We start from the raw sequence: 128105 nt of genomic DNA, 5'->3' as shown, positions 1-128105 counted from the left end.
TTTATCATAGTGGAAGGACAAAGAGATTAACGTTTTATTCCTGGAGGATTTCTTTGTTTAGACGCTCTCGTTTTCAGAAAAAAACTTGTTTGAGCCATTTTACTGAAAAGAAATAACACTCAAATATTATAGAATACCATAACTTTAGATGGGCAGATTAAGAGGAAGATCAAATTATCTAGCTCCACTAATCATACATAAACCCAAAACAATATTCCTAATTGAGCATTTCCTGTTGCTTTTTCAGATGTTTTCCATCAGCCTTTAAGGTCTAAAGAGTTTTAGAGCGAAAATGCTCCTGCCTCTTTGTTGAGCTCTGAACACACCCAAATTACAATGTCAATTTTACATCACGGTCATATTTATTTTTATATTTGCATAAGATAATTAATTAGAAACCCTAGCTTCAATTCTCAATATTTCCCAAGAGTAGAACGTGGTTTTGGATTCCCGCCAGGGACTTCCTGTGTGGAGTTTGAATTTTCTACCACATCCTAAAACATGGACTAGACTGCACTTAAATCTGGGTCTCTTTGTAAATCCTATTCTGGCCTCGCTCTGTGTTGACCTGTGATGGACTGGCAACTTGTTGAATAGATACAGACACTTTGTCTTTTGCATTTTGACTAAATCGAGCCCTATTAAAAGCTCTCTTCCTTTCTTCTGTGTGTTATCCTCCGACCATGCATGTTATAGCCTGTTCTGCACACACATATTGTGTCAGATTTAAGTTAATTCCAGCTACATTATTCTGTTGAGTTGATTTTACACCATTATACATGCTGTGTATGAAAAATCTGTGGTGCAATACGAATGTTCCTCCATAGTTTTCTAAGTAGAATTTGCCATGGCAATTGCTTTAATCTATCCCTAATAAATGAACTCATTTACAGAAAAAGAATACAAACTCAGGTTGCAGCGATAAGCTGTGGACATTCAGAAGATGTAAGAAGGCGGAGGCAGTGAGCAGAAGTAATTTCATCAAATATTAAACCAGATTCTGGGACTCGCCTGAGCAGCTCAAGATTTCAGGACAATTTCTCCAAAGCATGAGAGCTGACGACATGCGGGCCCGTTTAATCATCCCGGTCACGACATTTTAAAATGTTGTCAATTCACAAACATATGAATCTATTTCAGACCTTTTATGATTTGGATTGTGCTTTTATTCTGACAAATTTATAAATTAGAAACTTTGGGGTGGGGTTGTTAAATACAAACATGTTTTCTTTCTTTCTCATTTTTTACATTTTACTTAAGAATATGCTTGTAAAGGTCTTCCATAACACTTGTATTCTAGGATAAGTTTGTTTTTAGTTAACGGGCTTTAATCCTATCTAAATACCAGAATTTAACTCAAGATCTTGTTTCAGTTCCTGTTTGTTGTTTGAGTATCTAGCAGAGAATAGTAAGCCTGACATGTTCATATGGGTTAAATTATGGATAAATATATCAGTTTAGTTCTCATTGTTTCTGTGTTTTGGGAAATAACTTTGATTTTTAATCTGCTTTAACTATTTTACCATCAGCGCTCCTCTGCTAGCTAGCAAAACATGCTGCTGCTGAGAATCAGAGTCACTAACATCTACCAGTCTGGAAATGATTACAAAGACCTCATCCATGGATGGAGAAAACAGGAAACAGCAGTGAATCTTATTAAGCTTGGCCGGCCAACCAAAATTATTTCAAGAGCACATCAACGACTCATCCAGGAAGTCACAGAAGAACACAGCATCTAAACAATACATGCCTTATTCGCCTCAGTTAAAGTCACAAAGGGCATCCTCTGTTTCTTAAATACATTGCGATGATCTACAGAAGTAACAAGGAAAATGTTGCTGTCACTAATGAAACTAAAATTAGTTTCAAACAAAAGAGCTCTACAACATGCTGTAAATGGTGACTCTGATACTGGTAAATGAGAACATATCACATTACAATATTTAAAATGTCTCCCTGAACAATACCTAAAGCTTCTGATGCCTCGAAGCTTTTAGACACAACTAGATTTCTTGAAGTCAAGTCAGGTTTATTTACATAGCACATTTCAGCAGCAAGGCATTTCAGAGCGCTTTACATCTTAAAAACATCATACAGTTGCCAATTATGAAACAAACAATATACATTACGTTTCGTCAAACGTCATAATCAAAATCATCAATAGACATTAAATATGTTGATCAATGTTCCATTTACTACCAATCAAAGGCAACTATATAAACAAGTGGAGTTTTAGCCTTGGCTTAAAGGAACTCAGTGTTTCAGCTGTTTCGCAGTTTTCTGGAAGTTTGTTCCAGATTTGTGGTTCATAGAAGCTGAATGCTATTTCCTGCATGTTTGGTTCTGGTTCTGGGGATGCAGAGCAGACCAGAACCAGAACACCTCAGAGGTCTGGAAGACTGATACAACAACAATGTTTATGAAGAACACACTGTGTGAAAGAAAATTACCAAAAGATGTAAATTCTTTTAAAAATCTTGAGTCCCAGATTTTTGGGGTTTTGTATTTTACAGTCATCCCCTGCTTTATTCCCGCTGCAAAGAGACGGTATGCATTTTATTTAGAGACAGTGGAAATTCTGTACCTTAGTTTAAGGACATACTGTGTACTGTATAGTAAGATGGGGGTTTTATAATGGCAGAACTGAATTTTTCAGGGCAAAAATCGAGTGCATTAACCACGACCGACCAATAGGTTGGCGCCATCCCATCAACCTCGATCGCCTCCGCCCAGCCCCTCCAGCTGAGGCGTACTTAGCACCATTCATAATGCATGGTCACCACCCCCAGCTCGCAAGCCTGTCATGGCTCGTTCCATTTGACAACTCGACCCAACTCTGCTTTTGCCCCTAAGAGGACGCGAGGGGCTGCATAATTTAGATGCCGCCCGCTGTTTTCAGAGCTCATCTCTTATCAAAAATGCAACAGACTGAGTTTCTGGGGGAGTTTTATCTAAAGGGGCCAATGCTCCAGTTGAGACAATGGATGGAGGGATGGGCTGAAACTTTTCCAACTTTTACCGCACAACTTTAGAGAAACCTGGTGATGTCACTTAAATGCATGACATGCACCCACTTCCTAAAACTAGGAGTGAGGAACGGAGACATATTTGAAATATTTAAAGCTCAACTACCAATGAGAGAAAAAAAAAAAAAACATTGCCTGCACTGAGTTATCTACTGGAATTCCCTTAATAAAAAAAAATACACATATATGGATCTGTTGTAGCTCCTTAGTTTCAGCTGCTGACGCAGAACGTCTGTCAAAGTCCAGTTGATCCATATTCTTTACATTGCATGAATGTTTAAACACACTTATTTCAACAGATGTGGGTAAGGTGGGAAGTGTAATATTTTTAATAAGTCAGAGTACTGTTCCTGGGAAACAAAAGGGCCTATTGTAGGTGGCTCGAGTAGCGGATTCGGACATCTGCAGCCAGGTAGGTCAAGGTTACTAAAGATCTAAGAAACAGGGAGGCAGAGAACACCTGCACAACATATCTGGAAGAAAAACAGGAGTTTACTGTATTTCTTTTTTAATTCATATTCTCTGGGCTTTCTGGAGGTTTTAAAAGATTTCCTTTGCTCTTCAGATACATTTTGTTAGTGTTTAACAGAACCTCCTTCCTCTAACCTATGAATATGAATCATTTAGTCATGAAAAGATGCTCAAACTCAAAGGATCAAACATGAACTGAACTGAAAAGGTAGAAGAATCACATGTTCACGAACTTTGTTACCAGTCCCTTGGCTCATAGAGCTCATTTAGTTTACTCTCCTTTTGCTCCATTTGTGAAAAATACCAAATATGGCACAAGAATATGACTTCATTGTTTCTCTAAAAAGCTATTTGCTAATAAACTGGCATTCTGAAGACGACATATTTCCACTTTTCCATTTGATGCGTTTGATGAATTTTATGTTTTTCTTAAAGATGCAGATTTCCTTCATGTGCTGTGGGATTTTGTTTCTTTTTTTTTTTTTTTGGCTTGATACGTTTTCTTATTTTTCTCAAAATAATAAAATGTAAGCTAACTCTTTACTGTTAGCTTAGATTTTAGTGGTCAGTTTCAGGTACAAAGGCTGGACAGAAGATTAATGAGGAAGCAGCCAAAGTCCAAAAATATGGACAGATGGAAGAACCCCTGTGTGTGTGGGGTTTTATAATTTAATTGAGCCTTATTCCATGTCATATGCCGGTGATATGTTTCAGTGAGATAAAATAGTGCATCATATTTGCAATCTTTTAATGTTACCAGAAATGTTTATGCTGGTTTGTTTCTGTAAATTTATGTAAGAACTGGTAGTCTAGTTGTACAGAAAATATCATTTTAGTTCTGTTCACTAACATGTTGGGAGCAACGGTAAATAATTCAGTTTTGCATATAACAATGACGACTGCTCCAACTCAGGTTTAAAGCATTTTTTATTACAGTACCTTTCCACAAGTCATTATTTTAATTTAGTAGAAGAAGTTAAATGATAATGTGGAGACACACTGTGAAAATAAGTTGTTAAGCATGTATTGTCACTGAGCACACAGGGTGTGCCCTCAGAAAGCAAAGATCCATTAAAATCTGATTAAAAAGGAGTTGTTCCTTTCCACTGTCACCACATGCTTGCAAAAAGTTAGAGATTGCCACAAGGTCAGTGACTTTAAGCTCCTGGATGGGCTTCTACAGAAAGGCCACTTTTACAGTGAATTACAGTGAAAATGGACAGATTTGTAATTGAATATCTACATTAAAAAGACAAAACTTGCACCTGACTGTATGTTTTTGCATGTACACTGAACCAGTTTGTCATCAAAAGTGAATCAAGGTCACATTTGGTGTGAAGTGATGAACTGAACTAAATGGAAATTTAAATCTCTAAGCAACTACTGGTTTATTTCAAGACTTTGTCCGATGTTAAGTCCGCCAGAAATCCGCCAGTGCCACTCTCAGCTTCACCAAACCCCACAATCACAATCGCGCTCCGTCGGCTACAACAGCTTCATTTTCCCGTCTCCATAATAGGTCATATCAGCAGCACGGCTTGTAATTACTGTTTACTGCGACTTGGCTCCATTTATGGAGAACTGTCTTGATCTGATGAGGTGCACAGAGTCTGTAATCTCCAGGATTTCAGGCTGCTCGCAAAATGAGTGTCATGGATGAGAAGTTTATTTAATATGCGATTCTCAATGAGGTCGGGATTTTGTACTCCGGTCAGTGAGCTGCCTTGGCTAAAAATAGGAGTTGGTTGTGAGACGGACAAGGAGTAAAATGTAAAAAGTTAGACAAGAGTTCCTTTGGAGGCTTTAAAATTCTCATTATTTTGTAGAGGTTTCTTTAACCTGGTGTGGACTTGAGATCTATAAATTATAGGCTCTACTATGTAAATACGTAATTCCAGATAATAACAATCCAGTAACAATGTCATTACATCCTGTAGTGACATTTTAAAAGCTGATTTCCACCTTCCTGTAGAAATCCAGTTCCTGCTCTCCTCTCTGTTCAGATATTGTCTGCACTAAAATCAAAACGGTTCAGGCACTAAAACTTTATTCGAACTCTGCGCCAAGTTACTTTTAAAAGAAACATTATCTTGAGACTGTACCATTCCAGCAGCCAGTCATAATTAGAACAGAAGAAAATAAACAAAACTGAGTTTAGTGCAGAGAGGGATCCTGGGAGCTGGTGACGTTTCTCCAACTCGACTCAATCTATCTAAAGCGACTCAGAAGCGCTTCATGTTCGAGAATGAGGACGTCCGTTACATTTTTAAACACGCTGCGCGTGCATTTTCACATTACACTTTAATTCGTGGAAAACATTGCCGTTATTATACTGAAAACAATTGCAATCATGCATGTTTAAAATCAAAACTGAATCAATCCAAATTTTTAGTTGAGAGGATTTTTGACTGAATTTACTTATTCAGTCTGGTTGAATGGCAAAGCATGCCGGCCCACTTCCACTTGGCCGACGTGAGACTGTTGTCATAGCAAATAATAAGCTGGACTGATATTGAATAATTAATAATTAACTCTGTAATCGTTTGCTTACCGTAATTTTGTACATTTTTTACCATTCCCCGACCAATAAAACGAGTTCTCCGGACTAACCTTGTGAATATCTTTTCTGTAACTCTCTGGAGGACGTTTCTACATTTGTCTGAACACGAGATCCTCACTGTGAAAAATGGTGGTGGCAGCATCATGCTGTGGGGGGGATGCTTCACTTCAACAGAGACCAAGAGGCTGGCAAGATGGAGGAATCTGAAACACAATGAATGACAAAAACCCTTTAAAAGTGGAAAGATGTGGCGTTCTCCTTCCACCGGGACAGTGACCTGAAACGTATAACCAAAAGCTTTAATGGACCGGTTCAGAAGAAAGAATATCCATGTTTCAGTTACCACAGTAAAACCAGCTGGACCTGAATAGAAGAATTATGTGGAAAGACTTCAACACTTTCTCCAGTCATAGCCTTACTAAGTTCTTTCATTTTCAGTCATTATCTTTATATTTTTTTTAAATATTCAGTCAATACTGTAATTTTCTGGTCTGAAACATAAACAAAAGTGGAAAAAAAAAACTATGTTGAGGTTGAAATACTTTTTATGCATTATAAAACTGATAGTTGAACAAAGAAGAGGAATAAGAAGAAGTTCACGTCATTTAAGAGCTTTTTGTTTTTTGACAAAAAATCTGGACCAGTGAGTGGACATGAAGGAAGAAGTGTATCTGGGTGGTATTGTGGCGCTCAGCGCACAGCAGAAGCTTTATTACAGATATAAATAAATCCAAACGGCCAGCAGTGGCATTAGCTGATGATGTGATAACTCAACACACATAATCGCTGACTGACTTCCAGAGATTTGCAGCTGAAAGTTTGAGGATGGGTGACAGGACGAAGATCAAGGCCTTTAAGAAGTCTCCATGTTGTGCTTCACCTCCTCCACACACTGGTGTGTTTCCCCAGTGGGGGACTGGATGGGTGGAGGGGGGGGGATTACTGACCTGTAGTGATGTTCTCCCTTGTTCCTGTCAGTTCCCCCTCTTTGAAACTCCTCTACTTCTTTATATTCAGTCTTCCTTCCTCCTCCTCTCACTCTTCCTCCTCCTCCAGCGCTCGCGGGATAACATACCGGCTGCCTCTTGTTTGGATAAGTTAATGCTGAGATGTCAGCCTTGATTCTGATGTATACCACCTGCCTTGGCCTCCGGCTGACCTCGTTCTCCAGCTCCCACTGCAGAGACATTCCAGTGCCTTTTCTGGCGCTGTGTTTACACTGCAACAGATTGCCCCCCTGCTCTTCCTATCCGCTTCACCGTGGCGGGACGGACTCATCCCCAAAAATGTCCGCGCTTGTTCGGGAAGATTTGTGAGAGCGGAATGAGGTTTCGGAAGGGCTCCTTCCAGAAGGGTGAAATATATATGTTTTATGAATGTATAATAATAATTTTTTAAAAACAAGACTTTGGAGTGTTTTGGGATCTCAGGGAGGGGAGGATTCAGATGCCAGAATCCTCCCACTGATCGCTGCCAGAGCTCATGTGAACAGCCTGACCTCACTTAGTACGCCCTTTAAATGAGTCGGCTCTGATAATTTACTCTTTGGTCCAAGCAGACGCTCAAAATGAGAGGCTGACATCAGTTGGAGAAAGTTTTACATTTTAAGCGTCTTTATCGGAAATGTGCCTCCAGCATCTTGTTGATCATAAAGCCTGTAAGCTGCCCAGAAATATGGCTAATATATATTTAAGAAATCTGTCAAATTATCACCTTACTGCAGCTCAACAGCTTGTCTTCCTACTTAATAAATCTAAAAAAAAAAATATATATATATATATATATATATATATATATATATATATATTGACACTTGACAATTAGGTGCCACTTTGTGTCTGTCTGTCACATAAAATCCCGTTATGTTCCACTGAAATGTATGGTTGAAATTTGTACTATTTTTTGTGTGTGATATGCGCCTGTAGGAAGGGCTTTAATTATTTTAAATTCCTTTCACACATATTTATTTACCTGGGGTGCAATAAATATGGAGACAGCAGAGTGGAGATTCATAAAGTTTGATTTATTCCTCTTAATTTTCTAGAAATTCCTTTCAGGCAGATGTTTACGATTCTCCTTCTGATCACTTATCTACCCATATCAAAGAAGATCAAATGGCTGTAATTCATAAGTAACTACAGGTATCTTAATGGATAATAGTTTCCTGCTGGGCTAGTGTCCATCTGATCTTCCACAGCAACACTCTAAAGCGCAAATATCACATTTGACGTCTTCGTTTAAACCTTTTTAATTCATTCTAAAAATTGTTTCAACAAAACCTGAGCGATTAACCTGTCTGTTTTAGATTTATTACTAGTTCACTCTATACACAGCTAGAAGGAAAGTTGTATTTTTCAGCATTTGTTTTTATTATTGAAGCTCTTCAGAGCTCTCAGTCAATAAAATTATGTCAACAGAACTTTAGACCTGAATATTTAATAAAGTAAAACTGAGATGTTAACTTCCTAAGGAGATATTTTGAAGTGTTAGCAATTAGTGGGCAACTGTTTGGACTATTAGGTTTTCATACCTAGTAGTCCAGTAGACTGTTGGATTGGGGACCAAAATGGCAACATTTGTTACATTTTCAGCTGCCCCGGTTCAATTTCAAACTGCACTGTGCCAAACAGACTAAACCCTCTGAAAAGCTTGTTTCCCCACTTCACCTGTTGTGGCACTGCACCAAGAACCACTGAATTAAGCTACACAAAAACCTCCAGAGAAGACATGATCAGAGATTGATTGTGAACTCTGGAACAAACCGAACAGGGCTGGTGTCAAAGCCAAGTTAGTTTGTCTAGAAAGCACGGTTAGTTTGGGGAGGTGTGAATGCCCAATTGATGCTGATGCGAACCAAAAAGACCAAACTCTGGTCGGCCTAAAAATCTAGCGCAGTTCAAATGCATATGTGAATGCAAGCGGACCGGAGAACGCTCCAAAAGCAGGAAGCGAACTATAGCGCAGGGTGTTCCGGGTAAATACAACAAAAAGAAACACGCAAGTCTTGTGTTAGCAGGAAAATGACTCATGGTCTTTCACCAAACAAAGGAAAAATCCTACAGTCATTAAAATCTGACGCCACTCCATTTTTGTTTACTATTTGTGAAGAAGGAAGTTGCGCTCAGTGTCTTGTTCAGAGGTTTTTATGTTGTCAGCGCCACTACAGGCGATGAAGGGAGCAAGCTTTTCAGAGGGTTTGGAGCGTTTGACACAGTGCAATGTGAAAGTGAACCGTACTAGCTGAAAATGTTGCATTTTTGGACCCCAGTTGAACCAAATTTAATGAAATATGAGGTGTGAAAAAACCTTAGTGTGCAGAATTATTATGTTTTGTTAATGTTTTTGAGTTTTGCAATTTGTACTTGTGCTTAGTTAATGACACTGTGTTTTTCTTAATTTATTATTGTGCTAAGTAATTGGTGTATTTTTGAATATGTTGTTTAGTCATAAAATTCGTAGTTGTGTTTAACAAATTGATGAAGTGGCTTGAGGGCCACCATACACCTGTCTATAAAACCTTTGAAAACTCTCTCTAAAGATAATTTTTGGACCTGTCTTGACATTTTAGCTTCTGTCTTGCTCACAGCTTTAGGGAGTAAGGATCCTTGAAAACACTCCTTTGTGCTCCTATAGGGATCCAGCAATCTGTCACTGAAGGAGTTATCCAATTTATGTATGGGATGGGAGACATTGTCCAATAGTGATTTGATTTTTAGCCCAAGGTCTTCTGTCTCCCACTACCTGAACAGGATTGAGGAGGCATCCCAGCACAGAACTGGCCTTCTTATCCACTCGCTTCCTCTCAGTTTCAGATAAGCTGCTGCTCCAACATAATACGGCGTAGAAAATGGCCAACAAGCATTCACGTTTCTACAATTTGGAATTGAAAAATGTGTGTAAAAACGATGCTGAATGAACAGTTGGAGCCATAATTTCTTCCACAAGTAGTTGTTAGCATTTATTTCATTAGCTAAATATTAACTAGCAGAACCTCTACATAGAAATGGTTTTATGACGTGTTTGTTATACTACTGATCAAATAGCTCACTAATCTGCTTTACTCTACTTTCATTCTAAACCTGAGTGAAGTTGCACCCCATCCCACACCTTCTTCAAATCATACAAAAACGGTGTCAAACGTTTGTGCAGCAAAAATCTTCGTTTGTGCTGATATCACTTTAAAGATATTAAGGAATGCTCCCAGAGGTCATGAAAGGTCATCCAGCCCCCCCACCTTCTGCAAATCAAACAAAATTGGTGTCAGTCAACTCGACTACGTTTGTGCAGGTAAAATTTTTGCTTGTGCTGCTTTGGCTTTGAAGATATTAATGAAAGTTTAAAGGTCCCACTTCCCCCCACATATTTTTGCTGCACAAACCAGCACAAACATAGCTGAGTTGGTTGACTCCAATTTTGTCTGATTTGAAGAAGGTGGGGGGTCTGGTTGACCTTTCATGACCTTTAGAAACATTTCTTAATATCGTTAGAATAATAGCGGCACAAAAGAAAATGTTTGCTGCACAAAGCAACACAAACCAAGCACAAACGTTTGGCAAATTCCCTCAGGTTCATTCTCCATAAAGTTGATGTTTTAGTTTTCTTCTGAAGCTTCTTCCTACTTCTGAATGTCTGAACCTCCCTGACTTCTCCTCTCACTACGTTATCGCTGCTGTCCAAAGCCTGCCTATTTTTTTATACCTTCATCCTATTGGTCAAAGCAGATGACCTCCATTCTTTCTCCTTCACTTATCAAAAAGTCTCTTTCCAGTAAAATAGGAGTCATTCTTTTTGTTCTAGCAAATTGTGTCGATGGTAAATTCTGTTGCTTTACACTTAAACCAAAATAATATGTTGCCATAATAAAATGTACCCCATGAATTTCTGTCAAGATTATTATTTATGCTCCTGTGAGTCAACATGAACATAAATCGTAGTTAGAAGAACACATAAAGAAATGAAGAAAAAGCTCTTGGGAGGGATGTGTCTCATGCCAGGAACAGAGGTCAAGTCCAAATTATTTTTGAAAAAAATGAGGCTGAGGTTATAATGCCAACAAAATTAATTTTACTTAATGCAGAATTGTCAGGGAAAAACAGTTTTAAAAAAGTGTTTTAACTGTTAAAAAGAACATTTTTATTACAAGTTGGAATTGTGCCTCCATGTTGCTAAAGCAGTGGTGAAACAAATCCTTGAGTTTACTACCAAGCGGATAGCTAATACCATAAGCCATTTTTATCCTGCACAGGACTCCCTAGAATTTGCTCAGGTGGCTTTAGGAATAAAAAAAAATAATACAAAGGAAGGCTGAAGAACGGCAAAATTTCAGTTTCACCTAAGAAGTGACAATACTCAACACTCTCAGCAGCTGGTTTCGGTCCAGCCGCGGCCACCTACAGAGTGACTGTGTGTTTACACCGCTCAGCAATAAAACAGACGGTTGCTGTCACATTTACCACCTGCTCTGGACTCAAAAGGACTCGCAAAGTTACATTTTAGTCCAGAACACGTTTTCAAATTCAACACTGGTTTAAGAATAACCAAACCTCTGATTTACCTGCAGTTGTCTGTGGTTTGTCAGCACATGTGGGTCTTATTCTCTCTCAGGGTCTCGTTATTGCTCAAAATGATGTGATGTTGTATATATGCTGCTGTCATTTCTTATCTGCTGCTATCTAGAAAAATATCAGAACCACTTTGTCGAGGTAGTGAAATTACAAATGCGGTATAATGCGAACACTATCGCCACCAAGTGGTAGTTGTAGTGAAAGACAAAAGAAAGCTTTCGAGGATATGACGTTCGATGGTCTGACCAAAAACCTTTAAAGGCGAGAAGGCGAGAGATTTTAGGATCTTTTTTTTAAACTGTCTTTTCTTGTTTGTTATTGTTTCGGTCTTTCTTAGCTTTTGAATGTATTCACCTGCATATTCAGTTAAAAAACTCGTAAAGTTGTTGGTGTATGATGCTCAGTTTCTCTTTCTTGAGAGAAAGAGTTGTTTTTAACTCTTCGGGTTAGAAAGAAATGCAGCATCTTTCACGCTTAATAGCATCTCTGGTAAACATGTAGAAAATCTTCAGACAAATTTTATTGTTACTCTCTTAATATCTCAAACTGAAATGGAAAAAAACAACAACAACAAAAACGTTTGAATGTAGTCAATGGGGTAATATAATAAAATCAATGTATGTATATTTTTGCAAAATAAAAACTTGGCTTCCCAGAAACAAACACTGCATGTGGGTAATCGCATAAAATAACAACAATAGTATTATATGGTGGATTATCTGTGATACTGAAGGCCTGTCTCCCTTCCAAGGGCCCAGAGAACGTTATCAGGAGTGGCTGGCATCAACAACTTTGGAATACCAAGTCATTTTAAAATAAAAATCTGTCAGAAAACTTAAAATTACTCCTTATTTTGCTTCATCAACAGCTTAAGTATTCATCATTTTTGTGTCTTGGGTTGCATGCAACCAGAAAGGGTTGAGTTTTTCACATGGAAGTATTTTTTAGCTGTTGAAGCATCCTTCCTTCACAAAAGAAATGTTGTCATTAAATTAATTAGTTCATACAGATTATATGACCGACTTGGGGAAATCCATTAATTATATTTAGAATGTATTGAAATGCATTTTTTGAACTAACAGTTTTATTCGAATAAGGAAATTTAAATGAGATGTTTTGTTTTGAAGATCAGTTATCTCATTTGTTTTTTTCTGTTGATTTTTGTTGTTTTCTCTGATTGGTCCTCTGCTGCTCTGTTTTTCTTTGCTTCACTTTTTAAACGGTCAGAAACGAAGACCAGCATCTCCATGATAATTTTTGAAGCTCCTGTCTCTACAGCCACGACCTGCTCTGCCTGCAGCCAATGCTGAGTAAGTTAGCTTTCTGAAGCTTTCCATCCTCAGAAAGCCCTGGTTCACTGGCTCAGATTGTACGTCCTATGTGATTTATTAGATCACCCCTGTTGTATTCAAGGTGCATACAGAGGTATGTACTCTGTAAAGTATTCTGTTAAATTTATTAATTTAACACACAGTAGCAGTCGGACCCCTTGGAAAAAATTCTTGCAGTAGAAACATTTTTACCACATTCTTGTGTCTTGGCATGAAGTGCATGCGAGTAGAAAGGGTTGAATTTTCACATGTTGTTAGAAGTATTTTTTAGCTGTTGAAGCATCCTTCCTTCACGAAAGAAATGCTGTTATTAAATTAGTTAGTTCATACAGATTATATGACCGCCTTCGGATAATCAGTTAATTATATTTGGAATGTACTGAAATGCATTTTGTGAACTAACAGTTTTATTTGAAAAAGGAAATTTAACTGAGATGTTTTGTTTTGAAGATTAGTTATCTCATTTGTTATTTCTGTTGATTTCTGTCGTTTTCTCTGATCTGTTATAAGTATTTTTTTTGGCTGTTGAAGCATCCTTTCTTACAAATGATCAAGCGTTCACAAAAGTAATGCTGTTATTAAATTTTGGGAATACATGTTTTTTGTTTTCTTATTTTAAAAAGAGGAATTCAATTGTTTATTTGTACCTTTTAATGTGTTTCTAATGTATAAAAAGGGCTTGAGTGGTAAATGAAAAATCTGCATACTGCCAAGTTTTTATGCAATTATTTGACAGAATGAGTAAAATAATTGCAGCCCCGCGTATCTATCTACCTAGATAGATTTAGCTAGATAGAGGCTGGTGTGTACAGTCGCTTGTGATGGCCACACTCTTGGAAATCATACGTAGCTATGCAGTGTCCCATTATTGCTCCAGATGCAAGATTTTACACTTTTCCTTGGACCACCAAGATCTGCTAAATTGTGGAAGATGTGAGATAAGGTAATTTTATTTATATAGCACATTTTCAGCAACAATGCAATTCAAAGTGCTTCACATGAATTAAGGAAATGCAAACAAAACAAACTAAAAGAAACAAAAGAAGCTGAAGTATATAAACTAGATACTCCTGATCAGGGTTGCGAGATAGGTTGCAGTACTCCATTCCTGTTCAGAGTTGCTGGATTCTAAGTTTGTTCTAATCCCTCTTCTGGGTTGCTAGATAAGTATAAGTAAGTATTCTCTGTATTTTCTTTGTTTGTGGAGTTTCAGCCAGACAAAATTCCCATATGCAGTATATGGATTTTTGCTGCAGCCATGTGAGGGTTGTGAATGTAACATCTTTCTGTGTAAATATCTCACATTATAATGTGGGACATGAAAATCGACTTTCTTTCTAAAATGTATCCCTCTCTAATCCAGAACAAGCGTAAGATCAAGAGAAACCACTACTGGTTTGTAAATTATGGACTACTTATTCTTATTAAACATGGGGAACCAATATTTAGCTTTGTACTTTACTTTTTTATCTTTCTTTGCTTTTGTGTTTTGTTTGTATTTCCTTTTAATTCATGTAAAGTACTTTGAACTTCCATGCTGCTGAAAATGTCCTATAAAATTACCTTTCCTAAGACCAGCAGTAGACATCCTCATAGGTTGGCTGCTTTGGTGAAACTAATGTTAACTTGCTTATATTGACAGACCAGAATGTAAAAAAAAAATCACTATTTAATCCCAACATCTCTTACTTTAGAGATCAGCAGCATGACGCCACAGAGAGCCGAGTCTGTTAAGGACAGCACACCAAAGAAAAGGAAAAGGGTTAAAAATAAGAACCGCAGAAAATGGACCAGGGTTCCTAAGATGATCGGACCGTCCATAAGCCACCAGAACCAGACGAGGATTCTGAGTAGACTGAAGAAGAAAATAATAGAAGAAGGAGAGGGATCTCGTCCTGCGACAGACTGGCGACCTGTCTAGGGTGTACCCTGCCTCTAGCCCGGAACGTTAGCTGGAGATAGGCAATAGCATCTCCCGACACCATTAGGGACAAGGGTGTTAGAAAATGGATGGATGGATGGATGGATGGATGGATGGATGGATGGATGGATGGATGGATGGATGGATGGATGGATGGATGGATGGATGGATGGATGGATGGACGGACGGACGGAGAGGAATCTCCATCCATCCATCTTGGGATGGTACTTCATCCCAAGACACCGGCCAAGAGGAAGAATAAGGAACTCCTGCCGAAGGGTGTAACCAAGGAGCCCCCATTCTCAGTGGACATCAGCATAGGTTGGCTGCTTTGGTGAAGCTACTCTTAATTTCCTCTATGTTATGTTGACAGACCAAAATGCCAGACCAAACTTTAAAAAAAAAAACAATCAAACTTTTCCCCAATTTCTCTTACTTCAGAGATAAGCAGCAGCACGATGCTTACCAAGTACAGAGTCTGCTGAAGACTGCAGACCAAATAAAGGAAATAAATTCTAGAGATGAGATCCACAGAAAAGGGATCAGAGATGGCCGGAGCCACAAGAAGCTGCCAGGACCAGATCAGAACAAGGAGGATACTGAAGATGAAAATGACAGAAGGAAAAGAAGAAAGTTCAACGCCGGCCAAGGAAGGAAGAAATCCAGGAGCAGGTGCCAACCAGAGAGTCTTTCTCCTCAGTGGACATCTTCATAGGTTGGCTGCTTTAGTAAAACTAATGTTAATTTTCTTTTCTGTATGTTGACGGACCAAAAATTATATATAAAAGCAGACATGGTGTCAAACCTGAAAATTGATCAAAGGAAAAGAGGCACTAAGTAAAAATAATGCACCGATTGCCTTCAGAAATCCCATTGTTGTAAACAGAGTTAAATAGAGTGTGACTTAACCTCAGCATATATCCAGATGTTTCCCAAAGGCTCAGAGGTCTGTTAGAAAAAGCCACCAGAAACCCAATCTAAAGTTTCCGCAAGTCAAAAACAAAATTTTGATTCTAGGCTAAATGCAAAAGAGCAGGCGTGTGACTGAAAATGCTGCACATCATTCTGAGACATAACAATACAAAGTTCTAGTCACAGTCCAAGCAGACATCAGATTGAAAATATCTCGCGAGGATCTACAGTTCACATTCAAAGATGTTTTCCATCAAATCTGATTTAGCTTAGACTTGTCTTTGCAGAAGAATGGGAAAATATTTTACTCTGTGAATATTTTCAGAGTATTCTCATTTTTAGAGTCCAACTTTGCAGCTCAGGAAATAGCCGATTTACGGAAGAGGAATCTGAAGAGGGAGAGGACGAGGACACTGAGGAACCACAAGCTGAGGAGTGGGAGGAAGAAGACAAAAGAAGAAGAGATGGCGTTGGAGGTGGCCATCATGTTGAAAATGAGGAATCTAACTACTAGTTCATCATGCCGTGGTGTCCCTGCTGGACTGGTATGAACTGGAGCAGGAGCTGCTTGCTCCTAGTGACGGAGAGGCCCAAGGCTTCAGAGGACTTCACCTGATGAGCATGGAGGTTGTCTAAATGGAAATTCAGGTGGGTTTCTGAGATACTGTCAGTTACTGCTTCATTTGCTTTTGGGGATTTTGTTTCATAGTGAATAAGATGAAATCAGATTGATGAAATATAGAGCAATAGTCCCTCCGCAAAACAATTTTCTAAAACTTTACATTTATGCATCACATAATGTCTCTACAAACATTGAAGTGTGTGGGTGTAATGTGACAATGGCAAAAAAAAAATCTACATGAAAATAAAAACCTTTACAAGTCACTGTATTTCTCATGAAAGTCCAACATCAATCTGTGCAGAATTTTGAGCTTCAAATCATTTTTGACTTGTACATTATATGAAAACAACTGGTGGAAGCAACGATTCAACTTCAGGATGCAAACGTCTTCCACAGAGATATTAAAGTGGAAAATGTCCTGATTAGGAGCGGCTCAGAAGGCCTACGAGCCTATCACACAGACTTTGGTCTAATCTAAGCTGCTTTGACCACGGAAGGAAATTTACCATCTTCCAAGGTACGACATCCTGCTTCCTTCTGTCAGTTCTGAGAAAACAAAGATTCTTTTTACTGTTCTTCCTTCTGACTCTCTTAATTCTCACACATTTCTAGGAACCCATGTTCTTGAATCACCAGAATATCGCATGCATCAGAAATATTCTGCTGTACCCACAACGGTGTGGCAGCTGGGAGTGACCCTGTTTGAAATTCTCCACAATAAGAGTTTTGAGACCAACAGCTTTCTCAAAAACAAGCTGGAGATCAGCAACAGGTTTTAAAAAGTGAGACAAACACTTGTACTTTATCTTCTCACAGCATATGTAAATCTCTCCTCTTCCCGCATCTCTAACTGTTCTTGCACTTTGACCTCTGACCCTCCAGCCTGACAGGATATTCTGACTAAGTGAAGAAACACCCAGAGGAGAGTCCCACGCTACAAGAACTGCTCAGTCACCCATGGTTTTCTTAAACTACACATCACACAAACAATAAAATATTAAACTTTTTTTGTTGGTAGTTTAATCTAGTTTAGTTAGGCAGCCATTTGCAACTTTAACTGTTGTTGCACTTTGACCTCTGACCCTCAAGAATGCCAGGAAATTCTAATGCCCCTTTTCCACTGGCTCTACTTGGCTCTGGTTCGGAGTGAACGCGTTTCCACAGGTCCGGTGTTCTGTTGTTTGGGGATCAGTGCCTCAGTGATTCTTGAGAAGAGGGACGAAATGGGTGTAAATTTTCACCCCAAAAATTTGTAATTATTCCTCGAGCTTATGTATGCAAATATGACAAATGATGTTTTGGAAATGTAAAGATGCTAAGGTGCAGGCTCCCAGTTGCAACTTTTTCTTTTTTTTGAAAATTACATTTTTAATGGACCTGACCCAGAACGTTGTCATCACCATCTGACAAAAATATATTTTTTAATGACCCTATTAGTGGTATTTTTACTCAGTTTTAAAGACAAATGCTTCTCAAGAAACAAAATATTTAAAACAAAAAAACAACATAAAGTCTATCTGATGGATTTGACAAAATGCTCAATTATGACGTCCAAATCAGAATAGAAATGAACTCCGAATGGTTGACTTTCCATAAAAAAAGAAAAAAAAAAAGAAAAAAAAAGAAAAATCAGTGCCTGATGATGCTTTGGCAGCATTTCATGTATTACAAGCCCTAATCAGCGGAGCCTGTAAGTGTTGTGTGTGTGGTGATTATGTATTATAGTTTTCCCAACACTTCAACTGTCCGATTTCTGGGTTTCAGCCAATAGCTCAAACATAAAACACATCTATTAATTTCCAAGCATTTATTGTAAAAGACAAAAACAATACAGGATTTGATGAGACGATAGAGGAACATTCTTTGCTTTCTTCTTATTTATCTTTCTCTTTCTGCTCCTTCTCCTTTTTGTCCTTTTCGGCTTTGGCCTCTTCTGCCTCGTGCTTTTTGATGAGTTCCTCCACTTCCTTCTGTTTCAGCACCTTGATTCTTGTTTTGCCATCTTCTCGCGTCAGGGTGGCGATCTCAACTGCAAGAGTCGGGGCGACAAAGAGCTAAGTCACAGTGTTCACAGGACATCATTTCGGTTTTCCATTCATGAATTCCACAGTTTATCGGATTTTATTCTAATTTTAAATAAATCTGTTAAGTTACTTTCTCTGACTCTCACCTTTCTCTGCTGAGAGCTTGCTGACATCCATTGTTTTGTTGAGGACTTTGACAGCCAAAGCCAGGGCAGAGGACAGAGTCATCTCTCCTTCTTTGTAGTCCTGCTTCAGCATAGAAACAGCAGCCTGAAACCAAGATAAACACAATTAAATAGCGTCCAAGGGAAAAATAATCAGATGTAAGGATTTGAAGTTGCGTTTTTTTTTTTTTTAGGGGTGCAAATCAATCAAGTTTATTTGTGTAGCCCATTTTTAGCAATAAGGCAGTTCAAAGTGCTTCACATCATAAAAACACAAAAATACAAAGTCACAAAAACACCACACGGACAATAATTCAGAGAGCCAGCAAATATTTTGGATGAGTTCCACCATCAAAATCATCAATACGCATCAAATAGCTTGGACAATGTCCCATTTATTGACTTAATATTGGTTAAATAGATTAGAATTAGTCCAGACTTTGATTAACTCAAAACATTTGCTTAAACTTTTTTGCAGTAGTTTCGCCGGCATCCAGCAGATGGCACCACCTTAAGCGTAATCAGTTGATACAGAATTAAAGACGCTGGAAAACCGAAACAGTCCAAATGGATTCTCCTGTGAGATGGAAAACGCACTTTATGTGGTTCTGTCTTATAAATATATACACTTGATGAGCTCCTTAAGTTTCAACAGAGCTTATTCAGGTGCAGCATGACAGAGCAGCATCAGCATATTCTAAAACATTTAGCCATTTATGTTATGGAAAGATGTCGGCCCTCTTGATAAAAGAAAATAGAAAATGACTCATTATCAATTTATAGTCAATTGATAAAAATCAAAGTAAGATTAACTCATTAATCGATGATTTGCATCCCCAGCTGAAACCTTCACTTTATAACGGAAATGTGCAGGAATTTAATTAATTAAAATACAGTTTGTATCTAGTTGATGGTTATAACTGAGGTTGTTCTGCCTCTCATTGACGTTCAGCAGAAATTTCAGACTTACAGTAGTCTTGTCACGATAAATTTTACTGGATGATAAATTGTCCTAGAAGTTATTGCGATAAATAGTAACATTGTGTAACTGTAGTGGAAAAATAATGCAAGTATGCCCTCTCAAAGATAAATAAGCTTTAAATTCTAATGAAGATTCAACACTGAAACTGGAAGAAATTTTAAATATCTAAAATAAATAAACAAAACAACAGATAAAAGGAATTATGAAGTCTCTGAAAACAAAATTGTTCATAAAAAAAAAGGGGTTAGTTGAGACCAATGAACCAGAACGAAGACTTTTCTCATCCAGTTTTGGTAGAAAGAAAAAAGAAAAAAAAAAAAATCAATAAACCATGCAAGTGGAAATTATTGAGCTTGTTTAAATTTATCATGGGATTAACTGATTTATTATGACAGGCTTAACTTACAGCACTGTTGTTGCCGATACAGGTCGCCTTCCAGCCTCCGTAGTTACCGCTGGGGTCGCTCTGGTATAACTGGAAGCCGTAGTGTTTGTCCCAGCCCATGTACAGCAAAGAGACGCCAAACGGTCTCTTACCTGTCGAGACACCAAGCACCGGTGATCCAGTAGTTCACTAAAGTCAACTTTACACTGGGTCAGATCCACATCTCCTTCAGTAGCCTGAACATCTCACCTCCAAACTGTGTGTAGGCTTGCTTTATGTCACACAGAGCTGTGACCAGCTGTTCGCAAGGAATCGGCTCCTGGTACTGCAATAAATATCTGGAGAGAATTCAAACAGGTTAGGTAAGGTTAAGAAGCAGATTGTTCATTATTTAGCTTTTTGAATTTTTCATGGTCGATGCTGACCTCTGTGCAATAAGTCGCAGCTCATTTGTGAGTACGTTAGCATCTGATGTGATCCCAGCAACACTGCAAGCCATATCCCTGAAAGAATAAACACATAATTAGCTTTCCTCCAACAAAACCCATTAGCAATTTTTTTGTTTTGTTTTTTGTTTTTGTAAGAATGGGAGTCAATGTGTTTTTCTTACTCGTTGAGCTTGTAGATCTTCTCGGAGAAGAAAACCTCATCAAGCAGTTTGTGAATGTTGCGTCTCTCAGCTGCTAACAGCACTCCGTCATTTGCGAGAATCCCGAGGCACGTTCCGGCGTGGCCGATTGCTTCCATGGCGTACTCCACCTGGTACAGACGCCCTGCAAATTATAGGGTAAATTACATTAAAATACTGAGATATAACAGAGTTATTAGGTCATTTAGCTAACAATAAGGAGTGGATTGATCAGTAGATCAATCAATGGGTAGGAGATTGGGGTTGTCAATTTTTCCTTGATTGGTGATCGATGGATCAAATACTACAAAACTCATCAACCAACACAATAATTATAAATCTATTCTAAACCCTTTACAAAAAAGGAACACAACTTGCCTTCAGGTGAAAAGATGGTTGTCCGAGAGTCATATCTGCGTGACTAAACCACAACCAGCATTAATTAAATAAGTAAAGGCTCATTAGATATGCTTTACATACATATTACATTTTGAATGTAAAAAGCAACGTAGCTACAAACCATTTTCCCTGGTCACTGGAAATATCCTGAAAAAAAATACAGGACAGAGAACAGGACAGATTTTAAGCAGCAGAGATCATGGACAAACAATGATGGCGAACGCTAAATCATCCCTCAACATGAATCTAATATTGCAGATATTGCGCATGTAGGAAATAAAAACACGTGATATTTTATTTTAATTTTTTTAAACAAAAACGTGCACTTGTGACTCTTGAGTACGCTAATTACGCTTAAAACTAAACCGTCTTATAACATCCACTGACAGCTAGCGAGTAGCTAACGAGTGCAACAGAATGAATCTGCATTATCGCAGCATGCTAATGTGTTAGCCAGCTAACTGGCTGCTTTAAATGTGTAAACGTCTACAGTATAAACGTCATTTGCAGAAAAAACTATGCTGGCGGTTGTCAAAATTAACATATTGAGACACAAAGGCAGGCACCGACTTATTATTACCTTTAGAGAAATCCTCTAAGTTAGCGTACTTTTGCTTAGGCTTGGAGATCCAACACTTTCAGTTTGCTGTTTCCTCCTTCTGACACCGGCGTTCTGCGGTAGGGATGTCTTGGCTCAGCAGCGCCACCTGTCAACAGGAGGACCGATCAATCTCCAGCTCTGCATCATTGCACCGGTAGTGATGCAGGGCTCTAACGGCTACAATGTCCACTCAAAAACAACAACAAATAAAAATAAATAGTTAAATAAATAAATAACTGAACTTTTCAGCGTTATGATGACGTTATATCAAATTGTAATCATTAAACTTCAATACTTTTTTTTTTATAAACACCTACCAAAAAGTTCATGGCTTTCTGGGGAAAAGGAGGAAAATCTTTTTTTTACATTCCCCCCCCCACTCATTATATATTTTTCTCAGAACTGTTTTGCTCACGCGGATACAAGCGGCGGAAATGGGTTTCCTCCATAATGTGTCTGGGCTCTCCCTTATAGGTCGGTCATCCGGGATCATTTCTTGTAAAAATCGACAAAATAATTACTAACGAAAGTTAACTTAATCTGACGTTTCAAGTTCCAAAAGTGGTCAAAAAAAATATTTTACAAAAACCTCCCGTCGTCACACCGGACATTTGCCCAAAACAAAACCTCCATCAATTACCCGGTGTGTTCTTAATTACTCAAACAAATGGGAGGGTCTAACAGTTACCAACGTAATCTAAACAATTCCAAATATATAAATTAATTACAGATTTGCAGGGATGTTCTCACAATCTGTTAAAAAAAAACGAATAAAACCAGAAAATCCAGGGAGTTTGTCTTTGAATGTAGATATTCGACATGAAGATTATTTTAAGATGACAGAAAAAGAGACGATATTAAACATCGGGGACAATGTTATCCCCAATGTTATCTCCAGTTTTTAAAGTTGTCCAGGAAGTCTGGGTCTCCCTTCTTAGGCTGCTGCCCCCGCGAACCGGATAAGCGGAAAAAAGATGGATGGAGGGATGTTTTGCTCACCAAAGGGCTAAATTATGTATTGTTTCCCAACATGACTTATCAGAGTCAGTGAATTAGCGAATGTTTCTTGTAATATCACATCTGATGTTGTTGCTCCTAATTTCGGAGACAAAGGATGACCTGGTTGGGTAAAGCAATATATTGCCACCTAGTGGACGTATTGCAGGACAACACGAGCGAATCCAGTTGAAGGACTCGGGTCATGTTGAGCTCATTATTCCTTAAGTGTAGGACGTCTACAAAAACCCTTTAAACCACAACGAAATACACGTTACAGCTTATTATAAAAGCAATGTTACATAAACAGTCTGCTGAAATTTTTAGACTTTTGTTGAATCACAAGAGAATTTACGATAAAATATCTGCTACACAAATATTCAGTTCAGTGTTCCCAGCATGGGTCCAGAATTTGGCTAAGTTGCCATTTTCTTTTATGGTCTACAGTGAAGTCCGAAATGATTGCAAACTGTGTTTTTATTAGTGAATAAGATTTCATCACAGATAATACAAGAATGAAAAATGTAGTCTAATCTCAATCTGCCAGAAGTATTTATCATTTTGGCCATAACTGGACATGAACAAGGTCATATTTTTTTGATATAGGTTGATTAATCAAACATTTTTGTAACGAAATGCCTAATACTGCCCGTTATTTACTTTTCAAGACTTTAAGGCCACACAAAAAGAAAGTCTCAAGGATATTTAAAGGGGTGCTGGGCTGTATTATGTATTTTCCAGATGCATAGCGCAATTTTACAGCATTCAAGCAACTATATTACCTTCAGTTGTTACAAAAATGTTGTATATATTTTTATATAAGTAATTTGACTTCACAGTGTCTCTTTAAGAAGCTCCTACCCTCTCTGGCATCATGGCGACGCTCGTCTATTATGCTGTTTGCAACCATTCTTAGGAGTGTTGGACTAAGAAGTAATTCGTATAATGAGCTAAGCAAATGTGCAGTTCCACCAGGTGTTTGCCAATTGCTGCAGCCGCTAGTCTGGAGGAGCCGAGAGGGGAGGGCTCCGAGAGGAGTGGGGGTAGCTGTGTGGGACTGAAGCTTGATTTGGAGACTGCAGCTTTAAGGCATCCCTGAATGGTTGCCACGGGAGATTCAAAGATTCCTCAAACATGCAAGAAAGAACCAAAGCAACACGCCAAGTATGTTCTTGATGTCAGAATAACATAATAATAACATGATATGAAGCTTAAAAAAAATTAAATGTACATAAAATCCTTTAAATATAAGGCGTAGATAGTTTTAAACAGCTTTATTATAGCTCATTCACATTTGTAGAAATGATCGATCAAATCAACACGAACATCAGTTTATACAATCTGTGGAGCGTAATTTGAACTGCTCTGGCTGTTAATTAAAACCGAATGGTGCAACAGCAACAACAACCACACAGTGCAAGTCGTAAATGTCCTCATTTGTTGGCAGTCAGGTGAGCCAGATGTTTTCCTGCTCTCTCCTCTACTGTGGGTTTTGTCTGTAGGGGGGTCCGGGTGGGAGCTAAGGGCTTAGAGTCCGGGGCCTCCAGCAAATATGAGCTCCAGGGCAGCCTGGATATCGCCATCTGTGGCCTGCAGCGCCCTCAGCATCAGCTCCTCGTCCTGGATCCCCATGTCCCTGAGCTGCTGCAGCTGGGACTGCCAACGGCCCTGGCAAAGCAAGAGAAAAACAAAAAAAAAACGTGTTCAGAAAGAATAACCTTTTATCCAAACGCCACCTGGTTAACATTTTGTTTCTCATTATCCCCTAGAAGAAATGAGCACACTGTGGGTTAGCTCACCTGTAGAGCAGACATGTTGGTGGCCTGCAGAGCTTGCTGCAGAGCCTGGCTGAAGAGATCATTACTGACTGGTGTGCCAGCTGGCATCGGGGCAGAGCCACTGGAGGGGTCCATCTTAATCAAAGAAAAAGATAGAACAGAGTCGCAACGCTGCCAGGTTTTTGCAGGAACGAGTATTCTCCTCTTGATGAACAGGAGGCAGTAAATCCGGGTCGGTTTTCACTGTCTAACCTGACTTGATGTTGTCGGGGTAACGGCGCTGCTGTCTGGCGTGCTGGCCAGGGCCAGAGCCGTCGCGAGCTCGCTCTGCGTTATCGGCCGAGGCCCCGTCGCTCCGCTGTGGCCCAGTGAGACGGGCCGCATTCCTGGCGGGAGCCCGGCTCGGCTGGAGGGGCCTGCCGGACTCCCCTGTTGACACACACTCGAATAATCAGCCCGCATCCGTATCCATTGCAATATGGGAGTGTTGGAATGGAGTGTATTGTCTTTGTATGAGGTGTGAGAAAAGACTTACCGAGTGGAATTCCTCCTCATCATCTGACATGCCTTCGAACATGAAGCCGCCTGCCAGAAAAGAGATCCGACTCAGTTTTAGGGAATGAAACGATTTTTCGGATTATTCGTGACGAGTCGATTACTGGACTAATTTAGCAGGGTATCTGTGGGTTTTCAGAGTCCAATTTAAGACCTTTTCGATGCCACCTTCAATGAGATTTAAGACTTAAAAAACTGTAAACATGAAGGATCCTGATGGATTATAACCAAGCATAAGAAAAACTGGGAAATTTCTGGTGTTCAGCTAACTGACAGTATATTTGTACTCATCCATAATAACTTGCAGGATATGTTGGCATACATTTGAAGGTACCTTCAACCACCTTGAGTGACACAATGTAATACTTTTGCTAGACAGAAAAGTCCCATGAGAAAAACAAACTACATATACAAAATTAAATTGTCCTGCCGTGATAAAATGTAAGACCCTTGATTAATGTATTTAATATCAACTTAGATTTTGAGACATTTCAAGGACTTAATATAAGACACATCAATTTAAGACGTTTTAAGGATTTGCGGACACCCTGTTTAGTAATCGATTAATCATTAACTGGAGAATACAGACTCAAATACACGTCAGAAGTATTTTTTAACTGCAGATGCATCCTTTGATAAAAAAAGATTAAGTATTTACTTAATCATGCTGCGTTATTGGATTTTGGGCAATAAAATGTTTTATTTTCCAAATTAAAAAATGGATTGATTGTTTTTGTGTACTTGAATCTTTCAATGTACTTTTAATATTATATAAAGATGACTGAAGTGGTTAAATGAAAAACCAGCAGAATGCACCAGTTTTAAAATCCACATAATCGATCAGTCCTCAGACTAACTGGTTACTAAAATAATAGTTAGCTGCAGCCTTGCTAATTCTAGACTATTTCAAGATACATGACAATTATTAGCTTTCAGTGAAAACATTACTGCATTCATTAAAAAAAAAAAAAAAAAAAAAAAAAATATATATATATATATATATATTTTTTTTTTTTTTTTTTCCTTTTACACATATCAATCTCATGGCTCACCTGGCATGTCACTGTAAGAACTGGCAGAAACATTTCGGGAGGAGCCGGCACTGGACTGGGCCGGCATACTGCCAGCAACTGAATGCAGGACGAGGATGATGGCGTTGACCAGGGCCGGATGTGAACTGATTAGACTGCAGCAGAAATAGCACTGTAAGTGTCATATTATTTGTCACATGACACCTGGAAAAAATAAAAATTAAAACTTAAAAAAAGCTAAGAGCCATACTCACATGTCCAGCATGTTGGGGTCCGTGAACTGCACAAAGAGATCTTTGTCTTGAAGCACTCCTGAATGTTTAAAGTGAACATGTTACAAGTTGCGATAAGATGCAGAGCTATAAGTGTCTTGTGGAGTTCTGCTGGGTCTTACCTAGAGCAACCGGGTCTGACCTGAGCCCGGGAGTGGCTACGATGATCTGATCCAGAGACTCTTTGTTTGTCAGCATTTTGAAAACCTCAAAGCAGAAGAAAAAAAAAACAGACATCAATATCAGCTAATATTCAACATTTAATATAAGGATGTTTTGTGATAGATTATCAAAAAGGATGGGAGTTTTTGCCCATTCTTCTTCACCAAATAGCTTAAATTTTTATTTAGATCAAATTATGAACAAATAAGTCGCTTAATTAAAGGGTACTGGAGTAAATGGCGCTAAATGCAAAGTTAAGCCACAATTTCTTTTTGTTTTGTTCGTGGAATATTTAACAATATATATAGCATTGTATTTATGTTTTTCTTTCATTTTGCAATTATGCACTTCTTTATGTTATCCATTACATGAAACCTCAGTAGAAAAACCAAAATGAAATATCGGGACAAAAAACAGCAGATGGAGTATTTGTGGAAATCTACTCACTGAGTCTCTATAGGCAGAGTTGAGTGAATGAAGAGCAGCGTGAAACACTCTAAACTCTCTGGCTGCTGTTGCTCTGTTAACAGGCTCTGTAGAAGAGATCACACACACATACGCAAACAGATCTTCTGTGTAATTTACAATAGAGATTAGGCACTGTTCATTATCGAAGCGACATCCACGGACCTGGATTCCCCTCTGGCTCCGGCCAGGTCTTTTTGAGAATGTGTAAGGTGGAACCTGGCTGAACTCCACAGGCGTCCAGTGTAAGATCATCCTTCAGTTTCCTCCCGCAATGAACCAGCTCTGGACAGACGGGACACTTTAGGTGTAATTTAAACATGCGATAGTGTTGTAAACCATACAGGTCAGTGAAGCCCAGAAAACGAAGATATTCACAGTTTATTTATTCATACTACTGACAGACCTATTAGCTCAGGATCTGGGACCGAGTCTGGAAGCTGGGCTGCTACGAGCTGCTTTAACGTGGCCACTCTGTATCCTCCTGGTGGGACGTCCCCGGGCATCATCTCCGGGAAGTGGAAGGTGGATTTGGGCTGATCCACCAGCTTTAACGACAGGTGCCAATCTGAAGAGGTCATCTTTTTGACGTGCACAGCTGTAACCCAAAATACAACCACAACTCAGATTAGCAGAAGCTCTGAAGACACGGCAGATAATCTTAAATTTAATCATCCAGGTTGCTCTGAATGGCGGTCAGAGCAAAGCAAAACGTTGCCATTTTGCATTGCTTTTGACTAAATTGTTCACTTACAAATGAAAATTTGTGCTAGCAAAACAGCTGAACCACTGTTAGCAGATGCTTAGGCGCTACATAAAGAAACGATTTTAAAAAGTACAAATGAAGGTTTCGTAAGGTATGTTTTTTTTTTGGGGGGGGGGCTTTTTTGTTTATAACAGATAAACACAAGTCATGCACAGCGGCTTTTAAATCTACATCTGCGAGCTACAGTGAAACAAATGCACACTCACCCGTTTTATTGTTTACAGACACTGACTTCCGTGTTTCTGCCACGTGACCTATGCTACGTTCACTTCGGCCACGTGAACAAAGGAAATTCTACTTACGTCGTTGTAAACGCAAAAATCTATCTATCTATCTATCTATCTATCTATCTATCTATCTATCTATCTATCTATCTATCTATCTATCTATCTATCTATCTATCTATCTATCTATCTATCTATCTATCTATCTATCTATCTATCTATCTATCTATCTATCTATCTAGATTTAAATGATTCTTTTTACGTGGCGTTATGAATCTATTTTTGTTCATTTTGTTTGTATTATTTGAACGTGCTCAGTTCAGTAGCACCAATTTACAACAAATCCCGTTTCAAAGTACTTTAAAAGAACTAGTACTGCTTTATCTTCAGCCACACAGAATTTAATTATAATTGCATTGTGTTAACTGTATCAAAATTTTATTATTTAAAATTGTATTATTTAAAATTATATTATTTAAGTATAATACAATTACAAAGGAATATTGCAAAGATTATTTCAGACGATAACTAAAAAAAACACAGACAAGGATATTTAACTAAGTGGGTCCTATGTTTATGATTCAGTAATAAAGTAATATTTTTATTATGTCTGAGCCGGTGTTGTTATAATCAATGGGAGATTATTTAAACGTACACGATGGGCCAATGGTTACATAAGAACATAAACGTACATTCAATAATTGCAAATTAATAATTCATTACGCCTTACTGTACTTGAGAGAAACATTGCCATTTCAATAAAACTGGAACACTATACATTTATTTTTTAAAAAAAGTTTACAAATGTTGCTGCAATCCTGGTTTGAGATAGCTTACTAGTGAATTTATCAGGGAAGGTTGTTATGATGATTTTGCATGGCTTTATCCATCTGTAATTGTCGTTAATTTTAATGAATGTTCACATGTCTTGTTTCTTTAGACCTATCGCCTTCCAGGCTGTGTTCACTAAACGGTTAAAGAGTTAAGGGGGTCGGTACAGCGGAGCCTCCGCATGACATCACCGCTGGACAAAGCAGCAAGGAGTGGTTTCTTCCAAGAGAAGCCCCCAAATCAATGAAACAACACAACAGGAAAAAATCCTGGTAATTTTATCTGCCGTCTAAATCAAAGTGCGTGGGCTGCGTTTCTAGCGGTGCTTTGTTGTGAGAGGAATGAACTGCTCTGGAAAATAACATCGTTTGGACAGAGGAGAGAGCCACCTCCGCTGGACGGTCGGTGAGTTTTAACTTTCGTCTTTCTAAAACACTAAGCATGAAATGTGTGTGAGCTAAAAAAAAAAACAACAACAAACTAACAGGGAGCTTATCCCCTGTTTGCTTAAGAAACATCATGAATAACCGTAAACTTTGGTTATTTTGGAAGTAAACGCAGCACCAGATGTGGAGCAAATGGAACCGTGAAAACTTGAAGAAAGACAGAGCCTCTCATAACCACCTCGGTAGCTCTATTCACAGGCTCCAAAGCCAGGCTTAGTCCGGGCTTTTCACTTCAAAGACGTTCAAAGCACAGGATACAGTTTAAAAAGAGCTAATAAGCTAACGTTAAATAAAACAGACTGCGCCCCCGTTCGGCAGAAACTACCCCCTACATGTATCAACAAAAAGGTTGTTTAAGGCAACAACAAAGGATATTTTCTTAAAAAGCAAGACACAGCGAACTCAAAAAGAAAATTGTTTATTCAGGAACAAGCAAACATATAAAGAAAGGGATACAAACGATAAGAAGAGCCATAAAACCCAGAGGATAAATGAAAAGATAAGGAAGATGCTGAGCAAAACTATTGATGAACTGGAGCAATAGTAGTTACTATATCCTTGTCTCTTCAGGCCGAATCCCATTTTTCTTTATCCTTTATCCCACTTATACAACTAGCATTCTCTTCTCTACCAGTTCCTTAATTACCCATTTAATTCAGGCAGTGGTTAGAACATTCCAGTGGTTAAAACATTGTTGAGACACTCTCTCAACAAGTTTTTTCACTTATTACTAATACACATAACAGAAAAACATGTGAATTAATTTCCCCCCCATGTGCTGTGTAAGCAATTATCAGTCTTGCAACACCAAATGTTTACATGCTTATGAAGGACGAACAAAAATGTGTTGTGAGTATTTACACAGGTCTATCTACCAGACTGTTTTCTTAATGGAACTATTATAACAAATGTTGATTTTTATTTTTATGTTGTACATTAACAAATCATATACTGTGTCTTTATGTGTATAGATGGATATACATAAAGTAGTTGGTAAAAGTCAGGAACTTTCATGCTGCCCTCATTTTAAAACAGAGCACTAATTAGTAGGGGTGCACCGATTGTAGTTTTCTGGTCGATCTTTAAAATCCTGACCTGCCAATTCTGATGTTGATTTTTATTTGTACTGAAATGTTGCTAAACTTAGCAACAAAGTCACCAGGTTGACAACATTGAGGTGACTGTTGTTAAACACACATGCAGTTGTGACCTGGTGGGTGGTTCTGTCATTGGGAAAGATGTACCGACTGGCCGATTTATTGGTGAACTCCTGCTAATTAGTTGCTGCTATGCTGCCTGTCTCTGCCAGGTCTCTTTTGGGAAATATGTTTTTTTAATCTTAATGGAATATACCAAAAAATAAGTCAAATAAAAAGAAAGCATTCATGTGATCAGTAACACCTGCTTATGATATGATTTCTTTGGTTAATAATTGGCACGCTGTTAAAATTGAACCCATTTTTTAAATAGTTATTTGAGAGTTTATTTTCAATATTTGCTGTGATTCTTTGTAAATTAGGAAGTAAGGCTCTTGGGTACAGTATAACACCACCTTATCCAAAACAGACACACACACAACATGCACTTGTGTATATATATTGATCCAAACCAGTGGTTCTCATACTTTTCATAACCTCGCTAATTACTAAATTATTCAGTTACTTGCAGTCAAGAGAATACTCAATAACTTTGATCTCAAAATTCAATATGGCTGCCAAGTGTTTAAAACGTTGGGAAAAGAGTGATAACAAGCATTTATTTGAACTTCTGGCAGTTTGTACCTCAGGGACTCTTTCACACAAATAAATAGAAACAACCTGTGTTTAATTAGTCTGGTCATTGTGTTAGGCATCGGCAAATCTTTGTGATTGTTGGCAACTAGGACATGGTTAAAATATGTTTGGTGCTCTTGCCATTTATACTGACACTTATTACTGCTTCTGATCATCTCTTCTTAACATATTCTCCACTGTACTTTATTAGTGTGTGAAGTAAAGATCATTGGGCTTCGATTATTTACCTATTTTCTGTTTCATGGCTTATAATATTGAAATTAAATATTTGATTCCAAAACATACACTAAAAGTCACCAGTGGAAAGTGTACCACTGTGTGAGAACCATGTATCTGAACCATTCCTATAGCTTTACATTTAGGTTCATTGTATCAGGTCTTTTTCCCTTTACTACCCTTGTCCATTATCCAACCTACTTTGACCACTTTTGCTGAAGAAAAACTGCCCAAAAATATAATCTTTTTCATGTTTACCAAGACGTTAACTTTCCCCTTCCTTAACATTTTCTTTGTGGCTCGTGACTTCTCCTGTCCCTCTATCAATGGCTTGTTGATTGCACAGCTGATATTTCCCACCTGAGCAGTGGATCTGAGCAACTCCTCCAGAGCTTTCAAAGCCGTCTTGTCTAATTCTCATTCTCTTCAGCCTGGCAGTTTAATTAGACGATACCCTGCTTTATGAAATGTCAAAGTTTGGGTTGCTGTTTTATAAACCTGCCCTGCTTTGGTTATTGTTAGTTTTTCATTCTTGAACCATCCCTGAAGCTTTTAAGCACCAGCTCTTTACTATTTCTGTGATTTCTGAAGGCAGTTCACCTGACTAAATGTCATTTAGGGGTACGACATTAGAAGAGGGTCAGTACATGAATAATGTTTTACTAGTTGCACCAATTGCAGTTTTCTGTCCTCTTGCCAATCACCAATCTTTAAGATACCTGATCTGCTGATTCCAGATTTGATCAATGCCAATGTTTTTGTTTAAAAAGTTGTTAAATTCTCTAATTTTCATTAATGTGGGAAGGAAGATAAGATCGGGGGATAAGATTCTCACATGTAAGTATTGTAAAATTAAGGAAATCGGTTTATCGATTTTCACCGTTATTACCTACTTTGTTTTGCTCTATTACATACAGAAGAAGATTTTACCTCTAACTTGACAAATGGTTCACATTTTTAATGATATGTATGTATGGTTACTTCTTAAGGCAAAAATAATATATTTATGCACACACATGCAGAAACATATGAAAAATAATACCTTTTACAGAGCGAAACCAACAAAACACAAGAAAGGCCTCAGTCCATGTACTCTTAAAATCTCTGCAGCAGTGGCTCTCAAACTAGATTTGGGGGAAAACAATCAGTTTAAAAATTACAACGTTTCAGTCTGTGATCAACCAGTTAGCTCTGTGATACTATCCATTTGTTGCTAAATATAAACTTCCAACCTTTGTGTAGCTTTATTTAAAGTTTTCTTTGTTACGCAACTCTTCCCATTAAATACTCCTTTCAAATTTATGGAGCTCTTCCTTTCATTTTGATGGCCTAATGTATAATTTGAAAAAGTAATATACCAAATGACCTGAGTCATCCTGAGGGCTCGTTAAATTTTGGTACCAGTTTAAAGCGCTCGTTTTGCGGGTTAGAAGTGTCCGTGTCTTCACAGGGTCAATAGTTTCGAACGGTTTAAGGAGCTTGGCTGTGAACCAACTCATATGCCACTGCCCTGAACGCTAGCCATATTCATTATGTCTGTATTGGAAAACAAAAAAAAGAACCAAAGGAGTGGACTAAAGAGAAACATAGATACCAAACTGTTGGAAGAAACCTAGCCCTCAGTGAAATTTCCCTAAAGCCTACCGGGGTGCTGCGGCATTACTTTAAATCTTAATGATCTGTGCAAACTCCCCAAAAAAGCGCTTATCTTTTTTTGACCTCCATATAAAGTTTAATAGTCCTTTACATTGTGACAAAATGAAATACATGGATGATTATGACTCATGCGCTGACAGCCATTTTCCGAAAGGAAGCCACACGTTCAGGATGTCACACAGTCTTTCAGCGACTTCTTTCCTCTCAGACGTAATGGGCTTTAAATGGCACCATTATAAGCTAATGCCGGTAACATCCCTGCAAGCTGGTCATGGTTTTGACACATCGGCGTACAGCAGCGATAGCGACTATTTTCCCTGATCCTAAATACCGACCTGATTTTCTTTGAGTTTTTTTCACTTGTGTGAGTTGATTCAGCTTGTTTTAATCGCTTCCTCTGAGGTGAGTGGTGAAATGAAAGGGAGGATAGAGGACGCACGCTGGCAAGGTGGCGGCAAAGTGCTTGACTCATTTGGTGAAAACCCCTTTGTTGGCTTCCTGCTGTCTGGCCAGCCTGAGTCAGACTCTGTGGTCCGTGCTGCCGGCAGATTTCTGCTTCAGGATAGTTGTGGTATGCATCTGCCCTTTTCTGTCATTGACTGTTTATTCCCTCTTCTGAATCTCAGCTCAATAAACCTTTTCCTGCCCTCTCTCTGTGGTGGAGGTTTTTTTTTTTAATAATCTTACAAATATTTCTACTTGTCCTTCTGTCTGGACCTTTGTTGAACAAACGGCAAGCAAAGCTGTGATGGAAACTGAATGCCGAGCCTCAATTTCAGCCCACATCCTTTCTGCTGAAGCTATAAAAGGAGGCACATGGAAAATCCTTTGGGTGAACCATGGGGTGGAGCTACAGAGCTGAAATGATTCATAACACCAAGTCATAACAGCTGATAAGCGGAATATCCACCAGGCAGCGCGTTGGGCACCATCCCAAGCAGACAGTGGTTAGAGCAGCTGTTGGGTGGCTCTCGTCTCATAAGAAAAAAAGCCTCTGACATTTCATTTCTTTATGTACAAAGAAATGAAAGAAATGTATTTGTGCTAATGCTGCAAGTTTTTTTTGGTGCTAAAAATATGTTGCTTTTTATTTTCTTTCGAGAGATGCCTGCATTTTTTATTTACCGTACTCAAAAATCAGCTGTTTAAGCTATGTTGATATTTAATGTTGTCTGGCCTTGATATTACTATATATATATATATATATATATATATATATATATATATATATATATATATATATATATATATATATATATATATATATATATATCTAACAAACAGCAGGTAGGTGTATAAGTTTTAATGTAATGTAGATTTTCCCCATTACTTTGGGGCTCAAATATGTACATACACACGCACACTAATATTTGGTTCATGAACCATAGCTGGAAAACCAATGCTTTTTGCCCCCACCAACAATGTCCTCGTGTGATTCTGCCTAAATATTTCATTTGATTTCTTTCCTGACACTCACTCAGCTTTCAGGTGAAATCCAAAAACTTTTAATAAAGTTAGGATTTAGAAGTTTAACGTTAGCTCGTTTTATCTATTTCTAAACTTTCTTCTGTGATATTTTGTGAGCTCTTCTCTGCTGGCACACTCTGTTCTGTCCAAGTTAAAACCTCTTGGAGATAAAGTCAAACAATTTGTATTTAGTCTTCTTTTTTTATTAGGCTATCCTACGGCTGTCCCAGGTGTTCCACTCTCTTTTAGTTTGTAGTAAATTGGCCTACAGCTTATTCAAAAAGTTTTACTTTTTTCAAAGAAAGTAAACCATATCCTGTTCTTATAGTTGAGAATAGACATTTCCTTCCCCTCCTTTCTAAATTGAGCCTAAAATAAAAAACAGACAAGACTGCCCTTATTTTAATAATGCAAAAATGCACAACGCTTTTGAAGTTTCGGATCTACAATAATTTCCACATCCCCTCTAGTGAAAGCTTAAATTTAATTAACACTTGTACCCCAAATTCATGTTTTTAAAATTTGTTGAAGTTGTGCTCTTTATAATCACACTTCAATAAAAAAAGCCTTTAAAATCCATCATGTTAAAATCAATCTTGCATGCATGCCAAGGATGAGGGTTTTTATGTTCTTTCCATTTTTACAAAAGATATAAAAAAAAATGTCTATGGTAATTGTAACATGTTGGCATTTAGATAAGAAATTTTATTCCTGACCTATTGTCGAAAGGAAGATGAGGGAGATCAGGTTGCTATGGGCTTCCTGAACACCTCAGCACAGTCACAGGATGCTCTCCTCCATGCCACACCACATTGAATTTGTAAATCCTGCAAGTCATGCAGGAATTATTTGGCTCAACCAAATACTAAGTACATAAAGATGAAAATACTTTTCAGGAGCCTAAAATGTCCTTTTTATTGATGTTGGGGAAGATTCTAATTTTCTGAGACACTGATTTTTGGGTTTTCATTATCTGAGAGCCATAATCATAAAAATTACAAGAAATAAAGGCTGCAAATACTTCACTCCATGCGTAATGGAGCTATGTAATTTATGAGGTTTAATATCTGAAAGGAGTGGCAGAAAAAAATTGGAGTTTTTCACAATTTCCCCATTTTATTTTAGATGAACCTGTACATCTAAGAAGAATCAACTGAGATATCCCAAGTGTTTTTGGTCTCTCTTTGTTAAATGATGACTTCTTATCTCAGGGAGAAAAAAAAAATCACAGTGACGATTTTCTCTTAGTAATTTATAGACAAACAGTGACCTCCACCAGTGTAGCAGAGATGGATATCACATAAATATTGAATATATTTGAGGGTAGAGAAGAGGGAAGATAGCCTTTTCTGTCTCTGTTTCCTCCTAAAGTAGTGTTTTTTTTTTACTTGTAAAGCAGAGAGTATGACTTGGCTGTTTCCACTCAACTTTGGAAGTCCCCATTTGTCATTACAGCTTTTTTTTTTTCTACTGAAAGAAAAAGGAAAAGAAAGCCTAAAGGAAGCCAGAGAAAAACAAGCTGAGGTAGTCACCTTCAGAGGAAACTTTAGATCTTTTTCTTCAGAAAAACAATTTCAGTCTTCAAAGATGTTCATACTGGGTGGTACAGCATCATAGGCTTGTCAAAATTCTTTCCACATCCCCCATGGACTAACGATGCATTAAATTTTTTGTATGACAAAATCTTAGTAGTATTTTTTTGGGGGCGAAATAAACAAAAATTGATTTTAGGCTTCAAAAGTCGGTGTAATGTATGTTTCACTATTATGTTTGTGTTGCGTAATTCCGAGGTGACCCATTTTTGTGTATCTGTAAGTAGAGAGTAAGGTTTCTTAAATCTGAATTTCAGCTTTAAATACTTAATGTTCAGTTTTGAGCAGTCTAAGCATTTTAGGCTTTTAACTTATATAATTAATTACAGGTCAGACTCTGTGAAACAGTGAAATAGCCCCTTAGTTCAGCACCAATGGGAAGTTAGCTGCTAGCTTTAGCTTTGTTAGCGGCTAATGGTAATCATGTTCTGACAGTGCTTGCTTGTCTTTTAGAAGGTGCCTAATATGCTACCAGACAAATAATTTCAAAGCAGTTCAGAGACTTCTTCATGTAACCAAGTGTTTCAGCAAGATAGGGGAAACAACGCAGGAATGACTTCCCTTTATCCTTCAAAATAAAAGTCTCAAACATATTTACATATCAACATTAAAGCTCTCACTTTCCATTAAGGGCTTGCAGTCATAGCTCATAGTACCTAAAGATGTTTCTTTGGAAAATCTTGCCCTGGATCACACTCTGCACCATATTTCTTACCATATTGCCATGTTACTGTATTGTCCTAATTATTTCAACGTTTCTCATATTGAATCTCTGTTTTTTTCCCCCCTCTGCAGTGCTGTGTCTGAAGACGTGGACCCGCTGTTTGAATCCATCCTGAAGCATCATGCTAGCCCTCCTGCTGCTCGCAATGCTGGCCGTCCACGCAGTGGGTGGGTGTCTCCACTTCTCCTATCCTTTCATTACCATTGAGGGAATTACTACCGTCTGTCACCAAGCTGTAGGCTTGTAATTTTTTTTTCTCAGCAAAGGCTTCATTAGGCCAAACAGCAGTTCAAATGAGGGCACTCCCCCAGCATATTATGCCTGTAGTATGGGAATCGTAAACCTCCCTGTTTAAACTCTGTCCGTCTAAACAGACAAGTCTACAGAGACTCTTTTTCTAGTCATACAGATGCTCTCGCTGCATAAGCAGTGGCCTAGTTTTCATGGGAAGCCATTTGAGTTTAGTTTTTACAGTGTTTTAAATCTTTGACATTGAGATGTTTTCTTTTTATGACTTTTTATGATTTCGTAAAACAAAGACGCTTTGACCTTTTCCTTGAGGTGCAGTGGGGAGAGCTTGACGACCTCGACGAGAAATACTGGGAGTGCAGTTTTTCTGCTGCGACTAAGAAAGTGCAGTGAGGAAGTTATCTTCTCGTATTTCAAAATACAAAATAGTGGCATGGCTGAGACTTATGTTGCAACTGAGTATTCATTCCTCACGCACCCAAAGATTTTACTCCAGGAGAAGAGCTTGTGTCGTCATAAAAAACAAGAAACAAATGGCCTGGATTGGTTTGATAGCATTGCCTGACACGGTGAATAAAAAGAGACTGAGTATGTCATCACGGGGACGAAGAAGGCATATTTTTGTAACCGTAAAGTTTTTTCCCAGCTGGTCTGTGGCTGACACATCATCAGTCTTTGGCGAACATACAAAATCTACAAAGAAAGTTTTGTCTTCCAAATTCATGTCATTTTTTCCCCCTTTTTTTTCTGGTGGAATTGGCACAAGCTCCTATTGGCCATCAGCTGCACATTTCAGTCCTGACTCAGTGGACCTAAGTGTCTTCAGTGGTTCATTAGGGACCTCTTCTCTCCCAGCACAAATGGGCTTGCGGCCTGCTCATTAGTTGCTGTCTGGCATTCAGTGCCTAACTCGTTCTCCACACTGGGGGGGAAGATGGGAAGGAGGTGTCGTGGACTGATGGAGCTCTTTAACTCACAGGTAATGGGCTATTGTAGCTCACACAATGATTCACTTTCTCTCTGCTAACTGGAGCACTAAGTGAATTAGTTGAAGTCAGGTTTGATACTATAGACTTCCCCTGTAACGGAGTACAATGAGACAAAAGGTACATGCAGTGTGAACCTTGTTTGGCTTATTAGAAGCTGAAACGATATCCCACCACACATTGTCTAATAATGCAGATGAATTCAGATCTTCATCTATTGGTTGTGGTATATAAAATAATATTACAATCACTGAAAGGGTGAATAAATGGTGGATAACACTGATTATCTCTACATTGTGTTTGTGGGTGGGGTGTATTAGGCAGCTGAAGAACATTTTGTCGTCAAAGCTAATAGTTAAAAGCAAACAAAAGGATTTGAGACAGTTTGACAAAGGCAGGATTGTAATGGCTAGATGTCAAAACATCTACAAATCTGTAGCTTGTGAGGAGTGTCCTCTGTCTACAGTGGTACTATCTATCAAAAGGGATCTAAGAAAGGATCATTGGCAAACTGATTACAAGTTCATGGGTAGCCTCGGGTGATGTGCATAGGAAGAAATGCTTCTCTGGTGTGGTCAGATCTTAAGCAAATGAAGATCAAATTGCTTAAGATCTTGAGGTTGATTTTATGAGAAAATACATATTGCATTTTGTTGCGTGTGGGGCTATATAGCTGCAGACCTGTCAGGGACCCATGTCCACAACCCAAAGCACCAACAACTGGCACATGATCATCAGAACTAGACCAGTGTATAAAGGCTTGACCTGGTCTGATAAATCACATTTCATTTAACATCACACAGTGTCCGGGTGAGTGTGGTAGACTAACCCTAACCCTAATCCTACCCTGATGAACACCAGGATGAGCCATCACACCGTCACTGATGCAGTGATAGTGTGATGGTTTGAACAATGTTATACTGCGAGTCTTTGAATCCTTCCATTCATGTGGATTTCAAATTAACATCCACTTATGATCTAGCAAAGTGACTTGACCCAGACCTCTATCCAATCAAGCATCTGTGTGCCGTGCTGGACAAGGAATTTTCATCCATTGAGGTCCCACCTTGCAACTTATAGGACTTAACGGCATCTGCTGCAAGTATCTTGGTGCTAGGCACCACAGCACACCTTCAGAGGTCTTGTGGAGTCCATATGTAAACAGATAAGGTGTGTTTTGGCACCGAAAGAGAGTCTAAAAACAGTTAATGATTGGGTAGGTATTGAATTGCAATGTGAATTTCTTTGGTTTTCTGTTTTCAGTCAAGCCCCACAGTCATTATCCAGAGGGATGACTAATAAAGGTCAAATTGATTACTTATTTTTTCCTTGCAAGTCAGAAAACTGTGTTCATATTTTTATGTGGGTGACCGTCTCTTGGTTATGGCAATCCCATCAAGGGATTAGCGGCTGTGACCTTCTCTGTATTCCACTGTCATCATAGCCCAATAACTTCAGCGCGTCCTCATATCACTACATACGATCTCACTTCGCGGGCTTTGCCAACAATTACATTGTAAGAACAATACTTGGGGGAGAAAAACACATAGCGACACATGAGCAGGATGTCATACAGTTAGCCTCAGCCTTATCTGGCTTTAGAAATCAGCCCATTAGATATCCCTCAGCAAAACGCTGTCTGGTACTTACCTAGTACTGCACACAGGCATACCGGTTAATTTTTTTTAATCTAATGCCAAAAAACAAGGGCTCCTTCAGTGTTGCATTGACCTCTGACCCTTCTTAACTTTTAAAAGCCTAAGAGTGTTTTCATCAAACATCTCCCTATTTGTTGTTCTGAGTGTCAGCAAAATGGACAAAATGTCATTGTGTTACAGTAACGAGTGAGCCACAACAGTTCGCTGAGTAAAGTGATATCCTTGGCTCACGTCAGCGTAACACACGGCGGTGTCAGCCAGTGGCACGGCTAACAAGAAGCTGTCTGGCTAATTGCTTGTTGTTGTCATAGTGTGTGTTCACTTAGCACAGACACAAGGCTGCCAGAGCACGCTGTGTTGCGACTCGTGGTACCAAAAACAGTCGAATTCATGCAAATGTAGTAGCGGGAGCCTCACCCAGGAAAACGAGGGGAGTTTGAAGGTAATTCAAACCAGCTAGCATAATTGGAGAGACTGCATCTGGTGTAGTAGTGGGCAGGCAGACGGGCAGGCCCCGGAGCGTGAAAATAGCCCTCTCATGCCTTCATCTCTGGTGTACTTTTTAAAGGTCTGCTAACTATGAATACCCTCTCCCTGCCCTCCTTTTCTTTTCACAGCAATTGATTCTGCAAAGGGGGGACACTTTAGCCTGTGCAGAAATTCAATTTAGGGTTATTACCCCGTATCAGTGATGTTCTTGCTAATTTGATTGCGTCCAGTAAAGTATCCTTTAAAAACAATCGAGGACAGGCTCAACAAAGATTGGTTTCGCTGTAGTGCATACATAATGAGCTGTCTCTGTTGGCTTGCCTCTGTCTCGTTGGTTTTCAGCTTTTTTTTTGCTTTTTTTTTCACACCACTTACTCATTGAAGCAAAGTGCATTACCCAACAAGCATCTCATGATTATTTCAACAAGTTCTAAAAAGGCTGCCTTGTGGGATCGTTAAAATATTGATACGGATTATATGCTGTGATTGTTGCTCTGGCCGGGGAGAGAGGGCCTACAGCCATATGTTGATCTCTTTGTGTGTAGTGGGCTGTGATAAAAGGTGTTGAATGGATGCTGATCTGTGCTTGGAAAGTATCACAGCTTCCCTTTCGCTGCTGGAGCGTACCAGCTGCATCCACAGGTAGATTCCTTGGTATAGCACTTCATCATGTCCAAGAGCTCCAAGGTGCTTTACACAAGTCATCCACTCATTCATACGCACATTCACACACTGATGATGGTAAGCTGAGTTGTAGCCTGTTAAGAGGGAAGGGCGGTGTTCCTCGAGTTTGTACAGCTTAATATTTCAACAGCGATTGAAATATTATCAATCGCCGTTAGTTGCGATTTGATAATATTTCCAAATAGCCTAAGCTGCATTTCTCATAAGTGACAGAAAGATGTAACTTTAAGGCAGCTGACCAGCAGAACACATGGTCAGAAAGAGGAAGCGGCAGCTCTACGTTCGAAATAGCCAGCAAAAAACTTTCCACAGAACTTTCTCTTTGAATCTCAAGAAAAAGCCTTTAAAGTAGGGAAACAGTATGATGCACATTTTTAGCAGTTTTGTATTGCTAACCTGTTTAAACCTTGGTATACCTTACTCTGCATAGCAGGCCCTGACCTGATGAGCCTACAGCCTATATAGTTTATGAAACACGCCATCAAAGTCTGAAACAATTCTATATTAACATAAGCCAATGCATTTCCAATCTGTCCAGTCTTTCTTACTGCTTTCTGGTAAGCTTACTGTGTCTCAAAATGAAGAAGGGAGTTGCAACTGAGAATGCATACAAAATTATATTACAGTTTGTGCAGATTTTTCCAATATAGAAACTTGAATTCATTGTCAAATATTGTAAGTTTAGCTATTATGATCCTAGCGTCGTTGTTTTTCTTTGCATATTGTTAACTCATACTCTCACTTTGGAAAGACACTAGGAGATCCCAAAGTCATTTACACTTTCTAATTAATTACCTTCTGTTCATTGTCATATTTTAGTTCATAAAGTATGATTAAAGAACTTTCACATCATTGTTACCTTACAAACCCCTGAGGGAGCTCTTCCCCTCTTTATTAGCCAAATCTTGTGTTGATTTCGACTCAGGCATGTTCATTTCAGAATTATTCTGGTCCATCCTTCACAAACTCAAGCAATCAAATGGCAAATTCAAATGCGATTCCGGGTTTGAAGAAAATCAAGACCTAGGCATATTTTAGTTTGCTGAAGCAAAGTTTTGCACACACCACAGTTAATTTAAATTATGTATGGCTTGTCATTGTTAGAAATTAGCTGCCCCCAGCTCTGACTGACTCCATGACTCTGCTGCTATATTTGGGTGCTCCAGTGTTCGTCACCCTTCTTTTCTGTCCTCAGCCGGCTGCTCATCAAAGGCTCTCCGTCCCTCAGGCTTGTATGCCAGAGGCTTGCCTTTATCTGCCTACTTTTCTTCTGCAGACACTTGTACCTGAATGCTAGAGTCCATTAACAGCTTATTGACAGGATATGAGATGGCGTGTATCCATGAAGAATGAAAGATGGGGGGGAGCAGTAGAAGGGAGCGAGAACTAAAGAAAAAAAGTACAGAAAAAAATTTGAAAATGGAGAAGTAGCAAATTCTTTTTTTGAGCCATCACCTGTATTTCCCAATGAGTGGGGAAACTTGCATTTCACAATGGGTTTTTTTGGGAGCAAAAATGGAGGAGATTATCTTCTGTTCTTAATGTTGAGTTTTACTTTTCACACTGCAGAGGGCTCGATTATCCCACCCCTACTTTGCCTCATCACTGAGGAGGCATTTCGGCCTAGGACGCAGAAAATATTCAGTGTCTAATTTTGATCCACATCATACTAGCTAAGCACACACATTTTAATGATCTCCAGATGCTGCTTCTCTCCCTCTCCCTTTCTAGTGCTGGCATTATCTGGACGTCCGCTTTGGACAACATGAAATCAAAAACCAGCTTTCCCTTTAGACCTATACAGCCATTGGATATATCATAAGAATTATCAGTATGAAAGGACTCGCAGTTCTTTTGAGCCCACTCCTTTGAAGTGTAGCTGGTGCAAAATGCCCAGAATGACAGGGCGCTTCCCTGCAGTCCTGCTGCTCGACAGATGGGGGCAGTGTCGTAAAAGCATTTTTCGATTTGCCCTTGCTCTTCTTCTGGCTTAACTCAAACATACGTTCATTGCAGTCTAGATGTTTCACCTTACATATCCGTTTGCTCTGCTTTGTCAATATTGCCTCTCTAATTTGCCCTCCAATGCTAATGTTTGATTTCCTTCATGTATAAAATGCTTATGTTTCCATCTCTGTTGCTTGCTCTGATGGAGAATGCACATACATATATGTGTACTCACTGTAACACACAAATGGCTCCAGTAACTGTCCAAATGGAGCCACTCAGCAATTAAACGGCTCCAATTATTTTATTTATGAAGAAAGACTTGAATGTAACGTCCTTTGTCTGGTTCAATGTTATTGAACTGATATTGAGGCTGAAGTGGGGTTGCGTCTGACGCTGGCAGATCTTCGTATTGAATTGCCAACTAAAAGATGAATGCCTGCAATGCTAACATATATCGAACATACCTGCTGAATAAATCAAAGAGCTGTCAAAGTAATTATATGCTTATACGCATTGCTAACTTAAACAGCATGGCGAGCTTTCCTGTGCTGTGTTTGTTTTTGTGTGTCAAGGACAGTGCAAGGGCCCCAGCACCTGTGTACCTCTGTGTATACGTGTGTGTGTTTGTTCATGCATGCGTGCGTGCGTGTGTGTGTGTGTGTGCGTGCGTGTGTTTGTGTATGGGGCTGTTGCTCGTTGTGATTATGGAAGCTCCCTGCTCCAGAGCAGCTTTGTAACAGCATCTCCATTGTAGTGTCAGGATACCTCGTGTCCAATTCCTCAGACAGTGTGATGCTGTGGAGCTGTCAGCAGTAATACAAGTGTGGAATATCAATGTGCTCCCTGGCCTTTGGGTGTCTGTTTCTGCATGAAATTGGGTGTCTGTGTGAGTGTGTGCCACTGTGTCCAAAGTGGAATTTTGTTTGCATTTCCTTGATACCAGTGCAATTTCTGCTTTATGAATACAAATACCTAAAGATGTATGTTTTCTTTTTTCTTTTTTCATTATGACAGTGGTAAAGTGGAGATATGTCATGGTGTCCAGAAAGGACTCATTACTTCTTTTGGTATGCACAGTTTTTTTTGTAAATAGAATAACTTTATTTAAACCTAAATTTGTAATTTTTAAAATATATATTAATCCACTTTTTCTAAACAACTTGTTAATCCTTTCTTTGTTTTATTTCGTCCCCACATACCAGGCGGATGCTTCTTAATATATAACTTTGCTTCCCTTTACCTGCTTAAATCTTTACATTTTGCTCATTTACTCCACTGTATATAATAAAAATACAAACTTTCAAATTGCAAAAATTAAAAAGATAAAATTATTATACTTATTTTCTTAAATGGCCCAAATATGTTAATAATGCAGCCTTGTTTTAATTTAATTTGTGGGTTTTCCCCCAGTAAACTTCCCAAGCTCGGTGGTATTCATCCAGTGGCCCACCCTGTCTTTGAGTTAAAAAATGTTTAAAGTTGACAGGAAATTTTAAAATGTCACTAGGTAGTTATGTGTTATTGGGATACATTATCAACAATACCTAAACACCAACTATACAGTCTTACAAAAGGCAAACATGAAAACGTCCCTAAAATCTCTTAGCCAAGTAAAGCCTGGTGACCCGCCAGGCTGATAATACACTGAGGGAAACCCTGACTTTTTGCCAATATTTATTCACTCACCAAAAACCAAAGTACACACAATGTTAAGTTAGATGTATAAAACATGGGAGATATGATGGAACAATATGTCGTTCATTAAAACGGTTTGTGTAACACAAACCGTTTTAAGAGACAAATTGGCAACATGTCGGAACAAAATCGGGGTATAAATTGCAGAACTAGAGTCCTTACCCACAGCCAATCATTTTGCCTCTTTGCCATTATGTGCCTTTGCAGTTTTGGTTGGGTAAGAAACGTTGGCATCTACTTCAAGATATTTTGTACCGACCCATCATCAAGGAGCAGACACCAAGGAGAGGTTTCGTTCACACTTAAAAGAAATCTGACTAAAAGTAAGTTTTTTCTGCAGTACATTGAAGGAACGTGGTTTTATGACTCCAGTTTGGAGACACTTATCTAAATGGAGATCAAAATTATTAAACGGAAAAATAGGAAAATAGCATAAAACAGAATTTAAAAAATAAATTTCTTTACATTGTAATTACATTTGTCACACTGGCTTGTTTTGTGTCGGATTTCGTGGAAGTGATTGGATCTCTTTAAAGCCAATTAAAAGCACTTTTAAGACATTCACACTTGGGCTCAGGTGGGATGTACTTTTAATTACTTTCCTGTAAATAAGTTATATTTTGTAGCTTCTTATTAAATATTACTGGTTTCGTTTCCAATGTCCCAGTATGTTATGCAGCTACAGCGGTGTCCTTAAACTAGCTCACTAAAAGAGGATGTAGCCATTATTAAACTTGCTAATTGCACCTTTACACTGCATGTTATTAAGTGTGAAGTGTGCTTGCTGAGAGGCTTTTGAAATATGTCTTGGTTCATGCAGTGGCGAAAGCTGTTTAGGTAATTCAAACATCTGTAATCCTTTGAGAATCCCTCTGCGTGTGTATGCTATGCAAGTATTCAAGTCCCCTTAAGTTGTTCGTTTTTTACTGTTTACATTAGAACCACAGATTTCCATGTAGTTTGTACTTAGGAATCATTAAACAAACATGACATGCCTTCATATTCAGCCGCCCTCTCCAAGTCAATGTTTTGTTTAACCATATTTTACCGCAGTTAAAGCTGAACATTTTGTTTACAAACAAACTGCACTATGAGGATGAATTTCTACAAATTAGAAAGGTGAGGGATACATTTCACCTTCCAAAAGGATCCTAAACCTAGAGCTACAATGGGATGGTTTTGACCAAGACACATTTGTGTGCTTAAAATGGTCCAATCAAAGTCCAGACCCAAATGCTTTTGAGAATCAAAGACTAAATCCAAAAACATGCTCTTCATCTAATCTGATTGAGATTGAGCTATTTTGCAAAGAAGAACTGGCAACATTTCAGTTTCCAGATCTGCAAAGACGGTGGAAAAATGACCCAAAAGACAGGCTGCTGCAATCCCAGCAAGGTGGCTCTAAAAGTATCGATTCAAGGGAGCTGAACATCCACACCTGCCATAATTTTTAGACTGTTTGTACAAAAAAAAAATCTTTGTAACGTGCCAAAATGTAAAAATGTTAAATGGACACTGTAGTAACTCCAAGTAAATTTAAAGGCCTTGACTTCAGAAACTACTTGCTCATCATAAACCACAGAGCAACAGGGTTGGATTGATTGTCAACAGAGTTCAAAATCTCTAATAAAATAACAACTGAAACGGTCGAATCACTTACAATCCCGCTTCCGGTAATCTGACGTGTGTACTCATACTGTAAACATAAATGCACGAGGGAGCACGCGTGTGCACTTGCATGTCTGCATTTCCAAGGTTAATGCGAGGTCATTTACTGAGCAAATAGCCTTGTGCATTACCTTGCACACAGTCTTTCTTTAATAGAAAGAAAGACTGCACATAAGTGCTGTCTTGCTTGAAACCCCGCTGTCTCTCAATCTTACAGTCAGCCTTCACACTCATCTCATGGAAAGAGAGCGGAATGGAAAAGTCCCTGTAGAGGCAAATCCGGCTGCAGCCACGTCTTGCATATCTAAGGCTGTCAGGATGGCAAGAGCAGCTGATATTGACAAGGTGGTCGGTAGCCATGAAAGTACGAGTGGAGCGCAGTGTGAAGATCACTTGCAGCCTTATTCTAGCTGGGCCCGTGTCTGGCTGGTGAGCGGGACCCATTGCCAACACTCACAAAGGCTGTAATGAGTTTATTTCATGTCGGCTGTGAAAGTGCTCGTCTACGTCTCGCAGGCACTCAGACAGAGTTGAGGCCCATAAACACAAAGTGCAGCGTGTAAATCCCCACCGCCTGACGTCTCCCAGCCTGCCCTCTATGGCTTCTGAGCATCTCTTTATTGGGGTGAGGGAAGGAGACGTAGGATCCTCACCTGCACCCCTGAGAAGACTCCACGGGCCTCTCCACAAGCCCCCCTCTAAAGACCACCTGTGTTGTAATCTTTAATCTCTCCGGCTCTTGCTTGTATCCTTGGAGAGAACATGTTTTTTTTTGTTTCTTTTTTCCTAGGTTACCAGAGCAGAGCTGATCGCTCAGTGTCTGTACATGACGTGCCTGTTGTAAACATTGGCAGATCAAAAACAGCACACTGTGATTTGCTTTGGATCGTGGTGTTTCACCTCTGACGAGCGCGTTTTCCATGACGTCTATGATCTCTGCTTGTGCGTCTGTGCTGTCCGGTCTCTTGCCCTCCATGCAACGCAGTCTGCTGCTCCCTTCTGTTCGCTTTAAGACGGCTTTAATGTTGACCTGTCATTTTAATTTAGTGATAGGATTTTGAGGAAAAAACACTATAGTTTATAGTTGTTGCCATTTTTGTTTTTATGTAAACGTGAAGCGACGACGCAGGGATGGTCTATTATTTTACCATGTGAACAACTAAAGCTGTTGTTGAAGGCCATTGGCTAAACACAATATTATGTTTTTATTTGATTATGCATCTGTAAAAATTATATTCTTTATCTTATTCTGGTAGCATAGTATTTTCTGTGTACCTTAGATAGAAAATACTCTCTTAAATATTGCCATAAAAATAATTTGCATTTGCATATTTTATCCCATTTGAATGAACAACATTATTAAAGTCAACACCTAACTTAGAGTAAATGAGGCCTGGGCTCCATAAAATGTCCCGGACTGTGTTAGAGAAATACTTTTTAGGGCCTCTTACCTTTTTTAAGGACAATCATTTCTTTATAGTCAGGTGAGTTATTTAAATTAGGATGGAATAGCAGTAAAGTAAATATTCCTTTCCATTATAAAGAGACAGACTTAAGTAGATTTCTTAAAAAAAAATCAGATTTTATTTTTCAATAGAGCAAAAACAAAACTAGTGATAATAGTAGACAGTAAAAAATCCATTCTCTCCATTTATTGTTGTAAAATCTCTTAATTTTGTTATCAAATTTGAATAATTCTGTCTTCCATCTGTCTTCTCACATCGGACCAAGTAATTTTGCAGGAGAGTTTCCACCACTTGCTCTCATTTTCTCACAGAAATAATGTTTTCCATCTTGTTTTGGCTTTCCGCTTTATTAAACAAAGTGTGATTGCTTTTCACCTCCCACCGTATTTAATTTTTTTTTATAAAGGTACTTGTCAAGAATAAACAGATACAAAACCATGCTCGAGTTTGGGCACATGAAGATATTACATAATGATCAAAATGTACATACAAAACTGACTAAAAGAGCTATACTATACCAGTATAGAAAAATAAACTCAATTCAATGAAACTTTCAAAGTTTATAATCAATTACCTAGGACCAGAAGACTTGTTTTTCCATAATTTGCCTTTTTTTTCCTGGCTTCAATCATTACTAATGGACAAAGATCAGGAAAACAACTTGATACAGCATTAACCTTTAACATGAGATATGACTTTTCATTCAGGCAAAAGGCTCCAATTACACAGACAGATGGCTTTAAAAGCCACATATAAAGCTGTGTCATCAGCATACATGCGTAGTCTAACTGGATGATCTAGTTTTATTCCAGTTTTTGGATAAGAAAAATGGGTTGAATTTGCTGCTTTGCCAGTGCAGGCCAGGTTATCTGCTAAATATCCGTATGTAAAGGTGCATCATCATCTCAGGCCCAGGTAGTCAAGACGGGGTCACCGGTTCGAGGAGCGGGGAGGAAAACACGGAGGAGAATGCAAGATGTTTGCCAAAAAGGACGAGTTTCTATCGCTCCCTCTCTCTGACATGGCTTTGGTGCTGGTTGAGGGATTAGACTGTGAGCTTCCATCACACTCTTTGTTGGCTTGTTTCCAGATATTATCTTTAAGTGTGAGCTCAGCGCCAATCTTCTCTTTTCTATTTCCCTCTCCCACCCCTCCTTTTGTGCATGAAGTCAGTGGTGTGAGTCATCCCAGGCTGCTCGGGGAGTGATTTAATTGCTCTCTCCCCTCCTCCTTTCAACATGCGTGCCTCGAAGAGGGCTGTCACTGACCCCTCTGCTCCTGTAAAAAAAACAACAAAAAAAAACACTTGCACAGCAAACGTTGGGCCACCCTTGAAAACACATTGGAAATACCAACTCGGCGTACCCAGGCGATGCCGAAACAATGCTGCTACATCTGCTTTGCTTTGCTGCGATAACTTTTTGGTATTGTGCAGCCCTGCTAAGTGAGTGTGAGCACAATATGGGGAGATAACCCCCACAGCAGCAGAGGAGCTTTTGTAATTGCAGTTTAGAAGTGGGGGGGGGGGAGCCTTATGTCGCTTCTACTTTTTAAGTCAAGAGAATTGTTTTTTCAAGTTGGTGCTTTGTTGGTATACTCACTGTGATTTAAGCTAAAATCAAGTCATTTTAGCCCATTCAGAGAGAGATTTACTTTTTTATTTGTTTTCTTATTTAAACCTTTTGATTTTATGTTTCGATGGAAAGAAATCCTTTTCTCAGACTGAGAGGCTTCTCTTGGAATCGTAGCACCCATGCTGCGAGCTTCACACACTTCATCGTACCGACATCTGTGCGTTTTTTCCATTCTCCTCTCTGCACTTGTGAGGTGAGACATGAGGTGGCACTGTTCTCGCAGACGAACGGGTTGGTGTCAGTAGGGGTGTGATTCAGAGAGAGAGAGAGAGAGAGAGCGAGAGAGTTGCCTCCTAGTAGGGAATGGCAGAATGTGATTAAATATAGGGGTCTGCCTTGACTTGGCAATACCCATTTGTATGAAACCCTTTCAGATGAAAGAGCTGTTTGTTGTTAATGGGGGGAAGTAATTCTTACACCTCTGCTGCAGCTGAATCTCCTTCACAGCGACGTGGTCCACCGCCGACACTGGCGCAGTGATAGACGGAGCTCAAAATGGGGTGAGGAGGCTAAAATGCCACCGTGATTACAACAATTAGAGAGGCTGAGCAGGAAGTAGAGCGCGTTGCTCCGAGGGCCCCCCCGCCCCCGAGTGGAATTTTTCTCCCCTGTGATGCTGATGAGTGTCTCCAAGTTGTATAGCAGCAGACAGGGATCAATGGAGAATGCTGACTCTTGAGAATACCATGAATGTACTCTAGCCTGCCTGAGATGGCTACTAATTCAGAATGATTATGCAGTGTGGACTTTGCTCTCGGCCCAGTCTAGACAAACGGCACACATGAGGGCGCTGGCACACGTGTGCGGATACAAGAAGGGGAAAAAAAAAGTCAAGTCAGGAAGCACAAAGATCACACATTTAATGCTTTTGCTTCACTTATCTCCCTGCACCATCACCACTTTCCCAGATTTTTTTTTATTTTATTTTTTTGCTAGATTTAACTAAAGATTAAACTAAAGCCAAACAGATGTTGCCTCCGTTGCTGAGTTTTACAGCACTGAGCCATCACCAGGAGGCAAAGCTTTCAGGAACGCGAGAAAAGTCCTGATGCTTACTTTCAGATCCCCTCGCTCCTTTCCTCTCACGCTCATTTCAGCTTACCCCCTTCATGCTACTTTGCCGCGCAAACAGACGGCGCATTTCTGAAGGAGCCACAGCGCACATCTCCAAATGCTGCTCTGATTTTGTGTTCAAAGGCTTCCAGATGTGTGTAGGTGTCAGTCACATCTGAACAGTGCACACCAAATTAAAGCTGTGATTCAGTGAATACTGTATGTTTACACTCTGCCTGGGCCACGTAGTATTTTCTAATGTTATTTATTTTATATTTTTGAATTCTTAAAGCTGCAGTATATTACTTTTATACCTTTTTTTGTATATTTGTTAAAGCTGTCACTATGTCGTGATGGTATAATATGAGATAGATAATCTGTGAAAAGACTGAGCTCTTCCACCTCCTCTCTGAGCTTCCATATGAACGAATGCAACCAGAGCCAGGAAGAAGGTCATAGAAACGACTTACTGTCTCAGGAAAGCTGTCACTGCTCTCAGGAAGATGCTGTAAGGAGCAAAGGCGATGAGGGGTATGAGTGATGTGTACACAAGCCTGGTTGTCGACACCAAGATCCTCCTTCTGGCTCTGATTGGTTGTTTCCAGTTGGCACCAGGAGAAAGCAGAGGAGATCAATTTCTTTTCACAGGTTATCTGTTTCGCATCATACTATCACGACATAGTGACAGTTTCAACGAAAATGTAAGAAAATATTTTTTATAAAAGTTACATACTTCAGCTTTAAGTGTCTAAAAGATATTAGATATTAAGTGATGGTCAAGACTTTTTAATGTGAAGAACTTGAAAATTAAAATGCGTTGATGATTTTGTACACGAAATGATTGTCTGTGTGATTGATTTTATTGATTAAATCTCATGTATGCCCCTCATCTTCTCTTGCAGCTAAGCTGGAACTGCAAGTCCCAGAACTCCCAGTGGTGGCGCTGCATGGAAAAGACGTCGCCCTCAACTGCTCCTTCAACCACACGAGTCCCTTTAACCTGTCCGACGTGACTGTGTTCTGGCAGCTGACTGACACCAAGCGCAGCGTCCATGGGTTCTTCATGGGGCAGGACCAGCTGACGGAACAGGCAGAGAGCTACACCAACCGAACCAGCCTCTTCCCTTCCCAGCTGACCATGGGCAACGCTTCACTCCTACTACGAAGGGTGGCGGTTGCTGACGAGGGCAGCTATACCTGCTTTGTCAGAGTGCAAGAGTACGACAGCGCTGCCTTGCTGCTGCAGGTCGCAGGTGAGTTGAGTTGTGACATCTGTGACAGACGGGGTGATGGGGGCTGCATTTTTGGAGCAGTGGGATCACAAATATACTGGTGATCAAAAGTAAGAACAGTTCTTGAACACTTGACAATATAAGAGAAAAATATCAAAGTTATAGGGCTGGACAATAAATCAATTACAACATATATCGCTATAAATATGTGTTCAATGTAAATAGCTAATATATCTGATAGAATATTCAATAATTTCACTGAACTCCGATCCAAAACCGCACAGTATTCTGGGGAACGTAGGCAGAAGAAAGTCTCAACCTCTCTATGCAAGGTTGGTGGCTCGCTCCTTGGTTACCTAGCAACAACCTGTCGAGTAACTTGAGCAGCAGCAGTTTAACGTTTCGCCACCGTGCTTCAAAACTGCTTAAAAATAAGAAAGAACGGCATGGAGTGAAAACTGGATAAAACAGAAAATGTCAGGGCAGCAATATTTCAGATGTTTAAATTAAAAAAAAAGAATCAATGTTTATTGATATCGACTGATATGAAACGCTTGTATTGTGATATATTTTTCAGCCATTTTCAACCTAATTAAATAGGTCATCTGGGGTTCGATTCACCAGCTTGGGGTTTTTGCCTCATGTCTTCTCTCCCTCTCTCTCAATGGCCAATTTCTGTCTGATTACTGTGAAGAAAGGCTACTAGAGCCTCACAAGGTCTTTGTTTCTAAACAACATCTTCATTTTGCAGCAATGACTGTGGCATGGAGAACAATTACAACTAAAGTTCCTGATGGATACAACAGTCAACAATTAGTCGAAAGTATACAGGTCCTTGCTTTGAATAAGCTCAGCACATCTCTAGTCTTGGTTGGCCATCTTATTATTTAAGTGTTTTCATTTCCAAGGGACTGCTTTGTCTGTTTCGCTGTGTGACAAACTGTTTTTCTCTGCCATGTAGATCCTTTTGCACGAAACGTTCTTGAAACAATAACCCTTCCATCTCCACCTTTCACTTGTTTCTTTAGACTTTGTGCTTAGTCTTTTTCACAAACAGAATATTACCTTTGCGACCCAAAAACCATTACTTTCAGGGCCAAAGTAAACTTTGGATCACTTCTCTTTTCAGCAGTAATTTTCAACCATGAATGCCAACATGCTTTCTGCTTCTGCTGAAATGACTTGCCAAACTCCCCTCCAACAATGCATGATTTATTATTAATTTTATATAAATGCCAGGGAAGTCAGATGCACTACTGTTCTTTATTTTAATCAGTTTTCTTTCATTGATGTTTTTTGTTTTATTTTTACCTGGTGCTTCAGAGTATGTGCAACTTAGCAAACAAATACGTTTTGCTCGTTTCTCATTTTCGGATACTTTGGAATATGACTACAAAGTGATCTTGACATTTAGGAAATTCTGTTAATTTTGATCTCCAGTGCAAGTGGCAGGCGTTCACAAAAACCTGCAATATGAACTGGTGTTGTAGCTCTGTGTAAAATACCCAAATAACTAATTAAATCTCAGGATACAAGAATAACTCAGGTGATGAACTTTGCAAAAGCCAATAAGGATGATTGTGTTTACAAAAACAAAACCTATTTTTAATGAATTAAAATTAGAAACATATATTAAATTAAATTAATTTAGACTTTTTAATCAAATATCGGAAGCACCTCGAGATGTTTCCAGCCCATAAAGCGCAGGCACAGTTTCTGAGACGTGTTCACTAAACAAACAAAACAATACATTTTTAAGAGATCACTGCTTATTGTGCCTTCTCAGACACACACACACTTATGGCACAGTTGATTTAGGATAATTTCTTCCCACAAGATGTAAACAGGTAATAAACAGCTTCCTCTGGGCTGCCGAGGATTGTTTTTTTGTCAATACGCGCTGATTGTGGTCCTTGTCATGGTCAATATGTGCTGACTTTGATTATTAGCTGTTGTCACGGTCAATCAACCATCACTAACATCTTCCGTCCTGTGAGACCACATTGCCCCTCTTCACAGCTGAGAGCCTTTTATTTATTTATAATGATATTGTGTGCCTTCCCTTCCTTCTCACATTTCTATATCTGTTGTGAGATTGCTTCAGATCCTCCCAGGAAGGATGTGTATTGGGAGGTGTTGATAGCTAACATTTTTTGATCTGTCAGTGTGTCCTGCAGTGACAAATTGGTTTGATTTTATGGTGCGCATTATTAGATGTTCTATTTTTGGGCCGCATTTGCGCTTAGTACTGCAAACTTCCTTCACGCTGTGCTGAAAGAAAATGAAAGCGGGCCTTGATGGAAATCTGTAAGTCAAATGCACAGCTGGAGTCGGTGCTCATTCTGTCTCGGTGTTGAGAGCCCCACTTTTTAAAAAGCAGTAAAGACAAACTTATTTAATCTCAACTTCAGCTCCTTCAGCCTTTGCTTTGCTGTGCCATGATTGTCTCTTCCTTTCTTCCTTTTTTACTTGTGTTTTACCTTTCGGGGTTGTAAAAAGGTGTTTTTCTCTCCAAGTCTGACAAAAGATCTTTCACCTCCTTCCTTCTACATTTTTGGTGCCATGGGCTGTGCAGTCTCAGATTCCACATGAGCTATCCATTTAGTGTTCTCCCAGGGACTGCCAGCCCTCTTTTTTTGCTTCTGCTATGTGTCACCACCTCTAGAGGGCCAAATCCCTCTCAGGGAGTTGGCTCGGTTCTCCAGAGGGAGCATCTTTGGAGTAAAGCAGCATGGTATTACTGCTACATGTAGAGGATGTCTCTGTCTGTAGGATCTGAGGTTGTCTGATACACTAAGCTCCTTAAATATAATTAGGAACTTAATTGGAAACATATCAGGCAATTTTGAGGGTGAAACTCACTGCAGACAACCCGAAAAGAAGAACACTGAGTCGGCGTTTCTGCTGTCCTTTTGTCTCAGTAGACTGTTTCATAAAACCGATACATCAGAGATGTGCAAAAAGAAACCCTTCTCTAAGCTGCCTCAAGCAGTTCTGTCCCACAAACATGAACTTTCACAGTTGAACCACAGCCAAAGGAGTTGGGGTGCAACACTCAGCAGGGTCAACATTGTTGTCTTGCCCACACCTCTAGTAGAATTGTATGCGTAATATTCTGTTTTTGGACACATTGTGATGTGAACATGGCTGATAATCATTTTACAAATGTCACGCAAGTGTGGCACCCAGACACATAAAGACACAAGGAGGTGGCCGATTAAGAAGCACATCCAGTACGTTCGCTAAAGAGAAGATGACCACACAGATGCGGTACAACTACAATGAAAACGTGTCATACAGCACACAGGAGAAACTATTTTACATGTTTTTATCTATAGGTGGAGGAAAACAAGCTGGTTGTTGCCAATGTGCCTTGGTGGGACCCATGTGGGGGAAAGGAGGGCTGATATATGGGTCCCATATGGGTTTGTCCGCGGGTTCCACGATGGCCCCACATTGGTTTGCCCATGTAGGGCCACAGCCCACATGGGCCCTACATGGGCCCTAAATGGGCCATAAATGGACAAACCCATGTGGGCCACCATATAGAGGGCCCATGTAGGGCCCATGTGGGCTCTGGCCCTACATGGGCAAACCCATGTGGGGCCATGGTGGAACCCGCGGACAAACCCATATGGGACCCATATGGTCTGCCCTCCTTTTCCCCACATGGGGCCCACCTAGGCATGCTGGCAGGGAGAGGACCGTTAAGCGAGTGCTAGTGAAGTTTTCCCCTAATTCAGAAAAGGCAAAGCTAATTATTATATTCATTGCAGCTGTCGTCTGTCGTTGGGACGATGGATTGTTCTTTGGATTCATCATCACAAGATCACTACAAGGATCTATGGTCACGGACTTTTGTCTAGCTAAGCGCTTTTATTTTGTTTGTTTATTTGATTTATGATTTATAAAGGAATGCAGTAATGACACTAAGAAGAATTTAGATGAAGGTGCTGATGAAAAAATCTTGGGTCATATTGCATCAATAATTGATTTCTAATCACAAGAGTGACAACTCTTTCAGTAGTTGTCACCAGTACCAATAGAGCTATCTATTTCAAAGTTCAGTCACCTACTGTCTAGGTGCACTTAACTAATGACAAATTCAGTGTCTGCTTATGGCAAGAAACGATGCTCATGACACACCTTAGGGGTCCTGATGTCTTCTTACCTCAGATAAACCTGTCACCAGATCTACTTACCGTATATCATTAGCCGGCTAACTGTTAGCTCTTCTTTCTGCTCTCCTCCTGCAGCTCCTTACACCAAGCCTGAGGTCACGTTGGAGCCTGAATCCAACCTGCGGCCTGGGGACGAGGTGGCCCTGACCTGTGTGGCCTATGGTGGGTATCCCAAGGCCGATGTCATATGGCAGGACGGAAGCGGACGCAACCTGACGGACAACATCACAACTTCAGTGGTGGCCAATGAACAAGGGCTGTTCACCATGACCAGTGTGCTGACCGTCGTGCTGGAGCCCAACAGCTCCTTCAGCTGCAGACTGATCAACCCGCTGCTTAGTGAAGAACGCTCCATCTTTGTCACAGTCACAGGTGGGTGAGGGTTTTCTCAGCTACTCTGTGCTGGCTTGTGTGCGTGTTTGAATTTCATCACTGCACAATCTACAGACCAGTCTTGTTTCCAGTGGAGCATCTCCAGAGTTTCTCATTAAAATGTTGTATACTTTTGTGAACCAGTCTTTCTGCCGAGTTTTCCCGCTGTGGAGTTTTAACACTGTGGAGTGTATTTTTTGAAGCTGCAATGAAACCACTGGGAAATAAAGAAAATTTTTCTTGCACTCCAGAAAGCTTTACCTGTCAGTTCTTTTGCATGGTTAAGTTAGATCAGTGGGGGATATTTTCTCTAAGTGTAGTCAAGTTGCTGTTTATCAGAAACTTCAAAAGACTTAGCAGTATAATGAACTCATGTGCAAAAAGGAAGTGACTGGTTCTCTAGATGTTCTCTACAGGAAGTACCCTGTCAACCGTAGACTGGTTTCACATGTTTACCTTTCTCAAATCACTTACACTCTACTTGTGACAGCAGTGATGTGATGATTTTAATGGTCTTTTCAGCCTCACCTCAAAGCACCACCCAGCCGTGTCTCCCTGGCCCTGCTGGTGTATTCTCTGTGTTAAATGTGACGAGAATGCCATGTAAGGGTGGGCTAGGGCTGGGTCTCTAATGGGAGCAGCACTGTGTGAAATGGCTCATAAATAAGAAGAGGTGGCCCAAGCTGGCTCTCTGGTCTGCAGCTGGTGCTGGTGCTCGGCCTGTTGAGATGGAGGTCAAGGCAGAGGTCAGGGAGTGCTGCTCCACTGGGCTGGGAAATGACTGTGCTGTCTGGAAACAGGACGGCCGATTGGCAGGACTGGACGGCTGAGTGAAGGTGGCCTTTCTAACAGTTTGCTTGCCCTCAAAACAGGACAGATAGCCAGTCAGAAGGACCAATGAGGAGGTGGGGAAGTATTAAGCACACAATGACAATACAAATATAACTGGAGAAGCTGTCTTGGTAGTGTGCTGCTGTGGGTACCTTTGGTTTCTCCATTTTTTATGAGATTGATGCTCTTCTACAGGTTTGGTTGTAGTCTATCATTTAGTTCCTCTGCTGCGCCTCTCATTCATTTGGATGGCTCATTTGTAAAATTTTTGAGTAAGTCACATAAATAAATTAGTGACAGGACTCTATTTAAAATTTTTAATCAACTGAATTACAGGGTGTGTAATTCATTAATCTCAGTTAATTGCATTTTATTCAAAAACTATATATCAACTAAGCAACATTTCCAGTTGAAAGGCCAGATAAATTGTTGCATAAATTGACAGACATTTATTGTTTCTAATCTGTTATTTAGGTTATTCAACCATCAAATCGATGCAAAGTGCTGTAATATCCATTCCTATTATACCACTGATCATTCATGAAATTTATTTCAAAAAATACTTCTTTGGAAATATGAAGTATGGCGTTGACATTAGCGTTGGGGACGTCTGTGCTTGCTGGAGTATGTTTGGCAATGAGATGGTATTTCAGGCTAGAATTGGTTCAGTGATAGGCCAACAACTTTTAGCACAACTTGCACACAACAGTCTTTTCCAGTATCCCATCAGGCTGCTTCTTTCTAAAAAGCAAAAATAAACCCCATGTGGGTCAAGAGAAGCAGATTTGTTGTCCATTGTTGTTGTTTGTGGATGTTGTCTGTGCATAAAATTTACAGGCCTACCAGAAACACACAAATACAAAGGTTCTGGCCAGAACAGAAATGTGAGTAAATGCATTAAAATTTTTATCTATCTAATTAATTAATTAATTAATCAAAATGAACCCATTAAAGTACCTGCCATCACATAAATGATTTAGGTCACTTTGCATTTGTGCTGGTTTTCATTGCATGATTAGCACAGAGATTGTAAGCATGTCAAGCTAAACATTTCGCCTGTCCAGGTTTGGTTCCTTGGCATGGATGTAGAAGACACCAGTGGTGAGCAGAGATACGATTCAGGGTCTTAAAATACAACAAACAATCATGGCATAAGCTTAAAAGGGTCTAAAATGGTCAGCAGGAATGTTGCTCATTTATTTTTTGGAACGACAGCCAAGGGACACGCTGGAGTGGCATCAAAGGACACAGATACTCATTCAAATATATTACTGCTGCTGCTCATAGGAAATTAATGTCATTACCTTTAGCCTGAGTGTCACGGGCCTCTTATTCCTCTGACTGATTTATTCTTGAAATTAAAAAAAAAATAAAATTAAACATCACAAATCATATCCTAAGAGTTTTGGGCTTTACTCTTTCTCTGGATTCAGAAGCAGAAGGTGTTAATATTTTATGTAGTTGTAATTTGACAGGCACCAATTCTTTCAATCTGACAGACTGATTCCAAATTTGACTGGTTCAGATTTTTTTTAATCCAAGGAATACAAGAGGAATGTGCTGCATGTTCCTTAATAGAGTCTGTATTGTTGAATCCATCCCAAAAATAAAGGATTTCAATTTTATCCCTATTCATGTATCAATGGATGTGTCCATAATCATTATCTGAGAGTTACTGAGCTTCAAACCAGTGCATAAAAATATTGCGCATGCTGTCGACTGTTGTGTTCATAGAAATCTGTCAACAAAATGGTGCAAATTCTTAGTTTGATGCATTTTTATAGGGAAAAAAACTGATTGCAGTGTGTCTGATCACAAATCAGAGCTGATTGCAGGAAGATTTGCTGAGCCTAATCTCTAGCTGATTGACTGGTGCATTATTAGCTGTTGTGTCTATTTGCAGCTTAATTTCAGTGTGGTAACACAAAATTTCAAGAAACAATCCAGCAAAAGCCTCGTTCACAAAATAAAAGATATTAAGTCACTGAGTGAAAGAAGAGTTTGATCCCCAAACAAAACATGTCTTAAAACTGGGCAGACGACTTTTTTTTCTTTTTTTCTTTGGCAAGCATAAAATATTTCTGACTTTCTGGTGTTTTACACACCTTAGGATGAATTTTGATCAGTTAATCTTTTCAGAAACTTTAGGCGTATTGTTGCTTATTGACATGACTAATTTATTTCTTCTTTAGCCACCTCTTTGTTACCCAGTCTTACAATGTTCTTGTAAGACTGGGTAACATTGTCTTACATTGTCTTACATTGTAAGACTGTTCTTACAGTCTTACAATGTTCTTACATTGTCTTACATTGTAAGACTGTTCATTGTAAGAACAGTCTTACAATGTTTTTGTAAGACTGAAAGGACGAAATCATAACTCATCTTTAGTCTTTCATATGAGGAAAGAACATTCTCGTCCAAGAGTTTTTTTTAAAACACTGTGTTGAGTTCACTCTGTCTCCTCTAGGGATGGGTGATATGAACTTCAATGTTCATCACGATATTTTGTGTTATGTATTGCAAAAATGAGAAATGGGACGATAAAAAGTAGTAGATTGTTTAATAATAGATTATATGTCTATGACCAACTTACAGATGATTATAGAGACTACTTCAGGACACCACAAACATAAAAAGACCACAAAATGTTATAGCTGTTAATAGTTCTTGTCATTCTCATGGAACCTACATAAAATAAATGAATACATAAAAAGAAATAATCTCAAAGATGCATTTAGTTTTTTGGAGGTTTCTATGCATCCTACTTATCCTGATAATTCAAGATTCTCATGATGATAAAAAATAATTCATTGTAATAATAAATTTACACCCTTGGTTGCCACCACGTCTGTTTGGTTGCCAGGAAGATGCTATCTGAGTCAAACTCATTATTTCTCCTCCTACAAATGGAGGAGCTCAGCATTGGTATCATTCAACCACATCACATTTCCTCAAGCCTTTGCTGAATCATTGAAACGTTGTTTTGCAAAGTTTTAGACAGGCATGCATATGTTCCATTCCCGAAGAATGCAAGGTGATGATACATTACAGAGCAGTGTCTTACCAGCTGTGTTTCGGTGATTGCCTTCATGGTAATTACGAAGCTCCTCCGGTGTGGTTACGGATCAAAAAATCTCGCTTGGATTTCCAGGTTTTAATAAGCAACAGCTTTCAAGCCTTTGGCAGATCTACTATCTTGTCCCCGACATCCTTGGCCCATTGTGCTGGAGAGGTTGGAGTGGAAGAAATTGATCCAGTCAAGAGGTGTACTTTAGTCACATAAAGAGTTGTGATCAGGCGTTTCTGCAATTGATTTGAATTATCGATCTTTGCGCTACATGACGACATTCTGTCTTGTCAGTAGGGGGTCAAATACTTGTTTCACTTTCATTCATACCACTTTAAGGAATGGCTTTCTTTTGGTTTCTTTGTTGATGTTCTCTCTCTTGCCATTAAAGTGAAACTATTAGGAAATGTTGAAACTTTCCCTATGAATGAGAGCAAATTGACAAAATGAAAAATAAACAAAAAAAAAGACACCAAGGCGTTTTCCATCTCAAGTAATCAGTGCTTAGAAAACTGACGGGCCTATTTGTACACGAAATGATGAAGAAAATCAGACTAAATCTACAGACCCCGCTAAAGAAAAAAACCGAGAGCAGAGTGAAAGTCTGGAGAGAAGTGAAGCTGCTTAAGTGCTATGCAGCAAAGACTCTTTAAAGGGACGGCAAAGGAAACAAATCCACAAGTAAACCTAGGGAAAACCTGTAATTAAAGCGTTGGTGACTGTGGTTTTCTGCAACTGGGTGCACATGAATAAGAGTCATTTCTCAGCTGGAGTGCTACAGCGCAGCTTGATGATGGCCCAAGCTGTTTGTAAATACACAGAAGATTTATAGTATAGCGCGTGGCAAGATACAAGGGGGGCTTGTTTGAAATAAACCCACGTTTGCGTTTGTTTACAACAGCTGGTGTGTGCTTAACAGTTTCTGTAATTAATTTTGACCGAGCAAAACTCTTCTGCTGGAATTGCTTGGTTGGTAAAAACAAATTTGTCTGCGGTATGCACTGTAAAATGAGCACACAAACACACTTTCCCAGGCTCTCCGGCAGCGGTGAATCCAAATATGTGCGTTGATGAAATCTGCTTAACATTCTGAAGGGTCCATGGAAGAAGGAGGAAAAACTGAGAGAAACCGGAGAGTTTCAGAAAGAAAGAAAAAGAAGGAGGGAGGAAAAGAGAGAGAGAGAGAGAGGCTGGGGCAGGTAGAGAGGGAGCAAGCATGTTAAAAATTTCACACTCTTCCCAATCTCTGATTGAAAAATTACAATTCTAATACCAATCTCCCCCAGGCAGAACAGGAGTTTGACAAGGTTAATTCTGAGAAAATGAACCTTTTACCCATACCGAGCGGAGCACTGTGTGGTCTGCGAGTTGAGTCAACGGCAAGTCAACCAAGTTAATGTCACCCCTTATTTTTTTTCCAGAAGTACCACAAGTTAAACTGGTTGGCTGTATAATCACAGTACATGTACTCAAAGTTTCCAGACGGATTTGTGGAGACACACCGCAGAGTGCTGCCCAGGTTTTCATCAGCGGCTGGGAATGGGAAGCGTTTGTGTGTTTGGGATATTGATAGATTTGCAGAGGGAAGCGAGGCTCGGATGCGGGGAGACCCACAGGAACAGCTGGTATTAATGAAGAGTTGAGTGATGGAAAGGAGCTGCTTCGGTCTTCAAATGAACCGTGGCCTGTCTGCATGCATGGACAATGTGTCTGAACGCCGATTCCCTCCCTTCTATACACCCTCCGGTCTCGTTGCCATGCACCGCCTCGTGCTCTGACCCCGTTCTGAACATTTTCCTCTGCTTTAAAAGAAAGAGGGAGGAAAAAAGAAAAGGCCAATGGGAGCCTTTAAAGATCCAGGTCTCCACTCTATGGGTTTGGGACGTTTTTTTCTATATTCAAATTTTTAATGCGTTTCATCTACAGCTGCAATGTGAATGCTGCAGTGAGCTGTCTGATGGCTTTGGTTTCAGGGCCTGTCACTGAATCCCCCCCTGTCCGCTCTCAACCCCCTCCACTCCGTCTGCTTCTTCTCTCAATGAGGATGGCGCCATTTCCCCAGCATCACTCTGCTGGCACAGCATTTACAGTGAAAAGTGTGTGGATGGAGATAGAGTGGGGAAGGGAAGTAGATAGAGAGATGAGCCGGGGCGATAGAGAGAGGGAGCTACAGAGTGGGGTTTAGAAGAAGGAGAAGTGGATGACAGAAAGCAAGATGGAGACAACGACATTTGCTGAGCTCAGAGCTGTGATATTATGGCCTGATGGGCTTCAGATAGACTCGCTGATGAGCAGCAAGACCACCCCGCCCTCCCTGGAAGAACTGTTACTGAATCCCACTCTGTGGTTTGCTATAATCCCGCTACAACTTGGCCACATTTGTGGCGCTTAGCAGCAGAGCAGATGTTTGTATATTACATTTTTCAAGGATATTAGTCATGCCAGTTTGCAACAATCTGGGCGACTGCAGCTCTGTGGGTAGAGTAGTTGTCTTGTGATCAGAAGATTGCAGGTTGGATTTCAGCTTCTTTCCTGTCACATGTCAATGTGCCCCTGTGCAAGGCACTTCACCCCAAGTAGCCTACTGATCCGCATGTTGGTGTACAAATGTGTGTGCGAATGGCTCTAGTGCAAAGCTCTTTGAGTGGTCAAAATGATTGGAAAAGTGGAATATAAGTTCAGTCTAATTTCCTTATATTGTGAGATTCCCATGGATGTGAACGGGTTGAAGCTAATGTGATCACTCTTAGTAGATTTACACAAAGTTTTAAAATAAAATGTGCAACTTGACCTAATTACTTCAGTTCAGAATAAAAAGAAATATACTGCTGCCAAGATATTATAACATTGCTGAATATAGTTAACAGTCATATTATATCATTCATTTATATCTTAGCTTGATTCACAAATTTGAGCAAACTGATTAAAAACCAATCATTTTAGCTTTTGAATGCCTTTTACCTCGACTGTTCAATCATTTTTTCCATCCTGCTAACACAAGTAACACCAAACTGATATTAGCAGGCTAGTTAGTTGGGCCCAGCTAACTATTTAGCTAAGGAACTAGTGCCTAGCTTGTACTGGCAAGCTAGTAATAGCTGCCCAACTAATTACATTTAGCTAAGCTTTCTGGCTAGGCCAACTAACTATCCTGCTACATTTAGCTGGTGTACCAGAAGCAGGTGCCATATATACAAAATCTATTAGCCTTGACACAGACTGCTGCATGTCTTCCCGTCTTTCTCACTTTGCCTGTTTCCTGGCTGATTACTGTGAATAAAGGCTAGTTTTGCCCAAAAGTCTTGGAAAAATACAAAAACCCCAACATTAACTTAACAGGAATGATGGGTGGCATCCCTTTCCATAGCATAATTGTGTTTTTCTCATGACTGGAAATATTTCCAGACAGTGTAATTTGTGTTTCTTATAAGTGCTTCAGCCTTCTTTTACCCAGCTCGTCAGCAATAAGCAGCAACTGGTGAGGGAGGGGCGGCTCTGCTTTACTCTTTGCCCCAAACAAACTCCTGCCAGTCCAGCACTTTCTCCGGTATCTCATGTTGTTGAAACATAACTTTAAATAAAGGTTTTGGCTCATACGGGAAACTGGCCTATGCTTTGCAGTAACTAAATGTATAGAAAATTGAATCAGGGGCACCTTGTGGCTCACTTGTGCAGTCCTCAATGGAGCTATTCTGAGTTTGATTCCCGGATCAGGCCATTTACTGCATGTCTTTCCTTCCTCTCGCTTCCCCTCTTCCTTCCAGGTATGGATGATGGAATAAAGACCACTAGTAACACAAGACCTCCTTAAAATAAAAAGAAAGTCTAAGTCTGCACAACATATCAAAAATGTTATTGCAACATCAGAGTATGTAATAATAATAATAATAATAATAAGGTCCGCTTGGAATCCAATAATTGTTGACTAACATATTCTAAGTGTTATGAAATTGTATTTTACATGTGTAACATTGTGTAATATTCTTTGTCTTTTCCGGCTGTAGTAACATCCGGTTGTTGATTTTTTTTGTGATGAGAAAAGTGTTTCCATTGCAGTTTTACTAGCACGCTTTTCATCAAAAAAATGTGTGTTTTCTTAAATTGACGTTTTCATTAAGCAAATTTATTTTCATAATTCCAATTTGCACCGTTATATGGTCAATGGAAGCGCAGCTACTGACATGGTATTTTATGTACCTCTTTACTTAACTATTTGCAGTGAAAGCCAAGCAGCCTGCATGCAAAGGATTGTATGCCATGGTAACACGGCATTAACACCATTTTGGAATATTAAGAAAACCTACTATGTTTAAGAGCTAAGTCAGAAATGGCGTTTATGGATTTTGCAGAAAGTATCAGCTTTTACTGCAGTTCTTTGTAGTTTAATTTAAAAATAAACACCAGGAAGTGATGAGCTCATGTTTGTCTGAAATCAAACAGATCCAAAATTAAGTCTAACTCTAGAGCTTTAAACATTGTTTTTGCAATATTTTTGTAGCTCGTGTCGAACGCTCTTCCTTCCTCTGGTCCAGCAAAGTTATTACCGGTTTAACACTCAAACCCAGCTGGACGCCCCCCTGTGAGCTCCTACCAATGAGCCAGAATGTGCATATGCTGGTGTAGTCATCTCGGAGTTAATTACTTTATTTTTAGAATTTCACCTTTCTAGCCCCCTTTTTAATAGATATTTCCATTGAACACATACATTTTAAACAAGCCTTCACTCGGTAAATCAAAGTAAAAAATCAGCTTTAATTGCCGCAGAAACATTGACCTTTGTCTTGCAGAAACATTTCAGAGGTGTGTAATAATATTTTTTTCTCTCTCTCCAGTATCAGAAGTTTTCTAGCTTCTTATGTTGTCAGAGTTTAAGTCTGATGTGACTTTACCTTCTAAATAGCTGCTGTCATGTTATGAAAACTTTGTGTTTATGTGTTAAGGAAGACGGGAGCCAGCTGATTCTTCTCCAGGTAGTTTATTCAAAGCAGATGAAGCCTTGGGAACGCAGTAAGAAGAAGTAGATAAAGAGTAGAAACTCCAGTGATGGATGACGTTATCGGCTAGGATTGTCTGTACCTCAACAACTGTCTTTGGTTCTTCGGCCGACAAACTCTCCAATCTCAGTCAGACCTCAGTTCCACAAAGTCCTCTAATAACATTTTTAGCACGCATTATTCTTTTCTCCTTGACACTGCAGATATTGGAGGAGAGTTTTAAACATTTATATGTCTTAAAAACATTGCTGTAGCAGCACCGTCTCGCCAAAGGGCCAAACAGAACAATGCTGAGCAACTGTTTGGCAGAGCTCGCCGCTGTTCTGTTTGCGCACTGAGATTTACACGTTCAATATTTTACAAGCATATTTGTGCCTTCTATCAACTTAGAGGCTCTTCAGTTGCACAGCCTTAGATACAAAGTTTATTTATTTATTTAATTTTTTCCCCCTTCTCGTTACCGTGCCGGTTCATGTTCTCCCTGAACAAGGACTAATTTAAATGCAATTAACAGAGCCTTCAGAGAAACAGAAAACAGCAATATAAATGGATCTGTTGTCAGTAGAGCAGCGAGCGGGCAACTTCCTCAACTAAGCACTGTATTAATTAGGGCCTGGTGAACAAATAGGTCTTCTTTCTCTTGCTGAATGCAGCCTCTGTCTTATCAGGAGGCCAGCTAGGAAAACAACCAAATAGGCAGATGAAGTAATGTGGAGCATCTAAAACAAACCCAAGCAGGCAGCAATGGCTGCATTGTAAGCACATTAATTCCCATCAGGATTAATAAGTGAGGGTACTTGTAGGTGTCACCGGTGTTAAAACGTTTTGAGTGGCTTTTCCTGAGCTTCCATTACAAGAAAGTTTTATCTTTGTATTATGGCCACAACAATGCCATTTATCACATTCCCAGTTTTTTTTTTTTTTTGTTCCGCTGTAATTTTTGCCAGCAGCTCTGAGGTACTGCGGGGTTTGATTCAGTTGTGTTCAGTTTGTGGTCTGCAAGGCTCTTATAGAGCAGAACAGTCAAAAAGATGAAGAGCTTCCTCTCTTTCAGGCCGGGATTAACTCTCTCTGATTATTCCACATGCATTTGTCCATCTCAACATCGAGTCTAAAAGCCTTTTGGCAACGTCTCCGTGTCAAAGTCATTTCCTTGGCACTGCTCACAGCTGACTTAAGATTAAGAATGTTTTTTGGACATTTAGGGACATATTTGCAAAGGAGTTTGCATTTGTTTCAAACTTAGATCCAAGAGCAGATCTGCTGCATCAAAGACCTCTCTCTGCACTCCTGCAAAATTTACATGAGGCGATATGTGTACATGCATTTTGGTCAAACTCTGACTATTGTTATGTTTAGGCCAAACTAAATGGATTCAGATTCTTAAACAATATGTGACAAATATTGTGACAAAAATATCCTCTGCTGGAAGCGGGGATAAGCACGGCGGTCTGTTTTGCAACTTTGCAAAGAACTTCTCCGGGATTTCGCAAAATCTCTTCTTGTGAGGTCTGCCTAATATTTTTAATTTGATTTCATCTCAGTTCTGTTCACTTATGTGGCGCCAATACACAACAAATGTCGTCTCAAGGCAGACATTTACAAAGAATGAATGCTGAAATTCAGAATACAAATTTTATGATTGTGGGAAGACGTCAAACATGCTGAAGGCAAAAACAGGGAATTCAAATAATTTATGTCAGAGGAAACGTTTTTATTATGACATCTTGTATTCTGTGTAGATTACATTCATTAATCTTGTAACTTGATGCATTTTAATATCAGACAAAGCTCTTTATCTCCAAATTAGTCGGTTAAAGATAAACGCAGTTTAACTTTCTGATATAGAAATCCCTCTATGATGCACTTCTCCAGTCAGATGTTGCTCTTAAAGTTTTAAATAAGACATAGTTCTCTTGTAATTAAAGTGATAATATAATAAATATTCTTACTCTATCTATTTGATCTCTTTTGCATGGATTGTGTTTTCGGCTGAGGAACTGCAACCTGATGCTAAAAAAAAAGTTGGAAGTTTCCCCCGTCTGCTCGATCCGATGGGCGTGTTTGTGTTGGCTTGTATTTTCTGCATTCTTCACTGCAGACTCATCTGTACATGTACAAGTTCATCTAGGAGTATCATCTTCTCATTTTGGGTCATCATGTCCTGAGTACAAGGTCAAAAAGAGAATCCATCTGTGGCATAATCTCCCGAGGTCTCACCCTGCGCGGTTCCTCAAACAGCTCTGTGACATCTTTATGTCTGTTCCCAGACTAATGGAAAACTGCCTCTGTTTGTCCTCCCTTTTCAGGAAACTGTATTTACAATGCCAGTAAACACACAAAAGCCTCCTTTTTGTCGCCGATCAGGCTCATTTTTTTGATCTGGACTTGCAGCGAGGACTATCACTAGGACCAGCAGGGTCCTGCAGCAGGCATTTCACACGGCTACCTCTAAATCCTGTAAGAGGGATTGGTTTCAGGAGGTCTGGCATCAGTCCTGGCTTCACAATATGAAATCATATTAGCTGCAGCTTCCTCCGGTTATGGTGAGGATAGCCTCGAACGAACCTCTAGGCACACCTTCAAAGTTTGGTTATTTAATTATTCAGCCCATTCATTTGATGTTTAAGCTACCCCAGATAGCACTATGAATTATTGTCCTGCGAAGGATGTTTGCACACACGGTAAATTGCTTTGTTTTGTGCTTGCAAACAGTTCAGATTAGAGCTTGGTTCTACAAAGAGACCATTGCTCAGTGCTTTAATGTGGTTTTAATTAGGAGGTGTTGAGACATTTGCCTTATTCGCAGCATAGGTGACTCTTTTTTGTAATAGCCACAGAAACCAGTAATTGATTGCCAAGCGGGGAAACGCAGGTTGGGAGTTGAGCGTCGCCGTCTTCCTGGGCCAGAGGAGTTTTGAGGAGGTTTTAGCGATTAGCTGGCTCTCCTCCTTCTACCTGACAACTTAATACATAAATACCTGCAGAGATATGACGTAAGAAACTCGCCCACCATAACAGCCCTTAGTTTTAAGCCCTGATGTCAAATATCACAGTAGCGACTCTGGTTAAGCTGAGCTGTGGTTGTGCTCCTTGTGATACCAGTTTGAATGCATCACAGCCTGTTTTAATCTTAAGGAGGGATTAATATCTTCCCGCTGGTTTGGACTTTATAGCTTCGCCTGTCCCCACACACACACACACACACGCACATGCACACACCTCCAGAGTCTGACAAAGTAGTGCTCATTACAGACAAACTGCTCCACTTACCTTTAATAAAATAGTCACCTGTGTTTAATTTCATCACCAGCCTTTTGCATGAGTGTTGCAGCTGTAAGAGCAATTCCCCTTTCAGTGGCAGACAGCTCAGTGACCCACACCACAAGAGTGTGTCATATCCATAATGCGTCTGTCTCGGCGCTTCCACCCACTTACTCCGCCAGATGAGGAGCGACACCGGCTGTGGATGTGAGGTTGTTTGTCCGGTCGTTGTGGTTAAATAGGGGTGCGGTCTTGTGACTGTCTCAGACGTGCATTGTGTTGGGGAATTGCTGTCCCTTTGTCTAAATGTGAGAAAACAACTTGCAGGCAACTCTAAACACCAAGCTGTAAAACATCGTGCTAAAAGAGAACAATAGGTGTTAAGTGATGATTTTTTTCCCCCCACCTGCTTTTGTGCCCACCTACAGATATTGTATGTCAGTTCTGGCAGACTGACGGCATGATTCGAGTCCTTGGCTGCACATCAGAAGGTGTGCAAAGTGTAGAGGAGGATTTTTTTCCTTCTTTTTAACTGGCTCCATAAAAACACAGCAATGAGCCGTTTTGCTTTTCACATCATTACGTCACTTTCACGGTCAATCAACCCTAATTTCAAAGACCGTTTAAAGAATCTTGTCACACCTTAACATACTATGCAAATGCAGCCGTGTTGTGTGGAAACACATGGAATAAATGACAGACATCTAGAACAGGAACTAAAAATTAATAAAGCCAAATAAATGTTAGAGATCACAATATTTCTGATGGAATGCAAAAAAAACATAAAACAAACAAACAAAAAAAACTATACAGGACAAGAATAAAAGAATAAAAATTATTTCTGAGTTTCTACACCAATGAATAAGAAAAGAAAACGATACAAATATATAATTACTAACTTGGAAGAATAACTGGGAGCCAGACTGCAGAGATGCTTTTAGTTTGTTTTTAAAAACATCAACACCATCATTAGGAAGGGTTCAAAGGTCAGCGATGTAATAAGAGAAGCCGTTTTAGCCCTTAACTTTAGTTACAATAGACTCCAGGAAACCTGAGGGGTTTAGGAAGACTACAAGATAAAATTAAATCTTGGACCAACAATAATAACACAAAAGCTCTAAAACATCTTAAAATTAATCACAGCAATTATTGGAATAGATTCTACAGAATCGTATTAAATCTCTGTGTCGGAGTGAGCGAGAAAAGGAAAACTTTAACAATGTTTTTGCCCTGAAAATTTCTGTGCTGCCTCTTGATGACTCAGTTTGTCTTGAGTCATGGCAATATAGAGCTGCAAATCAACATAGTTGTTAAAATGAATGCCATGTCCTCTGACAGACATGTGTCTCTGTACATCAAAATGAGCGGGACCTGAAATTGAACCCTGTGTCGCTCCTTAGCTTAACCTGTTGTTCACAGGTTGTCATTCACAATACAGGGGTGTCAAACTCCAGTCCTGAAGGGCCGCTGTCCTGCAGTGTTTAGATGTGCCACAGGTAAAAAACAGTGGAATGAAATGGCTTAATTACCTCCTCCCTGTGTAGATCGGTTCTCCTGAGCCTTGCTAATGACCTAATTATTCTTTTCAGGTGTGGTGCAGCAGAGGCACATCTAAAAGTTGCAGGACAGCGGCCCTTGAGGACTGGAGTTTGACACCCCTGTCACGAGAGGACCCAAATTTGGGTCCTCTCGTGACAGACAGGTTAATTTATAATATTCCAATAAACAAATTGTTAACTTAACAGAGTACTTAAGGTTAAATGGGTCCCCACAAATCAGAAGATGAACAAGTAGACCAAGAAGTAACGATGACCAAATACAGTGTAAAAATAATCTATTGCACGTTTGATTTTTATTTTATTTATTTATTTATTTATTTTACAGTGGTTCTCCAAATATCTGATGTTGTAGATAAGAAGCACTTTGTTAAAGTCATGGCCACAGTAGAAGACTCACATTTACTTAGATTTTATTTAGAAAATGCTTACTAAGCTTCAAGGCTACCTGTGGACTGGCCACACCTGAGACGTCCTACTGCAGGTACTGAACAACGTTCAGGTTCTTTGCCTCGATCAAGGACAGCCCAACTACATTTGTACTTAATCCACCTTCTTATCTCAAAAGAAAAGTCAAACTTTAAAAAAAAAAAAAACAAAAAAAAAAACTACAATGTTCTTGGTTGCCTTTCATATCTCTTTTCTATTTGTTCTCATTTCTTCTTTTCATCTTTTCAAGGTTTATGTGGAAAAAATGGCAGTGAAAGCAAACTGGTCTCATCGGCTCTCGGTATTAGATAATACATAGATGTGACTTAATCTATGCATAACCTAATATGTTTGTCATCTCCCCTGTTTGTTTTCTTTTGAGAAAGTTGCAACCCATGTGGGACATTGGTGGGAACATGTTGTCTTTGATTCCTTTCCCAGCCCGAGGCTGAGCGTTTTCTCAAGCTAAATAACTTAGCTACACACAAGTTGTAAGTCTGCGATTAGCTTTGTTCCACTAAGGGAGATTTACGGAGCCATTCTCAGTCTGTCCAAGGCATCATATTTTAAAAGTGCTTGAAGGAAACAAAGTATATTTAAGCAATAACCCACGAGCAGCTGTATGTGACAGTGAGTTTCGGAACAGCTTCCAGGCATTGTTAGGTTCCTATGAAGGAGCTGAAACGCAACGACTTCAAGGGCCTTTTTGCTTCTGTCAAATGAGTCCAATAAAAGCAATAATGTAAATGTTCCATAAATGTCCTATGGTAACTTAATCGCTTTGATAGATTGTGATACTGTCACTAAGAAGAAAACAGGCTTTTTTTTTTTTTTTTTTTACAAGAATGGAAGTAATAGTCAATTAGAAATATTTTACCAGATGTGTGAGACAGGAATGAAGCGCCTCTTTAATGATTAAACTCACTAAATGTCATTTTCAACAACAGTGCTTTTAATCAGAGTCAGCTTTACTGGCCAAGAGAATCGTAGCAGATAGAAATCATTCTGCTAATCCTTACTGACCTAACTAAAAATAAAAGTTTAGTTTCATCTAACATTAAAAGACAGTAAAAAAAAAAAAAGGTTAGTTGTACAGGAACTAAATATTTAGTATTTATTTACAGAGGTAATTGTATCAGAGACAATTTTTTATAAATGGCACCTAAAATATTGAATGTGGGAGTAGCTGACTGGCATTCACACCAGTCCGGTTCAGTCCGCTTTAATTGAACTGTAGTTCGTTTGTCTAGAAAGTCTGGTTTGTTTGGGGAGGTGGGAATGCGTAATCAAACTATAATATTTGAAAGAAGAGGGGTCTAAAATCCCAGGTCTCAGTTCATTTGATGTGAACTCTGGTGCAGTTTAAATGCATATGTGGATGCAAGAGGGCCGGAGATCGCTCCAAAAGCAGGAAGCAGACTGTAGCGCAGGGCATTCTGGGTAAATACAAGCAAAACAAATGTGCTAATCTAGCGCTAGCGGGAGAAATGACTCATGGTATTTTACCAAAGAAAAAAGAGAAATCCTCCAACCGCTAAAATCTGATGCCACTACTGTTGTTTCCTTCAGTGGCTCTTGGTGCAGCGCCACTACAGGCGAGAAGCTGAACAGGTTTTTCAATTAGTTTGGGCCGTTTGACCCAGTGCAGCATCAAAGGAAACTGCACCAGCTGAAAATGTAAGAAATGTTGCAATTTTGGTCTTCAGTAGAACACAGTCTATCACACTATCAGGTGTGATTAAGTTTTGAGAAGCTAATGCTCAGGTGAGCTATAACTGTAGATGTCATGAATGTAAAACAGCTGCAAATGGAGAGCAATTGGAAGAAAGTTTAAACCATTTCCAGTCTTTTCACACTGAACCGGCAGACGGACCCTGCAGACAAGGCAGCGGTAGGAAAGTAGGTGTGCTTAACAAGTGGGTTAACAACAGACATGCTACCGTGAGAGGTCTGTCTGCACTGCAGATATTTAAGCGCTAGCAGCAAGTTTCTGTCCAGGCAAGTGACTCAGATGGGCTCGCTGTGTTACATGCATGTAACATAAGTCAGCTGTTGACACGACGCCCTGGCAGAACCACGGTAATGTCTGGGGATTTCAACTACTCTCGAGTCCCCACTGTCACTGCTGTAGCGTACGCTTTCCAACAGCGTGTCAGGAAATGATGTCTTTATTTTGGTTTTACTCAATAATTTATACTGCAATGCAGCAACACGTCTCCCCTATAGGAATCATTGAGGTGTGTTTCGGTAAAGTACAACTCGTTTCTGTATTGTTTCGTCGTACCCCTGCTGGAGGACACGCATAGGGTTAACTGTGAGACTATTAGAGCTGGATTCTATTATAGATAAATCCACGCTCACACCATGTAGTCGTCGGATACCTGGACAAACGTTTATCTGCGCTTCGGGAGGCAGTATCTCTTCAAAAGAGGAGCATATGGACATTTCTCTGCAAATGTATTTTGCCACATCACATTTGTTTATGCATAAATATGTATGTATGTTTGTTACATTAGAGTTCTGAATATATTTGACATATGTAAGCAATATATTAAGCACGTTATTTTGCTGAATTTTTATTGCATATTGAGGACGGTAATAATAATTTTCAGCATGATATTGGTATGAATTAAATAAAAACAATGTTTTTATAATCTGATTCTACTTTTCCAAAAGTTGAATCTGGTTAAGATTTGTGAAATAACTAATTCAAGCAAAGTGAAAATGAAAGTAATTTGAGTAATCAAAACCTGCATGGGGTCTGAACATCTTTGGTCCAAAGTGTAACTTAATCTTAATGATCCCTCATGAATGGGCTTAGCATTGCTAGATTTGAGCTTCACCCTGCTGGTTTTGGCTGGAATGATGGTCATTATGAACTGTGCTGCTGGTGGTGAGCCTAACTGGTTCAACTGGTTGACGGCTGTGGAAGATGACGCAGCAGTTTTTGTCAACTTTAGGTGGTGTTCTCATTTACAACTCACAATGCAGCCATAATTTGCAGTGAAACATCAAAGCAAAAAAAAAAAAAGCTATCTGTACGCATTGTGTTAAATAGAGGCTGGATTACATGTGGCCTGGGTCTGATTGGCTGTAAAGCGTTGCCTGTCATTACGTTGAAACCTTAATCATGCTTCATTTCAGACAGATTTTGACTCTGGACTAAAAATTACTAATCTCAATGTATCTGACCCTGAGCAACACAATAAACAGCGCGCAAGTTTGGTTGTGCTCATAAGATGAACAGCTAACAAGTCTGATTTGACCTGCAACAGAGTCTGAGCGTGGCCTAACTTGAGTGCTTTGAGGATATTCATCTGTCTCTCCTATATCCACCAAAGACTTCAGCTGAGGAAAATGAGAAATGCTGTTTTATAATGAGAGCCTTAGGCAGAGACATGTCTTTTTAAAAAATCTGTCATTATGTATTCTCCCAGTAATACCGCAGTGAGGGAAGCATACTAAGAACTTGGGCTCTTTGAAGAGGATCGTGTGGTTCTTTAACCTTACGCTTTGTTTGTGATACAGGGCTTAGCTGACATCCCTGCTATTTTGTATTCTGAGATTTTACCATGTAAGGACTCCTCCTTTCAACTACGTCCCTGTTTGATCAGAAACGACCATCAGTCCTCGAATTTCAAAGTTAGAAACTGGTTTCAAACGTTTTCCATAAATTTAGGGAGATCTGGGACAGAAAAATGGTCCGACAGTTATTCTGTTGCTGGGTAATTACAGCTTCGTAGCTTAATTAAGAAAACCCTTGGTTGAAATTCCAACCTAACCTTGCATGGATGATTCAGTAAGTATTATTTTAAAGTTCAGATTCTGGATGATATTTCACACCCTTTTTACACGACTCTGATGCAACGTAGGGGTTGTTTCAGCAATAAGGAGCACACATAACGGCGTCTGCAGAGTAGAAAAGACCATTTTAATACACTCAATGGAATTGTGGCTCATTCACAATCTGAGTGACATTTTAGTTGCTTAACTCTGAATAATTACAAAAAAAGTCAATTTATAATATTTTATTACTGGAAGTATTTTCTTTATGGGTTGAGAGTGTTCTGTATATGGGCAAGGCAGGCTGGTGTTTATAGCACTGTTTATACATGTTGTAATTCAAGGTTCTTAATCAATAAAAAAATAAGAGGAACAGCGGAAAATAAATTTTAATTTAAGAAAAAAAGAGTGTATTGAAAAACATAAAGTAAAATTTAGTTTGGGGTGGGGTGGGGAGTGAAATGCATCAAAAAAAGCTGATAAGATGACTTTTGTAGAAAAGCTGCAACAAATAAAAATTGTGTCCATCCAAGCTTAGAGTCAGATTTCTGCACATCTCAGGTTTCCACGTCAAGGAAATAGAGGAAGGGAGAAAACAGACATAATGCAGCTGATTTCATCATTGCAATATTTACCAATACTATCACCATCAGAGGACTTTCTGATATTGTGCAGCCCGATATGATCTGATTTCCTGGTGTTGGTCAGAACTGCAGCTCCCCCTGGGTGTGCTGTGGTGGTGCAGGGCTTAAGCACCTGGAGGCCTTAGTCTTCGAGGCAGCCGTCGCAGGTTCAATTCCTGGCCTGGTGACCTTTGCTGCATATCTTTCCCCATCTCTCATTACCAACTTTCCTGTCAATTAACTATCAAATAAAGGCCACTAGAGCCAATAAAACCTAAAAAAAAAAACTGCAGCTCCCCGATTGATTTTTCAACGACCAACACAATAGTCTGACCCACTTTTAGTGGGCTTTGGCAGGAAACACATTTCTCTAGCAACTTTTCCAAAAATAATGGTAGTACCCTTATTGAGTCTAATTAAGTACTTGTTGGGACCAAAAACAATGATTTCTCTCTCTTTTTTTTTCTTTTTTTTTAAGAGCGGCGTCTCAGTGCGCTGACGTGATCCTACTGAAAAACAATATTTTTTAAAATCTATACAGCCAAAGAGTTTTCACACATTTTGAAACGTGCAAATTTAGATGAGCACAACAATGAACCATCAGCACAAAGCCACTGTAGGATCATGCTTTATCACAATTAACCATCTCCTCTAAAGTGGATGTACGATGCCTTCTGGAAGAGGAACTAAATGGGTCTCGGGTATTGCTTCAATCCCTTCATACCTTTTTGTCTTTGACACTTCAGTGTCGGATCCTCTAATTGGCAGCGTCAACCAGCCAGATAGGCTGTTTTGGCTCAGAAAGCTGTCACTAATTGTCTCCTCCACGTTGTCCGCAGCACCCTTTACGGGCGTCTCTTATTTTCAAGCTAATGAAAATTTTATACAACACTACATTGTAAAGAGATTATTACACCAATGTTCGACCTGCCTCGCAAAGCTGGCTCGGTAAAAGAAATTGAGCAACCCCAAAAGAAGAAGAAGAAGAAAAAAAAAAGATCAATAGTCCACTCTGCCTCCAACATCTTAATGCCACTCTCGGCGGAGAAGGATGTGCAAAAGTGATGGACTCTCTGTCAGTTACTTGACATCAGAAGAGTTTTTAATTGAGGCCCCAGCGGGGCAGAATGTGACGAGAGGGAGGCTGGGAGACAGTTAGCTTGGCTGGTGTTTGATGAGGTGGGCAGGGTGTTTGTGAGAGTATAAAGTCATCCACAGACAGCTCAGTACAAAATTTATACAGAAGTGTATTTTCCAAACTGATGGTAACGGCGTGTGTCACGTCGTATTTTTCTCGTTTCATTTGCTTGAGCGTGTTAAAAGGCGAAACAAACTCTGCTGCAAGACTAATTGTATAATTACCTAAAGTTATAATCGCTTATGATCTGCCGTTGCAGTTTACAACAAATCTAGAGGAGAGTTAGCTTGCCAAAAGAGCTTATCACACTATGCAGCTGACACAGAGTGTGTGCGTGCATGCATGCGTGTCATTTGCTGCTTTTTCTCACCCTTGGTGCACTTAAAAATGTGGATTTTTTTTTTGGGGGGTTAAATGCTTGAAAGTCTTTTTCATGTACCACAAATCAATATTTTTATTTATCTTTTTTTTTGCCATGTCCTTCGACAGCTGACTTGTCCTATCATTTGGACGGGCCTGCCTGCTTTCTGCTGCTTGTGGCACATTTTCAAATATTCTTTTCACTTCCTGACAGGTTTCCTCATGGCTTGTTTCTCTCAATTGAGCTGTCTGACTCCATTTCTTCACTTGGCCCTCTTTTTTGCTCTTTCTTTCTTTTTTTTTTTAGCATGCAAATACGTGTTTGTTTTAGAGGGAAACCGAGCCTTGTGCTTATTGGGTAACAACACCCAGGGAGTTGATGCTCATGGTTGCACTTTTATGTGACATTTAAAATCCATTCTGTATCAAAACAAATGGCGTTGTCATATCCAGATCAGGGCCTGCATCTGAACCAGTGTGAGGTTTATTTTGGTTCTTCTGCCCACTTCCACCTCAGGCTAATGTTTACATACTCCACAGCAGAGCTATTACACATTTTCACAACCCTTCCCCTGTAATGCTCTCTCTGCCCTGCTAACACAACAGCCCCGCAGTTGTCTTGGAGCGTTATGTTCAGATAATTATCTAGTTCTTATTTGGTGTGTGCTTCACTTCAGCTGTTGAGAAAATTGACCTCAGCCATGAATCTGACATGTCTGTCTTACCTTCACATTATTTGTACCCATCTCTCAGCTGCTGGCACAATTTCAATTAGATGTATCAGTCATTATTATAGTGTTTGTATTTACTTAAGTAATAAGAGATCTCCAGCATAGGTCGAGAAATCTCTCGACAGAACAACTAAACTGCCCATTCCAAATCTGGCCTTTGTGGAAAAGCAGCAAGTATTTTATTTTTTATTTTTTCAAGCCTCCGGTGGTCTTAGCGCGATACTCACAAGCAGTATGGAAAATTTAAAGGTCGTACAGGGTTAGGTGGATTTGTCCCATCGGACTGTCAATTTCCGGAACCATACACGCACGCACACACCAAAATGCTCGTAAAAGTGCACACGGGGTCAGTGTGCGGTTAATTAAAAGTTTTAAGCAAGCAATGTAGGGCAAATAGCAAACATGTAGAAGAAAGGCGAAAAAATCGTGACATAATTTTTCTTTACCTCCATCAAATTTGTAGCAGTTTCTATTGATTATTTGTATTGATTCAAAGCAATACAACTGTTATTTTTAGACACCCTGGCGTACCTTTAGTTACTGTCCAGCAGAACTTCTTCAGTCTGTTTAAAGACACCAGTCACCTTCATTTGTATGTTTTTGAAATGTGGGACGGATACACTCGACCTTAAACGGGCAAACTCCACACAACCTGAAAAGCTGTCAGGCGACACTTCGCCACCTCTTAATTTCCCGCCGCCACATTGTCTTGTTTTGTATGCACACGCTGCAGTCCTGTGATTCACGTCTGGGCGAACTTGCCAATCGGACCTCAAGTTCGTTCGATCTCCAGGTCTCCATTTAGGCATCTTTCAGTGCCGCAGCACCCTTGAATAGCAGAAAATATTCACCTGTTGATCAGCCAGATTAAAGCCCGTCTCTTTTTATTGCTGCGGCAACCTTCCCACATCAACTCATCATTCTGAATCTATAACCCTGCACTTTAAACGCGCCCTGCTTTTGGAGTGTGAGCCAGACTTCTTGCAGAGAAAGATCAGCTAAATGAGCCTCAGAAACAGCCTCCAAGTTTAGAGTCATACCAAAAATTACTTTCTTGATTGAGACACATTCCAGCATCCAGGCAGTCAGCCCCTGTACTAAGTGCCACGCAGAAACTCAGTTCCACTTTTGTTTTCATCTGCTGGGGTCACTCGGTCATTCGCCCCCTTATCCCGTCCCTTCAACCTTCATGGAATCACTAACTCATCCTTCTTACTCCCTCGTGTACCCTCCATCACTTGCCCCACCACCAGCAGATGGCTTTTATAGTTCTCCTGCTGAGAAAAAAGAGGGCTGTTAGGAACTTTATTCCTATAAATGCAAAGCCATTACTCTGTTTTAATGTGCAAGTCGGCACATCACACACTCTTGTTTGCCTCAAGCCCAAAGCTTCAAGGGAAGGGCAATAATGTCAAACAAATTGTGTAAGTAAATGGGCGGTGGGTTGTCCTAGAGATGAGCACATTACCTCTCCGCATGCCAATAAGACACCGAGGTAGCATTTCTCTGAAAAGCTATTTACTGAAATGCAAAAAAAAAAGAGTGAAGGCTTGAAGCAAAGATGCTGACAGGACGGAAACCTGTCGTCATCAATCTTAGTTTGCCAAGTTTTCCCCTGTACAAGTCACTTCCTTGTCCTCTCCGAGCAAGGAGAGGTGTTCCAGACATTACGTGAACAGCTGGTGTTCAGCTGTGGTTTCCACGCTGCGCCTGAGCGAGGAGGATTCCAGGGCTTTGATGGACACTTCTGAGGTTCATAATACAAGTTCACGACTAAAACTGAAGCTGTTCAATGTCTGTTGATGCTAAGGATATTTTTCTACACCTTCTGAATGTTTGTGACCATATTTCATGTTACACTGAAATGGCCATTATGACAATTTACAGCACTGGTCTTCCAGGAAGCATGAGCCCTTTAATAGGGTAATGGCCTTGTTCATCTTCTGGGCTAGCCCCTGGTATAGCTTGCTTTTCTGTGATCAGCTTGTCTCCATTTTGGATCTGCCTTTTCTTTTCCTCAACTTTAACTCAGAGAAAGGGTAAGATCAGGTTGTTCGTCCTGGCAGGGAAAGAAAAACCTAATTGACTCCTCTTTCCTCCTTCCTCATCTTTTCAGCTTGTCTGCAATGAGCCCTGAGGCCTTTCTTAGCCTGAAGCCATCCTTCTGTCAAGGGACATTATTCTCCTTTGGTCCCAGCTTAAGAGGCGAGGTTTCTTGTAGGCAGGTAAAACTGGGGTGACAGAGAGAAAACAGCTTTGATCTCTTCCCGTCTTCACATCGCCGAACCAAGATGACAGGCAAGGGAGTCTTAGAAACACTTTATTCCACCAAAGGTGCTGGAGAAAAAACACTCAGGCTTGTAAAAATGCCTGCAAACCTTGGCTCTTACATTCACTGAAGCCCCAAACAATACCTAAGCTGGTCCCTTCTCTGTCCCCTGTAGTGTCTTCCAGAGACTAAGGAAGCTTCATATCGGGCTTTGAGGCTCCATATGGAAGTGGCATTTTATCATTCTCATGCTTGGCCCCCCGGTAAATATCTTTTTTTTTAACCATCTCAGTCTTTTGTGGGCTCCTATAGAACGCAAAAACTACCCCTGCCTTGTATAAGACATAATCGTCAAGGACATGCTCCAGGTGGTTAACGCAGCACATAAAGGAGGATCCAAATATTGACTTGTAATAATAACCCATTAAATCTTTTTGTTGTTTTTAAAATAAAATTGACAGTGCTCGATAAAAAAGCGTCAGGGGATGGACACGACGCATCATATTTTATGTCGGGTGGAGCAAAAAATAAATAAAAATAACACAGCCACACCATTACGTATTTTTGGAAACTGCTGCCTCCTCTCTGTTTCACAGACACAGTTCTTGTAAAACTAAAGTGCACTGTAAAAATTCACAGCCTTTGAAATCCAAGGAATCTGGATTGCTTCGATGAGCATTAAACGCCCCATGGTCTGTTTTTGTTTCCCAAGGAAAGCTGAACTTCATCTCTAGATTCTCCAGCTTGTATCTCTTCCTTTTAGTCACACTGATGTAAGAATCTAAGCAGAACATTGTGATGGGGTGAACAACATTATATATTCTTTGATTAGACATAGAATTATGACCAGCTGCATAATAACATTTTGGTCCTGTAAGTCAATGTAGCACATCTAGGCCCGACACAATAAGTTGTCCCAAAAGTTATTGTGAGAAATGACAAGTATTGTTGTTTTGAGAGGAATTTTCAAGTAATATAATGGGAATGGCATTAATGGTAATATTGTAAAAACACATTCTCAGAGATCAATAAACTATAAATTCTAATAAACATTTAACACTGGATCTGGAAGACATTTTAAATATCCAAAATAAATTAACAAAACAACAGAGACAACAATTAAAATGAACTACAAAGTGTCTGTAAACAAATTTATCCTTCAGAAAAATAAAAAATAATAGGGCTAGTTGAGACCAAAGCAAAAAACAAAACAACAACATCAACAACAAAAAAAAAATTTGAAGACTTTTTATCATCCAGTTTGGTAGAAAAATAGAGAAAAGAGAAAAATCATAAATCATGCAAATGGAAATTGTTGAGTTAATTTTATTTTCTCATGCAGTTAATTGATGTATTGCTTGTTCCAACAGGTCTAAACACGTCACCGTCCCATGAAAAGCTTTAGGGAAAACTAAATCTCTGAATGGAAAGCTGTGGTTCAACACAGGTAACAATAGCACGACTAACTGGGAGTACTGGACTGTGAGGTCCAAATGGATCACTGACATGGATGCGGAGCGGTACGTTCAGGCATCAACACATCGACTTAGAGGACTCAGCGCTCACTCGGTGTTTAATATATCGCACGCACTAACAAATTCAACGATGAAGGGTTAATCAGTGTTACTCGCTTCACCTGTCAGTCATAATGTTATGCCTGCTTGGTGTGTAATGTAATTAATATCAGTGCAGCCCCTACTGGTTTAACATTTTGTCAAATTTGTGTATTTTTTACACACACAGTGAGAACTTGCACACAGCCACATACCGTTGATGTGTGATGTTAGCCAAAACCTTCAGGAGCGCGCTGCTGCACAAGCTCACCGTTTCCTTATTATCAGTCCAACAGCTACACTAAGCAGATACTGCTCAGTGTTTTTCTTTCTCTTTAATTTGCAGTTTCTTTTCCAGGCGGTGCTGTGGCATCGTGGAGCTTCTTCTCTCGCTGACAGAGTAATTTTCCCTCAATCAGACAAAAATCTGTTGCATTTGTTGTACTTGTTAGATGGTTTAACAACAAATCAGAGCAGAGAAATATGCTCTGCCTGATCTTTCTGCCTCTTGTCTCGGACCGTAGCTAATATTGACTGTATTTTAATTGATCAGTCCTGTCTGCTTAGCAAGCATAAAAACAGGGGACACTTTTTTGGGACTGTCTTATTTCTACTGGATATGCAGTAGATCCCTGATATCTGCAGAGGTTCAGAACCACATCTGTCTCTGAAGAGCTAAAATTCATGGACACCTGAAGCCTCCTCAAAAAAATGCTTATTACTACCTAAAGCAGAACAAACAGCAAATATACCTTAATATGGATTTATATTTACAGTGGAAACAGTCTTAGCGCTGCCAAATAAGTTAACATCTATAGTCTTCATTGCCTCCGTTTTTAGGTTCAGGTAGTCAGCGCCAAAGTAAATGGATGGTGCTCTTAGATTGGCTTGATACACCAGCCAATGGCGTGTCAAGTAGCATTTTCTCTTGAATATTTATGAAAATATCCACAAGTAGTCACAGTTTTTCATGAATAATGAAAAACCCACCAATATGTGAGTCCACAGTTGGTGGATATTGTGAGTTTTGGTTATACGTTTTGTTGTCCATCACCCTTTGGAACGATTTGCCTGTTGGCATGTTGCCCATCTGGACTAAAACTAACTACGCAACTAAGTCTTGTCACTGAAAACAAGTTCTATGACAGAATACATAATGCCTCAATTAACATAAAACACTACAGACAAGTCTAGAAATGTGTCAATTGCCACATTATGCCCATTCATCACCGTGTCGTTTGAGTCTTTTCATTAGGTGCCTCTGAACGATGCTGTACGTACCAGTGAATGAAAAAGGTGAAGTTATTTCTGTTTGGAGCGGCTCCTTAAGTCTGAAGTCTCTGGATAATGTCACGTTAGAGCCCAAAGGACTCCATTCTTCTCCTGGCATAGAGGGAATAGGAAAAAGAGGTGGGGGGGAAGGATAGGTAAACAGAGCCATTAGAGACAAATCTATTTCTGAAGAAAACAAAATCACATCATCAAACAAGAGAGAAAGAAAAATATGACCCTGCAGCCCTTCGGGCCTAGGCATTGCAATGATAGTGGACTATGGCATTTGTCTTTATCAGTCTGCCTTGAGGGAGGGAGAGGCTGGTGGGAAGGTGTGAGAGAGAAGAACAGAGAGTGAGAGAGACTGTGAAAACAAAAAGCTCTGCACCTTCTTTACTCATCACAAAGTCGCAGACACATCCGTTACATTTTCGACTTGGAGTGACACGAACGGCATGGGTACGACTATTGCTCCTTCATACATGTTTTGTGGCTTCGCTGCTCGTGGGGCTTTCAGATGGTCATTCTTTAAGTATGGCATAGTGAAGCACTCACTGGACAGAGAGCCACAGCCTCATCAGTCATGGCTCGCCTCAGGAGTCTTGCACAGTTTCATCAAAATGACAGGATTGACTTTCCAGATTTTCTCTTTTCTCTCTGACATTTGGTTGTTTATCCTGCTTTGCAAGACTAGCACCACGAAACACTTCATTGGATCATGTACGCACCTAAAAAGAACTCTCTCAGCTAACACAGGCCAGAAAGACACACACACACACACACACATATATATATATATATATATATATATATATATATATATATATATATATATATATATATATATATGAAGCTGTGCATATAATGCTTTTTCCACCTGTATTTACAGAGTATTTTCCTCTGTAAATCGACCACAAACAGGTCTAAAGTAAGTCCATAATTGTTTTTAAAAAGCCCATAAATATTTTTTTAATCTTTATCAGACTAAAAAGTATTTTAGTCTGACATAGGCTTAGACAATTTTGCCTCCTTTAGGTGCCCAAATTGCTAAAAGTTTTGTTTTACTTTTTTAATTCACGTGGATTAAGTGTGAACGCGACCTCTGTGCTTACTTTTTCTTTTAGAGTTAATTTCTATCGTTTTCTCTTTTTACACTGAAGTACATCTGCCACTGGATACATTGGGAACACTGTGTCCCATTTTTTTAAAAACTGAAGAAAGATCAGGCACTTCAAATTAATCTTTTCTCCTCCTCTCTTCTCTGTTATCTTAAAAAGCTTTCATCAAATAATCAGAGTGCCTCTTTGTCACATTTTTGTGGTATCAAACAAGAAAAACATAACTTTTAATGGAATATTAATAACTACTAGTTTTCTTTTATATACCCCTTTATCACCAGCAAACAAGCAACAATAAACTGGATGCAAATGATAAACAATGAAATACATTTTCACAGTGACTATCCTGTTCTTATGGAGTAACAATAATGACTATGTTCTCCCATTATAAGGCTAACAGTTGCAGTTTTGCAAGTATTTATGAAACCCACCACAGTGGCACAAGTTGAAAATTTGATCCAATGTTGGCATTTGAGGGAAAGTTAAAAGGAATTAATACGGTGAATTTCATAGCCTTCCACTCAATAGGTTCCGAGAAAAGTCAGGGGCAATTCACCGACTCCCCAAAGTCATTAGGATTCATTGCAGGGAATCAGAAATGTCAGGGCAGTCCATCTAATAGTTTCTGAAAAGAAGACCAAAGGGCTGAACAAATGATATTGCCATCCCCCAAAAGGTATTTGCATCTCTCCTTGTATTTCGTATCCTGTGCATTTACGTCATAACGAATTGCACTGAGGAGATTTTTTATTATTATTATCATTATTATTATTTTTTGTGCATGTTGCAATGCAGCCTGCCCCAAATCAGAGCTGATTCCAAGGCCTGGCAAATGCCTCATCATTATGTCTCTCCAATGTCATTCATTTTTTAGATTTTATTTTTTTCCCCTTCTGCCTTGAGCAGAGTAACTCAGAGAGACTGTATGCATCGCATCCCGACCCACAGCTATTTAGTGGCTCTGCTGTTTTCTGCCTTTCTTCTCCCTCTGTTCGGTTTGAATACCCCTGGGAAATTTGGCTGTGTCTGAAATCTTTTTAGTCTTGCTGACCGGGTTTTATTTCCCCTCACCAGTTCGCAGTTTGCCAGGGCGCTCCAACTAACTTGGACAGCTAATTGTCTGCAGAAGGGATGTTAGCATAACTCCGTATTGCTGAGTGTTATCTTAATGTTGTATGGTTGAAAACACACGTGTGTGAAGATGTTTTGCTTTTTTTGGGGGGGGTGAGGCGTAATTTGAGGTGCCTCCTTGAAATAATGTTGTCTAGCATAAAAGAGCTAGACAACATTTTAGTCAACCTATTTGGAGGGGTGGGGGAAGAGAATGCAATTACAAGCACCTTTTGCTTTTCCACAAAATGCCCAGGTTGTGCTTTCCACAACTGCCATGGGGATATTAAGAAACGGGAGGATATTAAAGCAGCAACATCAGAACTTACATCTGACATCTGAGCAATGTGTAGCAGAAGGCAGGGGGTATGATAGTGCCAACATCATCTGAAAGCTCTGCCAGTGCTTTCTGAGTGAAAGGACAACACAGCCTTGTGCGACTGGTGAGCTACCTGCCATCTGGACACAGTTGCACGACTCAGAAGTCTTAATTAGAAACTCTTTGTCTGTTCGCATTAAACAAAGGTACCCGCGCCTTTGTAGTTGTTGTCGTTTCTTGCTTGTCAGGCGTTCTCTAAAGCGAATGCGACATGGATATGGAAGCGTTCGCCAAAAGCCATGATTCATATCCTAAAGTTGTGCCCTGCAAGTTTCTCGCAGGTTGGATTATTTATACATTTCTCGCAATTTCAGCTTTGAAAAAGTGCCAAGTAGTGGACTAATGGTGATGGATGTTGTGATAGTTGCACTCTTATTTTAGCTCTGCAAGACTGAATAGAAAGGTTGTAATTTCTCTGCCTGTTTCCCCCCCTCTGCCCTCTTCGCTTCAGGTCAGAACATTGCTTTCCCTCCGGTGGCTCTGTGGGTTACTGTGGGCCTGGCCGTATGTCTGCTGGGCCTGCTCATCGCTCTGGCTGCTGTCTGCCGAAGGAAGATCAAGGAAAGCTGTGAGGAGGCCAGGAGAGAAGGTAGGAGGGAAAAAAAAGCAGGTGCGGATTTAAGCCCTCTGTATTTTTTTTTCTGTCTACTGTTGATGATACAGTTGAGATTTGGTATTGAAGTCATTATCTGGGGGGCTGCATTGCTTATCACGAGCCAGAAAAGGGGACTCAAGTCGCAGACTTAGGCTTACCGTTCACACAGCAGGCGAATGCAACACAAATCAAATGTTTTTCATAGCAGGCTAAACCATTCCCACCCTTTCCCCCCCAAAAAAAAATTCAGAATTGTGGTACTAAGTTGGAAATGTATCTGATAGCTTTCAAAACGTCTACAGTGGGATAAAATGTTGCATTTTATCCGACTTTTATGACGTTGACCTGAGACGTGTCTCAATCTTGTATAAGCGGCTAGTTGCGGTAAACTTAGACGTAAACAATGAGGACGTAGGAAAGAAGTCTGTGTCGGTGAAGCGCATCACACGGCATTCAAAAAACTCCTGGTCTAAAACTACGGATCCAAACAGACTTCTCATCAGAAGCTGCAGTCAGTTTTCCACAAAACACCGTTGCCTTTAGTTGTGCTTTGTCTTCATTAGCTTCCTTCGTCTCGTCGTGATCTTGTGACGACACTGGTGGTTGTCTTGCTGAGTAATTGTAACATCTATCCATAGATGACGCCATCCATTAATACTTCACCTGCTGTGTGAACCTTGGATTAAAGTCGTACTTAAGTTGGAACAATTGCAATAAGTCAAGTTTCAACTTAAATTATTAGAGTTGATTATTAGATTAATGTTGAAAATGTTTCATTAAAAATAAAAATCAATTTAATTTAATTGAGTGAAAGTGTCCCACTATGTGAGCTGCAGACAGCAACCCAGCCAGAAATGACCTTTCACCTCTTCTAGAGTCATTGATTAAGTTGAACATTCTGGGGCAGAAACGATTAATCGGCATAATTGTGATGAACCTATTACTGAAATAATCGTCAACTAATTTAGGAATCAATTACTTGTTAACTGGAGTATACGGACTCCACAAAGTCGATTTGCTGAGATAACAAATTGACATGGATAGGCCTGTCATGATAACAGTCCCAAAACTGTACAAAAACATATACAGTTTGCATTTAAAAACATTTGTCTGTAAATACATCCTACCTAAAGTCCTCAAGTCACATAGTTTAAAGAATTTGAACCAGGTGAAGATAAAACTAAGTCGCTGCAGATGCATATTTTGATACAGATGATCAATCGTTCACTAAAGTAAAATGCTATTTTATTGCATCAAGTTTTCTCTGGGACTTTCTTTTTTATTTAAAAAAGGAAGTGGAGTGTTTATTTACATCTTTTAAAGTATTTCTAATATTGTAAAAAAAATTGGCTTAAATAATAAAATCAGCAGAAAGTGATTTTTTTTTATCCAATTAACAGATAAATCCATAGATTAATCAATAACTAAAAAAAAAAAGACTCATGTGTTGCAGCCACACAACATTCGTTCAAGTCCTCCAGTAATGTGTCAACAGTACTTACGCGTGTTGTGGCGTCGGGCGAGGGGAGGCACAAGAGGAGCACAAAAGACGGGGCTGTGAGCAGTGATGAGATGTTAGCCGCTCAAGGAACTTTGAGAATCCAGGGGGAGTTTTGCTTAATGCATCGAGCAGGATTTCGAATGGCGGGACACGTATCTGTGACAGGGAGGAACATCATTACCCGGGTCCAGTAATTAGCATCGCAGAATAGCCGAGTGTCCCCGCAAGTGCAGGAGGAAAAAGTTTTGAAATGAGATAGATACGGCAAAGCCACCAGCTCTGCTGTAATGAGTTCTGCTCAGAGTGGAGGAGACATTTAAATAAAGGTCAGCCAGAGTCTGCACCAGGGCCCAGAGGTTTAAAAATAAATATGGAAGTGACACAGACTCAGAGGAAAGAGTAAATAGCTGCACGGAACATATGAAATCAAATGAAATGGAAAGAGAGAAATATAATGCGGTTCCTCCCACTGGCGAGGGCCTCCGAGGGTTGTGGGGCCCCCCTTTTCTTCAGCCGACTGGATGAGGTGCTGATTCCCTCGCCTGCAGCCCGGACACTGAAGGCGGGATTCATTATGTGGTCATCCCACTGTCTGCCTTATTGAAATGTTAAATCTTTTCTTTTTTTTTTTCTTGTGTCTCCCCTGCCGGCAGCGCTTCTGGAGTCTTAAGGGTTTTTCCAGTCACAGTCCTGAGCGCTTTCTTTACAATCGCACAGACTATTATAATCCTGTCGGGAGGGACCGCGTATGAATATGGAAGGGAAGAACGGGCCTCAAAAACACACATCTCGCGCTGCGGCGGAGCGCAGCAAAACGCAAACTAATTGTGGTTGTCTCATCTTTTAATGGTGTTCTCTGGCCTAACCAGATTGAAGTTGACTCTCTCTTCACTGTGACTGGATAGGGAAGGCTGGAAAGGTCAGCAAACGTAGAGAAGTGGGTAAGTCATTTTTCTTCCCTGTCATAATCAATGCGGCGCACCAGAATGGGTATCATAACAGAGCAGAGCAGCTTGTGGTATTGCAGTTTTTTTCCCCCCCGAGTCAGTGTCGGTGTGCGTCTGAGCGCCAGCATGGCTCTGTTCTCTATGATATTCTATTACCTCCTTGGACATCTTTATATAATGACTGTGTAAAGGAGGCTGCGCATGCCTCCGCTGGCCCTCACCGAAGTCAGTCATCCATCACTCCTAAGCCCTTTTTACATTCAGACAAGCATGTGATTTAATCAAACCTTCTCTTGGGATCATGCAGAATCGACATGGGACAGATCCCCCCCTCCCCCCCCCCTTATGTGAGAAAAACAGCTCATATCGGAGGCTGTGTTCCCCCCCTCCCCCCGCTCCCTGCACCCCATTGTGGGCTTTTAACAATGGGGCACACATGTTTCACAGAGGTTAACCTTTTGGTAAATAAGCTTTGCTTCGGGCCAAATGCTATCATTGATCAGCTGTGTGTGCATGCGACTCAAATGGAATAACTAATATTGGTCGTTTGTGTCGTTTCCGACCAAAACACTGGCTAAAAAAAAAAGCTTTTTTAGGAAAGCAACACACGATTATGTCTTTGTTTACGAAGAGCTGGTTTTGAAAAGTATATAATTATTCAGACATGCTGCTCAGTTGCAGGATTCATAAGGCTTTGTGTCCTAATGCGCATACGTATATGTTTATGTGTGTCTGTGGTGCAGGAAATAATTAACCAAACCTCAAATCGGTACACAAGGCCTTATAACAGCATTCAGACTTATTGAACTTTTTCATCGTTTGAACTTTTTCAATTTTCTTTCGACCTTTGTTATTGTGTTAAGACTTATTTACAAATGACAATCTGAAATTCATATCTAGCCCTGTCGCTGTAAGCAATAAATCAATAATAATCACATGATAAATTAACACTAGCTCAGTAATTTCCATTTGCATGACTTATTGTTTGTTCTTTTCTGTCTCTCTCTACTAAAAACTGATAAAGGTCTTCAGTCTGGTGTTTTGGTCTAAACCAGCCCTTTTCATATATTCATAAATTCATTGTATTTGTTGTTTCTCTGTTGTTTTGTTTGTTTATTTTTGACATTTAAAATAACTTCCAGTCCCAGTGTAAAATATTCATTAGAATTTAAAGTTTAATGAAATCTGAGAATATATTCTTGCACTATTATACCATTACCATTATATTACTTGAATATGATGTCAAAACAACAATATTATCATTTATCGCAATGACTTCTGGGACAATTTATCGTCTAACACAGTTTGTTGTCGTGGCAGGCCTATCGTTGTCTGTACTTTATAGAACCATATGTTGCTGCAATTACAGCTCAGTGTCTTTGTGGTTGTCTCTCTTCCAGCTTTCCCGTGTGTAGAGAGTGACATTTCTGCCTAATTTCCTCTGCAACGTAGTTCAAACTCAGTTAGATTTGAAGCAGAGCATCTGTGAACAACGATTTTCAAGTCTTGTCCCAAACGATCAGTTTGATTCAGGTCTGGATTTTGAAGAGGCCGTTTGATTACATGGATATTCTTAAACTACAGATCAGCAACCTTCACCTTTAAGAGTCATTTCTGCCTTGTCCTACCAAAAACATTACGTTCAGGACCACAAATTCACAGGACGAGTTGGTCTACTTACCATAGAAAAATGTGTTGTTCTGTGACTAAATCAAGAATGAGCAGTTTCATTTCTATTTTTAGATATTAGAATTTATTTTATTTATTGTGACTTAAAACAATGTTAAATGACCTCTAGTTTAAACCCCTGATATAGTGTGTTTCTGTCTGTGTGTTTAGAAATGCATTATTCTACTGGATCTTGAATCGTTAACCTTTTCAACATCTGACAGGTTTTATTTCACGATTACCTTGTATTTAGTCCATTCCATATTCCTCATTAACTCTGAGCTGCTCCCGTGTCTCTAAAGAAGAAGAACAGTCCCACAGCATGATGAGACCACCACCACGTTTAACTGTTGAGACGATGTGCTCAGGGTGAGGCGCGGTGTGTTTCCTACCATATTTAGTATTTTCTAGGGTTTAACTTGAAGTTTGTGAAGAACTCTAGACGGCACCGATTTAGAAAGCTACATTTATTAATGTCAACAAATAAAAATCACACGCAGAATGCAGGACGACACAAAACATTAACATTCTTCTGGCTTCAGCTAGAAGAATGCAGCCTTCCTCTAACTCTCCGTTTGTTTATTTAGCATTTCGTCCATCTTCCCCACTCAAGCAGTAGCTGCCCTCTTTCTCGCCGCCACATGTTGTCAATGCAGCCAGCTGGGGTTTGAAGCTGTTTCACTCTGTGTACGACGGAGGCAGCTCTCAGTCACTTCTCTCTGGCTGCCCTCATATTCACCCTGACCTTAAGGTGCCTTTAAATGAGCGTCACTCTCCTGTCAAAGCGTCTTCCCCTGAGGTGCTTCTGCCACTGCCACACTGTTAAGATGGTTGGCGGAGCGAAAAAGGCTTCATGCATCTGCGGTAATTTTACACTGCAATACCGAGTTTGTGAAGCAGTGTCTGCGCAGGGCGGTTTTGCATTTATTTCTTCTCCACAAAATATTTTTGCTTCCTTTTTACATTAAAGTTGCAAACATAATGTCGGCGTCATTGTTAGTGAAAACTGCACAGCTGCACGTTAGAATCCATAGACCTGCAATATTAATGTTGAGAGGTAACGATTTCATACAGTGGAAGGCGCTTTAAATATATACATGCGCAGGCTGTTTGAACCTTGAAATGCAACACTTTGTGCTGCCGATTTCATAACAAGATTTCTTTTATTAATTTCCCAAGAGGACCCCGGTCTCGGCAGTCGGAGTTCGAGGAAAATTGCGCTAAAATGCGTCAGTGTTAAAACACATAAATTTAGTTGCTCTGGCAGTTAGTTTTGCTCTGTAAAGAGTTTATTCTGAAGCTACAGAGGATGCAGATCCATGTCTTGAACACATGCAGGTGGATATTTTTAGCCCGTATCCACATGGATGTCCCGTGACAGCCATCACTACTTGGGTTACCCCCCCTTACTGTGTTGACAGTGGGTTTTCTGAAAGCCTGCAGCTAAAGTCTAATGTGATTAGAGTCTTTGTGAAAGTGCTGGATAGGAGGTTAAAGGCTGGACGTGACTCAGCGTGTGTGTGCGTGTGCGCACGTTTGTGTGTGTGTGTGTGTGTGTGTGTGTGTGTGTGTGATGTGATGGGGAAGCATTGTGTGACGGCATCATCGCCATATAGCTCTTTTTATCACAGCTTGTCCTTCGAGCTGTGAAGGATCCGCTCGCTGTTGACTTGCAATGAAGTGACGCCATGGTGCGCCCGGCTTTGTGCTGTGGCTCCCGCTGATAATGGAACCTCTGTCTCCCCACAGCCGAGGAGGCCAAGGAGCTGGAAGAAGAGGAATCGAAGACAGGTCAGTCCATTCCTACCTGGTCAAGTCTCATTTTCTCACGCAGCGTTGCAGCTGAAGGGCACCTGATAAAGGTTCTACGACTTTCGTCCACTTACATGTACACTTAAATGTACACTTGTTACATTTACGCAACTCAGACTTTGTGTTTGGCAAAGAGAAACAAACAAAAACATTTAAGATTCACATTTATTGTTGACCACTTTGCTTGACTTCTTTCTACTGTAGGAACCAGTGAAACACTTGTCTTCTGGTTCTGGTCCACACCGAGTTCCTTTAAATCAAGACTAAAAACTCACCTTTTTGAACCATAATTAATGGAACAATGACCAACATATATGATTTATATATATGTTTTTGATCAGATTGGTGACTGTATGATGTTTTTGTCACTTCTTGTTGGTGTTTTTATGATGTAAAGCACTTTGAACTGCTTTGTTGTTTAAGTATACTTTACAAAAACACTTGATTGATTGATTATCCAGATTATATGGTTGATTGAGGGAAAAAAAAATGATTCAGAGGATAAAAATACAACAAGGTAAGTGATTCGATCTGCTGTTTCCAGCCCTGTCATCTGGAAAGGCTGAGCTGATCTCTGCTTGGAAAAGCAAATTAATAGGCGCAGAAAAACATCCCATGTAAAATGTGAAATCATGCGAGTAGAGAAGGAAAAAAAAACAGACTGTTGACTCTTTCAATTTGTAAATGTGAATTCTGTTTAATTTAACATTTCCAAGAAACTAGTTAATGAACAACAAAGAGACACAGAGAATAAAATGCTGCCTTTTCTGTGTAGTTAATGGTAATAACTTAAACTCTAATAGACGTTTGAGATCCAGTTCACAAATCAGTTTCTATGACGGCAGTATTTTGTCATTCTGGCTGCAACGTTAGAGACATGTTGTAGCTGTTTTTGTCTTTATTATGACTGATTGAACATACAATAATGGTTCCTGCATAGCTTCTGACTGCTGCTTTACATTAATACTCAGCATATGAAGTGTTGGAGGAGAACCTTTATGGACAGTTCAATAATCTGTTGCTTGGTTAAATAAATTAACAGCTTTATGAAAGACATAATTAGACATTAAATATTACTTTGGCAAAGTTAGGTAAAATAGTGACAATAGCATTTCATCATCTAATGAAAGATAGGGAAGCTACTGCTAATTGTCCTGCTGAGGTCTTAAGTATTGTAGATACATGTTGGGTCTGGTGATGTGCGGAGGTCACCATGGAAACAGGGACACACAAAACTATTCAGACTCATGCTTCCTTTGATTAAGCACTTAGTTTGCAAAAAATCTGATAATCACAGCACAATTACAACCAAATAAATTACAAATAGTTTATTTTATTTTTGAAAATGCTACACAAACACTTAATTAACCCTCAGCTGACTATTAGTTTGATTAGGTAGATTTGCCTTGCAAATAAAAAAACCTGTGACCATTTAAATACAATAAAATACTTACAAAACGATTCCAAAAAGATGTAGATAAACACTAAGATGCCCAAACATTACAACAATACAATAAATAAATGACGAAAAGCAATTTCAGAACCAAAGAACAAATGAGAAAATGCAAAATGAAAAAAAAAATATATATATACAGTATATATATATATATATATATATATTTATATATTTTTTTTTCAACAATATGATTAAAGGAGACAGGCTGCAGCAAAAGGTAATTAGTTTTACCCACCATTGATGCTCAGTTCAAACAGAATCCATCTGTCTTTTTGGATGAATCTGTCGATAGAAAAGCCAAATCAGACGGGGAAAAGCCAAACCACTGACCAGAAAGCCCAACCAGGAACTGAGGAGCTCAACCAGGGATTTATCTGCAAATTAGCCAGTGGCTAGAAGGCTTGTGTGTTTTAACACTGACTGTGTGCTGCCCCTGACCACATAAACATGGCTGGAAGAATAACCCATAATCGCGTTGCCTTAAGATAGTTGCCTTTGTTCTAGACTTTTTTTTTTTTTGAAGCTAAGTGAATAAAAAATAAATAACAAAAATAAAACATTTCCACTTGCATACAACTTACTTGACCCAGACATTTCCTCCAGCAGTAGCATCTCCTGAGAAAAACAGAGGCTGAGAACCGAGTTCATCCTTTCAAAAAAAAAAACGGCTAACAAAATCCCAAGTCCATGAGCTTTTTAACAACACACATCTTCTAGTAGGATAGCTGTCTTTAAAGTAAAAACTAAAGTTCATGACATGAACTTCCTTCTCATGAAGTCGTTTGCACCTCTTCATGTCTGTCCCTCCAAAAATCGCCACTTCACCAGTTAGGACTGATTGGACCAACAACCCACTGACTGAAAATGAAAGTATGATTGACTGACCAAACCATCACCACGTTATTTAGTTTGGAAGTTATTTTAGATCGAGACTGAATGTTTTCACCTTGTATTGGGCAGAAAACCCCATTCAAGCTCATTTCATATCGTTATTTGGGGCTTTCTTTGAGATTTTTGAAAGTCCTGCTAATTTGCCACTGATCAGTATCAACACAAATATTTTCACAACACTATACTTAAGATCTATTTGCCCAGTGTGGTTAATTGTGACAGATTCTACACAAGGTGTTCCACATTATTGGATTTTTCTTTAAATTCAATTATATGAAAAGGGTTAGCAGAGCTGTAGCTTTACAGACACAGATTTTATAGAAATGCAGCAGCTTACTCAAATGAAAATAAAAAGGCAAATGAAGATTAACTTTTTGTTTTGTTGCTTTTTTCGTCTTCATCTGGTTGTGATTTTGTGCTAGCCTCCAAAAGTTTTGGCAGATGATTATTTGGTTTTGTTGCGCTTGAGAAGTGCTTTAATATGTCCAATGTGACACATAAAATATTCAGGGAGATAACTTCCAGCCTCTAAAACATGTTCCCAGTTCTTTCATTAGAGCTGTGCAAAGCAACAAAGAAGTCCAGTAAAATTTTTATATTTGGGATTAGTGGAGAATTTTGATGTCAACATTGTCACAAAAAACAAATCGTAACCAGCTGTCCGACAGTTTCACTGAAAGGAGAAACGTTTACCGTACTAAGGGCAACGCACTAATCCCGTCTTCTTTCACTCTGTTTGACTCCTCATCCCAGAATCTGACTCCCTTTTTCTTTTTTCTCCCTTGTGGCGTTTTGCCTCTGCCAGCAGTTTACCTTATAGCCAAAGGAAGAAGAACATCTAATTTAAACTCTCATCATGAAAACAGAATCCTCCTTTCAAATCTCTGATTTGCTGAGTATTTACATTTGGCCTCTTAGGAGAGCTGCTGAACCGAGACAGGAAACTGCTTTGTGAGCTTCTTTTTGCATGATTAGGGTGATTGTGATATTTTGCTTGGCAGAAATATGACCTTATGAGTCCTGAATTAATTTTTCCATTAGCACTCAGGGCGAACCTCTTTTGCATTACTAGCTTCGGTGACCAACCCTCGCGGTCTTGGAGCAGTCCTCCCTCAAGTATTAATGTCATTAGAGTTATTCATTTGACTTTCTTTTTTTTCTTTTTTTAAATTCTGATTTAATTATTTAGCCTTTCGGTGAACGCCAAAGTTAATACCATGTGATTTTAATAAGCCAAGAGGTGAAGGAGAGTCTGTGAGTGAAGGGGGACAATGGCTTTTATTCTCCGCTCGCTCTCTCATGAATGTTTCAGAGGGGAAGTCTGTGAAGCCAGGAGCAGGGTCAGCCATCCCACAACTAGTAAGACTTAACATAGTTCAGCCGTAGCTAAAGCCGCCCGCACGCCGCTGACGCGACGCAACGTCACGTCGTCGCCTCGCTTGCCCCCCCCCAAACCCCGTGCTCCTTCTCGTCGCCCCGCACGCACCTGCTGGAACCAGGTGGACACTGTGGGCGGCGAGCTTGTGAAGTCAAGCTAATGGCTCTGTCTTCTGAGATCACTCTCTAAGCGATTCAGACAGGCAGCTTTGTTTCGCCATCTGGCTTCAATTGCGCTGACAAAGCCAGAGGTTCCTGCGCGAGACAAAGGAGCTAAAATGAGCCTCACTTTAATAAACCCTGGATGATGGGGAGCCACGTTTGTGTGTTATCTTAATGAGCTGTCCAAAGGAGAGTGCGCTTTCCCCTTTCAAAGCCGGCCTGATTGGAACAATAACCAGTGATAACTAGGGACCTGTGCTCATCCGTTTGCCGCGGGATGAGATCCCTTTGTTGCATTTACAGCAGAGGCAAATAATGTTTACCAAACACTGTAGCTCACATTCCCGTCTATATTTCCAGGCACAGCACTTCGCAATCCCACAACCGCACAGTCGATTGTAGGAAGGGCACTCAAGACGTGCAGCCAGAAAGAGACTCCTATCACTGATTTTCATGCACATGCAAAGTCATGCAGCAAACGCCTCTCGTTCACCCCCCCAACACTCCCCCAACCCGCAACTTCACCCAGTCCAATAACCTGAGCGTGTCACGTTGTTTAGGAAACGGCTGCAGTCGTCGCAAGCGAGGCTCCTATCAGAATCTGAATTCAGTTTGTGTGCACTTCCCCGTGGAAGGGAGCGCGAGTGACCCAGTTCTTTCACAGACACAGAATCATCGGTAAAAGAGCAATTTAACATGGCCTCTGAAAAGGAGAGCAGAGCGGTAAAACCAGTTTTATTAACCCATCTTAACTGAGGCAAGGCCCTGAGTAGGTGGAAGGTTATGGAATATCAAGCCTCACACAGCTTATGGCATTAGCAGCCCCGGCCGGCGCTCGTCTCTGACTCCTTAATGCCGAGGCCACCGCTGGAAGGCACACAGCACCGGCTCAAATCGCACTAAAGCCCGAGGACTGGCAGGCAATCAGGACGAATCCTGTAGATTTTTAGATAAAACCCCCCCCCCCCAAAAAAACAACAAAAATAACAGAGGGGATGAACAGCTCTGCCTAAGTTACATCTGGGCTAATTTGTTTCACCTGTTTGATGTATTCTTACAGAGAGATGGAAATAAAAGTACCGCATGAAAACACACCTGAATAATGTATGGCTTAACCGTTGGAACGAGAGGCGTAAAGTATGACTTAACAGCATGAAACCCTAAAAAAAAGGACTTTTTTTCTCTTGTTGCCTCTGTTCAGGCTGCAAACGCACCAATTAAAGCGCTAAAGCCACAGTTCAGTTGGAGAAGTCCCTGGAAAGCGTCCCAGGTAGCTCAGCTTAACTTTCTTTTCTCTTTTCATTGACACTACACGCCGAACAAGCGGGCTCTCCCCGTGGTCGCACATTACCGACTAAAGATATGTAAATAGAACATTTGTGTTCCCTTCACTATTAGATGTGGGTCACTGGATATCTTCAGGAGTGCTAATTAACAGATCTCCCCGAACACCACTGCTTAGCGGTTTGCACATATAATAAGCTCACCGTTCGCATTCCTGGCGCGGTTCTGCACCACACCGAGAGGAGCATGTTTTATTCGTGTGCGAGCCTGCTGATCTTTCTTGCGCCGTCCATTGGATAGTAATAATCACAGAAACTTTTATTCACATGCCTCAGACGATTTTTAATCTACACCGCATGAGCCGATCGCATACTAACAGATTCTCCCCACGCGTGACGCCTCTTGATGTTTTTCGTTGTGTTTGATCGAGCCGGTTGTTGGAGAAACACTTCTCTCTTGGACTCAGACGCTCATCAGGCACCTGCCGCGCGTTGAGCTACTCCTGCGCCCCTTCCAGGGGGTAAATCTTCTGGTCCGCGAGGAAAAGGCCAACGGATCAGCTTGGGACGAGACGGGAGGAAAAATAAAAAATAAAAATAAAAGATAGCCTCTAAATCATTTGGAATAATGAGCATTGTCACAGTTAATAAAAGCAGTCGAAGGCAGCTTGTTGGTGTATTAGACAAAACCATCGGCGAGTGCTTTTGAGGAAGGGCTTGGATACTTGTGGAGTTAAAGGCAATCCATGTTCTGGGATGAATCCCCCCCCCCACCCCTTCCTTCCTCCTTCACCCTGTACAAGCTCCATTTTCATCTTCTTGCCAAGCAACACCCACTACCACAGCCATCGCCCTCCCCCAGCCCCGCTCCCTGTCATGTAATCGGTGCTCCTCTGACAACCCAGCCAAGGCCCGGTGGGAGTGTGCCTATCCATCTCACTGCCCCAATCTACCTCTCTTGTTTGGTTCCACATGAGCACTCAGCTGCTGTGACTAATTAAATAAAACGTCGTGCCCTCTGCTTCCTGTTAGCCACGGCGACGTTGGTGAGCAGAGACGGAGCGGCGGAGAGGGAGGGGTTGTGAAACAGAATTAGGCCCGCATCGTAGTGTGCAACGAAGGACGCCCTATCATCGCATCTTTCTGTTTTATTCTCAATGTAAATATTTACAGTCTGTGATGTTTTGAAATCATGTCTTAATGTGTGTGTGTGTGTATGTGTGTTTTGTTTTCTTTTCTTGCTTTCTCCAGCGATGACGCCACTGAAGAGCTAAGAACGACAGAGTGAAGGTGCGTGTCGGTTTTCAGTCTCTTTCTTCAAATGTATTCACATGCATGTGTTGCTGTGGTGACAGCTTTTTTTTTTCTTCTTCATCCTCCGTTGTCATTAACGTCTTGTACGTTCTGTGTGAATTCTTTGAAGGACACAGTGTCACACACACACTGGAGGTTATTGGTAAGTGCTGCTGTAATGAAGATAGGCTGCATTAATTTTAGAGAGTATGGAGATATTAGAAGTCTTGACATTATCATTTCAGAAATCAGAAGGTCACTGTCTGATATGAAATATCTGCTTCATTTTATCTGCTAGGCTTTTCCTAGTCCAGTCAAAGCCGGGGTCAGGGTCTTATTAATGGTAAATAGGTTGGGTTTGAGTCGCACAGGCTGTCGGACTTTCTCTCTAAAACACTTTTTAGAAATTTGGAAAATTGCTCATTTGTAAGGATTTCCTGGTAAACGTGATTATCATGTGAATATAACCGATGGTTTCATTGTTATGGTTTTTACTTTAAAAAAATGTAAGTTTCTGAAACACTTGAGGCTTAATCTAACTGCTTCCCTTAAAAAAAACCCCCCACAATAACCCTCCATTAATTATATATACTGCTGCTTAAATACTCATAATTATGAGTTACCTTAAAAAGAGATAGATGAGTTCTGCTCCTTTTTAGACGGCTGCACCAAGGTTTTGTGATTTGAAACCCTGAAAGAAAAATGACACATTTTTGTTTCTGGGCGCTTCTGAAGAAAACGTCTAGCAGTTCCTCTCACTTCCTTTTTTTTTTTTTTTCTCAACCCTGAGAAAAGCACCTTAAAGCCTGACCTGTATACAACAAGCCTACAATTAGTGGCCTGGTATATTTGACACATTTAATGCTGCCTGTCTTGGTTTCTCCAGAGTGCAGATAGTCAATATCTGCTCTATTGACTATTTTCTGACCGTTTCAACATGTGCAAATAAATCTGTCAGTTCGAGAAACGCACGGCCCCCACTATATTATACGAATGATTTACAGTTTTGCTTTTTTTTTTTTGTTTTTGTTTTTTGCAACCTTTACTGCTTCAGTGTTGTTGGGATTTGTTTCTTGAAAACAACGGAAATTGGGATCGTGATCTGGGCATTTTTATTTCCTCATAAAACCGAAACGTCAGCGTTTTTGATCCCTGCGCCACTTAATCGCCCGTCTTGTTTTTTTATTTTCTCTACATGACACAAACTTCAGAGTTGCGTTTCCTCACCTTGTCCTGACAGTCCCTTGTCCCAGTCATCTGATGGACAGTTCATTGGGACCTCCATAACCTCAATCCAATCCTCCTGCTTCCTGCAGAACGTCAGTCTGTTTCTGATGTTTCTCTTGGAGAGTGGTCGCCTCTTAAATGCCCTTCTAGGCGCCATGAAAGCATCTTGCTGCCTGCTGCCATTGCAGTGCAGACATTAACCCTTTGGGCTCCCTGAAGCATTCTTCAGGATTTAAACATTTCTCCATGTAGTTCTTGATGATTTGATAAACGGTTTATTTAGGTGCAGATTTAATATAAGCAACTTATTGACTGTGATGCATTTTTTTGATTCAAAGCAATGATAGTATGTGTTTCATTGCAAGTAACCAGTATCAAAAAAGAAGAATGCTTTCAAGCAATCTGACCTTTTAAAGAAGAAGAAGAAAAAAAATCACTGACCAACTTTGTTTCTTGTCTCCTAATAATAAACCTTCATCACTGCTGTCTCTTCATCCCGGTTCCTCGTCATCCTCAGCAGATTGGAAACACAGAAGAAAAGTCCAAGCTAAAAAAAAAAAAATCTCACACACTTTTGGCTTCATTTTTGCATAAATATAGATTAATATTTATGCTGCTTTGATAAAGACCCTACTAATAAACTATGTCGCTCGGTGTGGTGGCATGAGATCTGCAGTTATTAAAGTTTGCAGGTTGTAAATGTCATTAGTTTGCATTTCTGAACTGTAGTTATTGCTAGGACTTAGCATTTCTGTTCCTCCAGAATTGATGCAGATGTATTGAGAAGAAAAACTTAACTACAATTTTTATCAGTACAAAAGTGGTACATTTAACTCTCTGATCTTCCTCAGACATGCCACAGGCAGAAGTTTTGCAAGGTCACTCGTGCCGGTATTGTGTGGTATTCACCGAGCCTCTAATTCTTACTTTAATAACCAGCAGTTTGACGTCAGTTGAGTGAATGTTTTTTATGACGAGTCGGGACAGTTACAGCTTGTTTTTATGATACCCTGATTGGTCATTGCCGTAAAGCTGCAGCTTACACACTGAGTGGAACAAGATGAAAGGTGCAGAAAGTAATTTCCTGTAACCAGCCAAAATAAAGTCTGACCAGCAGGAGTCAAAGAGAGGACATTTGTCATTACTGGAGTATCCACTGACCTTCACCGAGATTATTACGTCGAGCTAATATCCTGCAAGCCCCCGGACCTCCTTGCTGCTGAATCACCCCGGATCAATTATTCTAATATTTCTGTGGCAGTTTTGCTATTGATTTATGCATTTATGCAGAATGCAGCATATCTTATTTAATAAAGGCTCTGCATTTAATTAAGTCCTTTCAGAGTCAGGAAGCACTTTGGTTATAAAAACCTCTTCCTTATCGATACATGTTCACATGTGACTGATGTTTAGGAGTAACAAAAAAATTTGTTTTATTACTTTCAGCACATGTTAAAGAGGTCACTTGATATTTGATGCACAGCGCTGTCAACATTAGTGGTCTGTCCATGTTGTCTGTTATAACTATAACTCACTAATAGTGTAAGATTTTCACAGCATTTTAACTTTAGGTAAAAATACCATGGCATCACATTAGATGCATCAAAGCAAATATGCTAACAAGATCTAGCTTAGTTAGAACAGCAGCATGTATTCCTACTGCTGCTAAAATGACAGATTGTACAAAGTTGCATCTCTTACTTAATCCCTAAGGTTACATTGTCTGCCCACCCTAAGACCTTCAACTCTTCTGAGACAGCTTTTCACAAGGTTTAGTGATGTGTGTATTCATTTTTTGACCACTCTAACATGAGTCTATTTACAAGGTGACGTTGGACAAGAAGGTCCGAGTCGCAGTCTCCGGTCCAAGTCATCCCAAAAGTCTTCTTTCGGGTTAAGGTCAGGTAGGATACACACTTCGCTACAACGAAGGGGTCGATCCATCCCAACAGAATCAAGTGTTAAAACTTCTTAAATACCAGATAAACATTCTTCAACACTAAATTGAACACATTCTATCATCTGAAGTGAAAACATATCCTCCAGGTAACATGGTGCAGAGAAAACTCACTGCTATATTTTTATGAAGTGGATGGAAATCTCTGCCATGGACTGGCGACTTGTCCAGGGTGAACCCGGCCTCTCGCCCGAAATGCCAGCACCCCTCACTGCCCTCACTGGGGACAAAGTGTAAGAACATGGATGGAGGGAAATCCCTGGGTTCATATTTCCTCTTTAATCTAATTATATATTAAGGGAATCATACTGAGCCTTGGCATGGCCTGAGATCGCTGCAAATGAGTAGAGAAGAAATGTTGAAAACATCGGCATAAAGGGAATAAAGGGAACTCAGTGAAATAAGGAGCAGCATGGGTGATCCCGGTTGTCCACCAGAAGAGTTTCAGTGAATTCCAATGAGAGTGCTGATTGCATTAGAAAATGTCCCCTATAGGTACAATTAGTGCTGCATAACGGCCCCCTGGAAGGTTCTTTGGCAAATATGGGAAATATCGATTCATTTTGCTCTTATATATTCACTTAATCTCTGGCCTGTCATGTTGAGAATACATCTCATTGTTATACTCCCCCCCCCTCCTTGTCACGGCTCAGGCTTTGCTCTGTCACAGTTTTCTCAGTACATTCAGCATTGTGCTTCGGAGCGCTATTCTCCTGGGACGAGAGAGATACAAAAATGGTAGAATGCAAGGAAAGCTAACCTAAGTGTATTTTAAGAAGCTGCAGCTGCCAGATGTACAGTAATCAATAGGACGGGAGGTTTTTTGGTGTTACAATAACAGTGAAAGGTGCTGAAAGCCCCTTTTAGACCAGACTTTTGTTTCATTGGCTTTGCGCCCACAGATTGAGGGTTGGGGTGAAGTTAATCTGTAAGTCACAGGACATTTTGATGGACATAGTCACATAGATTGATGATGATGTGTCAATCCTCAAGGCAGCGCATGTCTTGAAACTTTTGTTTGTGTTTGACATCCAGCACACCTGAATCAAATCCCTGAATTACCTCCTCATGCACCCAAATTCTACAGAATCCTGCTGATGACATAATTCAGCTATGTTGAAACCTGAGTTATGTCATCAGCAGGTCATTAACTGTTGACAGAGGGGCCCACATAAAAGTTGAAGAACACTGGCCCTCCAGGACTGGAGTTGGACACCTTGAAAAAGTATCTGAGATGCAGGCGACTAAGAAAGTGAAATGTTTTGTTGTAAACAGTGTAATTTTGGGACAGATGCTCAAATGATTGTAGTCTAGTCTATATATATATATATATATATATATATATATATATATATATATATATAGAGAGAGAGAGAGAGAGAGAGAGAGAGAGATGATATGTGCTTAATGCCGAACCTGAAAAGTGTCATCTGAGGAAGAGGTTTGGAATAAGTAGCTATAAAGTGAAAAATATTGAGTCGAATTGAGTCCTGAGTCCGATCACTGGATTAACTTCAAGTTTTATCATTTGCCAGTGGAAGAGAACAACTCATAATGAAAGTGATGCAAATGCCCAGGACTGAATCCAGCTCCAATGCCAGCATGTCTCTTATAACTTATAGCGTCTTTAGATTTGCAGATAAAAACGTGTAATGACCACAGTCAAAATGAAAACTTAAGAGGAATATTCAATTCGACTGAATTACCGCAGCCCTACGAGGTTTCTACTAAAGTGTGCACCATGAAGATTTTTAGGGACGTATTTTTCAAATTCTTCCAATTTGAAAAATACCTCCCTATTTTATCAAATAGATAAAATGCTATTAAAGTATTCTACAGGTTATAAAGAACCAAGGTTTTACTCACCATAAACCAATATGTCGGATCATATCAAATTTCGTGTTCTTTGTCTTGTTTTTCCCCAGTCAAAAACTCGTTCAAGAGTTCCCCTCCTGTGAGGTTACACAAGGATAGGCTTTCAGTGGAGCTAATAACCAAATGTAGTAGCTCATATTTAATCAAAAACAAACTGCAATGGACAGTTGTACTGCGTAGCAATGTATGGTGCTGTTGAAAACCTTGGCAAACATCTACATCAAATAATCCAGTCAAAAAAAAAAAAATCAAATATAAAACGTATCATGGCTGATCTACTTTTTTTCTTGCCTTTGTAGTATTTTTTTAAGGGGATGAAACTTGGCAATATGGGAGCTTTGATAGGAGTTGCACAGTGACTGGATCCCTGATCAATGACAGCTAATGAACGCAGCGAGAGTTCTGCTCCGCTTGCCTCTCGACAGAGAGCTGACTTCTCTAGAGAGGTCCTGTTTTTTTCCAGAAAGGCAAAGGAGCCTTCACTGAAACCAGCTGCCTGTGGGCTCAATTAACCATTATAGATTACTCATGTTGCAGATGAGAGGGGAGATACAAAATCAGCGGTGTGTTGACGCTAAAATACATGAGTGTACAAAAAGAAGTGCGTGAGTATATTGGGAAGTGGACATGAGACCGGATTGCAAGCGGTAGCAGCATATAAAAGATTTAAAAACCCTGCAAACTCAAAATAGGGGCTATACCTAGCAGGATAAAGGATTCCTAGATTTATGTAGCATATTGACCTTTGCTTGTTTTAGCCTCCATATTTCAAATTCAAGGTAACTACATAGTACATGGTACATACTACCATGTTTGCCCCAGTGCTTTGGATTGGGTGTTCTGAACCATTGAGGCATCACACTTCTCCGCCTTGCAGAGAAAGCGTACTTACTAGGTGTCGGAAAGGAGGCTCTGACTCTCGTTGTCGAGGCTTAGATTCAGGAAGAGTTGTGTGATTTTCCTCATGGCCTTGGAGAACAGCCTCAGGGTCTTTGAAGACTTGGTGAGGGAATCATGGGACTTTATCGGTCCAGTACAACATTGAAAGTCTTTTGACCGTGTTTCATTTGAGTGGTGTTGCAAGGCTACAAAATGCAGTTGATCTTTTTAACCCTCCTGCAGACTTAAGAGATGGGGTCCATTGAATCCCACAAGCTTTATACCCTGTGCACTTTTTCAAGTTTTCTTTTTTTGTGTGTGTGGTTTTGGGAACTGACGGTCTGACGGGACACCCTGGGCGCTAACCCCGCTGTCCGAATGCGACATCTGTTGCTTTCCTCCTGAGCGTCGCACTAAGACTGCAGGAGGCTCAAGAGCTATGTGATTTCTGTACAGTCAAATGATGTGTCCACAAATGTTTTTTTTTACATGAGCATGAGATGTGGATCATGACCTAAAGTACAAGATCCCACATCTTGATCCCGAGTACGATCGGATGAAACGAGCATCTCCTGTACGGATGGACGGAACACATGCAGAAAGTCAATAGTTGTATTAAATCTCCAGCTTTAATGATAGTATTCACTGTTATTATTGTTATATGAAGTTGCATTGTCTAACATTGCTCCCTCAAGCAGTTTACTCTGTGCCTCTGGATGAAAAGGACATTTCATGAGAACGTGTCAAATCCATGTGTGATTGTTGCTTTGTCAACGTAAAATAAAAAAGTGAGTTTTCTCTTGGGTGTTAAAAACTTTTCACATCAAGCACTATATGCCTGGCAGACAGGTTGAAGTCTTATTAGTTAGAAGCTAATATCAGCATATTGTTTACAAAGCTGTGGCCTATCAAAGAGGATTTGTTCCACACAGGAAAATTTAAAGTTGGCAAAAAAACAAACAACAAAAAAAAAAAACCCTAACCGCTGAGCAGCCTCCCCACTGTGATGGGAATATGCAGAACATATTGCCCAGAACTTTCATGGTTAGCTTCCTGAAGTCTGCAAGCATCGTAGCGTGGTCATGAAACTTGGAGAGAAATTTGCACACATGCAGATGGACTGAGCTGCAATGGCCATATTTCTACATGTATGCTCTGCGCCTCAGAGCTTCTTCATTAACTTAAGAGGAAGAAGCATCACAATAAAAAAAAATAAAAACATGGCACTATTTCTTTAACAATCTGGTGCTCAGAGCGGCTGATTGTTAGAAAGTGAATTAGGACTGAAAGTTTTTTTATGCTGCACACAACTGAGATGTAGCAAATTAATCTATTTTTATACGGCACTTTTTATACAGACAAGTGTAATAAAGAATCATTTGTAGAGGTGGTGGAGGTAGAAAAAGCATTCAGATGATTAAAGCAAGCTAACAAAGAAGACGAGAAACTGAGGAAACTGGCAATGTAATAGAACACTTGCTAAAATGGCTAATTAACAAAATTCAGTAACATTATAAATATTCAAATCTCAGCGGTCAACAGAATCAAAAGCTACACTTTTGTTTAGTAAAACCAGCCGTGAAGGTTCGTTCTGATCCATATTACACCCAAGTTTATGAAAGACTCTACATCTTGATTTAAAAGAACTCAGTGTTTCAGCATCTTTGCAGTTTCCTCTAAGTTTGTTCCAGATTTGTGGTGCATCGAATCTGATCGGTGCGTCTCCACATTTGGTTCTGATTCTGGGGTTGCAGAGTAGACTGTAACTATTAGGTCTGAAAGGTTAATAAAACAACAACAGCAGCAGATCTTTAATGTTTTTCTTTAATGTATTTTAGAGTTTACATGAGGTTTTAATTGATTAAGAACATGCTATCCTAAAAGTTTTCCAACACTCAACTGGTTCATTAGTTAAAAAGAACTCATTTTGTTCTCATTTGCTAAAATGACCTGTGCATTCACTTGAACACACTCCATTTAGTTTGTGCAGTCTGCTAATAAGAGCGTGGCGAGGCAGTGGCTGTAATCTAATAACACAGAAGTATTTTTAATTGAACAACAGCTTTAATACGCAGACTTGGTGCAAATCAGAAACCCCAAGCCCTGCGAATCGTGTGTTGGTGTCGGGCTGAACTCCGCCTCTGGCTGAGCGTTAACTCTTTGACTGAACTCCTCAAAGTCACTTGCTCTCGCTCATTTCATCTTAAAAGGTGACACTCACCTTCACGCCGCATCTGAGAGCAAATCCATCACAACACAGGTGGGAGACGTCTGCTACGCCGTCCTGTGTGACTCTAAATATTCATCCAGATTAACACGCTGACAAAATAAGGCCCGTAAGGTAAGTGATTGACTTGCCTGAAGAGGTGGACGGCATCCCAATATGTGCGCTGAACAAACAGGGGAGTCTTTCTTCTCTCATCCCGCTGTCTTCCTTCAGGTACCGAGTCACCTCGCCTTTGGGGTTTACCACAGGAGTCTCTTCAAATGATCCTCTAGTCTAAAGTGAAAAATCAAGATTAATGCACTTCCACGTCCCACCCAGGCTCAGAGGGGGGAGAGGGAGGGAAAGAGGGGATCTCATAATTAACACCAGGGGGGCTGCAGAGTGTTTTTTAGAGAGAGGCTGGGCCATACCATGTAGGGGGGAAAAAAAAAAAAACAACAGATAAAGGGGTATGATTTTTTTTTTTTTCTTTTGTGTGTGCGTGATACATGTCGCTGCTTTCGAATAACACTGTGGCAACAGAATGAACTGTCAGACGCCTCACTCTGGCTTAGTGTTATTGGGATAAAGTGGAAAGGCCTGTAGCGGGAGCTGCTGCATTACTCCATCATTCAAGCAGTGATCATTGTTATGTGTTGTGACCTATGTGAATTATCACTGCTCAGGACTCTTCCTTCTGTTTCTTTTCTTTTCTTTTTCTCCCGCAGAGACCTGCTCCTGCAGAGTCTACATATTTCAACGGTGTTTCCTGTTTCCAGTAACTGTCTGCCACATCCTCTCATGTTCCTGTACAATATCAACCCAAGGCACAAAACATGCGGGAGTGGCTACATTACAGGCTTCAGCAAACAAAGAGGCATATAGAAAACTTGCCAAAACACAAACTTAGATGTGTTTTGTTGGGATTTTATGACCGACACAGATCAGGGACGGCCGTGTGTGGGCGGGGAAAAAGAATGCATACATTTTTTGCGAATACAAATGAAAAGGTGTGGCGCGTATCACCTTTCACTGCACTAACAGCTGCAAGGCTTTTCGTGTATCTGCTGTATCTATAAGTTTCACACACAAAGAGACAGAAGCCATTTGCCCGTTCTGCTTTGTACATTTCTCAAACTTATTCAAATTGGATGGAGAGATTATCAAGGTTATCGTAGCTTTTTTTTTTGTTGCATTCTTCCATAAAAGCAGGACTTGCTGGCTTACATCACTGAGCTGTTTTCTCGACAGATTCTCCCACCTGAGCTGTGGATCCTTGTAGCTCCTCTTGAGTTACCATGAGAATCTGTCGTTATAACATGACAAACTGTGAGACGATTTTGCAAGGTACTCTGTGTGTACCTTTTTTAAAGCCAAAAATCCCTAGTCACCCCTGTTCCTGTTACATTTTCCTCCTAATGAGCGAGACTTTCGCCGCCGTTTAAAGCGGTGTTTGATCCATAGTTTCTCCGGTTTCCAAAACATCTTTTAAAGGGTTTTTTTCTTTGGACTTCCGCTGTATATTTTCTCATTATCAGTCCTGTATTTGACCAATACTCAAGCGACGAACCAATTATATCGCTGCAAGCCTGCCCCAAATTCTAGCAGGCATTTTGTTGTGGATTTTTTTAATAAATGTATGAAAAATAATGCAGTTTGCAGCTCAGTAGTAGTATTTTTAAGGGCTTTGTTGAAAAGTTGTCAAACAGTAGATTATCAACTAAAGGTTTGTGCGTCTCTTCTGCCCTGTGCCAGGTCATTACTGAATGTTATCCCCCTATTTGTTAAAAAATAAAACTCTTAGAAACTGTTCAGTAAAGGATCTCTGGGTCCTTAGAAGCAAATTATGAAACCGTTTGGATTAGATTAACAATTTTCTGCAGTGTTGTACACCATGGAGATTTGATAAATTGCAACATTTTACAGTATTTTTTTTTGTATGTTTACAATTGATTTGCCCATTAAAAAAAAATAAATACAAACTACAGTTTTATATGATTTTCTTTGGTTGGTCCTGATCCCACCTGGCATCGGCTCATAAGCGTCAGACTGGGCTCCCTGTTGTTTGGATCATACATATCGTGCATTTCTGTTTTTGACTGGAGAAAGAGAGCTGGAGCGGTTGCAGCTTTTCTTGTGCCAGGATCTGATAAAAGCACCATCATCATACAGTTTAGTGTCAGTCTTGAGTGAAGACCACCCTCTAATGTGAGTGACTGCAGCTGCTTTGGGGCTTCGCTGCCTCGACGGTTCATTTGGAGTTCATAGCCACTGCCACTCGGGACACATACGTGGATTTAGAAATAGATTTCTGGAGCCTTTCCAGAAGTTTCCCATCGGACATTTAAGATGGAGAATTTGAAAATATTTCGCATCGGAAATATATTCTTTATAATTAAGGGAACTTATAGAAAGTTATTGGAATTTATCGGGCAGAAACGAATACGTTTTTGTTTTACCAAATGCAGTATGTTGTGTATTTGGTCTTGTATCTTGCGTCAGGTATTTGTTGTATGTCTTTTGCTGCCATCTTGGCCAGGTCACGCTTGGAAAAGTTTTTTTTTTTTTATCTCAATGAATTGTTTGTTCCCGCTAAATAAAGGATATATACAACTGAAAATAGCACGTCCTAGTAACACAAAGTCAGTTATTGCTAAAATTCTGACAATTTTACAAAATCACCTGATTGAACCATGAAGTAAAATACTTCTCGTCGGTAAAGCCTCTCTCCCAACACCTTAGTTAGCAAATCTGGACAATCGATCTGAACATTTCTATCTCCATTAAGGAAATCAGACTCCCTAATGGGAGGTTTCAAAACAACTATGATGGCATTGTTTATATTGGAGGTGTCACTTATGAATAGTAATGTCTAACATTGGTGATATGTAAACATCTCCCCTGCTAGTTTAATGCCAATGGGACCGTGGAGCACCACCGTTTGCTTGGTGCATTTCCATGCGTGGTTGAGCCTAATAACAATTGCCTATTATATTCCTTCCCACGCTGATGAGTCTAACCACTGTTTAAATATATTCCACACCTCTCTATTCGTGTCCTGCTGGACCCTTGGGATCCTGTTTTCATTGCAGGCTTGTAAAGGTATCTGCTTAAATGTAAATGTATCCTTAAAGGCAGAGCTTGTGTATCCTCTGCGAGCGGTGCGCATTATACTTTGTAATTATCCATTGTGTGCAGAGAAACTGCCGTGATGTGTTTTTCATCATCAGGTAATCCTCTCCTAAGTATCACTAAAGTTTAGCGGCTTCCTCATTATGCTGACTTCGTCTTCAAGGTTATTCCCAGTCATTTGCTTTCTCAGAGCGATGCCTGGCATCGGGCTTTGATAGTTGCTCCGATTGTTGTTGTTGTTTCTGTCAAAGTCAAAAACTATGGCTGCGGAGGTGGGGATTTTTTTTTTTTTACAAGTACACTTTGCTTTAAGCCGAGCTAGACAACTGGTGGAGGTAAAAAAAAAAAAATCATTTTCATTTCGATGTAAATGAGGACAGACTGTGGTTTTTAACGCTTTGTTAGATTAAACCCATTGCACCGTTCTTGTAACCAGCCTCCTATATCCTTAGTAAATTAGCCCGCGATCCGGTTTACCTGCACTAAATGGATCTGTCCATCAGCTTGTCTCCGAGTTGTTAGGGCAGAGGTTTCGTTGTTTCTGCCGTGACTGCTTTGGCTCCTCCTGACTGAGAGAAGCTGATTGTTGGAAACGTTGGAAGGGATTTTATTCTTTGAGTCCTTTCGCCTGGAAGAGTTATTTTAGACGACTCCAAATAGCTCTGCACCTCTGTGAAAGTACAGGTTTTTTTTATTATTATTTCCTTTTTTCACCTCTGACCCTCTCTCACTCAACCATTCCACTTTGAAACACTCTTACTTAGCGATCTCTCGAGGGACATTGATTTGAATGTGACGAACAATGCATGTGTGAGAATTGCGTTGTATTCATTTGGGTGATGGATAAGATGGCAGGTCGGATTGCATCCTGACAGGGAGCAAATGGAAGCCTGAGTGCATTTTTTTTTTCTTCTTTCTTTAAGAATCTCCATTTAGCAGATATTATTTTCTGGCAGCTTTTGTAATTTGCTGAGATTTCCATCGTTTGCAACGGCAGACTCTCTAACTGCGTCAGTTTTTGTTTTGACATTTTCAAGCAGTTAGCGGTGCCTGTAGGGTTTTCATTCAGAATTACAGCGCATCGCACCGGCTCTCATGTGTAAAATATAATAAAGGGATGATAATTAGTGTCAGTTATGCGCTACGAACAGCTTCCTGACCGAACTATAACTGGAATGGATTATGAAACGAGTTCTTAAAAGGCGAGACAAGACAAGAACAAGACAAAGGAATGAGGACGAGTGTAGACAGCTGACATCCGAACAGAACACAAACAGATATTCCCTCCATCCCAAGTCAGAGATTATTACTTCCTCTCAGATTACACACAGTATGTGCAATATCTGGAAACTGAAATGAATCGCCTCCCTGATGACCGGTTGGACCGTTATCAATTAAAACTGGTTTCAATAATGCTAAACTTCCGAGCCTATAGCTGTAGCTAAGCTATGTTGCCTTTAAAAGCTTCAAGTAGGGGGACGTCATGTGTGACACAATTAAATTCCACCCGAGTTAATTCAAACTGTTTAATGATGCAAGGAGAACAATTTCTTTCTCAGTGGGGTGGTCCGCATGGGCTACGAGGAAGGAGCAGTTCAGAGAGACATGCAGAGAGGATGTCTTGATTTAAAGAGATGTGTTGGTTGTTGGGGTGTTGTAGCTGGTAATTTCATGATGGTAAATGTGTGTGGAGTGTATTTGTTCAAATTATTTCACACACCAATCAGGCATAGCATTATAACATGCCTAAGAGTGTCGCTCCCTCTTTTGCTGTGCCAGATCCCTGAGTGTGTGCTGTGATTTCTGGCACCAACGTGCCAGCAGCAGATGTTTTAACTCCTGTAAGCTGTGGTGTGGCTCCTCTATGGATTGGATCTCTTTTTTTTCCTGTGCAGATGCTGGATTGGGTTGAGATCTGGGGGAATCTGGAGGCCAGGCGCACATCTTAAGTTTACTTTCATGCACGTCAAACCATTGCTCAACCAGTTTTAGCTTGGGGCAGGGCTCAATACCCTGTTGAGAGAGCACACAGCCATCAGAGAATACTGTCTTAATGAGGGAGGTGGTCCATGTCAAAGTCACAAAATGACATAACTATGGATAATAAGACCCAAGGGTCTCTAGGACATCGTCCAAAGCATCACACTACCTCAATCAGTTTGCCTTTTTTCCGCAATGCACTTGTACTATTTTTGTTTTTCCTCAGGTTGCATTATCCTGCTGAAAGAAGTCTCTGCATTCAGGGAATCACCTTTTTTATCATCACATTAACTTCTTAAACATCCTGAGCCACAGTAGCTCATCTGTAGGGTCGGACCACATGGGGCAGCCTTCGCTAATCATGTGACTCATGGGGCTTTTGGGGTTTACTGAGGCATCGTCGCCGTTTTCCCCATCGCTCCCTCCTCGAACAACTTGAGCTGCAGTTTCCTCTGACCTAGCCATCTTGCCATTACAGTTGCCCTTGTCATACTTGCCTTTCTTACCTTTAAGACATCAACTTTGAGGATAAAATGTCTACTTGCTGCTTAATATATGCCATCCATTAATAGGTAGCATGGCTCAAAGATAATCAGTGTTATTCACTGCAGACCGACCTCACCGCAGGGGTGAGTGGTCGTAATCTGATGCTTCATCAGTGTATGTGGCTGCAATCTCTACTGCAGATACGTTTTTTTTCCCTACATAACAGGTTAGATTTGCTTTTTTTACTCAGGTTTCTTTCTTCATGTCCTTTGCTATAAAGAACCCAAATTTATCTGTGTTTTGTTTTTTTTTGTGTGTGTCTCTTTTCAGAAGTCGAGGCCAGACAGTCGGGGTGGAAGAAGGAGGAGATGAGTCTGGCGGGTAATCCCAGTCCACCTATCCATCAACCTGGAGACTGTTTCCAGCATCCCCTGCAGAATGTCAAAGCCTCGCTGAGCAGAAGATGAGTCCATCATCTCCTTTCTTAGGTTTTCCCTCGAGTTCCCACCCAAACACATAAACACATCATGTGCCATTAGTTTCTATTGCCTTCCTTTCATTCTCTCGACGGAGACGCGCAACGGCGGGTAAACGCAGTTGAATGAGTCGTGTTGCCTGCGACACGAAGAGCGGCGGGCGCTTTTGAAAACGACAGGATGTGACAGGATCCTTTGTCTGTCACTGACATCACTCTGCATGAGTCGCGATGGGGCGTGTGCCAGAGATCTGCTGTCTAATAGGAAGTGAGACACTTAAAGAGATGACCCTGCTTCAGTTGCCAGAGAGAGAGAGAGAGCGAGCGAGCGAGCGAGCCCGGCTCTCCTATTACGCTGCAACTTGCTAATTAGCGTCTGTCGCTGGAGTAACTTGTACCTGTCAGTGTGCGCCGCTCTCCTATATTCAGTAAGTCGAGGCAATTGAAAGTGAACGCCAGCGAAGCTCCAACAAACTGCAAATGGCGGATGTGAAACACTCTGATCCCTCTCCCTGACCCGACAGCTTTTACATGTAAGAAATTGTTTTTAATGAAGAAAGACAATCTCGGCTAGTTTCTACAGCTGACGCCGAATGTTTTATCTCTTCCGGCCTGCGGGGGTGTACATTTTTTTTTTATTGCATCCTTTTGAAGTACATAAGCGAGTCCCAGTGCCATATGCCTATGTATGAATACCAAAGCCATTTGTTTGAAATAATGAAAAAAAAAACCCAGTGCCTATTTACATTAAAGAGACATGGTGAAACTGTCGGCTCATTGGTAGTTATTGGTTTTGTTCTTGGGTGGGGACTCTCTGTCTTCATTCAGCCGGAACAAGGTCGAGTTTATTACAGACGTTTCTTCCCTACCACCGCAGGATTAGCCAGGCTGTTCAAATTCACCCTTCCACATTCCATTAGGTGATTTATCCGCCAACTACACTCCATAATGAGCAAAGCGTGAATTACGGTCAAAGTAATATAAATATTTCATTTACATGCAGATCAACTCTGACATGCTGAATTGTTCCCAGTTAGACGCAGTCCTATTTTGGGGCTAATCTCTCTCTGTTTGCAGATGCTCAGTCATTGCAAACATTTTACTCGTTTTGAATAATGGATTTTCTCTGCGAATGTTTGTTGCTGTCATATGCTGAATAGCTACCTTGCATCAAGTCTGACTTCAGTAACCATTACTGAAATACCTCTCAGCCTCCACACACACACACACACACACACACACACACACGCACACACGTACACACACACACACGCATTCACACATAACACATCTTTCTATCTTCACAAGGACTTTACATTGACTTCCAGTCATTTTTGATTAATTTCTATAGCCTTACACTGACCTTTACCGTAAACCTACCCAATACCAGTACATGCCTAACCCTAACCCTAAACTCAACTCACACAAACAGCAATTCTTCCTGTAGGGCCCTGGATTTGGGCCCCATAAGGAGAAGCGGATCCTCATAACGTAGCATTTCTTGGAGATGGGGGCCTTGCAAGGTGAGGAATGCTAAAACACATACAGACACGCTCACAAAACACTCACTGTCCTCTGTTTAAGCTGTGTGAGAGTGTTGATCAAACCCCAGGTTGTGCCCAAACATCCAGATCTCTCTGTACAGTCGTCCTTGACCTTGGTCTGTGTCCTCACGCCCCAGACGCCTGCGTGAAATTAAATTACAGATTAGTGGCTCCAGGCCCAAAGAGGGGTTTATTTGGTTGGCTCTTCTCTGAGAAGCGCTCATTTTCTCATTCAGGAATTGGGAAGGGGTGAAATGCAGTGGGAATTAAGGAAGAAAGTGCCAGTCTTGGAAGATATTTTCGTATTCTGTGAGCGAGTGATGCCCAAATACTGAAATCTCTGCAAAGACTTCTAAATCTCATAGGAAGAGGGGATAGATGCCCAGTGGAAATAGGTTTTTCAGTTGTATAAACTGGTGCTTGGAAGCCAAAATAACACTTGTCTGTATTTGTGTAGAAATATTTTTTCTCTCTCGTCAAAAAGGACAAGACTGAAAAGAAGCACAATTTTTTTTTTTCAGCCCCTGAATGTGGAGTCTGGAAATTAAAAGTCATTCTCGTGAGACAAAAGAAGAAAACGGCAGGCCGTCTTTAATTTAGAAGTCTGTCAAGCCTTTCGCAATCCCTAATTCCAAATTGCATTCACCTTGCATAGCATTCAAATACAAGTGACCCGCTCAGTTGGCAGTGAAAAGGGGTCTGGTGCTACTACATCACAAACAATGACTTAGGCTTTAGATTTTCTTTTCTAAAAATGTGTTTTTTTCCTTAAAAAAACAACAAAAAACACTTTCAGAAACAAAAGGAAGCAGTTTTTATAACCGTTTACCTTTCATTGTGTTCAAGCTTGTAGCTCACAATATTTATATTTATTTCCATGTCAAGAATCAAGAACGATATGAACAAATCATACAGAAACAAAGTTGCAGCTAAGGAAGCAGCTAAAAACAATAATGACAGTTTGTTTGAGGCACCAATGGTGTTAGCTTTGTTTTTTATTCAAAACACTAAAAATCTGACGACATTTAAATGTTGAAATGTTTGTCCCACTTCTGTTCTTCTCTGATGTTCACTATTTTCGATTTTCTTTTAATTGTTATGACTGTCTAGGGGTGGCCAGACTCTAACATGTATGCAGGTCTCACTTCTTTGGACATAATCAGCTTTTTAAGTTTGAAACTGACCTACAGTATATGAGCTTTTCGGAGGACACTCCCAGTCATATAACTCAAACCTGGTTGAAGTTAGTATTCTCACAATAAAATGTTAAAAAGACACCTAATATTACATACTAAATAGAGGACAGAAAATTGTGTGGTAACATTTGTTATTTACCATATATGGTAGTGCCTTTCTGATTAAGAGGGCATGGTTCAAATGTTTATATTTCTGTGTGAAAAGTGCCTTTAACTGCTTTAAAAAATCTATTGTAATTTAGTTATGTCATACTCTTTTTTTTGGCTTTATTAGTATTTTAGGAAGTAACATATGAAGATGTCAGGGCTTTAATTTCTATATAAATTGTCAATACACCTGGGTTTGAAGTTGCAGATGCCATGGTGGGGATGAGCATATAACTTTTGAAACAAACATAGATGCTTTCCAGGAGTTGTGATGTTTGCAGGTCCGTGTCTTTTCAAACTGTATTTGAATGTAAAATGTTCTCGAGCGTCAAATAACCAGACACAGATGCAAATAATTACAGATGCATGGCATAACTCCAAGAACAGCTGATGGGAAAACATTCACAAACAGAAACCAGAATAAAAATAACACCAGTTCTTGATGTTGTTTAGACTGACTTTTTTGTTTTTTCGTCAAAACTGGTTTTATGAAGCATATAAACAAGTTTACAGTCACACAGTTTATTTTTCCCCAAAAGTTTTCCTTTCTTTTTTTTTTAATATATAATTTACCACAATCTGCCTCACACTGCAGTCCAAAGATACAGGATATTAATCATAGCACACGCACTGCCATGCTGCATTTAACTTGATGCAGACAGAAGCCCTCATTAAAGTCGTTGGTCGAATTAGGACAGCTTTGCTCTTTAAATTTTAGTACGCCGATGATGCCCTGATTAAAAAATTTTTTTTCCTCAAATTTTATTTAGTACACACTCAACAATGTGACAGACTTTTACTGCTTCATAAACAATATCTGATCAAAATGGAGGAGACAAATGCCAAGTTCTTCTCCGTGTGGATTTACACCTGGCCTGCATTCAGCTCGCAATGGACCACCTGAGGTCAGTGGCTCTCTGGCCAACTAGTCTGGAAAGAAAGATTAGTTTGTTTCAGTTTAATAAAAAGTCTGATCCACATCAGAGACAGCGAGCGAATGCAATTACGCAGATGGTAGTAAAGAAAACCAGCCCCTGGACCAGGATTGAAGACCGCTGTGCAGTTGGTTAACAAGAGGAAATACAGAGCTAATCTATCACAACTTATCAAGATGCATGTAAATAAATAGCCGCGGCTGCTGTAGCTGGTGGGTCAGCTACTTGGAGCATAGGTGCAGCAAACACCAGCGGTTCAGCTCACCGTCTGTATTGTTATTTTGTTCTGGAAAAGGAAAAATATTTTTTTTCTGTCAGAGGTTTATGACTTTGTTCTTAATGCTGTGGAGATGAAAAAGACCAAGGAGTGGGAGTGGATTTGCATGAAATGTATTTTTTTCAAGCCAATATTACTCATATAAACCTCTGCTGCAATGCTAACTATAAGCTCTTAATTGAACTGCTCACCAGAGCTTTTCTTTTCAATATTTTAAATAAAAATCCCCAAATGGGCGAACTTTCTGAGAATAATTTGTAGTTTCGTTCCACAGAAAACTCTACGAACAGGTGAATACGTGGACTCTGAACCGCAAATGTTTCGCAGCGCGTTTTGGCTGGACCAATCATCTGCCACCTGGAAAAATCACTGAAGTTACGGTGCGGATACACGCACACAAAAGTTAATACAATACTGTTGTGATTAGGAGAGAGAACATTCACGCCAGACATTGAACTGCTGACAATATCTCGCTGTTTTATTCGCCTCACCAATCCCAGCAGCTGTAACACACAGTGGTCTACATGCACCTCAGAGCCAATGGGAGAGCAGCTGCTCGTCTGATTGCTTTTGTCATTCATAGACTGGACTTGATTTCCTCGGAGGTTCCCAAAATTGTCCATTGAAATCTCGGCAGCTGTATTTTAAGAACAAATGTCACACGAGCCACAACTCTAGAAGATACTGTCACCGATGATGCATACAGATCACGACCAATACCTCTGCTTTGTGCTGATACAGATTTATACACAGCTATGACAATACACAGATCTGCTGTGGGACATGTGACAAGTGAAAGCCATCAGAATGCCGCCAGGCAGCATCTCACTGCAAGCGTACTTTGAATGTAAAGACTTACTATGTTCTTTGGATGAGTACAAAGACGTCAACAACCTTGCTAGCACTCGGCTAGCTTTTTCTGTAGAATCAGTAATTCCAATCGAACAGAAAAACATCTACCCAAAATAATAAACCATTGGTAAACAAGAAACTGAAGTGTGATCAACTTTTTACTCAAGTGATTTTCAAGAGAGTGTAATTGTCGACTCTAGTTCATGCAATAAGTCATTAAAAAAACAAAAATCAAATTAGAAAAACATAACTTCCTTACAGCAAAACCTTCAAAATCAACATTTCAGCAGCGATAGCTTGGAGAAATAACCAAACTAATAACATTCTTTAACCAGTGTTCTTGGGAGTCTAGTCTAGGTGACTCATTAGAGCGGCTGGTGTAAATAATCTCTTTTTTTTTATAGGTTTCAACGGCTTTAATTCTTAGGACATATTTCTTCAATGAGACAGTTTCTTAACCTCTAAATGAGACTAAAATATCTGAAGCAAAGGTCTCGAACTCCATCCTTTCAACTTTTAGAGGCATTCGCCCCTTATCCAACACAACTGAATCATATGAACAGTTCATCTGTGGAACTGAATGAATGAATGCAGATGAGGGAATTCAGTCATTTGATTCAGGTCATTTTATCTAAACCCAGGTGTGTTATTTAAGAGTGTAAAGTTAGGGAAAACTGTTGGGCTTTAAATGACTGGTTGACACGCATTGCGTTATTGTACCTTACAATAAGCAAGGTTTGGGTGCTTTTTAATTATGTGTTGAGTGGGTGCAGAGACTCTGGAAAATATCTATTTCACTAATACAAAAACAAATTCACTAACAACTTTAGACCTTTTGCAATTATTTCTCTTGTCACGAAGCACTTTTGCCTCACTTCTGGGTCTCGCTTTTTAATTGGTGGGTAACTAGATACCACGTTTTGCATATAAAACAAGTTAAGGAGTACTTTCCTAGTGCTAAACTATTTATTCTAAGCACCTAATTAGCCTGCAGGGCACAATAGTTTAGATAACTTAATGCTTTTTACAAAATCTCCCTAACTGAGTCCTCATGGCACATCTAACTAACATAACAGGTAACGTCTTTCTTGTTACGTTTTTGACTTATCGAAGTGTGAGACCTGATACTGATCTGTATGCTCTGTCACTGACAAGTTTATATGCTAAGACCGATTAATTTAACCGTAAATAATTTTTTAATTATACATATATCACTATGTGTTGCATAGTACTCTAAACGGGTCTTACCGGTACGCTCCTGATGAGACGCTTCATGATTGGTACCGCAAATTCAAGTGAAACTTGTGATGCTGTTTAATGTCACTGCTCTGGCTTTTTCCTCCCTCTTCCCCCCACAGTGTGCTCTGCTTGCTCACAAAAAAACATTTTCATCTAATGGTCCCATGAACAGTCAGTTATCGCTTGTTATCTGGCCCTGTACTGCACCACTTTGATCCTTCTGCTCTCTAATACTATTTTTTTGGGTAATGATGACCCATAAAAACAGTTTGTTGAACATGATTCATCCACAGTCCTTTGGTAGAAATGTTGAGTCTCACGTGATATTATTTTTTGTCTATATACTATCAGTTTTGTGGTAATTATGTGCGATTTAAAGTAACATGAGTGTTGGTGGGTGTCGTACCATCTGGTTACATTTTGCAGAGCATTTCATAATTCCACCGACTTAATCAGTGCTTATTAAATATAAACTTAGACCAATACTGTATTATTTTCTATGGGTTTGACGAAATATTAAAAACTGACAAAGACTCCACAGATAATCAGAAAACAACACCTTCTTGATTAATAGCAACTAACAACTAACATTTCTAATAGTTGTACATTGGAGTAAAAGGAAAAACATGAAAAATATGTTTTAAAAGTAAAATATATATTATGTGCCTAAATATGCAAGTTGTTGGAACTAAACTGAAAAAAAAAACAATCATAAAGGTCAATTAAATTATAAAACATGAAGTAAAGATTTCCTTTTTCACATTAATTGGTGCATTTTAAGTGTATTGATTTATTTATTGGGCCATTTATATATTTTTGCTTTTTATTTAGAATTATGCTAGTTTTGCTAGTTGCTAGTTATGCTAATTATGCCATTTATTTATTTTACAATAAATGAATAGAAATAACTGTCCATTATATGCCAAAAAGTGATTTTGGCAAAAAAAAAAAGGGAAAAAAAATTACTAACTTTTTTTTTTTCTTGTAAAAAGATAACTTAGGCACAAAAAAATTCCCTTTTTTCCAAAAAATGACTTCGGCCATTTTTAAGTGACAACTGATTTAACTCTCTGGATGTGACTAGTAAAAAATAAATAAATGTTTAAATCACAAAACAAAGAATGTGCTCATTAGAATCTTACTAATATGTGATAAATCACATTACTCATTTGAAGGTTATTTTCATGTGGAAATTCTAGTGTACGACTTGACTTGAACGCACCATGGACGTGTTGGTAAAAAGTTGTGCAGCTGGTGGCGAAACACATTTAGGCCAGTGAACCGCTGCTGGACACAACACATGCACTGGCGACGGATCTGATGAGTTCAGGAAACAAACAGATGGCTGTGAGCTCCAACTCCAGTGGCATCCGGGATTCACATGCCATTGGAGTTCGTTTTTAAACATTGACCACTAACCCAGCACAATGCAGCCTTAATAATTAAAAGAAAAAAAGAGAAAGAAATTAATCCAAACGCTTTCATCGCCTTCTCTGAATTGCAAGCAGCTTTACCGGGTATGAGATGTTGGCGTGGGGGGATTTATCAGCGTTGGAAAATGAATGTTTCAGTTGCGGGGGCAGACATGCTGGGCTGCAATAAGGAGAAAAAGACAATTGAGATGCTAAGCATGTAAGCCTCCAACGAAATTTTCAAGAATATCAGCTCTGACTATGTACAAAGAATTACTTTGTTGGGGTTTTTACACAGCTGCAGCCGTCAAATCTGAGATTAAAAAGACAACAAGTTCTTAGGCAAGGGATGGAGGATAGGATAGGATCAAGGGCTGAATCAGCATTCTACCAAGCTTTCATCAAGAAGAAGGAGATAAGCCTAAGGGAAGAGTTCTTAATGTATTTTGGATGTGCTTGACACTATTAAGCCTACACAAGTTATGCAGGAGAGTCCAAGGATTTCTGAAAACAGTTGCGCTGCTGCTCTTTCAGAGCCCCTTAACACGAGATTAAGACGCCCTACGCTCTCCGGGATCTCTGCTTGAACGACGCAGGATGACGGCAAATTTGGAAGACCTGATTTTAGTCAGGTCCTGCTATTAGCACTCAGTGCAGGTTTTCATCCATCCTGTGACATGACACAGGAATCCCATCTGAACTTTAATGTTTCTCAGGAACTTACCTGAGTGCCTTATATACCCAAGAGGCTTGCTATTTATGTCAAATCGCTTAAAGCTGCACAATTCTCCAAGCTCGCATGTGCAAGAGTGTAGCTACGCAGACATTTTTGTTGGTCACGCTGAGCTAAATGTAAGTTGTTGTTTTTTTTTTGAGTCATCCAACATTTACAGCAAGATTCACGTTAAACCCTCATCATCTTCATCACTTAATACAATACGAAGGTTCTGTTTGAGAGCATCGCACATGAAGAGCACAATCCCCAAGTTCACTCATCTGCACAATTTGGGGATGTGTGTTGCCACATATATGCTGCTGAATTTGCGAGGTGTAGAAAGAATCCTCATTCTATTTTTCATTGTTGACCTCAGTCCACTTTGAATCTCGTTATAAACAGAGCCAGGAATTATATAATATATATGTTAGAAAACAGATTGATAGCTACATTATTATATAAAATTATATTGTTGTTGTCTATGCAATTTTTTTTTCAAAGTTTTTCTCCTGTTTTCAAAGACAATATTGGCTTCAAGATAAAATACATATTCGTTTATGTAAATGAATATTAATATTTTATCATATGGGAACAAGTCATGCAATAAGAAAAACTAATTCAACATTAAGACTGTTTAGCTTGTTGAGACAATAACTCCCTTTGTTTCAGCTCATTTTTAGTGCGTCTGACAAAGACCTTGATGCAACTAAATATTTACCTTCATGTCATTAATTTACATTACATAATTTTTTGTTGTGGAATAATGTTTACTTCTAGGAATCACTGCTGCTTATTTCCCAAGAGCTTGAGCATTAAATTAAATAAATAAATAAATAAAATAAAAAACAGCCTACTAAACATAGCGGGGCATGTCATCAAAACTCAGTGATTTGCCAAATAAATGAGTCACAGCAACATGGCCTTGACACCAGCATGCAATTTTGTCTTGCTATTGCCCGCGCTGATCAGTAAAATTGCACCATACCTGCAGTGATGCATCTGGCTCTCGACGGTAGCTGTGAAGGAAAGGTCAGCAGCTTGTGGTTTATTTTTGAGTTGCAACATCAAAGATTTGCAGTCGTGATTGATACGAGTGTGGGAGCTACACTTTGTGAACACGGAGAGCGAAGGCCCTTGATTTGGGATCATATGTGCTCTAACAGACCGGGAGATCCTTGATGATAACAATCAAAGTCGATCGAGGCAGAGGACCAACGACAAAGAAGAGACCTTGCGCTGTCATATAAAAAGAGATTCATCTGTGTGCATTCATTATTTGATGACTAAATGAAACCCGGCGCCAAGTTGGAGGATTCACTTTACTGCAGGTTATATGTCTCACTTCAGAGACATTTGTTTTGTCTATAAAGCATATTTAAAAACCTAACAACGTAGCTTTGGCAGTAACCCTCTGTCACACAGGATATGTTGTTCTTAAAGCTGCTTTGAGCAAAAGGAACATCTCTTGTTGAAAGGTTTTGTAGCATACAGTCAGTTAAATCCAGACATTTACAGAAACTATACCACCGAAAGTCTTCGCTCATCTGCTTTCATATATATTAATAAATTAATGCCAGTAGTTTTAACCTTTGAAATTTGTTCTGATGTTGACCAAGCCTTTGCAGTTCATTGAGTTAAGCTGCAGTAGAGGCAAATTCATACAACATGCAAAGCTGACTGAACTGTTCTGGTACTTAACCTGAAATTGTGCCCTTTGGTCAGATGAGAGAGAAAAAAAAAAGACAAACAATATACTTCTCAAACATGAAGCAATCAATAAACACAAAATTACCTCTTGTCTGTTGTGAAGTATAAACTTTTCCAAATGCGCTGGTAGTCAAATTCTTGTGTGGGACGTCATAAACTCTGTCAAATTCCTGGGGATTTTTAAATATGAATCTGCAGCAACTGAAAAATTATCCTAATCATATGGCCAAATCACACTGACCTTGCCTGATATAAACACAGCCATGTTCCATAGCCATCACATCCTAAGTCCCAATATTTAAATGATCCACAGTGATTAGGCAAAGAGGAATACTAAGGATTCTTCTTTATATTTCAAACTAGTTAATTAATACTAGTTGGCGAAAGGAGTTTGAACGAAGTATTGAAACTAGTTACCTAAAACTGTGAAATACTGTCATATATTAACAAAATAAAAAAAAAATTAAAGTTTGAATTTAGTGAGATTATGTGACTGCAATAAACACAATCTATTTTATTTATTTTTTAACAACTGATGCTAGCAAACAACATTTCTTGTACCATCATTGAAGTTTAATTATATTAGCTACTTCATGCTTGTGGGGGAAAAAGTTGCTTTTAATCCAAATTGGCTCTTCCAACTTTGGGTAAAATAAATTGTGCCATATATGAAAAAATAAAATGAAATCGCATTAGTTATAGCTCTAGATTGCTGTGGATGCATTGCAAAACCCTGTTTAAAAATTTGGTTTTCTTCCTCCAACAAAAAGCGAAATGCGTTCTGCCGCAGCGAAAGAATCCGCGATGCAAATGACTGTTCTCTTGCTGCAGCGGAAGCAGCAGGAGGCATTCTGCCACCACAAAAACCCTCTGAGCGTAGGTTGGGGCACAGCTGCGTTTCATCCATCGCACTGTAAGCATGATCATGAAAAATGTATCCATGTGTTAACTTTTTGTTAGCTGAACAAGTAAGATCTGGTATAATTAAGAAAATGTATTATTTTTTTTTCTAAATCTGTGCTGTCAAACAACTGACCAATTTAACATTTCAGTCAAATCTGACTCTCCAGCAATCACACCTCGGTAGAAAAATACTGGTGAGAGTCATTGTCTCCTTGTGTCAGAAGGATGCTGCATTTAGTCGCTTAAGACTTTCAAAACATTGATTCTAATAAATCAAGCTGAGAAATAGTTCTTCAAAAATAACAGTTTAAATATCTTCAAAAACTGCTGCAGATAAAAAAAAAGAAAAGCATTGATGTCATTCCTCCTCCTTTCGCCCTAAGAGCAAAACCTTTGATGCAAAAAGCTAGAAGATCAAAATGTCATCACTGCATCAGCAGCTTCTTGCGTGAACGTTTAAGGTCAGAGATTGATTGCACACCTGACCTGGATTTTAGGATTGGACCTGAAAGATTTTGTTCAAGTTTAGTATTGGAAGAAAAAAAAAGAGAGAAGTTTGCCAAAGACCTTTAAGAAATGGGTCGGGTCTAACTAAATTATTTTAGCGAGCTCTTCGTCACAGGAGAAGCAAGAAATATTTGGTGCAGAACAAAGACTGAGGAAAACCTGATTGTTTGGAGGCTGTTTCACAAACTCAAAGCTTGGCAATTTGAAACCACAGACTCAATAAGTGGTGCTGTGTTGCGTCTGAGAGTGCTGGAGGAAAATGTTGGATCCTATGTCGAAAACATGGGAGTTTAGCCAGAAACAAAGCTGTCAAGAAACAAAGCTGTGAGCATAGATAATTTTTCTCACAGGGAGATAACAAGCTTGTGAGGGTTTCGCCACAGAGGAATATTTCTGATTCAGAGAGAACCCACTGTTTTCTGGTTGAAAAATGTTAGAAGTCCACAATTGCTGTGCAATTTTACCTCAGTTAACTTCCACAAAACCAGAAGCTACTTTCTTAAAATTTAGAGATAATTTTCTAGGTAAGATTACTTGAACCTAAAGGAAATATGTTTAGGAATAACTGGTACTTTTTCCCTGAAAATGTTTAGGAAAGTACTTGTTAAGTTTCAATAAAGACTCAGAAAAGTACCTGGAAATGTGCTTAAAATGTTTTGAGCCTTTCCTGAAATGAGGTAACTGAGGTCTGTAAAAATGAATTGTAAGTTCTACGAAAGCTTTGTGTTAGCTAAATGAAAGAACGTTCACTTTAGCTCCCAGAAAGCAGCTGATAAGTTCTGAAAAAGTTTCAAATCTCAGTTGAAGTAAAGTTTATAACATAGCGCCACGTTCCTCCTACCTCTGAATAAACTACCTCGCGTTTATTTCTTGTCAGCTACTTTACGCTGCAACTAAGGTCAACGCATAACAACAACCGCTGTCGGTAAACACTTCTATTCCCCACGTGTGTGTTCATGTATAGCATATTGAATATACACAAGACCTAAATTATATTTGCCTCCAAGTTATTCTGCTTTATGTCCCCTTTGAACACGAGGGTTAAAATAAAACTCGTATAGCGAGCACACCGAGGACTGAGGAGCGAACACATAATGACACACTCACGGTTGGCCAAACCACGGTGGCGTATTTGATTTTCCTCAGAAATTTGATTTAATATCTCATTAGGTGTAATAAGGATGAAGTGCTATCATGCTATGTTTTACTCCCTTCCCAAAACAACTCCCTCAAAGGTGCTGAAGAGGGGAAGTCTTGGGAAAACAAAAAAGACCGCGCGGCGTCGGCGGAGGCTTATTTTAGCAACAGGAAACACGTGCGCTTTTGTCAGACTCGTTCGGTTGTGCCGGGCAAGGCCGGGCCTAATTAAAGTGTTCTGCTCTGCGGAGTCCCATGCCGGTCCTGGGCGTGCAGACGCTCCCTTATTCTTTCCATCCATCACATCTACTGTAATTACTTTTGTTTACAGTGGAGGAAACGGCAGCTGTCTGATTAGAAGTTATTGAGGAGATAACTCACAGGTAATTTTGAAACGGCGCTCAGCTTTTTTTCTCTCCAGGATGCAGATGAATCATTTCCTGTGTGTGGCGTGGGGAGGGGCAGGACGACGGCGAGGAGGACGCTCCCGGAAAATGACCCCGACAAATTACCGCGGGGCTGTCGGATCTCTGAGCCGTTTTTCCTCCGGAGTTTTATTTTATTTTTTTCTTCTTCTTCTTCTTTTTTCTCTCAGCTTTTCTCCTTGGCGTTGATAGGCTTTCTATTACTGAGGCAGAAATGAAGAGTTTGCAAAACAGTGCAATTAGCTGGAGTCTTCATTGAAGTATGAAGAATTATTACGATTTATTTATTTATTTTTTTATTCCAAAGAGCAGTTTGTGTTTCCAGTTATTTTTCTGGAATTGACATATTCCAGAAAAATCTGCCTGATAGAGGCACAAAAATAAATAAATAAATAAATAAAATCTTGCCCAATAACCAGTCGTGACCCAGCAGCACAGAGTGATTCCATTTCAGCATGCCATAATTGATAATGTTTTATTTTATTCTCTTTTTTTTATAATTTGCACCTCATGTCCATATAGTACAATGGAGTTATTGGAAGAAATGGCTTTTTCACTACTGATGAAGAAAATGAATCCGCACAATATCAAATGTGTGATCAATACAGCCGTATCCACCTCCAGTAAAAAGAATCAATAGTGTAACAACAATATGACAACTCTTTTTAAGACCCACTGCAGATCCAGGAAACTCTAAATAGAATACGGCAAGTGATTTTACACTTTTTTACTGTTTTTTTTATGTTCAATAAATGTAACATGTTATTTCTCCTTTCAGCTAATTCTCCCTTAAAAAGGGAAAATAGAAAAGAAATCAAAGGCTTTAAAAACAAACTCTTGTATTATGTACAATCAACTTTTTTTTAGCTTTACATCATGTTACTCCCTCATCAAAAACATACCTGGAGTGTTGCCTTGATTCTTTTAAACATGTTTGAGAAATCCATTAATCTCCCATGGCAACCATTCAACTATGCAGAATGCCTGGTTGGACCTAGCCCCGCCTTCAAAGTGGAGCTCCTTCAGACTAGCCAGCAGCAATTAGCAAACACCTGATGGAACTGTGCAGCTGCTGAGCTCATTATGCTAGCTACCTCTCAGTGCAATGCTGTTAAAAAAAATTGTTAAAAGGTTAATAGAGGAGTCATGTTGTGATGACTTCCTGAAAGCAGAGGTTCTGATAGAGCAGGAGTTTTTAAAGAGATAGAGGCCCAATTTCAAGGCATTAAATCAGTGAGTAAAATTTTTCTTTGAAGCCATATTTGATTTATATAGTGAAGGTAACGCTTGATCATGCTATAAAATGGCACAATGTGTCTAGAAAACACATAACACTTCCCCTGTAAGCATCTGTTTCTGATCATTATGCACCCAGTGCTCAGTGAAGGAACCTGTGAAACGAGTTGCTGCATTAATGCTTCCTGGCATTGAGGAGACCAAACCTCCAGGCGTTAAGGAAGCCCTGGCTGCTTTAAAGGTGACCTTCAACTTTAGTCCTTTGTCTCTCATCTTCCTCTCGATAACACTCCACAGCTCCTCTAATGGGTTTACATCGGGCTGGTTTGCTGGCCAGCCGAACACAGACAGTGACACCATGATAATTAAAGCAGGTGTTTCTGGCAGAGCGAGCCTGTGTGACAAGTCCTGCTCTGGAAAATGAAATCAGTATATCCATGAAGCTTGTCAACAGAGGGAAGGAAGACGTGCCTCGTAGCAGTCTGACTTGATAAGACACAGTAGAGCAACAACAGGTGATGACATGGCTGCTCACAACAGAACTGACTGGGGAACTTTCAGGCTGGACCTCAAGCTATCCTTTCCACTGCGCACCTCTCCACTCTTCCACCAGACTCTGAATGAGGTCATTTTGAAGTTAGCTTTTTTTTCTCCAGAAGGCAGATGAATCATTTTCTATATGTGGAAATGCTAAATCTGTTTTCATCTGAGCAACAAATCCCGTTTTCTTTTCTTGTTAGTGCAGGTGAGAAGTTGTTTTAAAAAATCCCTCTCTGGTTCAGGGTGTACTTATCCTTGTTGCCTTTTCATCGTTTTCTAATTAACTTTTTCCATCCACTTAACTTTCTACCAAGATGCTCAGATATACTTTTCTAAACAGCCGGCTTCTTTAAAAAAGTTCTTTTGCGGCTTAAGCCTCCTGTGTTTGAAGGACAACATAAATGGTGTGTATTAAAAATTATTTTTACTTTTAGTTTTATGTAAAATTCTTCTTTATCTGAAAAAAACCCTTTGCATTTGGCTTATTTGTAAGTCGTAATCTCTGTAATCAACAGAAATAAACGCTTGAATTGTAACTCAACGTGTGCAACAGCTCCCAACGACACCGTACGGGAGTTTTGAGCTGAATTACAGAAACAAATGAACTTTCAATGATGCTCTAATCTATGAAGATGCACCTGTAGCAGCGAGTCGGCCGTACTCCTGTTTGAAATCGGCTGGACCGCTGTTTTGCTAATTGATCAAGGGCAGTGAAATGAGCTCTTTGTGGTCTACAGTAGCCTCTGTCCTTGAGGACTGATTGGGTTCACTCAATTAATGCCTGTAATTGGACTGTTTGGAATGTCAGCATAGCCAGTGTTACTTTGACAGTGATTTAATTTGACATGTTAATCAATCATCAACATGGCTGGTGCACACGCGCACCAAGATGTTAACAAGGGGTAGAAAAGGGAGTGATATTGCAAGGAGAACAAGGTGTTGCGATACGTTTGCACTTCATTTATTGATTTATTTTCCCGTTTCATCTTTGGACAGTGTTTCCAGGCGTCTCGGCGGTGGAACAAGGAAATGAAAGCGAATGTGAAAAAGTATCTCGCTAATAAATTACTGTGTGCTTAACATGAGGCCTGCAGTTCTTTGAATTGCCTCACTTTAGACCCCATGTGCACCATTCACTTGTTTTGTTGTCCTTGTTGTTTTTCCAGTGCCTCCTCATGTGCAAATATTAAAACTGTGAAAACTACTTTAGTGGACTTGCTGTTAGCATAGCAGATCTCCTTCCTTTGCCAAGGTGTTAGATTAATTACTTTGCTTTAATGGGCCCCACTACTGGGCACTAGTAATTAAAAGATAATGATTGGTCTCTTTGAATGTTACAAATAAAGATGCACAGACTCATTTGTGTATTTCAGGTTGTTCAATAGAAGATTAGGCCCGGTGTGAGGACGTGTGGGTGTTGGGGTTACTTGCTATTTCTGCCAAACTGGCTGTGCTTTCCTTTGCAGTGTGTCTCAGGAATCCACACAGGAACAACCCTGGACACGAATAATGAATAGACACATCTGTTCATCTGTTCAGTGGTATCCACCTCTGTGTCTGATGGAGAGGTGGCCGAGGTCTAAATCTTTATCTTCCCGCCTTTCTTTTTACGTATGCTTATAGGTCCTTTACAGACTTTTTAAAAATTCCTCCGTCACGTCCTTAAACATAATAAAAAATGACTAACAGCGTACTACTTTACCTTATATTTGAGAGGCCAAAGGCTGAATCGCATAAGCCACTGAAATGCTAAATGAAATGGAAATCAAGCA

General features: G+C 39.8%; 3 protein-coding genes across 4 annotated transcripts; 1 reads left to right on the top strand and 2 right to left on the bottom strand.

The window, feature by feature from the left end:
• Positions 1–18199: 18199 nt before the first annotated feature.
• On the bottom strand, positions 18200–21701 carry psma4 (proteasome 20S subunit alpha 4). Its single transcript, XM_015012849.2, has 9 exons — positions 21570–21701; positions 21111–21136; positions 20969–21011; positions 20573–20735; positions 20388–20465; positions 20212–20300; positions 19984–20114; positions 18578–18701; positions 18200–18436 (listed from the first exon to the last, which is right to left on the bottom strand). The coding sequence occupies exons 2-9, from the start codon at positions 21111–21113 to the stop codon at positions 18282–18284; spliced, it is 786 nt and encodes a 261-aa protein (XP_014868335.1). The 5' UTR covers positions 21114–21136; positions 21570–21701; the 3' UTR covers positions 18200–18281.
• Positions 21702–23845: 2144 nt separating this feature from the next.
• LOC106933546 (ubiquitin-like protein 7) lies at positions 23846–27896 on the bottom strand. Its single transcript, XM_015012848.2, has 11 exons — positions 27822–27896; positions 27256–27447; positions 27015–27134; positions 26832–26917; positions 26345–26429; positions 26205–26262; positions 25972–26105; positions 24900–24949; positions 24617–24793; positions 24386–24499; positions 23846–24254 (listed from the first exon to the last, which is right to left on the bottom strand). Exons 2-11 carry the CDS (start codon positions 27428–27430, stop codon positions 24114–24116), a joined length of 1140 nt encoding a protein of 379 aa, XP_014868334.2. The 5' UTR covers positions 27431–27447; positions 27822–27896; the 3' UTR covers positions 23846–24113.
• Positions 27897–28731: 835 nt separating this feature from the next.
• Positions 28732–112327, top strand: cd276 (CD276 molecule). Of its 2 annotated transcripts, none has more exons than XM_088004152.1 (8): positions 28732–29071; positions 36636–36731; positions 50999–51349; positions 55585–55881; positions 84811–84948; positions 90820–90861; positions 97303–97341; positions 111417–112327. In XM_088004152.1, exons 2-7 carry the CDS (start codon positions 36686–36688, stop codon positions 97323–97325), a joined length of 897 nt encoding a protein of 298 aa, XP_087860278.1. In that variant the 5' UTR covers positions 28732–29071; positions 36636–36685; the 3' UTR covers positions 97326–97341; positions 111417–112327. The 2 variants fall into 2 exon arrangements, with proteins under 2 accessions (XP_087860278.1, XP_087860277.1); XM_088004151.1 differs by having other exon boundaries at positions 28736–29075.
• The last annotated feature ends 15778 nt before the right edge of the window (positions 112328–128105 follow it).

This window comes from Poecilia mexicana, unplaced genomic scaffold (assembly GCF_051168715.1).
Source record: "Poecilia mexicana isolate PSO_F unplaced genomic scaffold, ASM5116871v1 scaffold_3, whole genome shotgun sequence".
In the NCBI taxonomy this organism is placed as follows: Eukaryota; Metazoa; Chordata; class Actinopteri; order Cyprinodontiformes; family Poeciliidae; genus Poecilia; species Poecilia mexicana.
Note: the sequence above shows the minus strand (reverse complement) of the source record. Positions and strands in the feature narration are given on the sequence as shown.

Bases quoted from the DNA above. Each gene is read 5' to 3' on its own strand.
- psma4 (XM_015012849.2), bottom strand. The intron at 20,466-20,572 runs GTAAGAAAAACA...TTATTCTTTCAG, and splicing joins AAGATCTACAAGCTCAACGA to GGATATGGCTTGCAGTGTTG. The intron at 20,115-20,211 runs GTGAGATGTTCA...GTGTCTCGACAG, and splicing joins AGCCTACACACAGTTTGGAG to GTAAGAGACCGTTTGGCGTC.
- LOC106933546 (XM_015012848.2), bottom strand. From the start codon at position 27,430: ATGACCTCTTCAGATTGGCACCTGTCGTTAAAGCTGGTGGATCAGCCC. The intron at 24,794-24,899 runs GTAAGTCTTTTC...GTGTGTCAACAG, and splicing joins ATGAGGAGGAATTCCACTCG to GGGAGTCCGGCAGGCCCCTC. The intron at 24,500-24,616 runs GTTAGACAGTGA...TCTTTGATTAAG, and splicing joins CCCCGACAACATCAAGTCAG to ATGGACCCCTCCAGTGGCTC.
- cd276 (XM_088004152.1), top strand. From the start codon at position 36,686: ATGCTAGCCCTCCTGCTGCTCGCAATGCTGGCCGTCCACGCAGTGG. The intron at 36,732-50,998 runs GTGGGTGTCTCC...CTTCTCTTGCAG, and splicing joins GCTGGCCGTCCACGCAGTGG to CTAAGCTGGAACTGCAAGTC. The intron at 51,350-55,584 runs GTGAGTTGAGTT...CTCCTCCTGCAG, and splicing joins CTTGCTGCTGCAGGTCGCAG to CTCCTTACACCAAGCCTGAG.